The 120,101-nt window shown below is 36.3% G+C and overlaps 1 protein-coding gene across 1 annotated transcript; it reads right to left on the bottom strand.

The window, feature by feature from the left end:
• Positions 1-6,240: 6,240 nt before the first annotated feature.
• Positions 6,241-79,980, bottom strand: CSTF3 (cleavage stimulation factor subunit 3). The gene is made up of 21 exons (XM_057750634.1): positions 79,785-79,980; positions 66,092-66,193; positions 65,874-65,969; positions 33,311-33,343; positions 32,831-32,928; positions 31,540-31,606; positions 31,421-31,455; positions 31,210-31,336; positions 22,431-22,508; positions 21,474-21,636; positions 19,519-19,628; positions 19,016-19,132; positions 18,682-18,756; positions 17,159-17,302; positions 16,685-16,787; positions 12,199-12,268; positions 10,734-10,929; positions 8,432-8,585; positions 7,615-7,709; positions 7,408-7,468; positions 6,241-6,965 (listed from the first exon to the last, which is right to left on the bottom strand). Exons 1-21 carry the CDS (start codon positions 79,809-79,811, stop codon positions 6,763-6,765), a joined length of 2,154 nt encoding a protein of 717 aa, XP_057606617.1. The 5' UTR covers positions 79,812-79,980; the 3' UTR covers positions 6,241-6,762.
• Positions 79,981-120,101: the final 40,121 nt, after the last annotated feature.

Genomic DNA, 120,101 nt, shown 5'->3' with positions numbered 1-120,101 from the left:
TTACGGAAAGGGTAGCTTGGCTCTCACAGGTGACCTGTTCTGTTAAAAAAAATAAAATGTGCGCACGTGCCTGTGTATATGTTAGACAGGGACATGATGTTAGAAGCAGAGCCATGAAGTGATTGGGGCCATCTCCAGCTGCCAGAATCACGCAAGGAATCCCTTCATTCAAGCAGCTGAAGGAGGGGGAGGGCTGAGGACAGGGCTGGGGAAACATCCACCCTGTAGACTATCTAGTGCCAGACTTCAGAGGAGTGAATGGTTAACACTGGGAGGAATGTGATTTCTCCAAGCAATTTGCTTCAGACTGTGCGCTCATATTTTTACCTGCAGTCAGAAATGTATGCTGGGTTACATGGCCAGAGGTCATATTCATAAAGTTTAGGAAAAAAATAAATAAAAAAAAAGTTTAGGCTGAAGGACAAATCCCCCCTGGTGTCATTGGAAGGGGATAAAAGCTCAGTAGGCAGGACTTTTAAAGAACAAAATCATAGCTTTTGTAGCGTATTCAATGAGGTCCCCTCTGGAACTGCTTCTGGAGAGAAGGCTGCTTGGCAGCTGTGCTCACTGGCTGTAGAGACGCGGTTCCGGGGGCGGCCGTCTTGCTTGCCTCAGCCTCAGTGTCTGGGTGCCCCACCCCCATCCAAGGATGCTGGAGAGGAGCATTACCCCCCCGAGAGGCAGGGTGGGTCTCCACCACCTCCTACAGTCATTTTCCCTAAATCACAAAGGTTCTTCATTTTGCTTTCTTTTGTAAGAGTTAACTCTTAGGTGGATTGTTTTTTTTTTTTTTTTTTTCCCTCATGGGTTCCTACATGGAGAGAGTGAAGTTTGGACAGTTTGAACTCTTGATGCATATACAACAGGGAGCTTCACAGACTCCTGTGGCCCCCACTACCTCAGTGTCCACTGGTGGAATTCTACAAAAGCCAGAATGAAGATGGCAAAGTTCAGAATCACAATATTCATATTGAATCGTTTTGTTGTTGCTCTTTGAAGATAAGTGAGCTGGTTTTCTTCCTGGAATCTCATAGGATTATGAGAGGGCCAGGAAAATTCATTTAGTTCATGTAGTCACTCAGGAAATGTTTGCTAAGCATCTACATAGAACTACCCCCTACAGCTCTCCCTCCAAGACAAAATACCTTTGGCATATAAGTTATCCTTTAGAATTGAATTGGTTTAATACTGCATACTGATTGGATCTGACAGGGTTTCCTGCCTAACAGGTTTGTGGAAAACATGTCTTTTATAGAAGTGCTACGTTTATTTGGCAATAGTACTTCACTACAGGTGGGTAGAACTGAGCGCCTTGAGCGTTGGGTCTGTATCAGCAGGTCAGTTAGATTTCTTCGATAGTCTCATGAATGAATGAATGAATGTCTAGAGCAGTAACTGCTGCCTTGTCAGCTCTCAGTTGATTGGGTGCATAGTGGCTGGATTCTCACTGTACTTTTTTTTTTTTTTTTTTAAAGCTCATTACTTCTAAAGCAAGCTGTAAAATGTGATTGTTTATGTAACCCTTTAAATATACTTCAGGTAAGAGTCACACATATATCTTACTGATGAATGCAGTGGACAGGTGTATGTATAGGAACGTTTTTCTCTGTGAAGAAAAGTTATTAAAAAGTTTGACTCTAGGCATATAACATGCGCACACTGGCTGACAATTCTGAATGGGTTATTAAGCAGTTCTGTTTTTGTGGTTTAATTTCTCCAAAGTCTTAAGATTCCTGGGAATAGAGGAACCTACTTTCCTGGTGAGTTTCAAGGGAGGTGTTTGCTTTCCAGGGACCTTTTGGCATGCCCTGATTTATATGTATAACATTTGTATTTCTTTTAATTTTGAGGCAGGGTGATAGAGTGGAAAGACTGGTAGCTGTCGAGAAACCAGAGTTCTGATCGCATTTCTGTTATGTGATTAGCTGGAGCAGATCAGGACTCATTTCCAGTACCTGTAAAATGGAAGGACTACACTTGACCTTGTAAGCGCCTTTCCAATTCTGACATTCTGTGATAAATCTGACTGCAGTAACTTAAGTAGACTGCAGTAGGATTGTGCAGAAAGTTCCTGATTTAGAGGAAGATCTGGGTTGAGTTTCTCCTCTGTTGCCTTCTTGCAAGGTTATGTGATACTGGGCCAGTCACTCTTCCTTGGGCTTCGTATTTTCCTCTGTAAAACGAGAATACTCCTAACTCACACTTCCCGTGAGGATTAAAATTGATAATGGATATTAGAATGCTTTGTACATGCAAGAGGACTGTAAATGGCTTTATTAGCAACAAAGGAGAGCATATAACCCTCTGCCTGTAGGTGAACATTTTTTATCATGACAGATTGATTGTTGGTGCCCTTCAGTCAAGCACATTTTACAGGTCTATAGGGAAGGTTTTCCTCCTATCCTGTCCCAAGACTGTTATTTTCTTTTATCATCTCTTCTGTACTAGAGCTGCAATCTTACTTTTCTTATCTGCCGCCATTCACTCCGCCCCAGTGATTTCTCCCCATTTCCATCTCTGTATTATTTGAAGTAAATGAATGCATGAATGAACAAATGAATGGGTGACTGAATGGTAGTGGATGGTGGGCTATGAAACTCGTATTAAAAAGCATTATCTCATTGAAAACATAACCTAAATAAAGAATTACAATGATGTTTGCAGCTGTGTCTTTATAGTGGGTTTTATATTTTATACCTGTTTTAATGGATTGCCTTTTTATTCACAGTATTCAAAGCAACTTCATGGGATGAAGGAGGCGAAAACTTAAGCCTAAAAGCCTCTATTAACCTATCAAATGTTCACTAATACTTTCAGAAAAAGCTAGAGTCCTAGAAATAAGTGTCCGAAACCTCAGCAGGCAGAATTTTACTTAAAACTGCCCCTAGTGTGGGTTTCTGTCATACTGTGTTGCCTTCCGAACTAATCTATAGGCCTGATTTGATGGAATGTCACTTAATTTAGAAATCAGATGTGTCTGGAGTTGGTAGCAATAGTCAGATTTCACCATTTTGTATTTGTTTTATCTGAACTAAACATTGAGAACCTTTAAGTGCAATTTCTGACTTAAAAGCAACCTTAAGGGGGCTTCCCTGGTAGCACAGTGGTTAAGAATCCGCCTGCCAATGTAGGGGACACGGGTTCGATCCCTGGTCCGGGAAGATCCCACATACCACGGAGCAGCTAAGCCTGTGCGCCACAACTACTGAGCCTGCACTCTAGAGCCCGTGAGCCACAACTAATGAGCCCATGCTCCACAACTACTGAAGCCCGCATGCCTAGAGCCGTGCTCTGCAACAAGAGAAGCCACCACAATGAGAAGCCTGCGCACCGCAATGAAGAGTAGCCACTGCTCCCTGCAACTACAGAAAGCCCATGCACAGCAATGAAGACCCAATGCAGCCTATAAATATAAATAAAAATAAATAAATAAATTTATTATTATTTTTTTAAAAGCAACCTTAAAATCAAAGTAACACTTTGCAGCATGTGAACTCTTAGTTGCAACATGTGAACTCTTAGTTGCAGCATGTGAACTCTTAGTTGCAGCATGTGAGATCTAGTTCCCTGACCAGGGATTGAACCCAGGCCCCCTGCATTGGGAGCGCAGCATCTTAGCCCACTGGGCCACCAGGGAAGTCACTTGTTGCCTATGCTTTTTTTTTTTTGGGGGGTACACCAAGTTCAATCATCTGTTTTTATACACATATCCCCGTGCCTATGCTTTTTAAAGTGCTTTCTGCTATAAGCTCAAAGCAGAAATCTGGTCAGACAGGGAAGAAAATTTAATAAACTGAACTAGTTTTTTGGACTTTTTATTCCCAGAGCCTGGTAAGCTGACTTCTGTTGAATATTTAAGATTTTACTTAAATCAGTAATATGGTACCTGAGTTTTGTTACTTAGTATGAATTACCTTTCAAGACTTCTGAAATTTTTATTAAATAAAATATAACTTCACTTGCTGAACATCATAGTCAAGTTAAGAACTACCAACTTTAATGAAGTTTGGGAATTGATGTAAAAACCAAAGTTTATGAACATGGTAATTATAATTTTACTATTGTGTAAATGAACTCTTAGTTTTATATATTAAGTATATGTCAATAGAGGATTATAAAATTACCAGATAAATTCATAATTATTGCCCAAGGTCAATGCTGACAAAAGTGGTATATTTTTTATTCTTTTCCAGTGGTACAATTTGATAGGTTTTATATTTACTAGGTAGCTGTATAAGCTTTTACTTTACTATGTGTGGCAACATAGATAAAACTTCTTGTCTGAAATTTAGTTCTAAAAGCCAGAGTTTTACTGATGTTTGTTTAGGAAGGATTTATGGTCCTTAAATTTTATCCAGTTCTAGAATTGTGGGGAGATGCTCTCATTGTTTTTGTTTTTTTTACTTTTTTATTTTTTACAATGAACTGCATATATTTGGAGTGCACAATTTGGTATCCCAATCTCCCAATTCATTCCCCCCAACCCTCCCTGCTTTCCCCACTTGGTGTCCATGTTTGTTCTCTACATCTGTGTCTCTATTTCTGCCTTGCAAGCCGGTTGATTTGTACCATTTTTCTATAGTCCACATATATGTGTTAATATACGATATTTGTTTTTCTCTTTCTGACTCACTTCACTCTGTGCTCTGTTTTTTATAAAGAGGAAAGATATGGATATCTTTTGGTCATTTCTCTGGGTCTAGCAATATGTATATATAAGAGCCCTTGGACATGCAGGACTGGCTATATATACCATGAAAGTCTGCACATAGATTTCCAAAAATAACTTCAGATTTCTAACATCATGCTACTTGTTCACTATGTTTATAAAGGGAATTATCAAACATTCAGACAAAATCTTACTAAAAACGAAAAGCATATATATATATATATATATATATATCAGGTAGAACATTAGAAAATGTTTTCATCTTAAGAAATAATCCTTTTTAAGTTTAAAGGTCATATAATTTCAAGGGGGAAAAAGTCTTAGAAATAAATGCAGTAGGAGCAATTATAATACACATAATGGCCTTAACAGTCCTTAGTAGCACTTTTCACGGAGGTAGGTAGGGGGATGTGGGTGTGTGTTTTCTTATTACAATGCTTATTAAAAAAAAAAAGTATTTTCCATGCACAGTCACTGTGGCTTTGTTTTGTCATATGGGAACACTATTACAGACAGTTACAGGTATTTGAAACCATTTTGTCTTCTTCAGTACGCTACCCAAAGATAGCACCTCAGGAAAGATTCCATATCTCTATAGTTAAGTTTCTGCTATATGGTACTACTTGTGCCTTTTATGTTGTTTTGTTGATAACCATGATATTAATAAAAACCCACACAGCTTGAAAATGATACTTAAGAAGATAACAAAATCTGAGGTAAAGGCAGCTGACTTTGTTTTGAGGAAATTTTACTCAACTCTACTGGGAAAATACTGGAGACACATGCTTGTGACCAACTTAGGTAAATATAACTTTGCTATATATAAATTTATATAAGAAAGTGATTCAAGATAACCTTTTTTTATTATGTTTTATAGAAATATTTGAAGTTGATATTTAATCACCTTGAATTCATATTCTAAATTGTGTACCCAAACATGTAAGATAATCTCTTTATAGCCTTAATACTTTTCCTTCCTTGTTTTTAGCTTTTATTCTGAATCACAATCCTTAGGCTCAACTGGTTTTTGGTCTAGTTTTCTAGAACTGAGTCAAGAGGAGGTAATGTTGCTAACAAAAAGCAAAACTGAATTCCTCTGACTTAATTTTTATGGTAAGTTTTTGCTCACTGTAATTAGTTTTTGGTTACTTGGCTGTAGTTTTCTTTAATGCTATCTTTGTTTGGCTCATGAAAAAAATGTTCTTGAACACTGAGCACCTTTTGAAATATATTTATGTGAGAGCAAGACAGTGAGTGGTTAAAGGAATTCCCACCCTTACGTTGCTTGTAAGGGACGTGAAAGATAAAATATCTCAATCCCCCTCAGATTTAATGTGGGGAAAATGCACTCATATTTGAAGATTTCTAAAATGTTTAATTTGCCTCTTAAAAATGGATCCCTCGTGTTTTCAAGTAGTAGCAAAAAAGACCAGGAAAGGACAACAGTTAAGTGTATATATAGTAAATACAGAATGACTTTTCCTTATATTGTTGACATTTATTTTTAAACACTATTGGCTAAATAACATAAGTAACTATTTCAGATAAAATCTGAGTGAAAGCAGCAGCAGGAGACATGACTTTTTTTGAGATCCTTTTATTTTTTAAAGGATTGTTTTAAAATTTTAAACTACAAAATCGATTCCATACATTCTGCCATAAATAAAAGAAACAATAAGGCAGGACTCTAAATAAGCAAACCAAGAACAGCTGTTTTCAGAAAATGTGATAAAATGCTTTACAATCATAAGCCATCCAGTTTTTAAAATAAAACTGTTGAAAACCCACAAGTCTTCAAGTGGTACATACAAGACACCCTTGAAGCGGGAACAAAATGTGGCTCTGCCACCTTGTACTGTTCTCACATTTTTGAAAACCCAATTTTGTTTAGAGCATAGGTCTGTTCCAAATCCTAAAATTCACACAGGTTGGTTGATTTTTCTCAAGAACCATATGATAGAGGCACCAATGACATTACAACTTTGTTTCCAAGAACCTTGTAACAAAGCATTGTCTCTTTTAAACATATGACTTAAGAGGCAAAATGAATCCTGGATAACAGTTTTCTTTCAGAGGCAGGTTTTGTGCCTGCCTCACCGAATTCGCTTCTGCTGCCTCGCTCTGTAAATGTCATGAACAGGGGGAACGACAGCTCCCTTTTCCTCATCTTCATCTGAATCCTCGTTGGGCCTTTTGACAGCCTTGGTGAGTACCGCATTACTTTCCACCGGACCATTGCCTTCTACAGCCAGCTCTGGGGCTCCTCCAGTAATGATCCTCACAGCTTCTTCAACTGCTGTTGAAGCAAAACAAAAAGGCCTGTTGGAGGATGTTTAAAAGTATGCCGCTGTGAAGGAATATGTATGTGCTGCTTTGGCTACTTTATAATTTTGTAGCCTGCTATTAGCAAATTCTGAGATAGTACTACCAATACACTTGAAAAAATAAAGGAAAAAACAAACAAATCTGCTGTTAATAACATTTTCATAAGCCAAACCTGATAGTGCATGTTCACATGAGTAAAAAAGATAAGCTTTTTATGACATTTTTCTTCATAGAATTAGAATGTGAACAAGCCTCTCTGTACCAAAGAGGGTTTGGATCCCTCCTAGGTATCAGTGTACTTCTGCAAGATGGCTAGTTGCTTTTGGAAACTTCAGTGCCAAAGAATGACAATCTCTCCTGCTTAGGAAACGACAATTTGAATTCCACTCTAAAAATGGGGCCTCATCACTTACTATTTGGTATCTTGCATCTTCGGAAAATTTCCATCAGTTCATCCACTTGTACAAAAGGACCCTGTTTTGACAAAGAAAATATAATCCCCAATAAACAGACAAGTTAAAACAGTCCTACTTTATGTTTCCCATGATACAAGAGAAAAAGCACACAGTTACTATAATTACCCATAGAGCAAATACCTATCATGAAAATAGTGAACAAACCTGGAAACAAATAGGAGGAGGGAGAAGTTTCATTAAAACAACTGCTGCAGGTGGTACTGGGAACACTCCACCAGGGACAGGGTGTAAGCCGGGAGCTGTAAGAGAAAGAAAAGTAGGAATTGAATGGGATGGAAGAATTTCTATACATGTAAGAACAAATGTAAGTAATCTGTACATAAATTACTATGTATAAATAGTCTATGTTGCTTTGTTCTGGACATCTTAAGATGTTTTTAGTGCTTTTTATGTTTGACCAAATTCAAGTGGGTGAGAGAGTGAAAGCAGTCTCAACCCCACGGCCATGGGGAGGCAGAAAGTGACTTTGCATAAGACAACCCAGGGGCTGAGCTAGTCAGTTTTTGTCAAAGATCACGTCTAAGCCTCACAAGTCATTTTTTCAGCAACCCCACTTAAAGTCAGTTATACAGTAACATAGTTAATCATAAGGGCCTTGTTCAAATAGAATCCAGAGTCTACTACCCATTAGTAAGTATAAACAATACCAAATAACATCACCAAAGTTAAGTTTCTAGGTGTGCAGGTAATCTGTATGTAGCAGCATTTCTGAAAACTCTTCTAAGTATCACTGCCAAAATGGGTTACTGCAATCTGGATCAATGAGGTTTTGTTTTTTTTCTTTTTTAAGACATTTTAAACTCATCTCGGTTCAAAGACTAGCCAACCACTTGTCACAGTGACCCTGAGTCTAATTATTAACCTACAATGGAAAGGTCACATTACTTTGCCCCCCACACCTCTGGAGTTAAACCAACAAACAAACTGAGGTCTCAGTACTGGATCTGAAGTCATGGCTTACGTGCTAAATGTCGTGGCTGAAATGGAATCATCTGCTGAGTGTCTGGTTTAGGGTATTCTGGTTTTCTATCCACTTCATCTTTCAGAACAGGCACTATAGAAGGAGCTACAACTGGGTCTGGAATTATAGCTGCTAGCTTAGCACGGGAGACATCCTGAAAATGCAGAACAGAAGAATCCTAAACCTGAAAAAGGGACTTACAGAGTATAACTGTGCAATTCTACAGTCTTGAAGATACACCGTGAATAACTGGGTTAAAACCATAGAGAGAATGGAGAAAGAGAAGCGAGAACTTCCATGGTAGTAAAGACTGTTAAATACTCAACAAGGAAAGCTTAAAGGCTCTAAAGAATCATTAGACTCGGTGTCGCCAGGTAGGACATTTGTAGGCTAGATACAAGCTTTTGTAGGTAATACATACCAGGTAGGGGTGGGGTAATTTGGAAGAAAATCTGCAGTTTTAGATATTTTCCTGCTATCTCCCTTCCACTAAAATTGAACATCTTCTATCAGGTTCTCTAAGTGAAGAAGCTGGATTAAGTAAGGTGCTGTTTCATGAAACCTGACATAAAGCTTATCATCACATTAGTTTATAAGATTTTGCTAATGAAATGAAAAATTATTCCCAACATACTGTTACCGGGGAGAAGGAATGTTTGTTCAACAACCACCATTTGTCAATTTTTGCCATTTATTCCCTCTTTGAGGAGGCAGATAGTAACACCTCCATTTTATAGAAGGGACTGATGCTCAAAGAGGTTCTGCTATCTCCAAGGTCAGATGGCTAAGAAGTAGAGAGAGGATTTGAGAGCACAGGCTTCTCTGACCTCACACCCATCCAGTCTTCTTTTCAGTGTCCCAGCAATGCCTTCCAGGGCTGAGAGCAACCCTCTGAGATATGTCAAAGGGAGCAACATGCTACCTATTAAAGAGGCCCTATCCCAGGGACGTTCCTCTGCTACAGATAACCCCTGTCAATCTGTCTAGAACCAAAAGAGCCTCTTCTGCCACCATCAAGGGATATAAGAGAATTTCATGTTCTCAAAATTTGCTCATATGCATTTGGCGGCAAATCTAAATGAGTACACCCACTGGGAACTGGTTTTTTCTCTCTTCCCCCTCTCACTTATATGCCACACACAAAAGCATAATAATCCTTCCCAAGTAAAGAAAATAATAGAAACAGAAATACAAGATGGAAAATTCATATTCAAGAAGTAGTTCTACTTAGTAAGATATGTTCATTAACTTCCTTAATTTCCATTTTTATCTTGGCAAAGTTGAAATAGCCTAAAAATTTCACATAATAGTCTTAATATGACTTTGGCTTTTCATTAAGAAATAGTTAAACCACAAGCAGAACCTGCTCATCCCTGAGCAGTAACCCCTTAGTTCAGAATAGGAACAGGGGGCTGGCACACAACTGGAGCTTCCATTAATGCAAAGATGTGAAGTTCATTTTAAACTGGTTCAGACACCAGGCCAGTGAGACCCAGGCTAAAAGAGGACAGTGAGGAAATGAAGAATGATGGTGAGGCACAACCTAATGCTGGTTGGCTTAAGACCAATCTAGGACTCTTGTGAATATAGCTTCCCTTTGGATTTCATCTTGGTCTTTGCTCACATGACACAGAAAAATCAAGAAATGACGGAACAAGGGTTTTCTCAGCAAGGGCTATTTCTAGGACTGTGTAAACATTAATCTTTCCTCTTGGCCTGAATGAGTTCAGGTTCCGCATTTGTTTGCTTATGACTCAGTAGTCTAAACAGAGGAGTTCCATTCCTAGATAAGCTAATTTCCTAAAGGGCCCCACTGAAGGAGCCCAGTTTTAAAGATACAAATCCTTCAAGGATTTAACAAGTTATAAATTTCTCCATTATATCTACAAAATATATAACAGGAATTACATTTGCTTTAAGATCTCCTGTCAAAACACACTCATCAGTTTTAAGAGCTATTAGAAAAAAACTAACCTATGTGACATTCAGATTTTCTTTTGTCTTTCTTCCCTCCCCCATCCCCTCCATCTGTCCACAGGTCTTAAGATATAAGGCACTGACAATTTCAGGGAAAGAATGAAAGTTTGTTAAATCTCATTTTAATTCTCATTTTGTTCAGTACTGTTGATATTCAATATTTCACAAACCCAAGGAAAATCTCTGAACGTTTCTGTATTCTCCAAATCTATTCTAAAACTAGATTAATTTCTATTTCAGAATTTAAAATGAAGTTTATCCATGAACTATTCTGAAACATTGGAAAAGTAAAGACACTACACATATCTTGAGCCCAAGTACATACCTTATACCCAAGTGCTTTTAGTTCACTTGCAGAGCAAGGATATAAATCCATGAACTTGTACCTATCTACCAGTAAAGCTGTTTCTTTGCCTTCATACTCTTCTTTGAATGCTGTAAACCGTCTTTTCTCCACTTTGAGTATACTAGCTAGATCACCAATGTTACTTTCAAAAGCTAGAAATCGGGCCCAGATTTCTCTGTAAGAAAATAAATTTAATCAATACTTCACTATTCTGTGTTTGGGGGCTTACAAAAAAGCTTTAAGTTCCCTTCCTCCCCACCCCACCCCCCTTTTTTTAAGTTATAAAAGTCTCTTTTTTTTATTATGAAGATTTCCAAACTTCAGAAAAATAGAGTAGTGTAATGAACTCCTATATACCATTACCTAGATTTAATCATTATTAATATTTTGCCATATTTGCTTCAATCTTGTTTTTGCTTAAGTATTTGAAAGTAAAGTATAGTCATCATAACTCTTCACCCTAAATACTTCCATATTTAAGGCTTTTTTTGAGTTTTTATTTATTTAGCATACCTTCCTATTCTTTGTGGTCAATAAGAGAGACCCTACAGAGGGTAAACTCTAGGTAGAAGAGTTGAAAAAGGAACCTAGGTTTCCAGTTTCTCCTCAATGATGTGGCTTCACCATTTTGTAGGGGCATGGATTAAAATGTAGAATACATTCTTGGTGCAATGTATGAATAAAAATATACTTCAAAATCTAACATGATTGCTCTTTATTTTTTCCCATTAATATGGATCACTGGGGACAAATTTGTGCCTCACCACTGCACTAACAGCCAAGATTAATTCTCTGAGACTCTACTTAAATGTCAGTAAGCACCTTTGTACAAAAGTAATACAATGAGTTCCTATTATATACTAGGTAGATGACTATCACAAAATTCCTATACTGGTAGACATTGTTGCTACTCGACAAGAAAGTAAGGATTGGTAAGGTTAGGAAATCTGCCCAAGGTGTAGTTGGCTGAGCTGGAATTCGAACCCAAGACTCCAAAGCCTTACTACTTTCACTGTACCACTATACCATGTTGTTCCTCTGGTAAAACTGACAGAGTCAAAACCATAAATCAGGGATACAATTTGTCAAACAAGCTTTCATTTTTGTAACAGTCTTTGCTCTCAAGTAAGAAGTAAAAATTTCAGAACTGTAATTTGTTCATATCAATTTCTAGGGATGTATAGAAAGATGTATTAAAATATTAATAATAAATTGCTAAGGCATCTCTCAAAATAATCCTAGTCAGTATGAAATTTTTTTTTAACAAATCTTAAACAGGCATGAAAATATTGCAGGCAGGCATTTGTATATTAAGCTTCAAGAGAGAAGGGAAATTTCTCCTGAAACTTATACTCACAACAAGCAAACATTCATCCCCTAGACCATAATTCAAGAATTAAAGCTGCCATTAGAACCCGATCAGAAAGTTTTCACAAAGGCTTACCCAGACTTCTCGGGAGGAAGACTTCCAGATGTCAAAACTCGTTCAAACAAAACTCGGGTATTATTGTCCTCTAGGATATTAAGGAAGATTTAAAATATGTTAAAAAAAATTCAGTCTTACAATTCAACAATGCATTATCTCATTTAATCCTCACAAAAATCCTGCTAACTATTATCACACCCAATATTTATAGATGAGGAAGCTTGAGGTTCAGAAAGATTGAGTTGATGTGGCTCACTGCTATTAAGTAATAGAGCCATAACTAGAAGCCAGGTCTTTTTACCTCTAGTTTAGCTCTCCTTCTATAATATAGTGCAGTTGTAATGTCCAACAATTTATAACAGTATGATATCTGAATCAGGTATCTTTTTTATATACTGAAAATTGCATACGTGTTGACATTACAAGCATCAGACTATTGATATTTTTTAAATACTCTGAACGTGAAGGATGACAACCTCAAACTTAGATATTTGATTTTCTTATTTTGCAGCACCAGGATTACTCTATATTTAACTAAATTCTTGTAAAGGTACCATATCCAGATTGGTAGATAAATATGCAAATTGCAAAAGAATAAGAATGGTTACCAAAGGTGGATTAAAATTTAAGAGGCTTGGGAGGTCCTCTGCAGCTGGAAGTGGGAAAATAATGCTTCTTGCTAAGCTCTAAGGGATCTACTAAAATTTGAGAATCCAGTAGTAAATTTACTAACCTTCTTTGAACTGTATATTTTAAATGGGTGCATTTATGGTACATAAATTATGCCTCAATAAAATTGTCTAAAAAAATCCGGCAGAGTAGTTGGCTTTTACTGCCTCAGGGCAGTTATTCAGTTTTCCTACATGTCCATAACATGCAAAATCAAACTAAGAGATTACATGTATTGAACCAAAGAAGATGGGACCGTATTCATGGCTTTCACCTTCAACTTAACATACTGTACTTAAAAAAAAAAAGGTAAATCTTGCATTTTATTCTTTTAGCTTTTCCTAGCTTTGCTGCAGACACACTTTTTGCCATTCCACATAAATTTCCACTGCTTATTAGGCGCTGTGTTCTCTTCCTGGAATAATGCATTTTTCTGTATTTTTACCTGGCTAACTATTGCTTATCCTTCAAGACCCACCTCATGTTCCTTTCTCTTACCCTCTAGCACAGTGCTATACAATAATTTAAATTTTCTGCTAGCCATATTTAAAAGAATAAAAGCAGAAAAAACAGATGAAATTAATTTTAATATATCTAAATTATCATTTCAACATGTAATCAATATGAAAAATTAAGATATTCTACATTTCTTTTCTACTAACTCTTTGAAATCTGTATGTATTTTATATGTACACCGCATCTCATTTTGGCTTAGCTACATTTCAAGGACTCAAAACTTAGTAGTCTAGTGGCTACCATAATTGCACAGAACAGTTCTAGAACTGAGATTACACTCTCCTCTCTGTGCTTCCAAAGGAATTCATTCAGGGCTCTATTATAGAATTTAGCACATGTCTTTCACAATTGCCACATCACCTTAAATAGTTAACATTTATTATATGCTTATCACATTCCATATGTAAGTCAAACACATGCAAAAATCCATTTAATTCTCAACAGTCCTATGGAAGGTACTCTTATGATAACCATTCTGCACATGAGAAATGTGAAACACCATCATACACCTAACCCCAGAATTTATGCCACAATTAAGAATCAAATGATGATGCAATTATGTTTACACATCTGATTCCCCCAGGAGAATGCTCTGAGGGTAAGAACGGAGTCCTATTCACCTCTGTATTTCCAGACCTTACTAACCAAAAGGTACTGAATAAATGATGGGTTGATGAATGAACAAACAAGACACTGATTTTAGCAGATAATAATGTTGACATCAGATTTTATTCTCAATTTTAGAGTAAAAAATATTACACATACTAGTAACTTTTCTAAAAAAATCAAGCAAAATAATATACAACTGGTGAGGAATATTCATTTCATACAAGAAAATTCATTTTTAATTAAATGCTCCACTGTCTTACTTTTTGGAGTTAAGTCCTTTTCCAGAGAGTGGAATCACTAAGTTGAAATATAAAATTATGTTTAAGTTTTATTCTTTTCTCCTTTTAGGTATACAGAATGCTATGTATTTCTAAAATATCATTAATAAATATCTGTGATATCTAATTTACATCTAATTATTTACATGGCATATAATTTTATATTTCTTTCTTAAATCAGTTTTTATACCAGATCATTTTTATTCAAGAAATTACATATCCTTACCAATGGCATTTTTTACAGAACTAGAACAAAAAATCCTAAAATTTGTATGGGGACACAAAAGACCCCGAATAACCAAAGCAATCTTGAGGGAAAAAAATGGAGCTGGAGGAACCAGACTCCCTGACCTCAGACTATACTACAAAGCTACAGTAATCAAGACAATATGGTACTGGCACAAACACAGAAATATAGATCAATGGAACAGGACAGAAAGCCCAGAGATAAACTATGGTCAACTAATCTATGACAAAGGAGGCAAGGATATACAATGGAAAAAAGACAGCCTCTTCAATAAGTGGTACTGGGAAAACTGGTCAGCTACATGTAAAAGAATGAAATTGGAACACTCCCTAACACCATACACAAAAATAAACTGAAAACGGATTAAAGGCCTACATGTAAGACCAGACACTATAAAACTCCTAGAGGAAAACATAGGAAGAACACTCTTTGATATAAATCACAGCAAAATTTTTTTTGACCCACCTCCTAGAGTAAGGGAAATAAAAATAAAAATAAATAAGTGGGACCTAATGAAACTTCAAAGCTTCTGCACAGCAAAGGAAACTATAAGCAACACAAAAAGACAACCCTCAGGATGAGAGAAAATATTTGCAAATGAATCAACAGACAAAGGATTAATCTCCAAAATACATAAACATTTCATCCAGCTCAATATCAAAAAAACAAGCAACCCAATCAAAAAATGGGCAGAAGACCTAAATAGGCATTTCTCCAAAGAAGACATACAGATGGCCAAGAGACACATGAAAAGCTGCTCAACATCACTAACTATTAGAGAAATGCAAATCAAAACTACAATGAGGTATCACCTCAACACCGATTAGAATGGGCATCATCAGAAAATCTACAAACAGTAAATGCTGGAGAGGGTGTGGAGAAAAGGGAATGCTCTTGCACTGTTGGTGGGAATGTAATACAACCACTATGAAGAACAGTATGAAGGCTCCTTAAAAAACTAAAAATAGAACTGCCACATGACCCAGCAATCCCATTACTGGGCATACTATATCCAGAGAAAACCATAATTCAAAAAGATACATGCACCCCAATGTTCATTGCAGTACTATTAACAATAGCCAGGACATGGAAGCAACCTAAATGTCCATCAACAGAGGAATGGATAAAGAAGATGTGGTACGTATATACAATGGAATATTACTCAGCCATAAAAAGGAACGAAATTGGGACATTTGTAGAGACATGAATGGACCTAGAGACTGTCATACAGAGTGAAATGAGTCAGAAAGAGAAAAACAAGTATCGTATATTAACACATATATGCAGAATATAGAAAAATGATACAAATCAACTGGTTTGCAACAAACATATGGATACCAAGTGGGAAAAGTGGGGGTGGGGGTGGGGGGGATGAACTGGGAGATTGGGATTGCCATATATACGTTACTAATAAGAAAAAAAAATCCAATTGTACACTTTAAATATATGCAGTTTATTGTATGTCAATTGTATCTCAATAAAAGTTCTTAAAATAAAATTAAAAAAAAAAAAAAAAAAGATATTACCTATCCTAAGCCTGCACGCCCCAACTAGAGAAGAACCAGCATGCTGCAACTAGAGGCACCCATGTGCTGCAAGAAAAGATCCCGTGTGCCCCAACTAAGACCTGATGCAGCCAAATAAACAAATAAATAAATAAAATAAAAGAAATTACATCATGGACTATGGTTAACTAGACTAAATAAGGTACATACATATATATACAAATCCTCTAGCCTATTGCCTGGTATAAGGTAAGAACTCAATAAAGGATGGCCACTATTATCATTACAACAAAATAGAAAAATAAAGATGCTCATAAACACAACGTTTCTGTTTGAAATCTCTTCCCCAGTAGCCTCACAGCATTTTACTTTACTACTTGGGCATCTCTGAGTTTTGGTGGCTAGAGATTCGTGGCTTTATCCTACTACTGTTGTAATTTTGAAGCTGAATTAAAGACCATTCAGCAGAGTCAAAAGGCATCAACCATTACTCAATAAGTATAAATTCAGAGCTGATAAGCCACAAATACTCCTTGAGTGCCTATCAAGTGCCTGGTTCTGGTGTGATGACAGAATTATAATACATTTGAGAAAGAAAAAAAAACCCAGCAACATAATTTCAGAGAATGACATTAATGGTTTAATATTAAGTAACCATTACAGATGTAGAATCTACTTACCATTGAGGTGAGAAAGATAGTCAATGTAGGCCAGGACATATTCTGGAATGTCTCCATATTTCTTGAGCCCCAGCTCAAAAATCTTAAAGGCAACAGATTTGTCCTAGAAGTAAAGAGAGGAAAGTACTGGTTTCCATGCAATGTCAGACAAGATACTCAAAGAGTATTACAACTATAACATCTAAATATGACAAAGTACTTAAGAATTAAAATGGAAATTAAAATCATGTTAAGTAAAAACTGCAGAGCTAAAAACCATTCAGGGGCATTTAGATTGAGAAATGTGGGGTTTAATAAGATATAAATTAGCAGGAGAGGGGATATGGATGATGCTCCATGTAATTTCACACAGACACACTAAGGCCTCCTTTAGGATAGGGAGCAGTTAAACCTTCATGACAGAGACTAGGACTGCCTTTCTTTTAATTATCTCAGATGAAGGAAATTATTTTATCTTTATACTGCAGTACTTACCTTACTACAGTAATACTCCATGAGCGCTGCAGTAACATAGACATGGTGGCGGGTTCTGGTATCTTCTCTTGCTTTTTTAAATATCATTCTTCCAGATTTGATGCCTTCTGCTCTTCTTGCAAATTTCATATACTGGATATATACCTACACAAAAAAAGTATGTTTTCTACAGATTAGGCAGAACATGATCCTTGTAGCACCCAATACAGGCTCACCTTACTTCAATACTAACATGTTTTGCTGTATAAGAAAGCAATCTTGAATACCTGAGAAATCAAAAAGTAAGATTATAGATATTGCACTATTTAAATCCACAAGCAAATTTTTTCTGGTATTAAAGATGTATGCAAATTAATTTTTTTAACTGAGATATTCACATAGCATAAAATTCACCCTTTCAATGTATAATTCAATAGTTTTTAGTATATTCACAAGGTTTTGCAATCATCACAACTATCTAACTCCAGAACATGCAGATTAAATCTTAAGGAAGGAATAAAAGTGAAAATACTACAGAACACTAGTATTTTCTTGATTAAGTGATTTAAAAGCCCACTACTCTATTTCCTAAAGACCTTATAATATAACTTTATTGATAAACTATTTGAGTCATTTTATACTTAGCACCTACAGAGTGCCCAGCACTTGATGAGTATGCAATTTGTTCAATGAACAAATGTCTCTGGACAGGGTGACTATGAGTAGGTGCTGATTTGCCCGGTTTTGATGACGTCAAACTACATTGCCCAGTTTAGACAGATAGATGGATGAATGAACTATGAATTCCTTGAGGAAAGGAATTTTACTTATTTGTCATTATACTGTGAAATCTAGCACAGTGCATAGCACAGATTAGTTTGCTAAATTAATTTTAAAGTGATGACTAAATGCAAGCAATTAGAGAAGTGAAATCCCAAGATAAACAAACAAAAAAGGAGTACAGCTGTGGTTGACTTGAGGCAGAGGGTCTAGAGCCCCACGCATTGGCCTGTCCCCTTCCCCTCCCACTGAAAGAGCTCTGTTGCACTTTTGCAGAAATTCAGGGCTTTGAAAACCACTATTACAGAGTAGAATTCAGGATAAAGTGAGTTCCTGTCCAACTGCTTCCCAGAATGTTGGTTTCTCCTGCCTCCATTTATTTAAAAAGAAATATTTATTAAGCAACAATTATGTGGTATTCAAACCATGCTCACGAGGAAGGTATTAGAGAAAGCCCCATTGTGGCTGTTTCATACTGATGTACTTTAAAAACAAAAAATGAGCAGAGAGCAGATCAGTAATTGTCAGGGGTTGGCAGACAGGGAAGGGTTGACTACGAGGGGGTCACATGAGGGAATTTCTGTGGAGTAAACTGAAGTGTTTTGCATTTTAACTGTGATGGTTGTCCCATAACTCTGTTATCGCTCAAGATGCATAGAACTAACAATTCAACAAAAACAGTGAATTTTACTTTATGTAAATTAAATTTTTTAAAAATTAAAGCAGAATGCAAAGGTGGGAAAGAGATTTGTAAAGCTACTTACCAAGGTGGGGTCAATATCCTCAATTGCCAGAAGTCTGTTATATATACTGTGAACTTTTTCATACTTCATGCGACTCTAAGGTGGTAGAGAAGTGGATATAAATATATGTTCATAAACAAGCAGGATTTGAGCTCTAAGGAATTCAGAGGCTGCACCCCACAAAGGCACCTGCTTTGAACATAAATATATAATGAGCTAAGGACTAACAACTGTTCATTTTGCATTATTTCTGTCTTCCAAAAGCAAGATGCCTAGCAAAGAAGCAGCCAGAAAAAAAATTCAGTGCTGAAGTAAAAAATCCAATTACAAGAAAGTTCTAAATGTTTTAACTCACCTCTTCATAATCTGCATATGCAAAATAAAGAAGCATATTCTTCTTTAATAAAGTGCTTATGGCTCTTTCATATATATTAGCAGCTTCATCACTAAATAATTTGGCATTATTCATATCCTAGGAGAGAAAAAAGAAAGCTAACTTATAATTTTAATATAGCTGAAAGAGAATAAAGCATACACTCACATATATATACCTATGGACACATGCATTTCTGGATTCTTAAAAAAATTCCAAAGACTTCTTCCATTATTTTAACATAAAGAAGAATCATACAAGTGCTCTAAATGATTCATCACTTTAATACATTAAAGAAGAGCCACCATGTTTTAATTCTAAGGTAGTCTAATCATATAAGAGGGTCACTAAGATTCTTAATGACATAAAATTAAAGTTTTCAATACTTGCACTTTATTACCAAAATTCAGTGTTATACTTTTAGCAAATTATTGCTATATCAAAACCATGAAAAGACCAAAAGGGAGAAACAGATGAATACTCACCCCCTTCTCTGCTAACAGTTTACTTGACTGCTCAAGATACTGGGCAGCTTCATACCAAATATCAGGGTGATGGCCCAGCACAAGCAGGCACTGTTCATAAGCAAACATAACTAAGGGAAGACATTTGCAACATTCAATCAGAGTAAATATTATTTTTAAAACTGTCAATACAAGCATCACAACTAAATTTTCAGGCTAAGACAGAGCCCTCAATAATCAATGATACTTAGAAATAAAAACCTTTAGTGATTTCTGGCATTATCACCTACCCAAACCCCATCCATTGATCATTTATTAAATTAATATTTATTGAGTACCAATTATATGCTAGGGAATGTAAAAGACACTGTGAATATACCAGTGAATAAGACTTCCTACACTCAAGAAGTCTGCAGTATATTGGGAAGATTGATATTAAGAAAGCAGTTATGAAAAGTAGTAAGTATCACGATGAGGAAAGTACAGTGTAGTCTTGACACTTACAGCAGCAGGACTTAACATAGTTTAGAGACTCAAGAAAGCCTTCACTAAGGAACTGACATCTAAGTGAAACCTGAAGAAGGGATAGAATCTGATCAGATGAGAGAGTAAGCAGAGGCAGGAAGGACAGGAGTAGATACAAAAATGGTATAGGCAAAGGGAACAGTACTTGCAAAGGCCTCCAGCTGAGAAAGCAAGGCAAGATTGAGGAATTTTTTTTAAGTTCCAAATTCTAGTGCTGACAGTGGCAGAGTTAGTTATATCAGACTAACTCTCCTGAAAAAAAAAATCATAAACTGAAAAATACAAAAAGCAATTATTAAAAGGCACCAGAGAATGGCCAAAAGAAAAAGAAACCAGAGAGGTTTGAGCCCTTAAAAAACTGGCATCACGCTAAGTGAGATACATATTTAATACGGCTTTTCTCCTCAAATGTACATCCCTATGTGTACAGTTCTGGGATAGCTAGAACTCAAGTCAAATGCTGAAGTCTTACTGGCTTGAGGTAAGTAACACAGAGTTCTGGGTTACAAGAGCAGCTGGAAATTAAGAGGGAAAATCCCCCAAAAGAGAGCCACAGAAGGTGGAGGCATAAATGCCCTCAAATCTTTAACTGAACCTAAAATAGACATACACAGAATACAAAGAGCCTGAGCAGAAAGCAAAGCTGAAAGAGCTGGACAGATATCTCATCAGCTGCCCACTGTAATGGAGACCAAGTTTGGAATCTGAGTCCCATCAAGTTAAGAGAGTCTGCATAAATACCTTGAAATTTCCATTATGTCTTGGGAGTAAAGACTATATCTCAGCACTAAGAGATTTACCGTGAGATAAAGGTCACTAACACAGACTCATCCTAACAGTGTAAAACCAAGCCTCCACAAGGTCCAGGAGACCTGCCAGTAATTTAACTCCCTGCTAAAATAAAACTCAACATTCTTCAGAGGAAAGTAACAGAATCTAGTCTTTACTATGTATCATTTACACATCTGTACAATGTCCAAAAAACTTTTTAAATGTCTAGATTTGTGACAAAACAAAAAGATGTGACCCATTGTCAAGAGGAAAAGAAATCAACCCCACAATGGCCCAGATGTTGCAATTAGCAGTCAAGGATTTTATAACTATTGTTATAAATATATTCAAGGATATAAAGAAAAAGACAGTAATGGCCATGGAATTGCAACAGAAAAGGGAAAACTACAAAAAATATAAAAATTTCTAGAATGGAAGTTTATAGAACTGAAAAGTAGAATATTTGGAAATGAAGAATTCACTAAATGGGCTCACCAACATATTGGATATGATAAAACAAAGGTCAGTGAACATGGAGACAGATCTATAGAAATTACTGAATCTGCAGAACATGAGAGAAAAAAAGAATGGGGTAAAAAACAGCCCCGGTAACCTATAGGATAATAGCAAGTGGCCTAACATATATATAACTGGAGTCCCAGGAGGGTTAATCTTGTTACCTCTTTTAGTTATCAGGGTCTGATCTTCTGTACGAAGAGGGTTGCTCTTTTCCCACTGTATGTATTTCTTCCACATATCCACCTGCTGAGCTTCTTGAGGAGTATTCTGAGGAGGCACTGAGGGAGCATTGCGGTCCAAACCTTTCATTACTGTCTCATATTCCTAGACAACAAGGATTTAGAATTCTGCAGTGAGCTGAGGAAGAACTAAAACGTATGAAATGGAATTGATCAGTTTGGAATACTTTTTCAAAATGCCTATTTTTTCCAAATACTACTTTGTTAACATAACCTAAAAACTATTTAAGAGCAGGGATAAAGATAATAGAAGATTACCTACCCAAGAACAGGTTCCCAGGACTGGGTGAACAGAAGAGCCCTGGGCTCTCTCTGCATGTAATCTAGGAAGTCACTCTTCAGGACAGAGGAGTTACAGATCAACATGACTCATGGTCTGGTGGCATCATTACTGCCACCTTTGGAAAAAATATCTGTCTTTTAAAATTTCAGTAGTTCATAGTACTGGGCTATTTTCCCTAACTTCTAACAGTGTCAATGAATGGAAAGGTATGTACACAAGACAAAACTCTGTCCCTGAGAGCTATGTCTTTAGACCACAGGGTAGAACAGTATTCAGATATGTATGAGCGGATAGGAGGGATGGATAACAAATACTTGATCAATTCTAGACAGAACTTTGTCTCTATGACCTCTGTTTCTATATTTTAAAAAATAATTTCTGCCAAACTTGATTTATTCTATTTTATCCTTTAACATGCCTGTAAAGAGGTATTTTGCTTCAAATACATCATCTGCTCAGACAATGTAATTAACTGTCATTAGTTAAGATTACTAATGATTGAAAATGTTAAGAGTAACACCAGATAGGGAAAGCTCCTGTGTAAATAACATATTCATAACAAACATTACAGTAAGTGGCCTGATGGAATTCCATACCTTTGCTACCCGCCTAGCATTCATGTAGTCTCTACTCCGATCTTCAATCATTTTTTTAGCTAAATGAATATTGATACCCTAAGGGAAAAAAAAAAACAAAAAAAAAGCATATTATTTTAAAATCAAGTAGATTTTAATATTAGCATAATACAGTATATTCATTTGCTAAATTACTTTAAATTGTTTATTTTAAGAGGTTTTTTGTTAGTAAAATAAAGGTTTGATCACATTATATGCTTAAGAGATCAAGGAGGATCTGCCTATGTGTCAAGAGATGGCAGTAAATTTCCACATGTCAGGAATTTCTAAAGATAGGGAATGATTTAGAAAGGATCAATTATTTCACATAAAATTCTACTAATAAAGAACGATGTACAGAGACTTTGCTGGTGGTCCAGTGGTAAAGAAACCATCCTGCAATGCAGGGGACGTGGGTTCGATCCCTGATTGGGGAACTAAGATCCCACATGCCGCAGGGCAACTAAGCCCACACACTACAACTACAGAGGCCACATGCCCTGGAGTCAGCAAGTCACAACTAGAGAGAAGCCCGCGTGCCGCAACAAAGACCCAAAACAGCCAAAAAAAAAAGAATGATGAACACATTCATGTAGGTGAATAGCCATGGCTTATTTCTAAAAGCCTTTTTCTATCTAGGTCCACATAACTTTAAAAATAAATGCAGGAGAAAAAAGATGGCGGCGAAGTAGAGAGACATGGAGTGCATCCCTCTCCACAGATGCATTGGGAATGCACGGAAGGACGCAGTCATTCCCACAGAGAACCAGCTGAACACCAGCAGACAGCCTCGGACACCAGAAAGGGCTGCGGGGAGCCCGACATAGCCGGTAGGGAGGCATCTACGAGGGCTCAGAGAGGGTGAAGCGGCGGAGCTGTGGCAGACGGGAGGGAGTGAGAAACATTCGGAGGGTCCGCAGCGCAGCTCAGCGTTCCCGGACCGAGGCATCAATCCGCGGCTGAACGGAGCGTCCGGGAGCGGGAGCGTGGGAACCGGAGAGCTGGTTCAGGGTGAGAAACATTGTGGCTGGTAGGGTGACGGACCGAGAGGACAGGAGGGAGGAGCCCCGCGGAGAGGAGTGCCCGTCCCTGAGAGCTGCCCGGCCATGATGGCGGCTGGAGGCTGCAGGCTCCCGGGCGGGGGGGAGGAGCCGCGCGCATAGCCTTTCCCTCTCTTTCGGTGCCTCTGCAACAGGCAGTGGAGAGACGCCCTGCGGGCCAGCTAAGGCGCTCAGGGATAACACGCACCCTCAGGCGCTCGGGTGGGGCTAGATTAAAACTCCTTGCAACGCCAGCAGCAGGGAGGCTGCCGAGAGAAAAAAAAAAAAACAGCATCAAAAAGAAAAAAACCCCGAGAGAGGCCCAACTCTAAGACTTTCTGTGCAAGCCTGAGCCACCAGCGCCCTCTGCAACAGGCACCTCCAAGCCTGACTGAAACAACAGTGCGCCACTGCTCACTCACTCCCAGGAGAAGGAGCCACTATTGTACCCTCTCCCTCCCCACACACCGAGGCTTACAGACGAACAATAAAGGAACCTCTGCTGGTCACAGAATAACGCAAAAAAAAAAACCCAAGGCAAGGAGAAGGACACTTACAGCTGAGACGCTAAGGAAACAGAAATAGAAGTATCAATACCTATTGAACTGGTCCATTCTGGGATCAGTTCTGGATTTTTTTTTTCTCTTTCTTTCTCTCTATCTCTTTTTTTTTTTTTTTTTTTGATTTATTAAATACGATCTTAGCCCTAAGGGATCTACAAGTTTTACAACATAATTTTTTAAGGATATTTTTTATTCTTTTTTTTTTTTTTTTTTTGCCTTTTTTATATACTTCTATATCTAGCTAAGTTTTTAGTAGTACGGACAAAATATCTTTCATACTTTCCTTTCATCCCTTTCTTTTATACACTTCTATTCCTTTCTTTTTCTTTGCATATTTCCAACCACATTACGCTCTTCTGTTCCTCTTTCTTCCAGCCATTTTAAGTGTATTTTATCTTAACATACTTCTAAGCAACACTATCGGTCTGCTCAGACTCCTTGCTCTATTCTCCAGATGATGCACTGCCTTGGTATTAATATTAGGCTTTTGTCTTTATCTTAGTTCTTAATACAATTGTCTAACTACATTCTGAGAATCTCCATTCTCTCTGGTGGTACTCCAGCTCATTTCTATATTTGATCCTAGCTTACAAAACCTCCCTGGATTGATGTTTGTATGTGTAGGGTGTTATTTGTTGTTTGTTTGCTTTTGCTTTTGTCTCTGATTTGTTCTGTTTCAGTTGTCAATATCTGCTGGGTTTCTCTTTGAATATCTGATAGCACACTGGGGTTCTGTCAGGTCTTTCTAGAGCCTTATGTCCTAACGGATTCAATAATTGTGTGTCTTATACATGTATGTGTTTCCTAGACTGAATATTCGTTTAATCCAATACTTGGACATTAGTCTGAGGCTTGGACAGTCTTCTATAAACACCTCTATCACCAGGACAAGCAACCCCAAAAGCTTGGACAACCATGAGGAAACAAAGAAACCCCATGCAGGCAAAGGAGCAGGAAAAAAACCCACAAGACCAAATAAATGAGGAGGAAATAGGAAAAATGCCTGAAAAAGAATTTAGAGTAATGATAGTAAAAATGATACAAAATCTCGATAACAAAATAGAGAAAGTACAAGAAACAGTTCATAAGAACTCAGAAAAACAAACAGCAATGGATAACAAAATAACTGAAATTAAAAATACTCTAGATGCTATAACCAGCAGAATGACTGAGGCAGAAGAACGAATAAGTGAGTTGGAAGATAGAATGGGAGAAATAAACGCCACAGAGCAGGAAAAAGAAAAAAAAATAAAAAGACTAGAAGACAGCCTCAGAGACCTCAGTGATAACCTTAAACGTACCAACATTCGAATTATAGGCATCCCAGAAGAAGAAGAAAACAAGAAAGGGTCTGAGAAAATATTTGAAGAGGTTATAGTGGAAAACTTCCCCAACATGGGAAAGGAAATAATGAACCAAGTCCAAGAAGCACAGAGAGTCCCATACAGAATAAACCCAAGGAGAAATACACCAAGACACATATTAATCAAACTAACGACAATTAAACACAAAGAAAAAATATTAAAAGCAGCAAGAGAAAAGCAACAAACAACATATAAGGGAAAACCCATCAGGATAACAGCTGACCTTTCTACAGAAACTCTGCAGGCCAGAAGGGAATGGCAGGATATACTGAAAGTCCTGAAAGAGAGAAACCTACAGCCAAGAATACTCTACCCAGCAAGAATCTCATTCAGATTTGAGGGAGAAATCAAAAGCTTTCCAGACAAGCAAAAGTTAAGAGAATTCAGCACCACCAAACCAGCCTTACAACAAGTGCTAAAGGAACTTCTATAAGTAGGAAACACAAGAAAAGGAAAACACCTACAAATACAAACCCAAAACAATTCAGAAAATGGTAATTGGAACACACATGTCAATAATCACTTTAAATGTAAATGGATTAAATGCTCCAACCAAAAGACGCAGACTGGCTGAATGGATACAAAAACAAGACCCTTCTATATGCTGCCTACAAGAAACCCACTTCAGACCAAGGGATACATATAGACTGAAAGTGAAGGGATGGAAAAAGATATTCCATGCAAATGGAAGTCAAAAGAAAGCTGGAGTAGCAATACTCATATCAGACAAATTAGACTTGAAAGTAAAGACTATTAAAAGAGACAAGGAAGGGCACTACATAATGATCAAGGGATCCATCCAAGAAGAACATATCACAATGGTAAATATCTATGCCCCCAATATAGGAGCACCTCAATACATAAGGCAAATGCTAACAGCTATAAAAGGGGACATCGACAGGAACACAATTATAGTGGGAGACTTGAACACCCCACTTACATCAATGGACAGATCATCCAAACAGAAAATAAATAAAGACACACAAGCTTTAAATGACACATTAGACCATCTCGACTTAATTGATATTTATAGGACATTCCATCCAAAAACGACAGACTACACTTTCTTCTCAAGTGCACATGGAACATTTTCCAGGATAGATCACATCTTGGGTCACAAATCACACCTCAGCAAATTCAAGAAAATTGAAATCATATCAAGCATCTTCTCAGACCACAACGCCATGAGACTAGATATCAATTACAGGAAAAAAACTGCAAAAAATACAAACACATGGAGGCTAAACAATTCACTCCTAAACAACCAAGGAATCACTACAGAAATCAAAGAGGAAATCAAAAAATATCTAGAAACAAATGACAACGAAAACACAACAACCCAAAACCTATGGGACGCAGCAAAAGCAGTTCTAAGAGGGAAGTTTATAGCAATACAGTCCTACCTTAAGAAACAAGAAAATGATCGAATAAACAACCTAACCGTACACCTAAAACAACTAGAGAAAGAAGAACAAAGAAACCCCAAAGTGAGCAGAAGGAAAGAAATCATAAAGATCAGAGCAGAAATAAATGAAAAAGAAAGGAAAGAAACCATAAGAAAAATAAATGAAACTAAAAGCTGGTTCTTTGAGAAGATTAACAAAATTGATAAACCATTAGCCAGACTCATCAAGAAAAAAAGGGAGAAGATGCAAATCAACAGAATTAGAAATGAAAAAGGAGAAGTCACAACGGACACCTCAGAAATACAAAACATCATGAGAGACTACTACAAGCAACTATATGCCAATCAATTGGATAACCTGGAAGAAATGGATACATTCTTAGAAAAATACAATCTTCCAAGACTGAACCAGGAAGAAATAGAAACCATGAACAGACCAATCACAAGTACGGAAATTGAGACTGTGATTAAAAATCTCCCAACACACAAAAGCCCAGGACCAGATGGATTCACAGGCAAATTCTATCAAACATTTCGAGAAGAGTTAACACCTATCCTTCTCAAACTCTTCCAAAATATTGCAGAAGGCGGAGCACTCCCAAACTCATTCTACGAGGCTACCATCACCCTGATACCAAAACCAGGCAAAGATGTCACAAAAAAAGAAAACTACAGACCAATATCACTGATGAATATAGATGCAAAAATCCTCAACAAAATACTAGCTAACAGACTGCAACAGCACATTAAAAAAATCATACACCACGATCAAGTGGGGTTTATCCCTGGGATGCAAGGATTCTTCAATATACGCAAATCAATCAACGTGATACATCATATCAACAACTTGAAGGATAAAAACCATATGATCATTTCAATAGATGCAGAAAATGCTTTTGACAAAGTTCAACATCCATTTATGATAAAAGCTCTCCAGAAAATGGGCATAGAAGGAAATTACCTCAACATCATAAAAGCCATATATGACAAACCAAAAGCCAACATTGTTCTCAATGGAGAAAAACTGGAAGAATTCCCTCTAAGAACAGGAACAAGACAAGGGTGTCCACTCTCACCACTACTATTCAACATAGTTTTGGAAGTGTTAGCCACAGCAATCAGAGAAGAAAAAGAAATAAAAGGAATCCAAATTGGAAGAGAAGAAGTAAAATTGTCACTCTTTGCAGATGACATGATATTATATATAGAAAACCCTAAAGACTCTACCAGAAAACTGCTAGCACTCATTGATGAGTTTAGTAAAGTAGCAGGATACAAAATTAATGCACAGAAATCTCTTGCATTCCTATACACTAACAACGGAAGAGCAGAAAGAGAAATGAAGGAAACTCTCCCATTCACCATTGCAACAAAAAGAATCAAATACCTAGGAATAAACCTGCCTAAGGAGGCAAAAGATCTGTATGCAGAAAACTTTAAGACATTGATGAAAGAAATCAAAGATGACACAAACAGATGGAGGGACATACCATGTTCCTGGATTGGAAGAATCAACATCGTGAAAATGACTGTACTACCCAAAGCAATTTACAGATTCAATGCAATCCCGATCAAATTACCAATGGCATTTTTCACAGAACTAGAGCAAGAAATCTTACGATCTGTATGGAAACGCAAAAGACCCCGAATAGCCAAAGCAATCTTGAGAAGGAAAAATGGAGTTGGTGGAATCAGGCTTCCTGACTTCAAACTATACTACAAGGCCATAGTGATCAAGACAGTATGGTACTGGCACAAAAATAGAAAGGAAGATCAATGGAATAGAATAGAGAACTCAGAAGTAAGCCCAAACACATATGGGCACCTTATCTTTGACAAAGGAGGCATGAGTATACAATGGAAAGAAGACAGCCTCTTCAATAAGTGGTGCTGGGAAAATTGGACAGCAACGTGTAAAAGAATGAAATTAGAACACTTGCTAACACCATACACAAAAATAAACTCCAAATGGATTAAAGACCTACCTGTAAGGCCAGACACTATAAAACTCCTAGAGGAAAACATAGGCAGAACACTCGATGACATACATCAAAGCAACATCCTTTTTGACCCACCTCCTAGAATCATGGAAATAAAATCAAGAATAAACGAATGGGACCTCATGAAACTTAAAAGCTTTTGCACAGCAAAAGAAACCATAAACAAGACTAAAAGGCAACCCTCAGAATGGGAAAAAATAATTGCCTATGAAACAACGGACAAAGGATTAACCTCCAAAATATACAAGCAGCTCATGCAGCTTCATACCAAAAAAACAAATAACCCAATCCACAAATGGGCAGAAGACCTAAATAGACATTTCTCCAAAGAAGACATACAGATGGCCAACACACACATGAAAAGATGTTCAACATCACTCATCATCAGAGAAATGCAAGTCAAAGCCACAATGAGGTATCACCTCACACCAATCAGAATGGCCATCATCACAAAGTCTGGAAACCACAAATGTTGGAGAGGGTGTGGAGAAAAGGGAACTCTCCTGCACTGTTGGTGGGACTGTAAGTTGGTACAGCCACTATGGAAAACAATTTGGAGGTTCCTTAAAAAACTACAAATAGAACTACCATATGATCCAGTAATCCCACTCCTGGGCATATACCCAAAGAAAACCATAATCCCAAAAGAAACTTGTACCATAATGTTTATTGCAGCACTCTTTACAATAGCCAGGACATGGAAGCAACCTAAATGCCCATCAACAAATGAATGGATACAGAAGATGTGGCATATATATACAATGGAATATTACTCAGCTATAAAAAGGGATGAGATGGAGCTATATGTAATGAGGTGGATAGACCTAGAGTCTGTCATACAGAGTGAAGTAAGTCAGAAAGAGAAGGACAAATATTGTATGCTAACTCACATATACGGAATCTAAAAATGGTACTGATGAACTCAGTGACAAGAACAAGGACGCAGATACAGAGAATGGACTGGAGAACTCGAGGTATGGGAGGGGGCAGGGGGTGAAGGGGAAACTGAGACGAAGCGAGAGAGTAGCACAGACATATATATACTACCAACTGTAAAATAGTCAGTGGGAAGTTGTTGTATAACAAAGGGAGTCCAACTCGAGGATGGAAGATGCCTTAGAGGACTGGGGCAGGGAGGGTGGGGGGGACTCGAGGGGGGGGCGTCAAGGAAGGGAGGGAATATGGGGATATGTGTATAAAAACAGTTGATTGAACCTGGTGTACCCGCAAAAATAAATAAATAAATAAATTTAAAAAAATAAATAAATAAATAAATAAATGCAGAGGTAGCAAGGAGACACAGACATTATCATTTATGCCTAGTAGTTCTCAAAGAGTAGTCCAAAGATGCCTATTCCCCAAGACCCTCTCAGAGGATCCGTAAGATCAAAATAATTTTCATGTAATACTAAGACATGATTTGCCTCTCTCACAAATATACAATGGAGTTTTTCAGAAGCTACATGACATTTAATATCATAGCAGATAGAATTTTGAAGCAGATATGAAAATCTGTCTTCTATTAAGCTAGATACCAAAGAGATTTGCAAAAATATGAAATAATGCCACTCTTCTCACTGAATTTTTTATTTTGGAAAATACAGTTTTAATACTATTTATGTTAAAATATAAGGAGTCTATCACTGTAAACTTTAAATGAATTAATAAATAAATATCTTGACATTTTCTCAATTTTAATTCCAATATGCTAAATATTCATAGGTAAAAGCCACATTAAAATTAAAAGTTCTTTGTGGTCTTTAATACTTTTTAACATCCTAAGACCAAAATGTTTGGAGACCCACTGGTCATGCCTATGAGGAAACAGTTTCAATACCCTACATAGTTCTTCCAAATCACAGTGGACATGTGAGAAACTTTCTTTTAAAGATAAAGCTTACTTGGCATGTATGTTTATATAATGGGCTTATTAGTTAAGTTTGTTAAATCATTTGCTTATGAGACAAAGATCTTGGACCACAGCCTCACATCTCACAATTGCAAGGCAATAATCGTATTATTGGAATTAGGTGAAAGAGGTACATTGCAACTCATCATTACTACTGGAAAAGCAATTCTAGAAAGGAATTGTTTCACTAGAGATCAGTGGCAACGTGTGTGTGTGTGACTGTGTCGATATGGTTTAGCACTGATTAAAAATGGTTTTGTAAGAATTATAATTCTCCCAGAGTATTCTCTAAAAAATATGAGTAACATGAGACTCTCAAAACATTAGGAATGGTTCTTTCATTACTCTCAATATGAAAACAAACGTATGCAGCACTGATATCCAGTATCTGATATTAGAAAGGCTAGACTCCACAAATCCACAATGCATAAAAATTAAAATGGCTTGGTCATAATAACAAACTACTCTGGCCTAATTTACCTCTTCATACTTGTTATAGTCTCTCCACAGTTGTTCAATGTTGATCATTGGATTAACACAACCTCGTTGATAAACTCTTCGAACAGCTGTTATTCTCTGATTTTCTGCATAAGATCCAACAGCTTCCCTGGCATTGGATAAGAAATGCCATCAATTATCTTATAGCTAAATCAACTGTTCACACAGAAAATAAAACTATAAAAATACTTACACGCCTTTTAAGAAATTGATGTAATCCACCCAAATCTAAGAAATAAAATAAAATGTTAGTATCTTTCTTAGTAGTTTCAAATTTATTAAGTGCATGTATTAAAAAAATTTTAACTCTACCTGATAAGACATAATTTCCATTCCAATTTTATCCAGTGCAAAGTCATATGCTTGAGCCATTTTTTCTCTGAAATAAATGTGAAAGACAAGTTTCTTAGAAAAATTGTATGTTATTAAAATGCATCTACGGGGCTTCCTAGGTGGCACAGTGGTTAAGAATCCGCCTGCCAATGCAGAGGTCTATGGGTTCAATCCTAGCTCCAGGAAGATCCCATATGCCACGGAGCAACTAAGCCCGTGTGCCAAAAAAAAAAATAAAATAAAATGCATCTACAACTAAAATATAATCATGACTTCTGATCACATGATCAGAACAGCATTTAAATATTTTATATAAACAAAATGTAAAGATTTTTGTAAGTATGTAAAGTTCTTTTGCATTTAGCTTGTCAATGTCAGTAATTTATATACTTTGATTCTTTTACCTACTACTTTTCAAAGATAGGGGCCATGTTTTGCATATCTTTATATCCTTTAAAGTGCCTTATACATCGAAGATTCAAACGTGGAAATATCTGGTTCTTTGATTAAGAAGGTAAGCAATGTCTGAAGACCTATTAGCTCTGAAGTAAAATTTAGGGGGAAAGAACTTCTTCAGTGTAAGACAATAAAGGATAACGAAGAAAAGAAAACAAAGATGGAATTCTGGTTATAGAAATAAATTTGCCTGTTTGTTATATGCAAAAACAGCATTTTATTTAGATTCAACAAAGATAGACAGGCGGGGGTAAGTCCTAGTGAGGAGGTCAAGTACACAACGATACCATTGTCAAAGATGCCTTGGAATATTTAAGTAGCATATTACAGTGTAACCTGCGAAGAGTGGTGCCATGACAAGTAATAAGACGCTTTTTATTAAGTTTGACAACTCTGTCAACAAAGTGATTCAGAGTTGCAAATGTACAGTGTTTCAATATAGAAGAGGGGCTTGGATGATTCAATTCTCCAGAATAAATCTAATGCCAGTGGCTTTCTCTGAAGCAATCCTAAATTTTCAAATCCTTAAGTTTCTTCACCCCCTGGAGTTAAAAGGTGTGAGTTTCTATGGGATTGACTCTGTGCCTGGGGATGACTTACATTCTTAAGATCCTGATTTACCCAGTGCTTGTGACAGCCTAGAGGGGTGGGATAGGGAGGGTGGGGGGAGGGAGGCTCCAGAGGGAGGGGATATGGGGATATATGTATACATATAGCTGATTTTCTGTGTTGTACAGTAGAAACTAACACAATACTGTAAAACAATTATACTCCAATAAAGATGTATAAAAAAAAAGATCCTGATTTAACTTACTTGTAACTTGGTAGTTTACCCTTGGTTTCTCGGACATATGAAAGATAACACTTCCATAAATCAATGTGCAAAACCTTCATAAGGCATCTCTGAAATAGCTGTAAATGCAACAAAATATTAACAGAATCCACAGTTAAATAATTTTCACACGTACATAGGTGAAAATGGAACATTAAAGAAACAAATTCAGCTCCTTTCATGAATTTATCTCTTACAAGTAAATGACAGATGACAATTCCCTCTATTTTGTTTAGATAATCAAAATCATTCTCATAATTTTGGTCAGCAGAGTATAATAATTTTCCAAAATTTTATTATGAACATTTTCAAGCACACAAAAGGGTTGAATAAGTACAACAAACTCCTGTATAATCACTAACTAGATTCAATAATTAACATTTTACTGTATTTGCCTTACATATGTTAAAAGTCCTAAATTAAACTTCAGCATAAATTCAAAGTATATTTAAGAGGACTCACCTTTTCGACCTTGTCATAATTTTTAGCTTTAATCTGCAGAGAAACAGAGAAAAATATAGAATTAACACCATTTTTTTAGAGCACTAAAATACTTTGAGTGTTTTAATTAAGCTTGTAAATTCACTTCTACACTTTCCTATTAATTCTGCCTTTCAAAAATAATAAATAAAAGTTTGAACCCAACATGGATAATGTGTGTTGTAAATATGCCTTACATAAATTGATTCAGTATGGAAAAATTTTTATACATTCATGTTGAAATTTTGTGAATTTAAGATTTCGTAAAACAGTCACAAGATGAATAAAGAAACATAAACAAGGCATACTTGAATAGGGCTTTAAGTATCTACTGAAGACAAACTTAGAGCTTTATTTTCCCTGAATAGCTATTACTAGAACAATCTGAGTAGGGTAGTAAAAAAGATTTGTGAATTTTGACGACACATAAATTTTAATCACTCAGTCAACCTACTATACTCCAGGCTCTGTGCTAGGCACTGGGGCTACCACAGTGAACAAAACATGTATAGTCTGACTATGTCCTCATCAAGCTTAAAATTTTACAGGAAAAACAAGTGCCAAGATAGGGGAACTATAGTGTGCTATGGGAGCATTTAGGAGGAGCATGAAGCTCAGACTTGGGGGGTTGCAAAGGACTTCCTGGAAGAAGTTAAGATGTTAAAAATGAAGTGTTAGTTCAGAATGGCCACCATGAAAAAGGCTACAAATAATAAACGCTGGAGAGGATGTGGAGAAAAGGGAACCCTTCCACACTGCTGGTGGGAATGTAAATTGGTGCACCCACTATGGAGAACGGTATGGAGGTTCCTTAAAAATCTAAAATAGAGCTACCATATGATACAGCAATCCGACTCCCACATATCTGGAAAAGAGGAAGACTCTAATTTGAAAAGATACATACATGCACCCTCATGTTCACAGCAGCACTATTTACAATAGCCAAGACATGGCCACAACCCAAGTGCCTATCAACAAATGATTGGCTTAAGAAGATGTGGTGTATATATTCGATGGAAAATTACTCAGCCATAACAAAGAGTGAAAAATTGCCATTTGCAGCAACATGGACTAGAGAATAGTATACTAAGTGAAGTAAGTCAGACAGACTGTGAAATATTATGTATCACTTCTGTGTGGAATCTAAAAAAAAATACAAATGAATCTATATACAAAACAGAAACAGACTCAGACACAGAGAAAACAAACTTATGCTTACTGAAGGGGAAAGGGAAGGGGAGAGGGATAAATCAGGAGTGTGGGATTAACAGATACGAGGATGAGTCAAGTTATCCACACTGTGGTTATAGTAAAACTTCTGTAAATTCTACAGCCAGCATGCAGATAATTTTTGACTCACCCGTGTACAAATGACTACACAAAAAACAGATAAGCAATGAGGATTTACTGTATAGCACAGGGAACTATATTCAATATACTACTATGGAAAACCATAATAACCTATTATGGAAAATAATCTGAAATATATATATACACACACCCACATAACTTGCTGTACACTTGAAACTAACACAATATTGTAAATCAATTATACGTTAATAAAATAAAAAAAAAAGAATGAGTTGTTAGACTGGTAAAGAAAGGGAGGAGTTATTCCAGGCAGGAGGAGTGGCAATGTACAAAAACAAAGGTTAAATAAATGTTAGTTTCCTTTTGAGTATTTTCATCAGATGGTAGGTGGGGTTAGTTGTTCAATTGTGATACATCAGCAAATCTTTGTATCAGCCTGACAGGTAAATAATTTGGTTAGAGAAATCTTGGCTTGTGGTCCTATATAATCAGTAGTATATACAAATTTCCCCACTGCTTTCTGGCTTAAGGTACTGCAGATTAGAACTCTGGTGACAGGCTCTTTTTTCTTTTGCTGATTACTTGCTCTTTCTCTTTGCAACTTGTAAGATTTCACCTTTGATATTCAGAGTTCATCAACTGTAACAGGATTTGCTTAAATATAGGTCTTTGCTCTTTGAGGCAGTTTAGTCAAGGCTCTGAACTCAGATCTCTTGGGTTCATTCTCTGACTATACACCTAACCTTTTTCCCTCTTCTGAATTAGAGAGGACAATAATAATACCTATTTTGTAGGGCTGTTGTAAGGACTCAACAAGTTAATAAAGGTAAAGCCCTTAGAACACAGCCTAGCAGAGTATCAGTAATTAACATTTATTATTATTACCACGAATTCTGCCTGGGATTCAGCATGCCCTCTGAAGCTAATCATGTCTTTTTCAGCTCAAGACTTTTCATCTTTTTAAAACTATTGTCTCTCTTCAATCTGTTCCTTTTTTTTTTCCTTCTTGAACTCCTATTATACACATTAGGTCTCCTTCTATCCTCAAAATCTGTTATTTTTACCCTTTCTTTGCCTTTTGGCTCTAGGTTTAAAAATATTTCTTCCACTGGATTCTCCAGGCCACAAATTTAAGTCTCCATGTTATAATTTTCCTCCAGTTGACCTATTGCTGTAGTTGGTTCAAAAATAATGGCTTTTGGCTCCAGAGGTTTTTTGTTTTGTTTTGTTTTGAAATACTGCACTTTCAATCTCACTGTGTTTCTATTATTTTATTCAAGTTACTGTCTCTCTCCTCCAGCAGCCCTATTTTGTTGGGGGCCTGTCCCAACAGTTTGTTTATATTCCTTTCTTGTTGATGGATCCTTAGATATGCAGTTATTTTTCCCGTCTATTCCCTGAGCTCAGAGTTGGCAGTCCCAGTGTAATAGCTGACCCTTCTCTACGACGACAGCTGTATAGCAGGTGCAGACAGTAATTTGGCTGTTGGTAGTCTCCTGACAGAAAAACAGAGAGAAATTTTTGCTCAAGAGTAGGAAGGACTCAGCCTGCCAGTTCGGCTCCTTTTTGGTTTCCTGGAGGCCAGGCTGATGTCAACATTCCTCTGGGGCAAAAGACAGTGGAAGGGTGCCAAGTATTTCTGCGTCAGTTTCTTATTCCTTGTCCTAAGCGCTCCACCAGCCCTGTTCTTCAAGACTGCTGTAGAACCTGTTTCCTTTTGTCCAGCTGCTTGGCTCAGTACAAGTAAATAGGTTGAGTTGAGAGTGGGAGTGAAGTAAGATGAATTTAAGTTACCAGATTCCCAAATGTAGATGACAGATTATATACAGTGTTTACAACTGGCTAGGAAAACCAAAACTACTCATTGGGAAAATTGGCAAAGAATATGAATAGGCAATTCCCAAAAGAGAAAATGTAAATGGTTAAAAATAATATGGTACCACATACAAACTTCCAAAATGGGAAATACAAATTAAAATAACAGATATCACTTTATACTAATCAGAAAGGTAAAGGCTTCAGAGTATTAACATTACTAAAGCAATGAGAGTGACTTCACATAAACTTGGAGGGAATTTCCACAAGATTTTATTGAATGAAAAAAGCTTAAAATGTGTATAATGTACTTCATTCTTGTAAAACAAAATTGTTAATATGAGTAGAGTGGGAAGAGTTCTATGGGTGAAGGGAGGAATAGAGACAAGAAAGAAGAAACTACTTCATATACATAATTTCATTCATGATTTGAGTAAAAACTCTCTACGTATACAAATTGTAAACAAGAAATTTTTACATTTTTTTCTACATAAGTTGATCCTTTATCTTTCATTCATCAATTATTTATTACTTCAATTGGTATTAGTTCAAAACATATATGTACAAAAAGACACTTTTGACTAACATAGGGAGACTCTCTGGCTTTGAACACATGGCCATTGTCATTAATTTTACCAATAAATATTCTTTGACAGCCACTCTGTTCAAAGAGCCTGCACTGGTGGCATTACCATAGCAGATACCTCATTTTTTAAACATCATTCGATTTTTTAAAAATATCAACCTGCTTTGGAAAAGCAGTGTGATAAAGTGAAAAGAATTAGGTCACCTTGTATCAATCACTGAATCTCTCCCAGCATCACTGTTTCCACTTTTAAACAAGAATGATAATACCTACTATGAATGGTTTTCCAAGGACTGAAAAGAAAGCATCTAGACATTCCAGGTACTCATAAATCATACTAATTAACAGAATTATGAACCAAAGGAATATAAACTTTTCATTATATCTTCTCTGAACAGAGCTATGTAAACCAAATAGCCAGAAAAAGTGATGTTATTACAATTGGCCCCATTTGAGAGAAAAGCAAAGGTTATGCTGCAGGTCATATTCAAATTCCATTACTGGTGAAACTGGCACAAGAATATGTGAACATCCTGCCTCTGGTTATCCTAATACTAGTCTATTTTTCTTTTTTAAAAGTTTATTATCCTAGGTATTGTTTACTAGATTTATATGAAAATATCTTACCTTTAAGTTAAATATTGTTAAATATATTTAGCATAATTACATACATTTGTATAGGAATCTACCCGATAACAAAAGCTGGGTTTAAATTGAGAAATAAAAACTCTCGATACTGCTTTGAATTTTGTTTTGACATCAGAAATTCTCAGATCTTTCTGTCATTAACCAGTAGAAAATGCCTCCACTTAGGGCAGAAGAACTGAATGGATATTTTTCCAAACAGGAAATGTAGATGGTCAACGGGTACATGAAAAGATGCTCAACATCATCAGGGAAATGCAAATCAAAAACACAATATTTCACCTCACACCTGTCAGAACAGTTATCATCAAAAAGAACACAAATAACAAAATTGGTGAGTATGTGGAGGAAAAAAAACCCTCATACACTGTTGGTGGGAATGTAAATTGGTACAACCACTGTAGAAAACAGTATGGAGGTTTCTCAAAAAACTAAAAATAGAATCACCACATGACTCAGAAATTCCACTCCTGGGTATGTAACCAAAAAAGCTAAAAGCACTAATTCGAAAAGATACATGCACCCCAATGTTCACAGCAGCATTATTTACAACTGCCAAGATATGGATGCAACCTAAATCTCCATCAACAGAATGGATAAAGAAGATGTGGTAATATATACAATGGAATACTACTCAGTCACGAAAAAGAACAAAATTTTGCCATTTACAGCAACATGGATGGACTTGGAGGGCATTATACTAAGTGAAAGAAGAAAAGACAAATACTGTATGGTATTACTTGTATGTGGAATCTAAAAAATATAACAAACCAGTGAATATAACAAAAAAGAGCAGACTCACAGATACAGAGAACAGACTCGTGGTTACCAGTGGGGAGGGGGAAGGGAGAGGGGCAATATGAAGGTAAGGGATTAAGAGGTACAAACTACTAGGTACAAAATAAGCTATAAGGATATGTATACAACATAGGGAATATAGCCGATATTTTATAATAATTATAAATGGAGTATAATCTTAAAAATTATGAATCACTATATTGTACACCTGTAACTTATATAACATTGTACAGCAACTATACTTCAATAAAAATAAAAGCCTCCATTTAAAGCCCATTATATATATATATACACACACAATTTTACAAAGCTTACTAGAACTTGCTCACATCTTATCCATTGTATTAAAAGTAATGTTATGTATGTTTAAATAACAAGGGCTCTTAAAAAATTATCTTTAGGGAATTCCCTGGTGGTCCAGTGGTTAGGACTCCTCTTGCACTGTAGGGAGCATGGGATTCCATCCCTGGTCAGGAAACTAAGATCCTGCATGCCACACAGTTAGGCCAAAAACAAACCAACAAAAAATTATCTTTAGTCTTCAGTTCCCTAAATTGCAAACAATGAGGTGACTGTTATAGATTTCTGGTTTTTTTAAACAGGAATCCTAAGTTATTCTAATGCAAAAAAAATTTTAAGTGGTTGCAAATACACCAAAACATGAACAATTTATATGTTAGTGTAGTGGAATGATTGTTTTTTTTTCAAAGCTTCTAATAACAGTTATTTTTATAATTTAAAAAATCATTCTAAGAAAAAATTTAGGATAATTTTAATACTTATCCTTCGATATATCTATCATCAAAATTTGTCACGTAATTGCGTTATTACTTTTTTGACCAATGATTTGAATTTTACCAAAATATGAAAAGTTGTGGTGGAGGGAAAGGACTAAATTTTAAAATATTGTTATCTGGGAATTCCCAGGTGGTCCTGTGATTACAACTCCACCATATTCTCACTACCAAAGGCCCAGGTTTGATTCTGGGTCAGGGAATTAGGGTCCCACAAGCCACATGATTAGGCAAAAACAATAAGAAAAAAATTTTTTTAAATTTGTCATCTTCCCAATATTTTTATTTTATAAAGGGGGAAGATAATTGGAATTTTATCAAGATTAATTAAACTTTAAATTCAAATGAGTGGTTATTTGGGGTAGAATAAGATCTGTTCCTAACTTTTGAACACTTCCTATTTCTAGTTGTTTGTTAACTTCCACAATTACTTCCCAAGCATTAACTGAACACTGTCTTTTGAAATTAAAACTATCTTCTGGACAGTTACTGAAACTAATCATCATTTACAGTAGAGTATTTAACTTTTTAAAATGTAAACGTCAGAAAAGTCTAAAAATAACCCTTCAGTTAACTGTGGTAATGTTCATTTATAACACAGTTTAGATTAGCGATTAGATATTCCTTTTATCTGGAACATTTTCATATGAAGATCTGAAGAAGACACAATATTTAACTGCTCAGAAATAAGTTTTCCACAACTAATGTTAAGAACATATTTTAACATTTCGCTGAACAATTTATAAAGTGTTGGTATAAATGCCTACAAAACTAAAATTTTTCTTATCAGAGAAATAAACCTCTACATGTCAACAGCATTTTGGCAGATTTTCTCAAATTCATTTTCTCCCCCTTATGACAGAGCTTGGAAAGAAAAAAACAAAACAAAACAAAACAAAACAAAACAAAACAAAACACCAAATCCCACACTATCAGAACCTTTTTTTTTTTTAACATCAGAACTTTTTAATGTTATTTTTTAAATTGTCAGTTGTAAGAATCATTAATACGTAACCGTATAATTGATTCCAAATGGTTCAAAAACACATTTGACAACTGAACCCAACTGGCAAGATGACTCTATAGAGGAAAGTAAATAAGCAAAGCAATCTAAAGAAAAAAGTAAGTCTCTATACTTTGTTTAGGTTTTCATATAATAACCATTTGGGGCAAGTCCATACTTGTGTTTTAAGACACTACTGGTCCACACAGCAGAGGCAGAGTTAGGCCCCACCTCAGGTGAGTTTACCTGGCAGTTGCTAAGGATATATGTGATGAATAACTGAATTAATTGTAAATCCACATTCTTAATATGTTCTCTACATCTTTTCTACTCTAAAGCATAGCACATGCACTTTTGTGGAATTTAGGACAACCAATTTAAATTTGAGGGGCAGAAGCTGTCTGATTCTGCTTGTCTTAATTATCCAAAAAGTTCAACCCCAATCCTGAAACCTGAAAGTAAATGGAATTCTAAATATAAACCCCATCTTCCATTAATTTACTCTTTTTCGCTACTCTTACTTGCTGTTTTCAATCCCTTATACCCTGGAAATTATGTCTTAGACAATTACAAAATGTAAGCAGATTTAACAAATTTGGGAAACATTGAAGAATGGCACTCTAAGATCAAACAACAGATTTTTAAGTTGCCAGAGTAGCTGCAGAACATTCTCCTTTCTACTACCCAGTCCCAATTTTAAAGTAAAGATATCAGGAAAGGAGTATCTGCCAGTAAATTCTTTTTTTTTTTTCTTCAGTAAATTCATTTTTGTTCAACAAATAATTGTGTGCCTACATGGCAGGCTCTTTTCTAGCTCTAGAGATACAGTGATTAAGTTTTATAGTTCATGGAGTTATGTTTTAATGAGGGAGTCAGATAAATAAACTACATAGTTTAAAAATGTTTGCTTACCTGTGCTTCCTTAATTTTTCCCACAATATATTGTACTATTTCCATAATTTTCCTATTAAATGTAGTTAGAAATGTATGCCTACATACACATACATGGATCTACATTTAACAGATTGGCCAAAACCCTGTTGTTGTCCCATAAATTTTCATTCCTCCAGGCACTTAAAATGTACACAGAAATAACATTTGTTGAATATGAGTATAAAGTATAAAACCACTTAGTCTCAGTATGATTGACATTCAAATGTGCTAGGCAAAAATATGATTATCCTCAGTATTGGACTAAATTTATATTCATTATGATTCTTTATAGTAACCAAATTAGGTATTAATTAATCTTCCACTTTTCTGAACCAACTAAAAAGTATTTGTAACATGTTTAGGACTTACCAAGTAGACACGGGAATATGGACCTGAACTCTATCAAAGAGCTTATAATCTAATTAGAATCATAAAATTATAGGAAAGAACACAGGACTAAATTTAAATTATTTTCTACCTGTGCATGTCTTATAAAATCTAGAGGAAGAGGAATTCTACGCAAATAAGAGTTACCAAGGAAAGTTTTATTCTGCAGATGGAATCCTGGCCATTAATGAGAAAAAAGTTTCTGTAAGCTAGCGAAATAACATGAGTTTCTGAAGTTTTTTGTGGAATAGTGAAAACATTCACACAAGAAAGAACAGGTATTAGGAAAACAGGTTGCCTAATTGCAGTGGAAGTCCATTACAGGGAGCCTAAAAAGCCAATCAGAGTTTAAATCTGAAACACAAAAATTGGCTATCACCCAATAAGTATAGAAACTATGGCTCATCAGTGGGACAGGAGGAGGGGAAGGGGTAAGGTAGGAAAGAAGACAGAGGTGGCTTTCAGTGCGATAGAACTAGGCAAGCAGGCACTGGCTGGGAGAATAGCTAAGAGGCTGTTGCTGTCATCCTAAAGTGGGATAACAGTGCCCTGGGCTTGGGAGAGGGGGAACAGGGAGAGAAAAACAATAATATAGAAGGAAAAACAATAGTCATTTTTCATGGGAACAAAAATGAAAAATGTTATGGTAGTTGCTGTACAATAGTTTACTTTTTATTAGATTTAATATGTGATGACCATAAATAACTCAGGTAGAAATTGTTTAAAGTTAGAAAATAAGGTATTGGTTTTCAAATAAGACAGTGGGATTAAAGATGTATATTTGAGTCACTGGTTTAAAAAAATTTTATATATACCTAGAGCATATAATACCTAAGGCATTAAGTATATTCTCTGAAGAAGAGGATATACAGACAAGCAAAGATTAATTTCTCAAAACTTATCCATTATCAGTCAGAGAAAAGGAAGAGAATTCCAAAGAGCACCGGAGACAAGAGGAAAAGTCAACAATCGTGTCAGAAAAGTCAAAGGCAGACGTTACAAGAGGACAACGTGGTGGATGGTGGGATATGCCACAGGTCAAAAGGAACTCTGCATATAGGAAAGAATCAGTGGATCTGACAATAAGAAAATTGTTGCTTATTTATTATAGATTTAAATATAAAAGCTGAAACAATTCAACTTCTTAGAAGTTGAAATCGATGACAAAATACTAATAGTAGCAACATTTATTAAATACTTAACGTATGTAAGCACTACTCATTCAATACTTAAACACTCAAGTAAAGTACTATTATCTTTTACTACTTAAAAACGACAAAACTGAGCAAAGTTTAGTAAGTTGCCCAACATTGCACAACTGAGCTCTTAGCTATTACACTACATGGCTCTTTAGCAAGATATAGGTATGAGGATGTTCACTGAAAGAGTGCTTGTGGTAGAGAAAATCTGGAAACTTAAATGACCAAAGGCAGACTGACTGAATAAATTATGCTTTGTCTAAACAATGGGATGGATTATGCACATATACATAAAACTTTAAAAGCAATGGTGTATATTTATAATACTGAATGGAAACATGTCTACATCATTTTTAAAAAGAAGTGGAATTTAAAAAATGGGCACACATTTGGTGTGTTTATCCTATCTACTTATCCTCCCCATCCCATCCTTCTGTGTCTCTATCTAGAGTGCAAGAAACATAAACTCAGAAGAAATGCACACAAAGCTGTTAGCCAAAACTGTTATCACTGGGAGAATAGAGATAATTTCTGTCTGTTATTTGTGACAGATTTTATTTCTATAACACAATTTCACAGCAGTAAAGAGAGCTGGGTTTTCATTTTTTAAAAGAAAATAAAGAAAACCATAGCTGATGTGGGGCAGTAAATTCCTCTCCTGAGTAATCCATTGGTATTCTTCTCTGGTTATAAACAACTCCATTTAAAATGCATTTTTAAATGCTCTCAAATTCTCAGCCAGGCCTACAAAGCTAAAAAAGTTATTAAGTAATTGTTAGCAAATCAGGCAAAATTAATTTCAACCAAGACTGTCAAAGGTAAAACTCTGACCTAAATTTCATTTTGCCCCAATTTATAGGGCATGTCAGCAATCCTCACTTGACATTTATAGACTCAACCTATTCCACTTAATGTCTAAATTCTTTGCTCCCAGTAAACACAGTTTGTAAACACTATGCCAAAACACAGCAGGATATTTCACTTTTTGAGAAAAGTAATTTGGTCTAAAGTATCAAAAAATCACTAATCTTCATGGCTCCACTGGTTTTGCTACTCTAGCCCCCTACACTACCTCCCCTACACCACCCCTTCAGCATTGATGTATGACATAGATTTTCTTTCTAAATGGTAAATTAAAATTGAAAATGAGAAATGTATACAATCATTTGGGATCCTTGGGCTACCAGAACACTGATCTCGAAAATGGAATCAATTTCGTACTGCACAAACCAGGGAAGTGCTCTAGTAGGTGTGCGGATTCATTTCCCTCAAAAGCCTAATCAGTTTATTTCATATCCATTTATAGTCTTCTCTAGCCTGCTATCTTAATTTACAGCTTTTATGAATTATCCTCTTAAGAAAATAAAAATCCTTCCAGGAAAACTTAAATATTATTCAATAGTATAATTTCTCTAAGGTTGCTACATGAACTTTATAGGTTGCCTTAGAAAGTATCTCACTCCACTCTCATTTGCTGAGTCAACCTCCCTTTAGTATAGTCACACAACTTTTTAACATGTGGTGAAAAATTTTAGAGTAGAAAACCATTTACAATTCTTTTATCTTTCACTATACTTCTCACTACATACAAATTAAGAATTGCTATTCTTGAAAAATTAACAATTGAATTATCATTGGACAAAAGCCTTACTTTAGTCACTCCTCTCATCATTCTAGTTTCATAAATCAAGATCAATTCTTTCCCATTTTGATAGATTCCTATCAGAATATCAATTCGCTTGCCTATTTTAAGTGGTATCAAATGGCATCATAAGTTTTTCTATGCATTTCTTTGTTACTAATTCTTTTATACTGCCGAGTCAACATATGTACTAGGTACCTAATATCATGGGTAATGCTTCATCTAACTTTTCTTAAAATCACTTTTCAAAAACAGGATTAAGCTTCTACCACGAAGTGGATTTAATCTAGTAGATTACATTTCTCTACTTTTTGAGCAACTTGCCCACACTTCCAGTATTTCCCTATCAACATAGATTTATGAATGATGAAACTTCATTTCCTCATTTTACGCAACTTACAGTGCATTCATCCCTCAGACTAAAATATTGTTTTCTGCAATGCTGCTATTCAAATACTCAATTTCAGATCAGAAATTATAATTACATCCTGTATCTCTGCCTTTATTGCCCTTTTTATCATTTTACCCAAGAAATTAATATTAATATCTACATTTGTATTTTATGATCCAATTCCAGTTTTCTCAATCGTATACACAGTTTATTTCTGTTAACAAAACAACCTATTTCATGTTCCCTTTAAAAAATATTTATTAAATAATCCCCTAATCATCTTTCTCACCAAAATTGTACATTTATTTAATCTTTTTTCTCTTTGCTCTTGCACAAACTATACTTTGGCCATTTTTACTAAAATTCTGAAGCAATTAAAAATATCATGACCTGGCTCAATTTTTGAAAGACCATGTCAGCAACCTTTGATAGTGAAAAATCAATTCTAAAAGATAAGCCTAAAGAAGTTATAAATGTGTAAAGATATTTAAGTAAAATTATATTTGTTAGTTTCTCATAAAGCAAAAAACTGGAAACAACATGAATGCACAATAAAGGACTCGTTAGAAACCATGTATCTAAAATGAATTACTTTGGCATATTTAAAAGTGATTTTGTATAATAACACAAAAATATGTTATGTAAAAACTTAAGTTATAAAACAGTTTTAAGATTTTATAAATAGCAACATCTAGAAAGACTAAGTGGTGAAAAAGTGGCAATATTGATGTTTCTTTCCTTTATGCTTACATTTTTCTAATTTTTCTGCAATAAACATATATCACTTTTAAATATTTTTTTCTTTATCAATGCAAATGTAAAAATGTAAAACATACAGACAGCTATTGTAGAAAGCTCATTATAAGTTCTGTAATTCTTGTTAAAACATTAACTAAAAAACCTCTTCAGTAAAAAGGTTTAAAAGGAATGCTAAGAATTATACTGTCAGACAATTCGGAATGAAATAATAATGGATGGGGACTGATTAAAACTGTAACATGATTTTTGAAAACAGATTTTCACATGGTTTAGATAATTCCACGCAAACACCCAAATCAATTTTGTTTTTCATTAATTCTTTTGAATGAGAACAGGGTTTTCATTTCCCATGTAACACTGCTTTAAATAGCTACTTAAAAGATGAGAAGTTATAATTTTGAAAGTGGAAGTTTAAATAGGTAGACAGCTAACAAATTATCGTCATGAAAGGCAAAGAAAAAATTCAGGTAAAAAATATGAAACTCCGTAAGAATCAGTACAACTGAGACATGAATATTCTTCCTCTATGATAGACATGCTCTAAAATTGAAACTTTGGCTCTGTTTCAATGGGTTAAGTCCTACTTTGAAATGTTAAGTACTTCCAGAATGTTTATTAAATAATCTAACAGGTACTTAAACTTTAAAACTTTTTTCCTTACTTGTAAGTTCCTAAGTGCATTTATTTAAAGGCTTATCAAGAAAGCATGCACTATTTTCTCTGTAATTTGTTTTATATAGTTTGAAATGTTTGGTTTGTATTTCACATTTTATCTCCTCCAGATATGTTTGTGATAACACTTTCCAAAGTGATACCACCTACAGTAAAGAATTAAGTTCAAATTCTATATGGAATACTGCCATTAAGGTTTTAGTAGACAAGATTGCAATAAAGATTATACTGGAATTCCCTCCTGTGCTGTGACAGAAATGCAAAGAAAGTTGAAGGGGAAAAAACATAAAGAGCAAGCTCTGGATTAAGATGATGTTACTTTTTAGCCTGTAAATGAAGTCTGCAGGAAGGCTCCTGTAATCTAACAAACACATGGCCATTCTTTCTAATAAATCTTAATATACAGGTCTAATTTTGTCCAGACTTTATGTAACAGGTTAGTGGGGATGTCAGATTATCGAAAGCTGTGACATGTAAAAAATAACTGGAAAATAAAAAATTTCCTAATGCTGTTTCTCAAAGAAAATGAGCTCCTAACACCCCTTTCCCAATCACTTCCTAAACCTAAGGGAAGAGAGGAGGACAGGGATAAGACCACTGTTCTATCCTCCTCCCCACATTCCCTCATCATCCCACAATGTGCACACAATAATCTAAGGACAGACTTTCAAATTGCTACTGTTGAGATACACTGCTGAATAGGAGGGCATACATGTTGGAAAACCAGATTTTATGAAGTGTTTACCTGATCACTGAGAAAACTTAGTTTAAAAATCTTTACTGTTAAAAAAAAAAAAAAAAAATCTTTACTGTTAAATAAGTAGTACAAATATCCTTACACATAAAACTCACTTCAAAGGGAGCTCTCTCTGATTCTTGAAAGATGTCTTCGTGATTTTGATGCCTACTATTTTCAATGACATTATTGAATAGCTCAAGAAAATCTGTACTGTGAATCAAGATTTTCCTTCAAAAATATTTTATAGGCAAATCAATTTAAGGGAAAAAATATGTAACTAACAATAGAAACATACCCTTATAAAATCTACTTAAAATTATTATTACATATGGGTATTCAAGTCTCCTGATATCTTTCTAATGCTGAGTTGCAAGATAAAAAGTTCAAGACATGTATGAGAAAACTAATTTGCAAACATAAGATTTAAGTGGGAAATTATAGATTAGATCAAGTAAATGAAAATCTAAGCACAAAACATTTGAAAGAAAATTTAAAGCAAGTCATGAACACCAAAGTAACAAACGAAAATATTGGTCTTTGATCTCATTCTTTCCAGTCTGACACTGAGAAAAACAACATAATCAATAAAGATAACATACTATTTGTTATATCAAAATTACCTCAATTTATAAATACCAACTCATTTTAAAGTTAAAAGTTTCCCTTAAGTCCCCTAATGCATAATGTTCCTGCAAATAAGAGAAAACAAAACAGAAAAATGGAGTAAGGATATCAAGTCTCAGAAAAAGAATCTAAAGGGACTTTAAATGTGTAAAAACAGGTTCATCTCATATACGAGAAATGCAAATCCAAACTATACTGATATTATAATTGTTTACCTATGAATACTGGCAAAAAGTTTAAGGTATATTAGTATATTGAGAATTAAGATGTGAGGGGGCTCCCCTGGTGGAACAGTGGTTAAGAATCCGCCTGCCAATGCAGGGGACATGGGTTCGAACTCTGGTCCAGGAAGATCCCACATACTGTGGAGCAACTAAGCCCATCGCCACAACTATGGAGCCTGTGCTCTACAGCCACACACCTAGAGCCCATGCTCTGCAACAAGAGAAGCCACCACACTAAGAAGCCCACACGTTGCAATGAAGAGTAGCTCCCACTCGCCACAACTAGAGAAAGCCCACACACAGCAACGAAGAAATAAAAATTAAAAAATAAAGTGTTAAAAAGATGTCAATTATATCTCAATAAAAATTCTTAAAAAAAAGACGTGAGGAAGTAGACTCTTTCAATATCAAAGATGATTAACGGGATTTCAAATTATTACCTCTATGGAAGGCAATTTGGTCAAAAAAATCCCTCATACTCTTTGATCTAGCAATTCCTCATCTAGGGATAATCTACAGATATACTTACAGATGGAAATGACATGTACACATATATTCAATGCAGTAATGTTTGTAATAAAACAAGTTTGGGAGGAACCTAAATGTCCTTCAGTAGAAGACAAATAAAACAAAATAAGGAGAAAGTACTTGTAGGAAAAAAAAAACCCTCTAAAATCTACTTTGTTCAGCAAAAAAGAAAAAAAAGCAAGGTGTAAAACAAAACCTAAGAGGCAACTATTCATGTAAAAGGAGAGGAAAAAAATAAGCTGAACATTTTTCACTGATGAGGGGATTTGGGTGAGTCAAAGATGGGTAGATGAAAAACTTTTCCCTGTAGGTCCCTTTCATATGTTGGGTTTTTGAACCATATTTTAAAATATACAAATATGTATTTTAACTCTTTAGATAATATATAACCTTTTGGGGTTTCTCTTGTGTTTAAACATATTTCTGTACTTAACCATCTCTTCTTAAAAAAAAAATCCAAATCCTCTAAAAATGCATAAAACTAACAGAACATGTGTTATGCATTGAGATATTAGATGTATAATATTGTTACACTAACTCACAATACTTTTTAAGGCAAAGGATTTTTGCAACTTCTAAATACCTAGTAGAATTTAAGCGTTTTTAAAACAATCAACCATAATACAAAGTGATAAAACAAAGTACAGAAGTACTACCATAAAAATTTAACTTAGATAATTTTCAAACCTAAAAATGGATGTTAACTAATGGAACAAGACACTGATGTTACTCAAGATTAAAGTGTTTAAGATTATTGAATATAAATGGGTAAAAATTTGACTGAAAGTCAACACTGACTTTAACAAACTGTTGGATGCCACAAACTTTATAAACTTATGGCAGTAAACCAACCAAATAAGATTTACCAAATTTATTTATAAATTAAAATAAAAATAAAATTCATAAACATTTCCCTCTAAGAAAATGAAGGTAAAAATACACTATGAATTACAATTCTAACAAAAGTCCTTTCATTTATGAGAACTTTTGTTAGAAGAGAATGACTTTGGAGAAAAAATCTTATTAAAAATATTGAGTAATCTGATGGATACTAACTAAACAAGGATATCTTTTAAAAATATATCTACAAATACATAAAATTTCTTTTAGTTTGAGGAACTTATATACTATAATGGAAAATGTCAAAAAATACACATGGCCCCTCGCCTTCTGAGACGGCCCACACTCTGTGGGCATGTGCTTCTCTAAATGAATCCACTTCTTACCTATCAAAAAAAAAAATACATAACTTTGACAATGTCATTTGATTAACCTCGCCTAGAATGTCTTTCTTCACCCCCATAAAGATTTTTCTCCTGGGTATAGAAATTTGACAGGTTTGTTTTTTAAGGAAATTGAAGAGGCAATTCCATTGTCTTCTGGCTTCCCCTGTTGCTGTTAGGAAGTTGTCAACCTGCCATTCCTTTGAAGGCCACTTGTCCTTTTGTTTCCAGCTGATTCTATGATGGGTTTGGTTTTTGTTTTTCTGTCGTTTCATTCTTGTGTCTGCATGGGGAATTTTCTTTTTTTAATCCTGTTTGGGATTCATTAGGCATTCTGAATCTGAATTCTTTAATAACCCTGAAAAAAATTCTTAGTATTTCTCTCTTCAAATTGTGCTTCTGCTCAATATCTCTCCTCTACTTCTGGAACTTCAGTTAGACACATTTTCACTCTATCTTTTGTGGCCTTAATCCTTTCACATTTTCTGTATAGTTTCTTTAAACTCCAATCTGGATTTCTTCAATTCTCCAATTCTCTCTTTACCTGTGTCTAATCTGTTACTAACTTAATTCCATCTTAATTCTAGTCTTTGAAGTCTCGGCAGATGTTTCTGCCCTATGTGGTTTCCTTACATGGTTAGTTTTTAACAAGCAAACTCATTTCCTTGGGAAAACATCCATGGATATTCTTCTGTGGTTTAGGATAAAGGTGCATTCCTTCAGAAAAAGTCTCAGCAAGATTATCAGGCAACTAGGAGCATAATTCAGGTTCAGTCCACCTTATATTCATGGTTCAAAACTTTTCTGAACCACCCAAGTGTTGTTTACTTGGACCATAAATCCATGCAAGGGCCAACTTGTTGAAACATCTCAGGATTTCCCCATTCTGCTCTGCTAATGACCACAGCAACTTTCCTCAGTCTCCTAGGGTTAATAAGGCAGCACAGATTTATTTCTGACTCACTGTCATCATGAGTATTACCTGCACAAAGCTTCAGAGGAAGAGGATGTCCTCTTGGGCTAGGCTTGGGCTTTGACTTTTGCTACCTGAACTCCTAGAAGCTTTTGAAATTGAAGCTCAAGTTCTCCCAGTTTGACAAAGGCTCTCAGGGAAAAAGTTTACGAACTCTGCTTATCTCCCAGCATTCCTATTTTTGCTTGTGTGTATTTGTTTTCCAATTAGGTTTTGGCTGTCAGTTCTTCAAGACATTTTAAAATTCTGCCCAGAAGCCTTTGTTTTTAGTGAAAGCATTTATGTGAGTAACCAAGCTCACCATATTACCCAAATCCTCTTCAATATATTTTATTAACATCTGGCTTCAAAAAAAATTAGAAAAAAAATCTGTATGTAAACTGTCTTGAAAAGCAACTAAAAACTTTAAAATCCAACATTCTTTGAAATACTAAATTTCAAAGGTTAAGAAAATTACAGAATTCAATAAACCAAATATATTTCCTCTAATGTACTGGAGAATTCCCAAGTGTAATTCAGTTCTCTGTAATACTTTATAAAGCAGCAGCTTAAATTTACCCTTAATGTTTACCATGCCTAAGTAAGTGAAGTTTGGGTGAAAGTTACAAAAAGCAAAATGATAAATCATATTTAACACAGAAGTCTACCATTCTTAAAAACAAAAACTGGAGTAATTCATCTTTTATACTTGTTTTTTAAAATAAATCTATATAAAGTTAAGTTTAAAACAGGAACTTTCTATATTTTTAAATATCTAAATGTCAGTGAATTTTCATTCATCAATCAGATGCTGGCATTGTGCACATTTACAACATTAGTCAAAGTGAAAAAGGAGTGCTAAGAGTTCAATGTTTATGCTTTACTAATTTGACAACCTGTGAAATTTGATAAAATCAGCTTGTGAAAACTCAAGTTTTTATCTCATACATACACATACAAATGTCTCAGAAGTTTTACTTCAATATATACACCTAAACCTGTCTGGTAACCAGTCAGGCATTTGTTTTCTGTATCAGGTTTTAAGGTTTTATCCGAAAGCATTTCAGAATTACAAGTAAGCAATTTTTTTTAAAGCTACTTCAAAATGTTAGGTAAATTAGTAATGCCCTTTGGTAATTATTTAAAATTGGGTAATTCTTTAAAAACCTTTCTTATAGGTCAAATATCAAGACAGAATAATCTAAATGTCAATCAATTGATGCTTATTATAAAATAAATAGCTGAGGGTATTAGACAATTCATAAGGATAGTTTATTTTTAAAACCTATGCTAACAGTAAAGACATTGGCCACATAATTTGATGAAAAATACATTGCTATAAATTGATATCATACTCGAAATTCTTAAAAATTAAAATTCAAGTTGTAAAATAATGACAAATTCAATTTTATTTCCCACTGTGGATTTTTCACCCAACAAATATTTAGAGTGCCACTATGTGCCAAGCATTGTTCTAGATACCTGAAACATATCAATGTGCAAAATACAAACTATAATAAGTAAACTGTTCAGTATACTAGGAGATAAGTATTATAGGTGAAAAAAATAGAGGAAAGGATGAGTTTTGAGGTGTTGGGAACGAGGGTGGCAATTTAAAATATGGTGGCCAGAGCAGATTTCATTGAGAAAATGACATTTACAAAAATCTGAACAAAGCAAGGGATTTTGCCAAGCAGCTATCTGTATAAATATCTTTAGGCAGATAAAAGTAGCTAATGTAAAGAAAAGCCTTGAGATGGGAATGTGACTTGAATATTTAGGGAGGCCAGAGTGACAGAAGAGGAGATTTTACTATTTGAATTATCTATCACACAGCTATGAAGCACAAATTTTTATACCTAAGTGGGTATCCTTATTCACTCCATAACGTCTTTCCTAATATTTACTCAACCTATCTGAATTTCTAAGAAATAACTGATTCTTAAACATATAAAGTTAGACTTTACAGATATAAATTCATTAAAAATGTATCATAAAAAAACTATATCCAATTTCTACTTGAAGTAGAACCACGGTTATTCTAATGTTTTTGAAGATTCCAGAAGCAGCCAAACCCAATCAAGAACCAGAACTCACTAATTCAGTGACCAAAGTTCCATTATAACTCCCAACTACTTACTGCTATAAAAACATTGTATTTCTTGTAATACCAATGTCTAAAATATACATTATCATTATTACAATTCTTATTAATACCTCCCTACTCACATTAATTTAACATGTTGCCACAGATAGACAGGCAATCTACCCCATAATATATTTTTGGACTTTATAAAAATTTGAAAAGAAAATTTAGAGAATGAAGTAAATTCACAAACTTAGTCAAAAAGAGAAGTTTGAAGCCCAGTTCTTGTGCTTTCATTAAATTTTAGCCAGTCTTTAAGTATTCCAAAAATATTCACAAGACATCAGAACATTAGTTTCAAGTTTTATTCAAAATCAAATTTCAATCCTCAATACTACAATCAATGAAAGTTTAAGTGGTATTTAAAAAGTTTTGTCCCTTTGGTGCAACTGTCCCTTTTAGTACACACTTGCACATTAACTTACGTATTAATATTTAACCAAATAAAAGGACAGTGTCCTATACATTTTTTCATTAACAAAATTCAAATAACAGATGAGAGATCATTTTTTTTCTGTGCAGAAGTTAATCTGGAAACTATGTTACTGGATAAACTAGACATACTGGCAATGTGGTATCCTGGGACTGGCATTTAGTAAAAACAGATTCTATTCATGGCAAAAACTTCCTAGGAATCAACTTTTTAAAGTAGCTGCTCAAGTTTTATCTACCTATAAAAATATAACTAATTTTCTCCCTTTGAAAAGGCTTTTTTCCTCCTCCAAAATGAACACTCTGGTCAATTAATGTCACATTTTCCTCAAACTATATGAAGGCTATTATAGAGAATAAAAGGTTTCATAGCTTCTTAACTCTGTTACTTTCTTAAGACTCAAATACCAACTAAAAATTAGTGAAACCAAGAGACTTTCTAATCAACACACAATTTTTTTGACAACTGTAAAGGATTTTACAAGGAAACCTCTGCTCACTTAACTTCTACATTTTTGTAGGCATTTGAGTTTTTAAAAAGGCCCAGTTATAAATGATACCGCAACTTAAGGTTTTCCTAGCACAAAATTACATTCATGTAATTTTAGCCATTATGAAATTTCAGATGTTCATGTTTTCTCCAGCTCTATTTCCAAACAGCTTAGCTGCAATTCTAACTGCGCTAGTGTTTTTGTAATTAAGAAAAATTTCATGAAATAGTCACAAGTCATCAGCTGACAATACTGTGAAGGACTAGAAGCAAGAACCTGAAGGAAGGCATTTTCATGTACCTTTTTTGCCCAAAGCCACATAAAAAGTTATGAAAATATAGTCAGTGTGGGGTCTGAAAATGTACCAGATGACTTTTTTCAGAATCCACAAATTCAAGTCAATTGTGCTACAGAAAAATAGTGTAACACTTCAAGCAATTTTATCTGAATATAATCCAGGTAAATATATCAATATGCATCTGTAAGTCTTCACTCTACCTACTGTTTTAGGATTTAAGGACTCCACATGCAAAATTACTTGCCAAAAGGGCTTGCTAACAGAATCCTGCATATTTTAATCTGCACAGAATCTCTTAAAAGTTAATCTACAGCTTATACTTTTCTTCCTATCCAAAAAGTATCTTAGAATAAAGCATCACAGAACACACTACACTTCTACAGTTCAACTGCGGGAAACTCAGAACTGCTAAACTCTTCCACAAGTTAAGTAATTTAAATTTTCACATAACATTATAATGGTTTACTTAGAATCAACTGAACTGTATCAGGAAGATGCATGAAGATATTTCAGTTTTCAGTGGTACAGTCTGGGAAGGAACTCAAAAAGTTTGCCTTGAATTTCTAAGTCTGGTAAACCACAAGTTTCAAAATAACTGGAAATGCTGATCTTCGATAAATGTGATTTTCCCATTAGCTATAGGAATTAACATTCTCTTTCACTTTTTCTTAAAGAGAAAGCTAGATATTGTGCTCCCTGCCTTCGATCTTTCATTTTTACTTTTTCATGAAATTTTTCTTCATAACTTCAAACATTTTAAAGACCTCCCCTAAAAAAAAATCACAATAAAGTACAGTCTGTCCTATCAGAAAACTTATTTTGCAAGACTTCTATGGAAAGAAAAGTATGAATGTAACTGTTCAGTAAGCAGACTGAAAAGTAACATACTTTACCAAAATTTTAAATTTTGGCCTTGATTTGAGAAAACTCCATCCTAACAGAACTCCTAACTGCTAAATCAGAAACGAAAGGTAAAATTTCTTGTTCTCACATTAATGCTAAATGTAAATAAATATTTAGAGCTTTAAAAACTGTGTTCTAAGAAATTTCTTAAAAGTTTAGAATTACTAAGACTTGCCGCTTCTGTGTTCGGAATTCCTTTCTACTATTTGAAATCTGAACCAAGCATACAGTGCTGAGTTTAAAAACCGTGAAGGGTAAAAACAGAATTTTGCAAAGTAGAATTTTAGAAATAAGATTTTATACAAACCATAAGATGCAGTTACATGTTAGTTACTGTACTATGCCATCTTCCAAAATATTTGTAGCAACTTTGTGGTTTTGAGTAGTTATACATATATTTTCAAATGTACCCACAAATCCTAATAGCTAAATAAGAACACAAGAAACACTCGAGCAAAGAAAAAAGGAGTCAGTTATGAACCTGCTACTTAGCTATTTCTGCAACTGCATTTTAGGTCCTTTAGGTTGTTAGTACAGTTAATGAGTAGGAGCCCAGGCCTACATTATCTGAGTATAAAGCCCCCAGTTCTCCCATTTACTTTCAGTAGCTTAAACTTTAGTATTGATCTTAGGAAAGCTATTTAAGAACTCTAGCTCTCAGAAAAGCTGAACATCTGAAAAAAAACGGGATAATACTGACCTACTTCAAAAGGTAAACTGTGATTAGTCAGATATCCCATAAAAAGTACTAAACACAGTGTTTGGAATATATTTAAAGGCCTAATTATTTTTAGCTATTACTGTTTAGGCAAGTAATCAGAATAAAGGAAAAATCACTATCAATAAGATAACAATTGAAAATCAACAATGGATTTTTAAAGGGCACTCTTTATTTCTAAAAATCTATTCTAGAAAATATTTCACTTCCAAAAATATCATCCTCACTCTTCTTTTCCTTAAATAACATCCACATAGAATATTTTCTTCCATGAAATTTAGTAGCCTTGTAGAACTACACTTAAAATGTAACATAATTGAAAAACACCTTACTTTTAAGAACAAGTATAATCCTATGCTTATTTTGGGTAAGATCCTCAAAAATTTTAACTTATAGCAAATTATGTTTAAATTCAGAATAAAGTATGTTGTCTCTTATTAATAAAAATATAAAAAATTCCAACCCCACTCTCCAATATCAGGATAGTTATAAAGACAGCTCTTGTCTAGAATATGGGATGTTTCTATTTATATCATAATTTACAGATTATTGGAAACAACACTTGAATTCACATTAGTTTTCCTACTGGGAAGAGGAAGGGACAAGAGTGAGAAATATGAAATCTCTGTGTTAAGCTTAAGTAGAAGGCACAGCATAAAAAGGACCACTATAAGAAGATAAAATGAAATTATATCTTCTTTCATCCATTACAGAGATAGGAAATTTTATAAAGGAGGCAGCTGGAAAAATATAAACATGAGCTGGGTATAAAATTCTATTAGAACACTTTGTTCCTTTTCAGTGGGATAATGGTATTGTGGTTATGTAGGACAATATTCTTTGTGTAAAGAAAGATAAAGCATGTATGGCAAAACATAACTGACTCAAGGAAGGCATATAGGTATTTACTATAATACTTATACTATTCATTTAATTTTTGTTTTAAATTTTTCATAATAAAAAACTGAGAAGGTAAAAAAAGAGAAAAATTAATGGCTTCCCTAAGGTCACATTAATTCAATGAAAGAACTAAAAGCAATAAATCCTAGGTCACCAGATTCTAAATTCTGTGTAATTGCTATTCCTCCAAATTATTCTCTATAGAATAAAAGTTGCAAATTCCCTGCATTTCTTTAAATAAACAATTATTTAAACATCTTTTCCACACTAGCAAAAATTATGAGGCCACTTAGTAATAATGGGGAGAATTCTAACCCTACCTTTGAGACACATGGCAAGTAACTACCGCAAGTAACTATAAAATATTAAATCACAGACACATATATAAATAAGTCCTTTCAACTTGGAATGTCTGTTCTTTAAGTGTAAATCTCCTAACTATTCTGTGAACTTGGGGAAATTCAAATTTACAATTGAACAGCTTACTTTTGAGAAAATAACCACTTCCATGCTTTAAGAACCCTTTAATTGCTAACAGAGAAATCATTTCCTTTCAAGTGTTAACTTCCTAATTTGTACCCTGAATGGAGAATTTTAAAAAGTACTTGAAAAATATAGCATTTTCAAACAAATATCTATCTAGATGATCTTTTTGACTCACTACTTAACCTGTTTTCAAGTCAAAGATCTCAGGACTTTTAAAACACATATGAATTCTTACTTGAAACAATTTGCCATTTAGTCAACTACATAAATCAATTAAGTTTCTATATGAGTGGGAAGCAAATTTTTTAATTTTCCCCTTATGATTTGTGACAGAATTTAAAAGCACTACTGACAGAGTATATGATTTTATATTTGGAAAACTTGCTACAATCATAAACTGCACAAATTTTGTAAATCATCATCTTTTCTAACTACAAGTATTAGTAAGCTGTTCAAAAGAAAAAAAAAAGAGGACAAGGAGAAGCTAATAACTTTCCAAGAGTTTTCAAATACAAATAAGCTTGAACTCTGAGTAATTAAGCACATATTTATATGCAACAATAAATACACTGAAAAACCCTAGATAATGTGAGAAAAACATCACAGATTCAGGCAAGAATCATTAATAGATTCAAAATGGAGTGGGCAGTTATTGAGAAATAGGATTCTTACAGAGTCTCAAAATACCTCTCCATTATTTTATTAGTTACAAAAGTAAAAACAGTAACTACACAGTGCAGAAAATGGTCAACATTGACATCGTCAATAAACATCACATGCTTCTGATGAGGACACACAACCATTTGCAGCTTTTCAACTATAGTGTATATAATCTGAATCTAATGAGGGAATATCAAATTTAAGCCTGAGGAACTGTTCAACATCCAAGGAAATTGGAATGACAACTATATACAATGATCTTGGATTAGATTCCGATTTAAAAGAAAATTGCTATAAAGGGCATTATTAGAACAATAATTTAAGTAGAAAATGGACTGCAGATTAAAATTCTATTAAGGTTAAATTTCCTGGATTTCATAAATTTGTTTACATATAAGAGTATCTTTGTTACTAGCAAATACACTGAAGTATCGTCATGATGTATGCAACCCAATCCCCTATGGTTCACAAAAAAATAGAACTGATAAAGTTTCTATCAAATGTTAAAAACTGGTCAATCAGGTTAAGTGATGGACATATAACCTGAATCTTTCATCCTAAAAGAATGATATCTAACGAATATGTTTTAAGCATTTTCTCACCTACTAACATTCTAATTAATATAATTACAAAACCTTAAAAATTCACTTATTACATAACAGTTAAAACTGCTAATGAAAGGAGATGGTGGATGAAAGAATTAAACATAGATAATACAGGAAACCAAGTTACTTTGTTGGTAATCTTCCCCAAATACTTTTAAGCTCTGCCAGGATAGTCTATACTTTCACCAGCTATTTTGTTAAGGTAATGTCATTTTTGTCACTTAAGTTTTATGAAATTTAGATATTACTTGAGTACTTCTATAAATATCATTGGTGGCAAAATTCTCAATTATAGTTGCAAAGAGCCAACTCTCTTGATAGACATTAACCAGAAATACTAAAATTACCATTAAAAAATCACATTTGATTTAAAACTATCAAAAGCCACTAAGGAAAAAACTTTTTCCTAAATAAGAGGACATGAGTTAAACATTGCACTCATCTGTGTAATGAAACATTTAGAAATGAATTAAAACTGAACTACAGGAATAGCTAGAAATGATGAATGGTTCTCTGCGACACTACATTTTCCACCCCCCCCGCCCCCAAAGAATGAGAAAGTCTTAATAAGACTCAAGTACTAATTAAATGAATGGACATTAGCTAATAATATGAAAACACGAAGAGATGGCATTCATATGTTTAAAAATTCTTAGGGGTAACAATAGTCAGCTACCAAAAAAAGCGGCAGTAATCTTTTTTTTTTGGGGGGGGGGGGACTACGCTGTGCAGCATACAAGATCCTAGTTCCCCCAACCAGGTACCCCCCTGCAGTGGAAGCACGGAGCCTTAACCACTGGACCACCAGGGAAGTCCCTGCTGTAATCCTTTTAAGCCACAGCTTAAGTGGCCCTCTCTTAACACATGAGACTTCCTTACAAGTTGACTTTTACGAGTTTGGCACTTAGGTGATTATACTGTGTTTAAAAAAAACCAAAGTTTATGGTGTTAGAAAATCAGGCTTCAAATCCAGTAACAAAATTAAATTAGAAAAAAACAAAAGCAAAAGCAAAACAATAAACAACTGATGAAGTTCAATAATGCAACCCTAAAGCTGACTGCAGATTTAAGTCACCATGATGTCAAAAATACTATCAAGCAAATAGTAGATACCTCTAAGATTACTTCTTGATTGATTATATACTGATTGATAAATCACAACATGGTATAGTCAATAGAACAATCACTTTATACTCCAGGCAAGTATAGGGAGTATTCTGCCAGGTATGAGATATGCTCATGGCAATAAGATTTAATTATTGTCCTCTAAAGAAAGCTTCAAATTACCAAAACTGACTACCAGAAACACATAAAAATAACATATCCCACACGTCCATCCTTTGGAGAATGAGTCAGCCACGCAGGTATCATAATTGCAAAGCTTCCCAGGTGATCCTAAAGTTGTGCGGTTTGCAAACTTTGGCACTAAGAGATAACAACCTCTTGACTTATTTTACTCATGCATAAAACAGGGGGCTAAGCTAATTCATCTTCCAGCTCTAAATTTGACTTAAACATAATATCCATTCTGGCTTTAAATATGTAATACATATATAGCCACAGTTTGCTGAATTAAAAAAAATTTCAAGAAGATCATCATCATGAAATAGTCATCACTCTTTTCTTCTTCAAATTCATTATGAAAAAGTTACAGAAACTGTCATCACATAAGACCACTTCCCTTGTTACTATGTGAGGTGATGGATGTTAACTAAACATTGTGGTAATCATTTGCAATAGAAACATATGTCAAATCATTGTTATACATCTTAAAACTTACAAAATGTGTGTCAATTATATCTCAATGAAACTGAAAGAGAAAAAAAAAGGCCATTTGCCATACACAGGAATCTTTAGACAAAGACTTATAATAATATTATCTGTATATGCTAGAGCTAAAACTCAGTATTTAAAAAAAAAAGGTTGTAAATGAACATGTTCTGTAACATGAATAAAAGTATCAGGAAGTTTAAACACAGCTTTGGGATTTTATCTGTGGGCCTTTTTACATTTCGAAGTAACTATTCCAAAATAACACTTCAATCCTGTCCTTGACATCAGACTCTTCATTTTCAGAACTATCACTTAACATTTCCAAATAGAAAATCTTTCTTTGGACATTTCCTAGCATACAAAATGGTAAAACTTACCCCAAGTTATGCTTCCCTGAGCTTTGGAAAAGCCGTTTAGTTTCTCAACAGGTTGTATTCAAAGCAAATATTCACCATTTTGTTGAATTTGCTGTAGATTCTGAATACGTGGGGGAAAATTTTATACAGAACTCAATTTATTATGCCATGATGCTGACCGACTACTTGGTTTCTGCTCCAAAGTTGCTAAGAGCAAAACTGTTTAGTAATAAAAGTTAAAGTTTAAAAAGTAAGTTATGTACAAGCAAATAAATGCATTCTTGTCCACATTTAGAAGTGCAGCTTTTCACAGGCATCACTAGTATTATTTCAGATATCTTCATTTCTTGGAAATGCCTTGAGCCAGACTTTTACTTAAAAGGAACAGCTGTTTGTTTGCAAGTTGAAAGTACTCTATACAAAATAAAAACAACAAACCCATTAGAAAACACTTGAGCCTTTATGAGGTCTTTTTGTCTTTTAAGAGAAAGTCAGTTAATTGCCACCATGTTCCCTTAAGCTCAAAGTTAGAACCACAACCACAGAACACCCTAAAAAAGGCTTTTCTGTGTTAGGACTAGTTCTGCTTCCAAATATGGAGGTTTCTAACCCCATAGTATTATAAAAGGCTTAGGTGTGTTTGTGTTTATTCAGGGATGCCACATGTTGGAGCATACCTTTAATATCTCTTGGGATGGGGTGGGGGTTATATATTAAATTAATCCCCTAAGATCTTGACTACAAGTACCTAAAAAAAAAAACCTAAATACTAGGTACTGTACATTAAGTATTTATTCCATAAATGCCCAAGTAATTTAGGCTAAATCACTACCCACAGGGAAACTTCGAATTGCATGATCCAATAGCCCTTTATGTTTCACAACAAATTTTGGCATGTATATACTTAAAAAAAAAATCTGATTAGAGATGCCTTTTCCAGATTTTCAGAACATACCATAACTTTTATTAGATACACAAAAACAGATTATAAAAAAGCCTGGTTAAAAATTTTAAGTCTTTGAAGGGGGGAAAATGACCCCCTTTTCCCAGTATTTTTGTCAGTGACTGCAAGAATTATAAATTTGTTCTATAAAGTTAAGAAATATAAAAATGACCAGGTTGATTAGTACAAGATTTTGCCTGAAGATAAATGACTACACTTCACACAAAATAATTACCTAGAAGACATAAAAAACAGAAAATAAGATTTTTTTTTTAAAGAGAAATCTTATTATCTAAATTAACTATGTCCTTTTGCAAAGTTTTATTATGCAATGCCTGGGATGAAAAGAAAAGGCCCCAAGGGGAAAAATGTTAGTAGAAGTGACAATACCTAAAGATCTATGCTACAATGGAAGGGAAAATGAATGGGTAAGATATTTCAGTAAGACCTAAAATAGAAGTTTACTACTTAAAATAGTAAACCTAAGTATTTCCTTTGTTTTAAAAATAGTATGTAATTATTCATATCACTTTCAGATATCTTATCACTCAGTTCAGTGTTTGCAAATAATTTGTTTTCTTTTATACACCTATATTGCATTTATAAATGCATTTAAGAACTACAGATTAAAAAGCATATTGCATTTTAGAGAACAATCTGAATAATCACACAGACATGGACCAACATTTATTACAAACAGGAAAAGAGCAGATCTATAAGAAAAGAGTACAGATTTAAAAAAAAAAAAGATTGCAAGCTGAAGTATAGAAAAGGAATTATAATCTGCATGATGATAAATTTTTTTTCTGCATTTAAAAATCACATTGCTCAATATATACAAAACATTGTAATACAGTAGTTTAAAATGCTACTTAGAGGAATTAAAACAGTATGGACAGTGAAGATGTTTATTTCAGTTTAGGTCACCCATGTTCCATCCTGAGTTCACTTCGATTTTCCAAGAAGGGTATTTTAAAGTCATTTTTCCCAAGTAGAAAGGTTACTTTGAAAAACTGAAATATGTACTTCATGACTCATTATTTATAAGAAAAGGATTCACATTAAAATTTTTTTAATAAAAGGCAATCAATTCTCTATATACTTTTATTAAGAATTACAGCTTTCACAGACAGCAAGATACATCGTTGCTATTACCAGCAGCATTACCTTCTTCATTTCTCCTTCAACTAACAATAAAAATCATCCTTTCATAAGAGAATTTCTTATGAATGTGGCCCAATTCAAAACAAATTACTTCCAAAACTAAGATATTTGTAGCTTATATTCTGTCACATTGATTACCAGCTACATGAAGAGCTACAAAAACCAAAAGGGGGAAAAGTAACTTTAAAAATACAGCAAAACTATAAATTTTCCCAAATCTCTAATATTTAGTGACCCTTCTGACCACTCTAAAAAGGGGTTCTTTAAAGAGCACTGAGGCTCTAAATGGGTATTTCACTTATCTGTAGTGTTTAAAAACTCCCATTTCTTAAACTTTAAAACATATTGAACTGCAGATTTAAGACATCTGTGTATCTACTAGATATGTATTAAAATGTTTCCTTTACTAAAACCAAGCAGCAGAAAAACTATTTTCATATCATAAAAACTTAGACTCTGTACTTACATCATTTTAAGAACAGTCATACAATTGTTTGCTCTTACGATATAGCTAAATCATGTAAAGTAGCATTTTGGAATTCAAGAGGAAAGCAATGAATTTCATGCACTTGAGGCAAAATGTGATCTCCTATATAATATATACAACAATAAAGTAATTTGGCCTAATTTTGAAATTATGTATGTATTATAATTATATAGATGTTGGTCCTAAACGTCCTTTCATTAGAACAAGAGAATTTTATCTCCAATAAGCAACAAAAATAAAAGTAATGGTTACGGATGACATTTTAAACTTCAAATTTTACACAAGTAGCTAAGTATTGCTAAAGGCTCCCTGATATGAGAAAAGGTGATATACTGGCAAATATTTAAAAAATTCTGACTAGTGTCACTAACTACTACAAGTTACTTATAATATGTTCCCATTTGCAACTGATGTTTGAAGTTTAAAAGTATCCCTCCCACCCCTTCAAGTCTCCCAAACACCCTCCCCTCCCCCCTGTTTGCTACTTTGTTCTTAAGTAGCATTTCTCTTAAGAAATTTCTCTGGGGGGCAAATCATCTCGTTTTTAAAGATGCATGTATTTTCCATTAGAAAAGAACTAAATGTATTTGGACCCACACACATTGGTTTAACTGAACATAAATAAAAGAAACATTACAATTTTGCCGCCATGAAGTACTGAGTTACAACAAATGTATTAACAAAACTTTATTTTCTTGAGAGTGCATACAGGATGTTATGTAAACACTGTTAGTATTACCTTTAAAGACATTCTTATTATTACTTCAGATTTTAATGTATTATAAGTTATGCGTCTTCTCCAGAAATATTAAAGGCCACAGTGGGTGAAATGGCCAAAGAAAACTTTAGCCCCTCACAGGCTAAGCAAAGTACAAATGTGAAAATAAAGAGCAAATTAGAAAAGAGAAAAACATAGCTTAGGATATGCATTTTTAAAATCTGCATTCAATTTAACATCTTAATTACTAAACCAGAAAAATAAATTTTATAAAATATACATATATATTCTTTACCATTTTTTCTCAAAAGATGTTTTATACATACATTCATATTTGTGTGTGTACGTGTGTGAAACTGCAAACATTACCAACTAAATAAACCAGGCAACTGCTAACAGCTCTGAAGTATTACATGAAGTGAGCCTGTTATTTGGACAACTTTCAGCCCTTTGGAATAACATCTAGTCTGTCTTAGAATTCTTTTTTAGAATGCAGTTTGTATTTTCATCTAGGAAATGGGAGAAACAGACTCACTGTGCTTATACTTACAGAATGGAGTATCTACCAGCCAATTTCAATTTAATTTATGCTATAATAAAATGCATGAATAATACCCAAATATTTGCGAAACTGAAAGAAATTTCTAAGGCTCAGAACATACTACTTCACTATACAAAAACTATTATGTACCAATTATGTTAATTTCTGATGAGTTTTCATATAAGCTAATATGTAAAGTCAAAGTGGAATGAAGACCAAGTATAGGTGATCCTGGCTTCAGCATACTTCAGACGGGCCTATTCACTCACCTGGTGAATTTCATGCCAGTCTACTCTGATGATTAGATATACTAAGGAAAGAAATGGTCCCAAAGGATAAGTGATAAAAGCTTAAGGATATGGTCTTGGTCCAAAACCACAACCAAACTCCACATAAGGTGCAATCTCTCTCACACATACAACACACAAACACACATACCACATACACAACCACACAGAAAAAATTTAACACACACACACGATGTTCCTACTATTGTCCAGTAATTCTCCCCTCCCAAAGTAATACAATATAAACTATAGCACAAATACAGTGAGTACACTGTAGCCTCAATTTAAATCTGCTGCTGGTTGGGTCCATTCTGAGGGACACATCACAGGTTACACTGTGTTGTGTTGAAGTCTGCTCAGTACTGCTGATGACTAAAGCCCTTAGATAGGTCCAAAACAGACCCACATATTATTAAATTTCAGCTACTGTGGAAAATGTTATGACGAGGCTGCAGTGTACTTGATTGTGTTGAGAATTTATACTACAAAATTAATATTCAAATAAGAATACTTCATAACTATGTTATAAAAAAATGGATATCATTTTCAGCTTAATGTGGGTATCAACTATTCCCATCTCACCCCTTCCAATCTCATTAATATATCACCTGAAAAATGATTACTTGGTGCCAACTGTTAGCAAAACATTAACACTTTATTATCATCTTGATTGCTAATTCTGGTCTTCAAAAATGAACACTTCCCTTCTAATCATAACCAAGAATGGGGCCTTTACTCTTTAAAATAAACATGCCTGACTTCAAATTTCAAGACAGAAAGAAAAACAAGAACAAAAACAATCGAAGTATCATTGGGTAAATTATGATTGCATAGGTTTGAGTTCATATTAGCTTATTCCTGTATAATGTAAACTTCATCCTACAGAAAAACTTTTCTTTAAATTATTGAAGTGCTTACATTTATTGGTAAACCATGCATTTTCACAAAATTAAAATCCAAAATAATTTTTCACCTAATGGTTTCATTTCACCAGACACTCAAAATACCCTAGGAAACTAAGTTAACGTTTCTGTATTTTCTTATAATACCGTTCATATTAGTTTGCAAATAGGAATAAAAAGAAAAATGAGTTCTAAATAAATGACACAGGAGGCAATAAATTGACACATGACAAGTAAATAAAAGGCTAAAGCACTCCAATACCATTGAAACTGTTTTAATGTTGTTGCAACTCCAAAATGCAACAATCATCAGCTTGAAAAGACCCAAATTTCAAAAATTCACTTTAATTACTCCTTCATACCTATTTTACAAATAAAGGCAAGAGACATTTTAAATCCTCCTTGTCCCTAGTTGTGCTATCTATGTTCCTAATTTGTTTTCTATCACTATAGTGTATGTTGCAATTCCCATCAAATGCTATATAAGAAAAAATAAAATAAAATATTAACCTCTGCTTCAATGTACAGTTTCCAGAATCTGCCAGAACTGGGGAACTGGGCAACAAGGCGTTCATAAGTCTTCCGTGCTTTGTCTATAGGTTGATTCTAAAATTGAAAACCAATAAACAGCATTTACAATGTTAAGATTATGAAAATATTATTTACTGCAGAACCAAGTAGTGTGATTGGACCCATAGAGAAGGAAATGTAATCCTATATCACTAAACCTGTGCCTCTCGAATGAGAATGCTCCAAGCGTCAAGGTCATAGGGATTCTCTTCTAATTTCTTTTCGGCTTTCTTCACCTTCTCTGGGACATACTCAGCTGCCTAGGGGGAAAGAAAACAAAGAACTGAAGTTATTGTTTTAAAAATCTCAGCCCTAATTTAATTCAAGCACAAGAAATCAACCCCCAGATGCAACATCACAATACAAAGCATAAAAACATCCTCTTATGAAAGAAGCCTGCATTTTCTATAATCTATATATACTATTTAATCATAAATCACTTGCAAAATAATAAAATCAAGTGAATACATACTTTTTAAAAACATTTTTAAACTTAAATAAACCCATCTTTCCTATGAAATAATACAGAGCAGCAGTTCTCAAACTCTGTAGTCTCAGGGCCCCTTTTACACTCTTAAAAATGAGTAGAGCAAAGAGCTTGTGTTTATGTGAGTTATTGCAGTATTTACCATATTAGAAATTAAAACTGAGAAAAATGCCAGATATTTATTCATGTACAAATAACAATAAAATTTATATGTTAACATAACATTTTTGTGAAAAATAACTATTTAAAAATTCAGTGAGATTATCCTTGTTACATTTATTTGCAAATGTCAGACTTTAAAATGCAGCTGAATTTTCACATTTACTTCTGCACTCAACCTATTGCAATATCAAATCATGTAAAAATTCCACTGTACACTCATGAGAGATTAACAGTGAAAAAGGCAATAATGTCTGAAACAGTATGAACTCACAGACGCTCTGAAAGTCTTAGGAACCCATCGGGTCCCTGGACCAACACCGAGAAACACCGCTATAGAGAACTCACCCTGAGTCACAAAGAAAAAGCATGAAATGACATGGAAATTTTACTTTGATGTAAATGTTTTAAAAGCTTGATTTACAAACTATATATAGCATTAATGAAAACTATAAAAGAAATCCACAATAAAAGAGATGGAAAAGATTGTACTAAAATATTTAGTGATCATGTCTGGATGACAGGTGTTAGAGTACAGGTGACTTTTTCCCCCTTTCTGTCTTTCAATATTTTCTAAACTCTTTAATGAGGTAGTTTTATTTTTATTATAGAAATATAATCTTAAAAGTTAATACCTAAAATACTAGCACTGACCTGAGGCATAAATGCAAGTATTACTTCTCAAATTGTTGTTCAGAATACTACTGTGTACCACAAAAAGAAAGTGATACTCAAATAAGTCAGATAAATGTTAATTTGTATGAAGTTGTTTTGCCTTTTCTGTAGGCCTTCTTGAAATCCATAATATGGCAATAAATATTAGTAATATTCAAGAGGGTATAGAGACGGAAGCATTGCCCCTAACACCTTTCTTTTTCCTTTTTTTTTTTTTCTTCCTTAATGGCAATCAATATCTCACCAAGCAATTCTTTCAAAATACCAGTTGGGAAAAAAATTTTAAAGTCATGTGTCTAGGGGAAAAAAATTACCTGGAAGAAGTATACTTTTCTTTGGAATAAATGTGTTTCCACCACTGATAAGTATACATTTATTTAGAAAGAAAAACGTGTTTTAAAAGACTAATATGGGGCTTCCTAGGCGGCGCAGAGGCTGAGAATCCACCTGCCAATGCAGGGGACACGGGTTCGATCCTTGCTCCAGGAAGATCCCACATGCCACGGAGCAACTAAGCCCGTGCGCCACAACTGTTGAGCCTGCGCTCTACAGCCCGTGAGCCACAACTATTGAGCCCATGTGCTACAACTACTGAAGCCCACGTGCCTAGAGCCCGTGCTCCACAACAAGAGAAGCCACAGCAATGAGGAGCCCGCACACCACAACAAAGAGTAGCCCCTACTCACCGCAACTAAAAAGAAAGCCCATGTACAGCAAAAAAGACCAACACAGCCAATAAAATAAATTAATTAATTAAAAATAAATAAAAGACTAATATAATTTTGCATCAAATTAGGATGTTCCACTAATACACAACAGCTTTATAAGTAGCTTGTTCAAGAAACTAAAACTTGAGAAGTTTAATAAAGGAGGACCACTGGCCCCGCCCACATATTAAAACATAAAATGACAGAATAAAATAGTTCTGAGATGATGATAAACCAATCACTGGATCAGGATGGTTCAGAAGGAGAAGGATACATGGAAAATTAGCAAATAATTAAGGTGGCATTTCAAATCAGAATGTTGGGTTATTCAATGCATGGTGCTAGAATAACTGTAACTGTTATTCTAACTGCAAAGTCAACTATCAAACTAAAGCTGAATTCCTATTTCACCCTTTCTACCAAATTAATTTCAGATAGATCAAAGATTTAAACATTAACAACAAAAACACAAGAAAGGGGACTTCCCTGGTTGCGCAGTGGTTAGGACTTTGCACTCCCAATGCAGGGAGCCTGAGTTCCATCCCTGGTCAGGAAACTAGATCCACGTGCGTGCCGCAACTGGGAGTTTGCATGCCACAGCTAGGGAACCCGTGAGCTGCAACTGGGGAGCCTGCCTGCCACAACTTAGGAGGCCATCTTGCAACTAAGGAGCTGGCAAGCTGCAACAAGGGCGCCTGCCTGACGCAACTAAGACCCGGCGCAACCAAATAAAAATAAATACATAAATAAATATATTTTTTTAAAAGAAACACAAGGAAGGACCATTGGAAAATATACTAAAATGTATTTTTGCCTGGGAAGGCTCTTGAAAAGAATAAACTTACTATGTAAAGTTTACTCACATTTCTGCATGGGAGAAGTATCATAATGAAAGGGAAAAGACAAACTTAAAAAATATCCCCAACACATATGGCAAACTATTAAATTTATGAATATAAAGTTCGGCTGCTAAAAGATCAGAAACTCAAAAAGAAAATGGGAAAAGTATTCAAACACTTCATAGAAAAAAAACAATGAACTTTAAACTTTCAAAAGTAATAAAAATGTAAGCCATAAGATAGAGATCAGAGGTGCTTTATAATTAACACTGCACTGGCAAGGATATGTAGAAACAGACACTCTCAAATTGTTGGCAGGGGCAAGCAGTAATACTGACCAAAATTTAACGTGAATGTCTGACCATGAATCCAATTCTGGTAACTTATCCTACTCTACATGTACACAAAGATGTACACAGAAGAATAGTCAGCTACCTGGTTTGCTGCTGTGTAAGACTAGAAATGATTTAAATAATCATGTATAAAAGAACTGGTTAAATAAATTACGGAATTTGTAGTCACTAAACAAAGCAAGGCAGGTCTATAAATAACAACATGGAACAATCTCCATAATATCCGGTTAAAGAAAAGTAGGAGTGGCTTGGGAGAGACACACACACACCACATACAAGTGTGCTTTACACACTATATACTCTTCTGCTGTTTGAATTTTTACTGTTCACCTGAGAAATATTTGTTCAGCCTAGTACGTGCCAGACATTGTTGAAGGGGCACTTGGGATACAACAAAATACTTCTTCCAAACAGTTTACAAAACAAACTTTAAAAATATTTTAAAATAAACTAGGATTCATAAGATATCAACTATAAAATGTGAGCGATAAAATAAGAAGTAAATGTGATACAGGAACTTTAAAGCAGGAACTAAAAACCAGCTAAATTAATCAATGCTAACAATTACTTGTTTCAAAGCAGTCTGATAGGGGGCCAAATCACTCAAATCCACTTGCTGAAAATTAACCTACCAAATTAGATAATGTATGCCATAATCTGCAAAAGAACAGAGAAACCCAGAAGACAGCATCTAATATCTGACCAGCATAACTGCAGCAAGTATAAATGTCTCCTTACAAAATAAAATAAGCCATTCGTTTAGTGATTCTCAACCCTGGCAGCACGTAAGAATCACCTGGGGTAAAGGGAATTGTAAAAGATGCTCAGGCCTCCACTCTAGATCAAACAGAATCTCTAGGAATGGGCCTGGACCGTCACTAGAGGTTAAAAACTCTCCAGGAGGTTCTAATGCACAGCCTCAGTTGAAAATTATGGCTCTCTAGGGGTTCCAAACTTTTTGTGTGTGTGCCACTGAACCTTCCTGCAGTCTAGTGAAGCCTACGGGCCCTTTCTCACGATAATGTTCTTATATACACAAAATAAACTATGCTAGATTTCAAAGGAAACCACTTATACTGAAATGCAATTATCAAAATATTTTTTAAACAAAGTTTTATATAGTAATAAATACTTAACACATGAAATAACAAAATCTAGTGGCAAGTCTAGTGATGAGTGCCAAAAGTATTTTGAATACTTCTGTCCCAGTCACACAGCTGTTGCTAACACTACTTGTGTGGTTTCTTGCCTACATTCATAATAGAAGGAAAGGCTTGATTTCAGACAGAGATTAGTGAAAAAAAAAGTTTGGTTTTGCCCATTCAAGTTCATGGAACCCCAAAAATTCTATTCACAGACACCCAGGGGAAAGGGTTACCACTGACCTAAGAACCCCATGGAAAGGATGCTGGATCAGATATAAAAAAAAAATCTATTGAGCATCTACTATGTTAGGCCTTAATCATCACTCCTTAAGTAACTGATAACCCCATTTCATAATAAAAAATGTAATTAAATTACACAAATCTGCCCAAAGTCTAGTTAGAATCCAGCAAAACTATGGCTCAGCTCTCTGGAGAATCTCTTATAACCCTAAATGTTTTCCTCTGGACAAGGATGTAGTTAAATGTTCATAAAACAATCTATACAGAGAATTCTCAATCAACTGAATTAACAATAGAAGGTAACCAAAATGGCCAAGAGTAGTCAAAAGCCACACTTAATTCTCACAATAAAAAGTCATTTATCATCACAGTTATGAACCAGTTGGGTAACCAAGAGCATAACATTTTTGTTTTGTGGCCTGGCTACCACATTGCTATAGAGCAAATGAAAATTGAACAGTTTTCTAGTATTCACAAGGAGACTGAGCCTCCATAAGGAATGGAGTTGTATTATTATTTCCTGAATCTGCTGCCAGATCAGAGAAATAGGTCATTTTAAGAAAACTTGTGGCAAGTTTCCAGTGCCCATCTGTAACAGAACGAGGTCAGAACTCTGCTTAGTTAATAGCAAAAGAACTGTCTCACACTTACATGTTCCAAAAACATCACTATAAAGAAACTCTACCAAAATCAAGCTTTTGTCTTTGGAATACCTGTGATCCCATTATCATTCTCTGGGGGGATGTTAATGGGGAGTAGGATGGGCCCCAAATCAAATAAGCAGAAGAAAAGCTGGACTAGTTCAGTTCCCAAGGCATGCACATATTTTTAAAAATAATTATTTATTTAGGCTGCACTGGGTCTTAACTGCTGCACATGGAATCTTCACTGCAGCAGGCAGGATCGTTAGCTGTGGCATGCGGACTTCTTAGTTGCGGCATGCAGGCTCTTAATTGTGGCATACATGTGGGATCTAGTTCCCTGATCAGGGATGGAACCCAGGGCCCCCTGCACTGGGAGCAAGGAGTCTTACCCACTGGACCACCAGGGAAGTACCCCAAGGCACGCACATTTAGTGATATTAGGAACTTCTTTGATTTGCACAATTTTAAAAACCAACAAAAATAACACAATTGTTAGGAGTATACAGATACACATCAACACATACTATTTTAAATGGGTACAAAAATCAGAAAAAATCGTGAAGTAGACGATGGACTTTTTTTGTATAAGGTGAAAATTGTTGCTGAGGAACTACCTCCAATATCTGTTCTACGAACTGTTTTTCTAGTCGTAGTGTACAGCTAAAATATCAACTTTTCTCCGTGAAGAACAATCCATGTACAACTGGCTTAAAGTATGGAGGTAGGATACATTATACATGTTTGACCCTTTTGATTTTTAATGGCTTTATTGAGGCAATCACATTCCACACAATTCACTCACTTAAAGTGTAAAATTCAATGGTTTAAATTTAGTATATTCACCATCACAATAAATTTTAAAACATTTTTATCATGTTTTAAACATTTTTATCATTTTGTCAACATTTTAAACCATCAACAGGTATTCCCATTTCCCAATCCCCCCAGCCCTAGGCAACCACCAATCTACTTTGTTTCCAGAGACATGCATGTAAATGATATACAATATGTTCTGTTTCTGACTTTCACTTTGCATGTTCTCAAGGTTCATGTTTTACCACATATCAGTACTTTCCTTTCCATTGCCAAATATTCCATTGTATAGATATCCCACATTTTATTTATTCATCAGTAGATGGACATTTGGATTATTTCCAGTTTTTCAGTGGAGTTTGTTTTGTGCTTTCTTTTTACTTAGGTATATACCTAGAAGTGAAATTGCTAGGTCATAAAGCAAACCTCTGAGTAACATTCTGAAGAACTGCCAGACTTTTCCAAAGTGACTGAACCATTTTACAGTCCCATCAGTATGAGGGCTCCAACTTCTCTGCCCTCACCAACACTTGTTATTATCTATCTTTTTGATGATTATAACCAACCTAGCAGGTAAAGTGGTACCTCATTATGGTTTTGATCTTTATTTCCCTGGTGCTAATGAAGTGCAGCGTTTTTCATGTTCTCATTGGCCATTTGTGTATATTTAGAGACATGCCTTTTCAGATTCCTTGCCCATTTTTAATTGAGTTATCTTTTTGTTACTGCATTGCAAGAGTCCTTTACATATTATAGATACTAGTCATTTATTGGATATATGATTTACAAAAATTCTATCCCGTTCCATTGGTTGTATTTTTACTTTCCATGTTTAACCTTTTGTTAGGTGAAGCTAACTCAAAGAAACAGAACTCATAACACTGTCTCACAGGCTCCATGCACTATTTCAACAGTTCTCAAACTTGTAAAGAATCACTTTGCACTCTTAAACTGAGGAACCAAAGAGATTTTTTTTAAGATGTGGGTTAAATCTATCAACATTATCACATTAGAAATTAAAGCTATAAAAATTTTAATGTGTTAATTCATTTTAAAATAAACTTCTAATTTTATTTAAAAATATTTTCCAAAACAAACAAACAAAAAACAATGAAAACAGTGAAAACAATGGCAGCTTTACATTTTTGTAATCTCTTTAATGTCTGGCTGAATAGAAGACATTACCTGTTTCTGCTTTCAATTTACTGGATTATGTTGTTTTTGAAGAAGTATAAGACCACGAAGTAGGAAAAGAGAGAAGCATTCTTAACAGCCTTTTCATATAACTGTGGATATGTCATCCAGCCTCTGGGAAACTCAGTTAAGCTGCAAACCACTTTCTTTCTACAGGATAGCTTAATTTATACTAGGTGGTTGTTAATGGGGTGGGGTGTGAAAAGTGACAGACATTATTATATTAATGATTAAAAACTTTATAATCTAATTTAATTTCTTCTTTCCATTTCTACCAGCGAAGTAAAACATGGACAGAAAAAAAAATATACTTCTCTTTCTCCAAATAGCTATTTTTGTGGTAAATGGGGAGGGTGTTATGCTGGAGGACATATGAAAACTAAGTTAAAACAGAGGTCAGTGAAAATTTAAACCAAGTGATGAACATCAGAAGTATGCAGGGAGGGATGTTGTAAGTTAAATGATGTGAATTATATAAGCTTTCTGACCAAGGGGTTTGCTGATCTTTGCAACAGAATAAGCAGAGAAGAGTCTCAAAACTAGTATTTTGTAATGAGTATTTTCTACTATTAAGGATAATGAGTAACTACAGTAGGAAGAGAATCAGTAAAACACTATCAAAGGCCTAACCATCCTCAAATAATCTGCAATGTTTTTCTGCATTTATTTTATCAATGTATTCAAAACCAATTGTGAAGGTCCAAGTATCTTCAGTCCCTAACCTAAGTGGTTTGCAAACTTTCATTTACATAAAAATCACCTGTGATACTCATTTCCAATGAAGATTCTCAGCCTCACCTAAAGAATGTTATATGTCTGAAATTGAGGTACAGGCACCTATACTTTTATAAACAGCCTAAGTGAATATGATGCAATGGACCATGGATTCCATTTTTAGAAACACCACCTAATCCATCTGTTCTGTAAATACATTTTTTTCCCAAATGTTGTGTTTCCTCAAAAATAAGGTGGAATCAGACCCAAATCATTCCTTTTGTTGTCATTATTAAAACATTAAGAAAACTACAAATACTATACATTTTGACTCTGAAGTCTGCCTTGGTAGTCTTTTTTCAAAATAAAAAGTAGACTAGGGTAGCACTCTTCAAGACTATCTGCAAGTAGTAACTGAGCCAATTCACATGCCTAGAAAATAAAGCATTTTATGTGACAGGTGATTAGTACTGGATGCCACCTTAGTCCTATATTCCTTTACTAGTGCAACAAAACTCTACTAGACGTTTTTTGTGAATGAATCTGAATATGTATCCTGCATACAATCCCTCCAAACCTTCCAGAAACTAAAGTCTACTAAGCATGCAAACAATTCAAACACTTAGAAAAAACAGGCTAACGGTTATTGGTCCAAGGAATCATACTTATCACACTTGCTTATTAAATTTGTTTATTCACCCCCCTAGGGAACAAACAGCTACAAACTATAAATAAAAATCTTCATCTTTTACAATTTGCAAAATGTAGCTTCTTTAGACCAGGAGTAGCCAAAATATTAATTCACTTGATCAACTAAGTGAAGCATTAAAAAACAACAATTAGGACAGTTTTACCCTTCTGGTTTTATTCAATATTTACTGCTTATTATAAACTATCCATTATACTAAAAATAGCTTAAACATTTGCCCAACTAAAATCTTTGTTAAAATCAATTCTCACACCACTACCAACTGTTCAGTAAAAACAAAAAGACCCAAATTCACAACTAGGTCTTATCTAAAGAGGAATAAAGATTTAGAGACAATGGCAGAAAAGCTTAAAACTATGAACTGTTTTTTGCAATCATCCACTTAATAGGTTACAAACATCTGAATAGATTTTGCCATCCTGGAAGGTCTATCTAGGATGTAAATGTCTATATTCCTAATGCTGAGGGAATGCGATCTCTTCTAACCCAATCTCTTTCTGTTGTACTTCCCAGGAAAACCGATATTTCTGTAAACACAGATCAATCTCTCTTAGGAACAATTACTGCCAAATAGAGTAGCCTATGTAGTCAGCTTCCTCAAGAAATATTAGGGGCTTCCTAGGTGGCGCAGTGGTTAAGAATCCTCCTGCCAATGCAGGGGACACAGGTTCAATCCCTGCTCCAGGAAGATCCCACATGCCACGGAGCAACTAAGCCCGTGTGCCAAAAAAAAAAAAAAAAAAAAAAGAAATATTAACAATAAGATCAAATCAAATTTGCCTGCCCAAAACTGTTATACTAAATATCACTTAAAATAGGAGGGGGAAAAGTAGGAAAGACTATTACAGAAAGATTTTGTTAACAACAAATAAGAATAATCGGATCTAAAGAATACACTGTCATTATAACATGTATTCTCAGCCCTTTCCCTCCCTCTTCAACCCCCCACCCACACCCACCCACACACACTTTGGTTTAAAATTGGCACTATTTCTTTTTAACCCCTACTAGATACAAATGGTTATTCAACAAAATAAATCAGGTTTCAACATTGTTTTATCTTTCTTTCCTCATTAATGTTTGTAATAGAACACGTTTTTCATATTTTCTATATCTTTCTAAATTTATTTTTCACCAAAAGCAAAACACTGATTTATGGCCCTAAATTTCCCTTTGTTAAGAACTATTGGCAATTAATTTATGCTACTTCAAGTCATGCAATTTTTCCCAAGTAAGGATCATTCTTTTTATACTTTAGGCCTTCCTAAATTCTTCCTAATTGTAGGATATGCTATGAATTGTTTGAAAACTGAAATCTTATTTCTAAAAGACAAAAGTATAGAAACAGAATTTTTAGAGACTTAAAGGTTCATGGGAATTGACTTGATCAAAGACATTTCTCTCCTCTCCTCTCACCAACAAAACTTTAGAAACCATTCACTATGTGCCCGAAGTATTTTACTTCCTATTAATTAACAATAATTATAAGCACCTGTCTTCCCAAAAGATACAATTCTTTAAAATTTAGTAACATATAGCCTGAATGCAAAAATTCATCCATTCATTTACTGAACACCTTTAATTATCAAAACATGTTTCTAGGTTTTTAAGGTGCAATGGTGAGTAACTAAGGCAGCCCTTTGAACTCAAAACCCAGGGAAGGAACTCTAAACAATAGTTTATTAAATGCTGTAGAGGTGGTGCACAAAGTAAAATGGAGTGAAGAATGAGATCAAAAGTTGAAATCAAGCAGTAAAAAAAAAATGTATAAGATAAAAATATAGCCATAATTTCACACAGGAACCAGATATGCTTTCGTTAGGGGGACAACTTACATGCATGTGGTTCTGTCACCATTAAACTGGCAAAAACATTAAACACGAAGCTCCAGAAGAATACCCACCAACATGGCAAGGTAATTTAAATAGCCCTCTAAATATAAAATAGAACTTCCTTATAAGAGTTTAAAAAAATAAAATCACAATAAACCTTAGCTGTGACTTTGCTTGCCTACAGTCATTTCCCTCTTTCATAGAGCACACATCTTGAGATTCAGTACTAAAGAAATGACCATCTATATTTCTGAATAACAAATTTAAGATATTATCAGGTTTACTGAACAAATTTTTATTTTTTTTATTTTTTATTTTTTGCATTTCAGTGTTAAACAGCTAAAAGAAATCTACAATTCATATTTTGAAGGATTCTTTGTCTATCCTATCCTTTGGCATCTTTCCATGATTCAGAGTGGTTTTCACTTTTTTTCTTTCTATTCTTCAGTTTTGTTTAGTCTTTTTTTTTTCCTTTGTCCATCATCACTCACTTTTCCTCTAAATTTTCATTAACTGTTGTCTTACACATCAAGCAAGCTAGCTGATTCATATTTTTGATCATGTCACTCTTTAAGGTATCATTTAATTACCATTTCAGTTAAAGTTGAATAAAACAATACCTGGGATTTGCTTCAAAGTAACAGAGGTGGGGAGAGTAAGTAAAAGTATGGAGAAAACATGTTTCACTGTGAGTTGAAGCTCTATGATAAAAACATCATACATTATACTATTCTTTCTTTCTTGCATGTTTGAAATGTATCTTTAAAAAGTTTAAAAGATTATATGAAGATAACTCTGTTGGTCATTAGATGTCAAAAAATGTCTTATAGACTGATGGAAAAAATATAAAGGATATATATATAGGAGGCACCATATACGCTAGAACAAGTTAAGCATTAAAAAAAAAAAGGCTATCATTGATTTTAACACAGTAAATACAGAGAAAGCCCATGAATCCACAGCAACACTCAATCTTTTAAAAGAAGGGGAAAAGAAAAAAGGAATTTCTTCTTTGAGGAAAAACATGAGCCAGTAAGTACAGACAAAATGGAATTTTTTAAAAAACCACCATTTGTGACTTGCAAGGAAATAACTGACTTATTCAAGGATTATCAATTGATGATATAAAACTAAATAAAAGGTTACTGAGGAACACAGTTATCAATCCAAAGATTACTAACTGCAAAGAGGAAAATAATCCTTTACAAGAAGAGACCCAGCAGTCATCACCCTAACCCTAACCAAGTGACCAAGCTTAACCAAGCTTAACAGTGGAACAACCTAGCATGAAGTGCCTTTTGAGGTTATGTTATAAAGTATTCTACACAAAAATATTTAACCTGAATATTATCAAAGCTCTGACTTTAGACATAACCATAATTTTCAGGAAATACAGAAGATGAGGGGACACGTTAAATGATACCACACACACAAAAATCAAATAAACCCAGACATAAAATGAGAAGTTCTACAAGACAGCTGTTCTGGAGTCTTCAAGTAGATAAAAAAAATATCCTAGCGGAGAAAAAAACAGAGGGACTATTCAAGAGACATAACCAAATAATGCAAATAACCTAGATTAGATTCTGATTTTTAAAATAACAAAACTCTACGAATCACATTCTTGGGACAACTAGGGAAATTTGAATATGGATTGATTTTCATAAATGATACGATATTACTATCAATTTTCTTAGGTGGGAAATGGTATAATGGCTATCTAACAGCATTAATGCTCTTAAACTGTATAAGAGAATACTGAAATAAGGACTGAATATGTGTTGACTTACTTTTAAGTAAATATGTACAAGGAGATAGAGCAAATATGGCAAAACATTCAACAACTGTCGATTCTAGGTGAAGAACTGTACTGTAGGCATTCACTGCGCTTTTCCTTATATCCTAAATCTTACACATAAAACTTATGGGTGAAATTTTTTTCTGTAAAGTTTTACCACCTTCCCTCCCACTTAAAACACCACAGTTCTGAAAAGAAAGGTCATGGCAACATTTCAGTGTGTTTACAATTTTAGGTAAATTTAAGAATGAATAATGAATTCGGGAAACTTTCAATGAAAACCTCAGTACATTACTCCTCTTCGATTTTCAGATGACAAAACATGAGCCCCCCAAAAGAGCAGGTATACACAAACAGATTTGACGTAACAATTTTAAGACTTTGCATTCTTGGGCATTGTAACAACACGCAAAATGTAGATACTACGAAAATTTCCGGACTGAAATCAGTCCACCAGCAAACACAAAATTCAGTTTAGCCAAACTTTCCCGACATAATAAAATTTACAGTCACCCTATTCAATAGGAACACTCCAGTTTTGCCTCATGTCTGTCAACCTCCAAGATCAGCCCCCACGTAACAAGCTGGGAACTTGAAAAACGAAATCCTAAGTATATTTCGTTGCTATGGCAATGGGAAATTTCAGGAAATCGAGACTGCAGTCTAGCTAGCCTCCATTTTAAAAACTATTTACCTAAACATACCGGACTTAAGTCGAAAAATAAATTGACATCTTGTATAAAATATCAGTTTCCTCTTTCAAACTAAAAGGTAAATACTATCCTACAAAATTCTGAATAACGAGCGAAAAGAATAAATCATTTAACTAAAAATCTGAATTTTAAAATATTGTCACACGCCCAGTACTAAAACAGATGCTTTTATTTACAGTGGCCAAAACACACTTCTCATTTCTGATTTATCAATTCTACAATTATTTGTGTCGTTGGAAAAAATGAAAATGAAATGTTGATAGAAAAAAAGGGAAGGAGCGGGAGAAAGCCACAAAATTCCCAAATCTTAGCATAACGATGATGTACTCCCAAATTGCTTCCTTCTTCATTCGCTCTGGCAAGTCTATTCCTCCAGATTAGTTTCAGCTCAAATTATTTCTCAAACTAGTAACCTATTTCTGGGTACAACACACATCGGAAAGGCGGTGGAGGGAACACTGTCAGGTTTTTCGAAAACAGCCGAGTACACGTTAAAATAGTCAATTCCTAAACCCTTAACACCAAAATGGTATCAAAGGCAGGAATCTCACTGGAGAAGTCCCATGAACCTAAGCAGGACGAAGCAGCTTCCCGACTATTGTCTAAATCAGATATTTGCTCATATTAATGCCTAAGACAGAGAAACCAAAAAAGAATTTTAAACCTCAGTCAGATCTGGCTCCCCATGCCCACCGCACTTCTGCGCCCCGTCTTTCGGGTACATTAGAGCCCTGATTCCCTCCTCAAGCGAACATGGCTGGAGTACTCGGACGAACAGAGACGTGGAGAGAAGAGGTCGCCACGAGGCCCCACCACTCTCCTTCCTCACCTGCTCCGCGGCTCCGTCTCCTGACATGGCCTCAGCCGACTAGAACGTGCGAACTGGCCCGCGACGCCAAGCTAGAAAAGAAAAATTAAACTAAAAACCACCCCCAAACCAGAAAGCTGCCCCCTGCCCTGTGCAGCCAGACCGCCAACAAGACTCGCCACCGCCCACTCAGATATGAATTAAAATGGCTGCGCCCCGGCCGGCCAAAGAGGGGAGGTGTGGCTTCCGCATTAACTTCCGGGGCAGTGGGCGGAGCTAAGAGCTCAAACTCATCAGTTATTCAACCGCGCAGAAGTAGAACGATCCGGGGGCGGGCCCAATGCCTGTAACTGACGTCACGACTCCGAGCTGGAGAGGCTGTTGCTGAGAGAGCTGCAACCGGCTGTGAGGCGGGAAACTGTTTCTCCTGGAGGCTCGCGCGCCTTTTAGAATTTAATTATCAAGCTGCGGAGCCCGACTCTTGACTGTTGAAGCCTGCCAATCGGTTCAGTTCAGGCAAACTGGCCATCTTATGGAGCAATGCTAAGAGTTAAATGCCACCGATATTTTGAAGATAAGGAATCTGTGAAGTTTTCTATGGTCTCAGCTAATACTCTTTGCACTTTTGCGGTATGAGAGGGACAGATCAAGTCCGTGCTAATTTACACCGTCACCGTTTACTCACGTGTCTGTTGTGAAGTCAGTAAGGCCCGGGTTTTAAGCTCAGGCTCCCACCATGGTTCTTGTTAGTAGCGCTCAGGCTGTGGAGCCAGACGGCCCTCGCTTGAATCCTGGCTTCATCTCTTGCTAGATGGGTAACCGTGGGCAATTAAACATCTCTGTGCCTCAGTTTCCTTGCCTATAAATAGGAATAACAATACTTTACCTGGTTTGTTTGTTTGTTTTTTGGGGGGGCGCTCAGCTTATGGGATCTTAGTTCCCCCACCAGGGATGGAACCTGCATTCTCAGCAGTGAAAGCGTGCAGTCCTAACTGGACCGCCAGGGAATTCGCAGTACCTGCAATTTAAATAAGTTATACTTGAAAAAAAAAAAAAAAAAAAAATAAATAAATAAGTTATACTTGAAAAAGTGCTTAGAACTGTACTTGGCGTGGTCCCAGATTAAGTGAGAGCAAGTCTTCTCAAACTCTTCCGTTCAAGGATCATCATAAGTCTTGAAGAAGACTCAGGTCTACAGTGGCCTATGGCCCAAAGTAACCTATTCAGCCTTTCCCACACGCTCCTTATTCTTTTCAGTCTGCCGTGCCTCTGCTGGTATTTCGACCTCTGCCGTTTCCACAGCTTGAATTCTTACCCTTCCAAGTAATCAGACACGTGAGCAAAGGGTGTATATTAGAGAAGTTTATTGCACCATCCAACCAAGGAGCAGTAGTTACATACGGTACTCCTTCCCTCTCTCTTATCCTCCGTAGCTCTCATATCCCATGTTCTAAGACCCTTAGTGGATGCCTGAAACAGGGGATAGTACCAGACCGTATATATACTGTTTTTTCCTGTACATGCATACCTATATTATCAAAGTTTAATTTATAAATTATGAACAGTAAAAGATTAACAATAATAATAAAATAGAAGATTTTAACATACTATGATAAAAGTTATATGAATTGTGCTCATTTGCGTGCGTGCTCTCTCTCTCTCCCTCTCTCAAAATATCTCATTGTACAAAGTTAAGTTAATGCCTTCTCCACCTTAACTAAGCACTTACAATGTACTGTGGCCATAACTTTTGCAGTTTGAGGTACAACAGCAAAAGAAGCACAAATTTCTTTATCCTTCTTAACGTGGATCTTAGCAACCTCAGCACACGATTTTTTTCCTTTCCTTAATAGGTGAGAACTTTCACCTCTTCACTTAAAGAGAGCACTTTATGACTTCTCTTTGGCATAGCCATATTGCCAGCATCACTACTCTTGCGTTTTGAGGCCATTATTAAGTAAAATAAGGGTTAACTGAACACAAGTGCTGAGATACCTCCACAATCCATCTGATAACCAAGAGGCCTAAGTGGCACCAGATTTCATCACGCTACTCAGAATGATGCACAACTTAAAACTTAAGAATTGTTTATTTCTGAAATTTTCCATTTAATATGATCAGACCAAGATTGATCACAGGTGACTGAAACTGTGGATGGGAGAAGGGGGGAACTACTGTACATCACATTTCTGCAATGGAATGTCATGTAGCCAGTAAACTGATGCTAATGTACAGTTGCTGACAGAAGGACATCCATGATATTGTAAACAGAATACAAAAATAGTGTACATTATATAGGACGTGCAGTGTATATATATATATATATGTAAATATACACAATCAATCCTCCATATCCATGGGTCCTGCATCCTTAGAGTCAACCAATGATGGATTGAAAATGTTCTTTTAAAAAATCCAGAAAGTTCCAAGGAACAAAACTTGAATTTGCTGCTGCTCACAACTGTTTACATAGGATTTACATTGTATTTACAGCTAGTTACACGGCACTTACATTGTATTAGGTATTATAAGTAATCTAGAAGTGATTTAAAGGATGTTTATAGGCTAAATGCAAATACTACAACATTTTATATAAAGCACTTTGAGCATCCACAGATTTTGGTATCTGTGGGAAGCAGGAGGGCAGGTCCTGGAACCAAACTATTGGGGATACCCATGGATGACTGTATATAGAGATAGTGCCTCAAAACATTAAAAGTAGTTACCTCTAACCTCTGAGGATGCTGTGCTGTAAACCAGCATCCTTCCCGTCCTGGGATGCCACCTCCATGGGAAAGTCGCATCTGCAGTCTCACCTGCTTCTATCCTTCTGCAGCTCTTCTAAAACTCAGTGAGGTGTTCTCCTTTCCCCTGTTAATAGAATTCCAGAAGTGGTGTATATATAGAGAACGGGCCTAAAATGAGAAACTCGACTTTCCAGAAAGGACCTCTCTGCAGTTCTGTCTCCAAGGCCACAGCTCACCCTGCGTGACTTCTCCCTTCCTCAGAACAACCAGAGCCTCCTTTCCTCAACTCCCAGGGCTCCATGATCTGTGCATACATGAGCTCACTTGACTCCTCCTTCCAGTAGCCCCATGTGATGGGGTACAGTTGATCACACCCATTTTCAAGTTGAGGAAACAGAGGCCAGGCAATGGCCAGAGTTGTCCAAGGTCACCTGGCTAGTGAGTGGAGACGCAAGATTCACACTGTCTCCCTGGCTCTTGAACTCAAACCCGTCACACAGCTCCCTTCTGCCCCCAACATAGAGTGTGACATTAAGATGAAGTCCACATCATGTAACTAACCAGTTTAAAGTGTATTTAGTTCATTCACAATGCATGCAGTCACCACCACTATCTAGTTCCAAACATTTGCATCACCCCAGAAGCAAACGCCTTTCCCTTTAGTGGTCATTCCCCATTTCCCCCTCCCCTCAGCCCCTGGCAACACGAAATGCTTGCTGTCTCCATGGATTTGTCTATTCTGCGTATTTCGTGTAAATGCATCATACAATGAAAAAAGAAGTAGTTACCTCTAATTATGTCACATAATTTTTCTCTTTTTATCTGTTTTCTAAGTATGTCTTAAATGAACTAATGTAAGAACATCAATCTTTAATAATAGCATTCACATTCTGTTCTTCAAAGTTTGACTCAAATGCCATTTTTTCCCAATATTTTTTATGAAAAACTTTAAAGAAATAAAAGTTCAAAGAATAATACAAGGAACACCTATATACCCAGAATCTTGATCCAGGGGCTAACATTTTAACATGTTTGTTTTACATGTATGTATTTACATATATAGGTTGGTTTTTTGCAAAATAATTATCAAGTAAATCACACATATGACACTTCACCCCCAAATAAATCAGCTTGTGTTTTCCGAGAATATCTCAGAAATTTCCTTTATATCTACAGTACATATCACACCTAAGAAAATTAATAATTATTTCCTGTATAATTTACTATTCAGTCCATATTCAGATTTTCCCAAGTACCCCCAAAATGTCTTTATAGGAGGTTTTTATTTCTTTGTTTTTAAATTTTAATTAATTAATTAATTTATTTATTTACTTTTATTGGCTACATTGGGTCTTCGTTGCTGCACACGGGCTTTACCTAGTTGCGGAGAGTTGGGGCTACTCTTCGTTGTCGTGTGCGGGCTTCTCATTGTGGTGGCTTCTCTTGTTGTGGAGTATGGGCTCTAGACGAGTGGGCTTCAGTAGTTGCGGCACATGGGCTCAATAGTTGTGGCTCACAGGCTCTAGAGTGCAGGCTCAATAGTTGTGGCGCACGGACTTAGTTGCTCCGAGGCATGTGGTATCTTCCTGGGGCAGGACTCAAACCCGTGTCCCCTGCATTGGCAGGCAGATTCTTAACCACTGCACCACCTAGGAAGTCCTATTTATTTATTTTTTATTTTTGGCTGCGTTGGATCTTCATTGCTGTGCACAGGCTTTCTGTAGTTGCGAAGAGCCTGGGTTACTCTTCACTGCAGTGTGCAGGCTTCTTATTGCAGTGGCTTCTCTTGTTGTAAAGCACAGGCTCTAGGCTCGCGGGCTTCAGTAGTTGCGGTCCATAGGCTCAGTAGTTGTGGCTTTTGGGCTCTAGAGCACAGGTTCAGTAGTTGTGGCACACAGGCTTAGTTGCTCTGCGCATATGGGATCTTCCCAGACCAGGGCTCGAACCCGTGTCCCCTGCATTGGCAGGCGGATTTTTAACTACTGGGCCACCAGAGAAGCCCCTTTATAGGAGTTTTTTCAAATCAGGATCCAATCAAATTTTAAGCATTGCATTTAGCTTTTATATCTCTTTGGTCTCTCTTATTCTAAAAATAGTCCACCTACCTTTTTATTTTTTAAAGAGGTCTTGCCAGTTGTCCCTAGGAATATTCCATATTCTCGATATATCTGATGGTTTTCTTGCATTATCATTTAACTTGTTCCTCTTTCCCATGTTTCCTATAAACTAAAAGCATGCGCTAAAAGAGTGATTAGATTCAGGGTAAACATTTTGGCAAGAATATGTCATAGTATAGACAGGTTTTTCGTTTTGTATTACATCAGGATATACATCAAACTACTAGTTTGATGCTAAGTTTGATCACTTGTTTAAGGTGGTGACTATCAGATCTCTTTTTAAGGTATATTTCATCCTTAGTAGTGAAGTAGTTGTGGAGTAGGGCCTTGGCATCGTGCCAATTTCCTGTTTCCCAAAAAAGTTCTCACCATAATTTGGTTGTTCATTGATAAATCATTCCTGAACTAATAATGAAATATCTGGTGATTAAATACTTTTCTAATTCCTACATTAATAGAAAGTTCTTCTGTGAAAAAGAACTCTTCCTCATTAACCTTAAAAAAACAGGGTAAAGGCTTGATTTTTTCCCTTTAATGACCAATTTTCAAAGTAAAAGGTTTGATTTAATATCTACTTCAAGTTGTGAAAAATGATTTTTTTTTTTTTTTTTTTGCTTTTCTGTTTTTGAGTACCATTGTGGGTTCATGAGTTTTTTTTCAACGAATTAAGTTATTTCAGTCAATTGTAATCATTATTCTTTTTCAGCCAGTACAATCCCTTCCCTGGGTGAATGGATACTGTCTTTTTGACATGGTAACAATAGTCTTAGACGACTTCCTGGCCTGCTGGCACAAAATGTCCCAGGCTCACTTATGTACCTTCCCTATCACAGACCTGGACTCAACCATTTCTCCAAGGTTACTCTGGTTCCTTCAGTTTGGAAATAGAAATTAGAACCAAGATGTGGCGATAGATGTTCTCTCTGCTACTGAGTGTCATTGCTTCTAGGCCTTTTCAGTGTTCAGTGATAGGAAATGTATTTTTCTAATTATGAGTTCATACATGGATTTCCAATTCATATTTAACATGACGTTTTTTTTTTATTGATTTTACATTTGTCTCTCTTTTCTCTTACACTGAAAATCTTGGTTCCTACAAAATATATTTAAAGTTTCTAAATTAAAATACCAATACTGAAATATCAATAACAATACATTTGCTTAGTGAGGTTTAAGATTTCTTTGAAGTTCTTTTTGTCCTTAGATTATGCCACATTAAGGATGGTCAGTCAGAAAGCCTTGTGCAAAAGTTGTTTGAAATAATTCTTACCTCTCTGAGTTTATGTAAGCAATTCAATATATAGTTAGGGTCAATTGTTTGCATTTGTTTGCAATTCTAATGTTTGCTTTTTTAATATGAAATTTTATTTTAAAATATAAAACCCCTATTACATGGCTCAAGAATCAAAACTTCTAAAGAATTATTCTCAGAGAAATTTCGCTTCAGCATCGACCCGCTCCACCCCCCCAGTCCCATTCCCATCTTTTAAAGATAAGCGTTTTAATCGGTTTTCAGTTTAATCTTTTTAGCATTTGTTTTTTACAAAAACTCACAATGCATACATTTCACCTTACTTCTTACACAAAGGGCACACTATTCCACACTTGCTTTTTTCACTTAGTATGTTCTGGAGTCACTCCCTACCACTAAAGTAGGGAGTAAAATGATGAAAATAGAGATTTTCATCATTCTTTTCTTTCTTTTTTATAAATTTATTTATTTATTTATTATTTATTGTCTGTGTTGGGTCTTTTTTTTCTGTGCGTGGGCTTTCTTTTTAGTTGGGGTGAGTGGGGGCTACACTTCGTTGCAGTGTGTGGGCTTCTCACTGCAGTGCCTTCTCTTGTTGTGGAGCACTGGCTCCAGGCGCGTGGGCTTCAGTAGTTGCAGCACGTGGGCTCAATAGTTGTGGCTCACGGGCTCTAAAGCACAGGCTCAATAGTTGTGGCGCTTGGGCTTAGTTGCTCCGTGGCATGTGGGATCTTCCTGGAGTAGGGATCAAACCCGTGTCCCCTGCTTTGGCAGGCGGATTCTTAACCACTGCGCCACCTAGGAAACCCCATCATTCTTTTCTTAACAGCTATGATGTGGATGTACCATGAGTTTACCCAACCCTATTGCTGGATATCTGTGTTGTTTTCAATCTTGGCTATACAAATCCTTGAGCACATAATCTTGGGCATATGTTGTTTTACAGTAATGGATATGCATTTTCATTCCTAAAAGTGGGATTGCTGAATCAAAAAGTAAATAGATGTGCAATTTTATTAGATCTTTCCTTCCATGGAAATCGTGCCACTCTGCACTCCAAAAATCAGTGTGTTTATTTTTCTCACAGCTCCTTCAACAAGTGGTATCTCAGTATCGTTTTATTCACATTCCTATTCATTACAAGTGAGGCTGTGATCTTTTCACATGTATAAGGGTCATTTTCTTTTATTCTGAACTGTCTATTCATGTCATTTGCCCATTTTTCTGTTGTATTTTTGGTGTTCATTGTCTTGATTTTTAAGAATGCTCAAATATTATAGAGATTAACTCTTTGAGTGTTATATAGGTTGCAAATATTTCATACCTACTTCTCATTTATCTTTTAATTGTGCTTATGGGGTTTTTTGGGGGGGGGGCGGGAGTAACAGGAAGTTGGTTTCTTTTTTTTTGTCATGTAAAAAATTTTATTTGAATTGTTATGTAGTAGAATTTATCAATCTTCTATTGCTCTGGATTTGGAGACCAAGATAGATAGCCAAAAGCATATTTCTTCCAGATACTTCATTTTTCTTTTAAGCTCTTTAGTGGAGTATAATTGCTTTACACTGTTGTGCCAGTTTTTGCTGTACAACAAAGTGAATCAGCTGTATTTATACATATGTGCCTATATCCCCTCCCTCCCTCGACTCCCTCCCACCCTCCCTATCCCAGCCCTCTAAGTCATCACCCATCATCGAGTTGATCTCCCTGTGTTATGCAGCAGCTTCCCACTAGCTATCTGTTTTACATTTGCTAGTGTATATATATATATATATATATATATATATATGTCAATGCTACTCTCTCATTTTGTCTCAGCTTCCTCTTTGCCCCCCACCCCGTGTCCTCAAGTCTGTTCTCTGCATCTGCATCTTTATTCTTGCCCTGTCACTGGGTTCATCAGTACCATTTTTTTAGATTCCGTATATATGAGTTAGCATACGGTATTTGTTTTTCTCTTTCTGGCTTACTTCGCTCTGTATGACAGACTCTAGATCCATCCACCTCACTACAAATAACTCAATTTCATAGTTTTTATGGCTGAGTAATATTCCATTGTATATATGTGCCACATCTTCTTTATCCATTCATCTGTTGATGGGCGTTTAGGTTGCTTCCATGTCCTGGCTATTGTAAATAGTGCTACAATGAACATTGTGGTACATGTTTCTTTTTGGATTATGGTTTTCTCAGGGTACATGCCCAGTAGTGGGATTGCTGGGTCATATGGTTGTTCTATTTTTAGTTTTTAAAGGAACTTCTACACTGTTTTCCATAGTGGCTGTACCAATTTACGGACACTTCATTTTTAATTTATTGAGATATAATTGACATATAATATTATATTAGTTTTAGATATCAACATTGTGATTTTTTTTTGATGATGTACAATTTTATTTTAAAAAGAGAAAGAAAATATGTACACATTATGAGGGGTCAGAAGCTAATGCCATACATGGGCAGAAATGTGACAAGGTGGGGGATTCATTTTTCAGGCATTTGATCTGGCCTCATCCAGAAGGAATCCGAAGCAAGGTGCAGCGCAAGCAGTACTATGTGGTTTCCAAAGGCAGAGCAGAGACGAGCTTCAGCTGGGCAGGAACATTGCAGGAGGATGGACTGAAGTTCCCAGCCATCCTGGGTGGAAAGGAAGTTCACATGCTCACAGGGATTCCACAGCTAGCAGTGGATCAAGTGCTTCTTTTATCAGTGGTCAGCGTTTCACTTAGCTTTTGTACCTCCATCACCAGGATAAAGTGAGATAATATACATGAAAAAAGTCAGCAGACTGTCAAGCTACACAAACGTAAGATACCTGAAATGTTATTTACAGAAGCATTTGTAAGTGTAAAAGGAATAGGAAGGACAGGCACTTTGGAGAACATTTTAGAATTTCCTCAAAATGGTAAACATAGACTTATCATATGACACAGCAGTCCCACTCCTAAATACATACTCAAGAGAACTGAAGACATACGTCTGCCCAGAAACTTGTGTACAGAAGTTCACAGCAGCATTATTCATAATAGCCCCAAAGTGGAAACAATCAAAATGTCCATAGCTGATGAATGGATAAACAAAGTGGAGTGTTTCCATACAATGGGATATTATCCAGCAATAAAAAGGGATCAAGAACTGACACGCTACAACATGGATGAACCTTGAAAACATTTTGCTAAGTGAAAGAAGCCAGTCATAAAAGATGATATATTTTATGATTTCATTTATATGAAATACCCAGACAAAGCAAATCCACAGAGACAGAAAATAGATCAGTGGTTGCTAGAGTCAAACGAGAGGGGAGAGAATGTAGAATGAGTGCTAATGAGTATGGGTTTCTCTACAAGGTAATAAGAATGGTCTAAAATTAGTGGTGCTGGTTGCACAACTCTATGAATATACTGAAATCAGTGAATTGCATACTTGCAAGGAGTAAATTTTATAACATGAATTATATCCCAGTAAAGCTGTTATTTAAAGGGGATGGGGGGTTTATCTCATCACTCTTTCCCTCCATTAGCACCGCTACCTGGGTCCTGAAGTCTTCTGTCAAACCCAAAATATATATGACTTTTTCTTTTTTTAAACTTGATTGAGAAAATGCCAAGTCTGAAGCATAAACAGTATGAGAGCCAAGAAATGCCATTTTACTCCCCCACCCCTCCACCTTTTTGTGAGGGTCATTTGTTCAGAGGCTCCTAAGATGGGACTGATGAAGGATCCACCACCCAGGAAGATGGGCCTCCAGTATCGTGGACTGTCCCCTACTAACCAGCAATGTACATGTTCACCGGCTGGCCCAACAGAGCTGTGATGATTTTTATTCACCAAATCTCATTGTCACAATTGCCACAAGTACAATCCATGTCTTTCACTCCCACCAAAACCTAAGGATGGCTCCCAGACTTCCCATGATTGAAGGCTCCCCAGCTCGGTCTGCTGTGATGGGGACAGACTACTTCCACATGGCTTTCACTCACCTTGTGTTTTCTCTGTTTCCCTGTCTTCCTTTTGTTTTGCAGTGGCTGCTTCAACCCCCAATTCCATTACTGGTACAGCCATGAATTCTCTGACCTCTCTTGGGATTCTGCAAGGACTGGCGGGAGCCACTGTCAGACTGAATAACATTAATGCACTAGCAGGTACCATCAACAGTGAGTATTTGCTGCTCTGGTGGACAGCCTTCCCCCAAATTCTGCATAGACAGTGGTCAGCCAGAAATGACCTGGAAAGGATATGTCCTGGGGAGAACTAAAACTTGGGATGGAGGAGCGGGAGCACATGTTTCAATAGGCATATGCTGTCTACGTTCACTGTGTGTCCCAAAATACCACACCCTCACCACCCCAAGGCTTTTCTAACATGTGGACTGTGTATTTAGCCATAGATCTCTGTGGTTGACAGGTATCTGTAAGTTTCGAGGGCTTTGGTTGGTTCTGGTTTGCTTCCATTCTTCTGAGAGGAGGGAGTGTGTTATAATAGAAAAATGAACAGGCTAGAAATCAGGACGCTCGGGCCAGCTCCCAGTCACCTGCGGGAATCGGAGGCCCATCACTGCCCCCATTCTGGATGCCAGGGTCCCATCTGCCATCATGTCACTGAGATTCCCTCCTTTTTGCTTCCTTTAAGCTGCTGGTAGTTCTTATGCAGGTACCTAGTGGTAGGCCAGGAGTGAACCCCGGGCAGACAGCCTCCTCCCGTGTCCGCAGTGTCCTGGTGCTGCTCTCCGCAGTCAGTCCTTGACCTTGCCCTTCAAACTTGGCCCCGGTTCAGGTGGAATAGGTCCCACCATGCCTGGGGCCTACCCTGGAGACAGCACATACCTCCTTCCAGCCCGGCTGACCCCCAACATTGTGATTTGATATATATGTATATATTGCAAAATGATTACCATGGTAAGTCTGGTTAACTTCCATCACCACATGCGGTTACAAACTTTTTCTTGTGATAAGAACTTTTAAAACCGACTCTCTTAGCAACTTTCAAATACAGTATTGTTAACTATAGTCATCATGCTCTATGTTATATCCCCCCAAACTATTACTGGGAGTTTATACCAAGAGAAATGTTTGTTTTTAAAGTGGGAGAGAGAACAGCAAAATTATATATTGGTGGGAATGATACGGTAGCAAGTAACACATAGGAGATAAAAAAGAGAGAGCTGCTGGAGTAAGATAGGCAAAAAGATTTTGAGTGTCATGCATAAATGGAGGGGGAATTGGCTTCAGATAGAAGCATAAACAACTCAACAGACAGAAGAGTATATGAGTGCAGGTGCTGGACCATGGTTAGGTGTGTTACTGAGTCTTTGGAAGTTCCCTTGTGATAACTTCCATTTTCTTGTGAAGCAGGAAGCAAGATCACTGCCGAGACCAGCTCGGTGACTCGAGGTGAGTGACGGGTGCCGCAAGCTTGAAGAAAACACAGACACAGACTGAAGAAAACACAGACACAGACTGAAGAAAACACAGACACAGACTGAAGAGAAAGATGGGACCGGTGGGGCGGGGGGGGGGGGGGGGGCGGTGGGCGGGGAGGGCTGGCTCAAGATCTCTAGGATCAAGAGCCTTGCTGATTCATCCCACGTGGCTTTTATTGAGTTCTTGGCTAACACTCCCAGGTTAATCCCATAAACAATCATAGGCCTCACATGACTGGGGCAATGATCTTTGTTTGCCTCCTGGGTCCGAGTTGAGCAGGTGTGGATCTGAGCAGGGTGCGGATTTGAGCTGGGCGTGGAGAGCAAAGCAGCCCTGGGGGCAGGAGACCTCTCTCAGTAGGATTAAGGGTCTGTGCCCCACCCCTGTTGGCCCCTCTGCAGCTGTGCCTGTCTTAGGTTGTTCCTCCCCTGAGGAATCTTACCTGTCTCTGGCTAACCAGCCATCCTTCAGGGCCAAACAGGGTGATATGAGGTGTGCAGTGAGAAAGGGGCTGCGCCCCTAGAGACGGCCAATTTTCTGCCTATGCCCCCATAGTCTCCACGCCCCGCACCCTTAGCTCCTCCACTGCTCAAGCAGGACATTCTGAATCCCACCACTCGGCCCACAAACTTTAACATTTTCAAGGTTTCAGAAAGACTCCTGAATGTCTTCCCACAGATCACCAGTTGAGAATAAGTTTTGAGGGTGAGGATTTGGGGGCTTGAGGAGGGAGGAGAAGGTATGAAAAGATAATGGGGGGGGGTGAGGGTGAGTTGACTAGGGAAACATAGTAAGATTGAGGGGCAAACCATAGAGTCCAGTTGAGGTTTCTGGTCATGGAATTAAAATGGACCAGCCAGCTTGGTTTTATGTTTTGCTTCAGCCTCAGTTCAGCTGTATAAGTTCATTTGTGGATTGCTGGAGGGTAGGGGGACTTAGGGAGGTAGAGGGGGGTGTTGCATGTAACCAGAGATGTGGTTTTGTCAAAGGAGCGTGAGCAAGCAAAAGGGAGAAACATTGACGTTTCATGCAAAGGAGTGTTTACGATGATTGGCCACAGAATTTAAGCTGGGTGAGAAAGAGACATGAGGGAACCAAAAGGTGAGCAAGAGTAGCATCACCAGATTTGAGGACCTATGGTGGCATTAAAGGGTCTCTAGAGTGGGAATTCCCTGGGGGTCTGGCGGTTAGGAATCTGTGCTTTCACTGCCAATGTACAGTGTGGCCAAAAATAAATAAACAAAATAAAGGGTCTCTAGAAGGACTGAGCTAGGTGGTGATCAGAGAACTGGAATGCAGAAAAATGAGATTACAGAGGATCTGAAGTTTTCCATAATGACAAAATCTAGGGTGTGGCTATAGAAGTGAATGGCAGAGGTAGGTGTGAGGACAAGATCATTGGAGGTGTGTTCAAAAAATCGAAAAAGTGTTGGTGTGGGAAGGTTTATCTAGGGATACAATGAAATGAACGAGAATTAAGAGAAGAGTGGTACTAATGAGAGAAACCATGAGCCAGAAGCTAAAATCTTTGAGAAATATAAAGAAACTGTTTCCAAATATTCATAACAATATTACTATCATTAATCACTCTAATGAAAGAAGTCTAAAGTTTTTTCTGTTAGAGGTTCTCAGACTTTGGGGCCTCAAGATCATTGTAAACTCTTAAAAATTATTGAGGACTATATAGAAATTAAAAATGATAAAATGTCAGTAAATCAAAAATAATATCATTACAAGTTAACAGAAATAACATACATTCATGAAAAATAACTATATTTTCCAAAACAAAAAATTAGCAAGAAGAACAGCATTTTGTAAATCTCTTTAATATCTGGTTTAATAGAAACAGCTGGATTCTCAAACTGATTCTGAATTTAACACATTCACATGTCATGTAGCCTCTGGAAAACTCCCCTGTATACTCATCAGAGAACGAAAGTGAAAAATGACAAACATTATTATGATATATTTTGATCTTGTGGACACCCTGAGAGATCTAGACAAACCCATAGCAAGACACATACCTTCTAGGCCTGTCTTACTGAAAGCCTCATTTGCTCAGAGCTCCCCTTCAATCTGGATAGTCTCAGTACACACTAGCCTCAATTTAATTAAAATGTTGCTGGTATTTTTACTCTACTGTTTTTATATATTTTATTTTATTTTTTATTTTTTTAAGCAAGAAGAGGAATTTATTGACTCACCAATAAATTGAGGAAAATTTGAATAGCTAAATTATGTGAAAAAGCAGGGAAATTTGCCCTGACTTCAGATTACACTACAAAGCTACAGTAATCAAGACAATATGGTACTGGCACAAACACAGAAATATAGATTGATGGAACAGGATAGAAAGCCCAGAGATAAACTATGGTCAACTAACCTACGACAAGGGAGGCAAAGGTATACAATGGAGAAAAGACAGCCTCTTCAATAAGTGGTGCTGGGAAAACTGGGCAGCTACATGTAAAAGAATGAGATTAGAACACTCCCTAACACCATACACAAAAATAAACTCAAAATGGATTAAAGACCTACATGTAAGGCCAGACACTATAAAGCTCTTAGAAGAAAACATAGGAAGAACACTCTTTGACATAAATCACAGCAAGATCTTTTCTTTTTTTTTTTTTTTTTTTTGGGCACACGGGCTTAGTTGCTCCGCGGCATGTGGGATCTTCCTGGAGCTGGGATCAAACCCGTGACCTCTGCATTGGCAGGCGGATTCTTAACCACTGCGCCACCTAGGAAGCCCGCAAGATCTTTTTTGACCTACCTCCTAGAGTAATGGAAATAAAAATAAATCAGTGGGACCTAATAAAACTTAAAAGCTTCTGCACAGCAAAGGAAAATATAAAGCAAGACAAAAAGACAGTCCTCAGAATGGGAGAAAATATTTGCAAACGAATCAACAGACAAAGGATTCATCTCCAAAATATATAAACAGTTCATGAACCTCAATATCAAAAAAAACAAACAACCCAATCAAAAAATGGGCGGAAGACCTAAATAGACATTTCTCCAAAGAAGACATACAGATGGCCAAAAAGCACATGAAAAGATGCTCAATATCACTAATCATCAGAGAAATGCAAGTCAAAGCCACAGTGAGGTATCACCTCACACCAGTTGGAATGGGCATCATCAGAAAATCGACAAACAGTAAATGCTGGAGAGCGTGTGGAGAAAAGGGAAATCTCTTGCACTGTTCGTGGGAATGTAAATTGATACAGCCACTATAGAGAACAGTATGGAGGTTCCTTGCAAAACTAAAAATAGAATTACCATATGATGCAGCAATCCCACTACTGGGCATATACCTAGAGAAAACCATAACTCAAAAAGACACATGCACCCCAATATTCATTGCAGCACTATTTACAATAGCCAGGTCATGAAAGCAACCTAAATGTCCATCAATAGATGAATGGGTAAAGATGTGGTACAGATATACAATGAAATATTACTCAGCCGTAAAAAGGAATGAAATTGGGACATTTGTAGAGACATGGATGGACCGAGAGACTATCATACAGAGTGAAGTGAGTCAGAAAGAGGGAAACAAATATCATATAGGAATGCATATATGCAGAATATAGAAAAATGGTACAGATCCACCAGTTTGCAAGGCAGAAATAGAGACACAGATGTAGAAAACAAACATATGGACACCAAGTGGGGAAGGCGGGGGCGGGAAGGGTATGAATTGGGAGATAGGGATTGCCATATATATATTACTAATGAGAAAAAATATCAAATTGTACACTTTAAACATATGCAGTTTATTGTATGTCAATTATAACTCAATAAAAGTTCTTAAAAAAAAAAAAAAGCAGGGAAATCTGGATTTCAGGAGGAAGTAGCATCAGGGGCTTAGTCCCAGGATTCTCTCTGTATCCATTTTCTTGGTATATTGATGTCATTCTTGCTGCTGACTGGCTTTCTCTTTGTATGATCATATTGGAGGCTGTGCAAATGCACCACTCAAATGTCCTTGAGCTGGCCGTGAGAATGGGCCTGAGAGATGTGCAGCTGCAGCGAGCTTCATTGAGTTAAGGGTCCCAGCTGCTGAAACTCATTGCCTATGTTTGCCCTGAGGCTATGCTTTTCATGAGCTGCTCCCAGTCAGGGACTGAGTATGTTAGGGAAGCGAAGGCTGGCCCATTCCTGGAAAACCAGAACCTCTTGATGACTGATTTTGGCTTGAGGACTTTCTAACAGCTTATTAAGTCTTTCTCTGGCTGCATGATAGTCTAGGATGCTACTTTCATCTGCCTTTCACCTGGAGTCAGACTTGCATTGCAGTCTGGTGATCCTCCCAGCCTTCCCTGGCTCCTTTCCCCTTTTGTCTCATTGGTGACTTGCCTAATAAAATCCTTGAACATTTAATCTGCTTTTAGTTTCTGCTTCTTGGACAACTAGACTAACAGACTCCAAGAGAGCCTGCTGTGGGGGAGCAGGGTTGACTGAACGGCCTAGCTGTACCCCTTGTTTTTATAAATTTTAAATATTGATCCTGGCAGCCTCCAGTCCCCTCAGGCTGCCTGTTTGAGTGATCCAGGTATCAGTTATTATTTTTATAGGTACTTGGTTACAAAGTGACGTATATATATATATATTTTTTTGGCACACGGGCTTAGTTGCTCCGTGGCATGTGGGATCTTCCTGGAGCAGGGATCAAACCTGTGTCCCCTGCGCTGGCAGGCGGATTCTTAACCACTGCGCCACCTAGGAAGCCCAGACGTATATTTTTTATTGGTCTGCTCTTAATACTATTTTTTTCACATAAATCCTTTTAGTTTAAGCATGCAACTTTGCAGAAGGCCGAGTCTTTTTAGAAAAGTACATATTACATTTTAGCAGTAATATGTGTATGTCATATATCCTTATCCCTCCCCTCTTTTATTTCATGTTTTTGCACTTTGCATTTATCATTTGTATTACAGATAATCCAGAGATCTCTCCACATTAATACACAAAGATCTTCACTCAGTTTTACGATTGCATAGGACTCCATCATATGGTGTACCATAGTTTGTTCAATTTGTTCCCTATTGACAGGCAGGAGGGTTGTTCCAATCTTTTGTTATTACAAATAATGCTACAATGAATAAAAATGTGCAAGTATTGTTTATATTTGTGGAGCTATCTTCAGCATAGATTCTAAGAAATGGGATTGTTGAGTCAAAGGGTAAATACAGGGACTTACTTCCCTGGCGGTCTAGTGGTTAAGACTTTGCCTTCCAATGCAGAGGCTGCGGGTTCAATCCTTGGTTGGGGAGCTAAGAACCCTCATGCCTGCATGGCCAAAAAACCAAAACATAAAACAGAATCAATATTGTAACAAATTCAATAAAGACTTAAAAATGGCCCACGTTAAAAAAAATCTTTAAAAACAAGGCGTAAATGCATTTGTCATTTCGATAGACATGAGATATTTCTACTCTTGTTAGCTTGTGCCACTTTCTACTCTTACTGCCAATATCTGAATGCTCATTTTCTCACAGTTCTGCCATAGGGTATGTTGCCAAACTTTTGTATCTATGCTAATCTGATAAATGAGACGTGGAGTCACAAGCAAAGATTCGTTTTGCATTACTTTTATTGTACGTGAAGTTGAGAAAGTTTCCATATGTTAAAGATCATTTGTACTTTCCTGTGAACTCTATTCCTGGCATTTGCCCATTATTCTATTGGGTGTTGGTTTCTTTCATTTCGATTTCTAGGAGGAGTCATATAGAAGGGAGATCAGTCTTCTGTGACATAAATTGCACATATTTGCTCTCCATCAGGTGTTCTTACATGATACCTTATCAGATCAACTGAGCCAGAAATAATCTCCACCTCTCAAATCCTTATAGCACTTCTCCATGTTGTCTTGTGTTATATTTCATGTATATTTCCCTCTTCTACTACATTATATCTACTCTCTAATAGAGTACTTTTGAATGAATTGAGAAGCAGTGAGTCAAATTTTTAGCTATTGCTTGAAATGTGTAAGTCATCAACTAGAGCCTGGGAATTTGTCCTGTATTATAGTTGTTATTTAACATTTTTAGAATTTATTTAGTTCAGTCCTTTCATTAACTCCCAACATAATTTTAGAGCTAAAAATAATTCTGATACCAAAATTATACATAATTGGCACTTATAGCAAATCCTAAGGCCAATTTTACTTATAAACAAAATTGGAAAAATAAAAAATTAAAATCAGCGAAAAGAAAAAAAAGAAGAAAAAACAAAAACAAATTGAAAACAGCACTGAGCTTAAAAGAAAATATAAAATACTGGATAGTTAGATTTATCCATAAGCATAAATTAACATTAGCAAATCTATTAATGACTATATTGTCATATTAATGAAAAAAATCATTATTGTTTGATATTTCTTAAAAATTATTTGATAAAACTCCACACACATAAATGATTTAAGAAAAGGAAAAACTCTAACAAACTAGGAGTAAAAGGAAACTTCCATATTTGATAAAGAATATATCCCATAAATCTATAGCAAATCATTTAAAATTATAGATATGCCACTTAATGCCAAATAAAGTATATGTTGGAAAATAAGACAAATATGTCAATATTTTCATACAATATGATTTTCTACCTAGAAAATACAAGTAAATCAAATGATAAACTATTAGAAATAATAATAAAATTCAGTAAAGTGACCCAATAAAAAATCAACTTACAAAAATTAATAGTTTCCTATACTCCATCAGTAATGGATTAGAAAAATGTTACAGTGAATTCCCTGGCAGTCCAGTGGTTAGGGCTCTGAGCTTCCACCACAGGGGACACGGGTTTGATCCCAGGTTGGGGAACTAAGATCCCACAAGTAGTGCAGCACAGCCAAAAAAAAAAAAAAAGTCATAAATGAAAAGACATACTGACAATAGCAAGAAGAACCATAGAATATCCAGAAACACCTATGACTTCCCACTTGCCAAATGCAGCGTTCAGCCCTCAGTCCTCTTCACCTTATTTGGCCTACAGCAATATTTGACAAAGCTGATCACTCCCTTCTTTTGGACATTCTCATCACTTGACATTCAGGATACAAGTTTCTTCATTTTGCCACTACTTCATTGGCCACAATTATGTAAATATAATACTACTGATACATATGTTGCAATACTTTATTACTATGAATTTTGCCACTTGCAATGTTTCCGTGAATCCCCCAGGTGGCAGACAATTTCCACTCGATTAAACATACTTGGTGGGCGTTCCCTGGCTGTCCAGTGGTTAGGACTCTGGGTTTCCACTGCATGCCACCGGATCTTAGTTCCCTCGGGATTAAACAAACAAACAAACAAAACATACTTAGTAAGAACATTACTTCCTTATTACAAATCAGTTAGAAATATTAATCAGAATTCTAGAATATAGTCCAAGCATACCTACCATATGATGAAGGAACTAATTTCTCGTAACTTAAGAATTTTATTAGAAACATTAATGGCAACAGTTAAATTGCTGAGCGATCACTGTAATTAGGAACTCTGATAAATATGTATTCCAACTGATCCATCATCCTGAACACTTAGAAATGTATCTGCTGGCTATGAAAGCTAATACTGGTCCTTGGTTTGGGATCTGAAAAACTCAAACATCACTGGTAATAAAGCAAAAGCTCTGTTAACCAGCTGGTTGGATTTTTTTAATTCCTTGGAAATTTCTACAGTTATTTCTAATTTTAAACTCATATCTGTTAAAAGTGGTCATAAAAGGCTGGGTATATGTTATACGTGATATAACATACCCACTTGCTATGAATACATTAATCATGCCCCACTTCCTCACCCTCACCGCTATACTTTCCTAATATTTCAGTCTGCTTTTTATGCTTTGATCTATTTTACAGAAAGGTTAACAGGCACATGATTACGGCTATGTAGAGGGATGGGCAAATACTTTAAAAGCTTGTGTGAGAAGGACACAAATATATCTGGGATTTTATTTATTTATTTATTTTTTATAAATTTATTTATTTATTTAATTTATTTATTGGCTGCATTGGGTCTTCGTTGCTGCACACGGGCTTTCTCTAGTTGCTGCGAGTGGGGGCTACTCTTCATTGTGGTGCGTGGGCTTCTCATTGTAGTGGCTTCTCTTGTTGTGGAGCGCGGGCCCTAGGTGCATGAGCTTCAATAGTTGCGGCACATGGGCTCAGTAGTTGTGGCTCACGGGCTCTAGAGCACAGGCTCAATAGTTGTGGCGCATGGGCTTAGTTGCTCCATGGCATGTGGAATCTCCCCAGGGCAGGGCTCGAACCCGTGTCCCCTGCATTGTCAGGCGGATTCTTTACCACTGCGCCACCTAGGAAGTCCTGGGATTTTATTTTTTAAAGTATGTGTAACACTTACAAGTAATGAACTCCTCAAGTGCATGATAAGACTGAAATGACTATTGATCCATCTTGAATTACTATGTTAATTGAACTCATCTTTTACACATTTCCTAAATTTAACCTGACTCTGCAGCTTGAGTTTAAAATGATTTCAAAAGTAAAAAGGCTAGAGATAATCAGTTAAAAAAAACACCTAGGAATTGTTAAATTATATTCATTGTTCTAAATGTTTTAAAACTTTCTTAGTCAAAGCACTAGAACAACAATATTGGCAAAAACTGAGAGAGGGGGAAAGTAATTATAATCTCACCACCTTGAAAAACAGTTTTTATTTCACATCATCCCTTTTTGTGTTCAATTGTATGAATACATTTCTTCCCTTGCAGTAAACATTGGGTGTACTCTACAATTTTGATTTCTGTGAAGGGCTATTTTTTGTACTTAAAAATGTGAGGCCTGTATTAAGTGATATGACACAGACTTACTACTGCTTTCTATTGCCTGTTTTTTGTTGGGTTGTTTTTTTTTAATTGGAGTATAGTTGATTTACCTCTTGCCTCTTGAAAGAAGAAGCTAAATGCTTTTGTCAGGTGTGGGCACCTGAATCAGATTCTACCCAATAGATAGACTCCACACTGGTGAAATTAAACAATCCAATCACACATACCCCACTTGAAAGTTTGAAGCTGAAACAAGAGAGAGGAAGACCATGTGGACACTGGTGTGACCAGTCCTAGAACTGTCTCGGTTATGAAATGGCTTAACAATTTTAAACCATCCATGTCCTTGCAGTTAACCTCCTTTGTCCTTAAGACTGAATGAAATTCTGCTTTTTGCAATCTAAAGTGTGATGCGACTGCAGTCTGACAAATTTTCAATTTGTGTCCTCTTCCCCCTTCTTTTTCTGTTCCCTCACTTTTTATGTGAGCTTGTTCACCACATGATTCATTTGAAATAGAAATAATTTTAAAGAACAGATTTTACCATCACCCAAAACAACTTGGTGTTGCATAAAAATAATGAGTATTTTAAAACTTTTCTTCCACAGTTTTATTATCTTTTATCCTGGAAATTGTATAAAAGATGTATTCATTTTCTAGGAGAAAAATCTACAATATCCATAAATTTACATTATCTAAAATGCCGTGGCTATTTTGAGGACATAAATTTGGCCCACAAAAGACTCTCAGTAGAATACGTATGCTTCATAATCTTTGGTGTAATAATATTCTTCACAATAATACAATACTGCCACTATACTCTATGCAGTGATTTTTCATCCCCAGACTCCTAAACTCCTTTCATGAGGCAACAAATACTTAGACTCTGTGATGGTCATTTCATTGTTTACTGGTAAGAGTACACAGAAAGTTGGAATGTGCTATCCCTGGCACGAAGGGTTCTGCTGGAAGTTTAGAGAGAATAAAATGTCTTCATACTTCAATGACTACAGAGAAAACACTTGTGGAAAAGAGAGAAAGCAAAGTTCCAAAAAGTATGTATTTATTATCTCTGTGCCGGTTAGTTGGAATTCGTTGCCAATGAGGTCATAGTTTTGTTCCCAATGTGGCTCATTTATCTTTGCTAGCTTCCTTAATCAGAGCGTGCACCCCTAGTTCCAGCCAACTGCTTGACAAATGTCTTTTTGATCCAAAGGGTGCCTAAAAAGAGAATAAAATAATTTGTGTAAATCCACCAGTATAATTGGAAAAAATAATTTAAAATGCTTTTCCAATTGGCTGGATTAATAAAGGTATCATTTTCATCTAGACACTAGTTGGTAGTCATTTAGAAAGGTGCTTCCTATATATACAGACAATTTCTAAATGATTCTAAACAAACAATTAATTGATCCATCTTAATGGAGATGGGGTTTCCTAAATGTGTTTCATTGTATACCAATGTACAGACAGAGCCTTATTTATTCTTTTATTATTTTTAAAAATTTTATAACTGGAAGTTTGTACATTTTGACCATCTTCACTCATTTGGTATCCCCTCACCTGTGGAAAATGCTAATCTGTTCCGAGTTCTTCTTATTTTTTTTTTAGATTCCACATGTAAGTGATGAAGTGATACGGTATTTGCCTCTCTCTGTCTGACATTTCATTTCACACAATGCCCTGGAGGTCCACCCATGTTATCACAATAACAGGATCTCCTTCTTCTTTTGTGGTTGATTACTGTTCCACAATATGCCACATCTTCTTCATCCGTTCATCCATTGACGGACACTTGGATTGTTTCCTTGTCTTGGCATAAATAATGCTGCAGTGAACATGGGGGTGCTGATATCTTTTTGAGTTAGTGTTTTGGTTTCCTTCAAATAAATATCCACTTCGAATAAGAAGTGAAATTGCTGGATCATATGGTAGTTCTTTAAAAAAGTTTTAGGAACTTCCATACTGTATTTCATGGTGGCTGCACCAATTTACATTTCCACCAAAGAGTACTCAAAGATTCTATTTTCTTCTTATCTTTGCCAACACTTGTTGTCTCTTGTCTTTTTTTTTTTAAGCTCTTTATTGGAATATAATTTCTTCACACTATTATGCCAGTTTTTTTCTGTACACCAAAGTGAATCAGCTGTGTTTACACATATCTCTTGTCTTTTGATAATAGCCATTCTATCAGGTACAAGGTGATATCTCATTGTGGTTTTGATTTACATTTTTCTCTTTTTTTCCAATTATGTATTTATGTATTTATTTTTGGCTGCGTGGGGTCTTCATTGCTGCATGCGGGCTTTCTCTAGTTGCAGAGAGTGGCGGCTACTCTTCGCTGTGGTGCGCCGGCTCTAGGCACAAGGGCCTCAGTAGTTGTGGCTCACGGGCTCTAGGGCACAGGCTCAGTAGTTGTGGCGCATGGGCTTGGTTGCTCCATTGCATGTGGGATCTTCCCGGACCAGGGATCGAACCCGTGTCCCCTGCATTGGCAGGCAGATTCTTAACCACTGCACCACCAGGGAAGTCCCTGATTTGCATTTCTTGATGATTAGTGATGTTGAGAACGTTTTCATGTACCTCTTGGCCATCTTGTATGTCTTCTTTGGAAAAATGTATTTCATTTAGATCCTATGCCTATTTTTTAATTGGATTGTTTGTTTTTTTGCTTCTGAGTTGTGTGAGTTCTTTACATGTTTTGGATATCAACCCCTTATCAAATATATAATTTTTGAATTTTTTTTCTGTTCTATAGATTGCCTTTTCATTTTGTTGATGGTTTTCTTTGCTATGCAGAAGCTTTTTAGTTTGATGCAGTTCCATTTGTTTATTTTTGATTTTGTTGCCAGCAGAGTCTTATTAAATGAAGGAAGCAAAGGGTTTTAAAAGATTAAAAATCTGAGCACTCTCGTTTCACATCAAAATCATTTGTTTGAAGCACATCAAATCAAATGGTAGCAGAGAAAAAAATAATGATGGATTTTACTCCTTTGGCTACCTTGGTCACATAATTATTGGTAAAATAATTTGATACCATCTGTGTATCAGAAAGGATGGGACATAGTCCTCACATCTACCTTTGAACTACAGCTATGTGAAAATTGGTTGGTGATGATTGCCATAGCGCTATTCAACAGTATGGCAAAATGTGGGGGGTTTTAGTAAAATACTTAATCATGCAATGAATTTTCTCTTAAAGTGAAATTCTAAAAAAAAATGGAGGTATAATTGATTTACAGTGTTGCATTAGTTTCAGGTGTACAAGAGTGATTTTTTTTTTTTTGCAGATTATATTCTATTATGGGTTATTATAAGATATTGGATATAGTTCCCTGTGCGTGACAATAAATCCTTGTTGCTTATCTATTTTATGTATAGTAGTTTGTATCTGTTAATCCCATACTCTTAATTTGTCCCTCCCCACTTCCCTCTCCCCTTTGGTAATCATGAGTTTGTTTTCTCTGCCTGTGAGTCTGTTTCTGTTTTGTATGTAGATTCATTTGTATTATTGTTTAGATTTCACATGTAAGTGATATCATATAGTATTTTTCTTTCTCTGACTTATTTCACTAAGCATAATATTCTCTTGGTCTATCCATGTGCTGCAAATGGCAATATTTCATTCTTTTTTTGGCTGAGTAATATTTCATATATATATATACACATACATATATATATACCACAACTTCTTATCAAGTACAGTTTTTTGTTTTTTTTTTTTAATTTTTTTGGCTTTGCCTCATGGCATGTGGGATCTTAGTTACCCTGACCAGGGATGGAACCTGAGCCCTCTGCATTGGAAGCTCAGAGTCTTAACCACTGGACCACCAGGGAAGTCCCAACCACACTTCTTAAACCAATCATCCGTTCATGGTCACTTGGGTTGCTTCTATGTCTTGGCTCTTATAAATAGTGCTGTTATGTACACTGCAGTGCATATAGCTTTTCGAATTAGAGTTTTTGTTTTTTCTGGATATACACCCAGGAGTGGAATTGCTGGATGATATGGTATTTTTATTTTTAGTTTTTTAAGGACACTCCATATTGTTTTTCATAGTGGCTGCACCAATTTACATTCCCACCGACAGTGTTCAGGGGTTCCCTTATCACCACCACATCCTCTCCAGCCTTTGCTGTTTGTAGACTTTTTGATGATAGCCATTCTGACCAGTGGGAGGTGATACCTAACTGCGGTTTTGATTTGCAAAAAATGCACAATTTTTATGTGACAAAAACAATCAAATCTAACCAGTTCTAGCAGAAGTTTCTCATCTTTGGATAAAATTTTTGTGTAAGTGTATAATGACATACAGAAAGTAAGGTACAATGTGTCACTGTATAAGTCTCACCTATACAATAATTTGCCTTGACATTTCTGGAATCTAAGTCTTGTGATGGGTGAAAATTTGGAGATAGTTTCTTCTGTCCTCTTACTTCTACGTGCATCAGGGACCATTAATATGGCTCTTTTTAGAAAGAGAATTACTTGTTTCTTCCTCTTGCATCATGGAAGTTCCATATGCCCAATCCCCTGCATGTCTGAAAATATCAGAATCGTTTAACAGTCTCATAGGGACTTCCTTGTTGGTCCAGTGGCTAAGACTCTGCACTTCCAATGCAGGGGGCATGGGTTCCATCCCTGGTTGCGAAACTAAGATCCCACATCCTGCACAGCGCAGCAAAAAAAAAAAAGTCTCATATTTAAATATTTAATCCATGAAGTTCTGTTGAGGTCCTATACTATACTTTGAATCTACAGTATACTGTAATTCAAAGATAAGTAGGATACAATTTCTGCCTTCCAGAACCTTAGTATGGATTAAAATGTCCAATTACTAAATTTCCTTAAAAGGTATAAATACCTTTTCTAGATGTCAATAAAGATATTTAAACATTAGAATGCAACTATGAAAATGATGGCAGGAAGGTCACTACAATGTTAGACTTATTAACTATGAAGCTATCATTGTCCCCCAACTGATCTATAGTTTCAAAACAATTACAATAAAAAGATAAGCAGGATTTTTTGAGGATATTGATAAGCTGATTCTAAAATTTATACGGGGGAATTCCCCAGAGGTCTGATGGTTGAGACTCTGCACTTTCACTGCTGAGGGCCCGGGTTCGATCCCTGGTCTGGGTACTAGGACCGCAGGTGGAGCCAAAAAAATAAATAAAAATAAATAAAAAACGAAAAAAAGAAAAGAAAATTTACATGGAAAAAGAACAATGTTGGAGGTCTTACATTACCTGATATCAAGACTTGTCAAGACAGGTCTGGTATTGATAAAAGCGTAGACATAGAGTAATGGAACAAAACAGAGAGTCTGGAAACAGACCCATGCTATATAAGTACAGACAACTGATTTTTGACCAAGTGTCTAAGTAATCCAATGGAGAAAGGAGAGCTTTTTCAGCATATGGTATTAGAACAATTGGACATCCATACGTAGAAAACTAAATCTCAACTTATATCTCATACCTCATTTAAAATCAGTTCAAAATGGATGACAGACCCAAGTAAAACTATTAAACTTTTAGGAAAAAACAAAGGAGAAAAATTTCTTTTACCTTGGTTTAGGCAAAGAATTCCCAGATATGATGGCAAAAGCATATTTATTTATTTTTTTTCTTTAATTTTTTTTTTTATTGGCTGCATTGGGTCTTCATTGCTGTGCAACGGGCTTTCTGTAGTTTCCAGAGAGTGAGGGCTACTCTTCATTGCACTGTGTGGGCTTCTTATTGTGGTGGCTTCTTTTGTTGTGGAGCACGGGCTCTAGGCACATGGGCTTCAGTAGCTTCAGTGCAGCATGTGGGATCCTCCCGGACCAGGGCTCAAACCCGTGTCCCCTGCGTTGGCAGGTGGATTCTTAACAACTGTGCCACCAGGAAAGTCCTAATCAAGGACTCTGAAGGTTGCAAGCAGATTGGAATGTTCTGCTAGTTTCTTAGTAGACTAATTTGACTCAGTTTTCTATTCAGCACTCCTATAGGCTATACATGAGTCTGGAATTCATGTTCAAGGAAAGTAAAAGGAACAACGGCTACTTGGAGAAATGGTTGGTTTCAAGCTGGGGCAAGGAAAGACAAAGTGAGTTTGGAATATCTCATTGTATCAGAAAGTAAGGAAGTGCAGAAAAACTGATGGGGACACAGGAGTCAGATTGGGGGGGGTCCCATTAGTCAAATATTAGTCAAGTGGAGCATCAAAATAAATAATAATAGGGATGGACTATAACTCATTGATTAGCAGAAGAGAATCTATGAGTCCATGTTATTACAGGAAAAAAATCATTTTATAGCCCCCATAGTAATAACTGATTCATACAAGAATCATCAAAAAATACTAAAGCCATTATGGAAAAGACTGTTGGGGAACAGAATGCTCATGCAGGCTCAAAGTATTCTACAGTATACTTCCTAACTACAAAAGGAAGGATGTCTTCATTTTAGAGAAATTCGGGAGGAAGTTAGTCAAGTGAACAAAGTTAACACCAATAATGAAGCAAGCTAACATTAAGACCCCCTCCGGTTTGATCATTCTCTAGAAGGACCCACAGAACTCAAAAAAGCTGTGATTCTCACCGTTATGGTTTAAGAGAGCAAAAGAATAGAGATTAAAATCAGCAGAGTGGAAAGGAGCACGGAGCCAAGTCTAGGAGGAACCACGAGTAAGGCTTTTAGCTGTCCTTTCTCAGTCACACGGACAGCATGTAATTCTCTCAGCAACCATGTGTGACAATATGTACGAAACGTTGCCAACCAAAGAAGCTGACCCAAGCCTCGGTTTTATTGGGAGTCAGTCACACAGTCCTGCGGCATATAAAAACAGGTACTCACCATAAATCAAACTGTTAGCATAAATTATCTGATCAGACTGATAAGGGATGGCCTAAGGTCGTCGGCATACAAAAACACTCTTTCCAGGCAGGGTATTCCAAGGGCTCAGAGATTATCTCCCAGGAGCAGGCCAGGGTCCAGTCCTTTCTGTGGAAGGTACAGAGTTTGCACAATCAAGCCTGCTGAGTTAACCCTTTATGGCATACCACCCGATACGAAAAGGGCACAAAATCGTCAATGCGGTATCCTGCTAAGTTTTTAACCTAGACCTAGTCATGAGGCTATCATGAGATTAGTCGTGAGATTGATTGATTGACATCTGGCAAAACAACTGTTCTGACTTTTTAAAAAAATGTCAGTGTTATGAAGGACAAAAAACAGAAAAGATAGAGAACTATGCTAGATTAAAGGAGACCAAAGAGACCTCTCAACTAAACACAACATGGGATTCTTCATTCGATGTCCTTGATCAAAACAAGAGAAAACAAAACAAACGAACAAAAAACAGGGATAAAAGACATTATTGGGACAATTGCGGACATTTGAATACAGACTGTTTAGTAGATAGTAATATGGTACCCATGTTAAATTTCATGAATATGAAAAAAACTCTCCTTTGACCTAACTTGAGTCAAGTTCCTCTGAGTCCTCTTTCTGGCAATGTTCCTGACCTTGGGTTCTGTCCCTGGCCCATTTAGTACAATTTTAGCAAGCGTCTTGCTTGGTCAGTTTATGGAAAATTTCCTGACCACTCCTGACATCTGATCAACGTGCCTCATCCCTCACCTTCTATATCTTATCACCCTGGCCTGCCTTCAGCAAGAATCCCATCAAATTGGTTTAGCCAGGATCTCCCTACACCTGATATTTTCTCTTAGTAATTTTCCATCCACTGACCTTCACCCTGCTCCTTCCTTATAAATTCCCACTTGTCTTTGTTGGAGCTGGAGTTGAGCTCAGTCTCTCCTCCAAACTACAGAACCCCATTGTGGTAGTTCTCTCTGAGTAAAGTCTACTTTACCGTCTTTAACAAATGTCATGGATAATTTTTTTTCTTTAAGAGGTGTGATTCTTAAGGAAAAATTCTTAAATTATGATTATGCAGGAGAATATTCTTGTGCTTAGGAGATATAGTCTGAAATATTCAGAAGTAAGGTGTCATGATGTATGCCACTAACTTGTAAATAGTTTAGTGAAATAATTATAATGTTATATGTATATGTGTACACATACATACATATATACATAGACGTATATGTATGCATGTTAATGTATATGTGTGTATATGAGGGGGGAAGACACAGCAAGAGAAAGAAAAAAGTATATGTGACAAAATGTTGACAATTAAATAAATCTAGGGTGAGTATTCAATTTATACTTCTTACAAGTTTTCTGGGTTTTAAATTTTACAAAATAAAAAGTTGGAAAAAATAATTCTATAAACCTTGGGAGCAGGAAGGAAAAGGTGTTAGGGAGAGAATTTTGCCAGGGAGGTAGTGGTAGCTTTCGTGTTTCTCCCCTTGATATTTATTTATTTATTTTATCGTGGTAAAAAATATATGTACCGTTAAATTTACCATCTTAACCACATTTAAGTATACAGTTCAATGGTGTTAAGCATATTCACTAAGTGCAACAGATTTCTTCTAGAACTCTTTCATCTCATAAAACTGAAACTTTACATCCATTAAACAAACTTTAATATCTCCCTTCCCTTTTCCCCAGTCCTTACCAATCACCTTTCTGCTTTCTGTTTCTGTGATTTTAGATAACTCATATAAGTGGAATCATACAGTATTTCTGTGACTGGCTTGTTTCACTTAGCATATTGTCCTTGAGGTTTATCCACGTTGTTGCATATTGCAGGACTGCCTTCTTTTTAAAGGCTGGATAATATTCCATTATATGTGTATACCACATTTTTTTAATGCACTCATCCATTGATGGACATTTGGATTATTTCCATTGCTTGAATACTGTGAATAATGCTGCAATGAACATAAGTGTGCAAATATCACTTTGAGATCCTGCTTTGAATTCTTTTGAATATGTACTTAGAAGTAAGAGTGCTAGATTATATGGTAATTCTATTTCTAATTTTTTGAGAAACCTCCATAGTTTTCTGTAACAGCTACACCATTTTATATCCCCATCAACAGTACACAAGGGTTCCAATTCCTCCACATCCAGACCAGTACTTGTTATTTTTGTTCTTTTGATAGCAGTTATCCTAACAGGTGTGATGTAATATTTCATTTTGGTTTTGATTTGCATGTGTCTTATGATCAGTAATAAGTATCTTTTCATACTTTTGTTGGCCACTTGTATACCTTCTTTGGAGCCACTTGTATACCTTCTTTGGAGAAATGTCTATTCAACTCCTTTGCCCATTTTAAAATAATTAATTAATTAATTTTTCTTTTTTTTGGCTGCATTGGATCTTTATTGCTGTGCTTGGGCTTTCTCTAGTTGTGGCGAGCAAGGGCTACTCTTCATTTTGGTGTGCAGGCTTCTCAGTGCTGTGGCTTCTCTTGTTGCACTGGCTCTAGGTACGTGGGCTTCAGTAGTTGTGGCACACGGGCTCAGTAGTTGTGACACACAGGCTTAGTTGCTCCACAGCACGTGGGATCTTCCTGGACCAGGGCTCGAACCCATGTCCCCTGCACTAGAAGAGGATTCTTAACCACTGCGCCACCTAGGAAGTCCCCTTTGCCAATTTTTTAATTGGGTTATTTGTTTTTGTTGTTGTTGAGTTGTAAGAGTTCTTTAGGTATTCTGGATATTAACCTCTTATCAGATATCAGATTTGCAAATATTTTCTCCCTTTCTATAGGTTGATTTTTCACTCTGTTGACTGTTTCCTTTGAGGAATAGAAGTTTTAAATTTTGATGTAGTTCCATTTGTCTATTTTTGCTTTGTTACCTCTGTTTTTTTTGTGTCATATCCAAGAAATGATTGTCAAATCCAGTGTCCTGAAGCTTTTCCCCTATGTTTTCTACTAGGAGTTTTATACTATTAGGTCTTACATTTAGGTCTTTAATCTATTTTGAGTTAATTTTTGTATATGGTATAAAATAAGGGTCCAACTTCATTATTTTGCGTTGGATATCCAGTTAGCTATTGGTTTTTTTTAAAATTAATTAATTAATTAATTAGTTGGCTGCGTTGGGTCTTCGTTGCTACACACGGGCTTTCTCTAGTTGCTGTGAGCAGAGGCTACTCTTCATTGTGGTGCGAGGGCTCATTGTAGTGGTTTCTCTTGTTGTGGAGCATGGGCTCTAGGCGCATGGGCTTCAATAGTTGCAGCACACAGGCTCAATAGTTGTGGCTCAAGGGCTCTAGGGCTTAGTTGCTCCGTGGCATGTGGGATCTTCCCAGAGCAGGGCTCAAACCCGTGCCCCCTGCATTGGCAGGTGAATTTTTAACCACTGCACCACCTAGGAAGTCCTAGTTATTGGTTTTTAAACTTCTTTTTACACATGACTGGCAAAGATCTTATTATAATATCATAATATGTTGATTACTGAGGGCATTATAGTGGCCTTTTTTGGTGTTTCACTTTAACTTGATAGGAAAAGTAATCTCAGTTTGGTTACATAAAAGCTATGTGTGAATTTTCTCTGTACATATATTTGAATACATAAGCAACAAGTACATTCTTATACATTTTATAAATGTGTAAAAGGAAAAAAGATCTGAGGACTTTTAACTGTACTCAGCAAACAGTAATATAGAAAAGTCAGTTGGATAGAAAGAGCAATGACAACAGGAAGAAAATAATGTATTACTTAATTTGCTTTCCAAAACTTAAACTGTAATAAGAGGGATCTTGCTTAGAAAAGCAACATTGAAAACAAACTCATATGCCACACATTGTACTAAGTATTTCTCTGGAAAAAAAACAGAGGAATGTCTTAGGTAATATGATAGTGGAAGATGGGACAAAACAGAGGCATTTAGATTAATTGAATTAGTATCCTGTTAAATTTAAGAATATAGTGTCCACACATGCACAAACATAGATCAGTAGCAGATTTAGGGGAGCACTATTAAACTGCACCTGTTGGAGTCCTCAGTGAATCCAGTCCTTGTTTAAGGCTTCCAGTTGGAGCTGGCAGTTGTTGTAGGGATTAAATTATTTAAAGCCTTCAGCTGGCTAGTGTAGGCAAGCAGTGGCTTAGAAAACACTTAATCTATTTTTTAAAATCTGTTCCTAAGTTTGTTTTGCTTAGGCGGTAAGACTACACGTACCACCCACCTGCCACATTCTGGAAACCTTTTGTCAGAGAGGGGAAATGTATTCAAGAAGAAGAGATCTCAAGGGAATAGCTCTATTTTAATACACTATACTTATCTGGGGCATAATTTATTTGTAATAAGTATTTTGCTAAGCAACTAAAAAGATATTGTTTAAGTTTGTTTTCAAATTGTTATTACCAATTTACTTACTGATTTCAACAGCTATCTTTTAAAGTTTTATTTTCAATTATGGTTAGAGAGGCTTTTGGTAGCAAACAATGGAGCCTTCCAACAGGGACATTTTAAAAGGGCAGCTCCATGTATCTTGAGCAATTTGGTAGCCCATTTCAATATACTCAACGTATTTTTAGAAAACTAGTACTACTTAATAAGCCATACTCTGCCTTGAAGTGACCTAACAAGGACTTTGGATAAAACCTTCTGGATATCTCTAAACCAGAGGGTAATGGCAAATCTACTTACATGTAATTAACTGTTACTTAGAGGCCCAGTGTATTTTTTTCACCTGCAAAGATCTTCTTTCCTACTAGAAATTTTAAATCTATTTTATGTCTCTATCATTTGAATTTGTTAGATGCATGATAGATTAAATTTAATATATTTCCAAAGTAATGAACTATATTTTTGACATTATTCACTGCCTAAAGTTCTTGTTTCTAAAATAAAACTGTTATTTTTCCAAATTGTGGGCTATGAAATAAAATAACTGTGGTGGGCATATACTCTTATTTTCCTAAAATTAATGTGTAGAGTTTTTTAAACAAAAATTGAAACAAAATCCTACGAAACAGGAATAAAGTGTTGAGTGTAAAAGCCTAAACTTCTAAATTTACAGGTCTCAAGATTCCTTGTTCATAAAGCTAACGAATTTCATCACCTTCTTTCCTTTCCTCCTTAAGACTTCTCATTACTTTATTTTTAGAAGCTTATTTTGGGCAGGATAAGATGAAGATAAAAATTTTAGCTATGTAGCGAGGGAGAAACTCAATTTAAGACAATGGTTGAGCTATTCTAGTGCAACTTGTTGCTTGACTGCAAGTATACCCCCGCAAAAAAGTGGAATATGATTTCACGCTAAGTGGTGGCAGCCTTTGGAGAGTCAACCTGGGCAAATCAAACCAAATGGCTTAAATATTTACACTGGCCACATTATCATGATTTTTACTTAACTGATTTTATTCAAGCAGGCAGAATTTCATAGATCCTCCAGGTTGGTTGCTTTAAAAACGTTATTCTTGGGCACTATCCCAGGACTCCATGCGCAAGGCTGTTAAGTGTCAGCTCTAGTCCCACTTTGAGGCCACCCCCCTCGGAGTCTCTTTCTGGCTTTCAGCAGGCTCCCTAGGGATTCAGCCCTCATTCCTTTACTACTCACAGCTGTCACCACCTGCTCTATTTCCTGGGGTTCCTCCCCCACCCCATCCCACCCAAGACTGACTGCGGTCTGACCCAATTTCTTTAGCGTCCCCCCTTCCTTTCTGTCTCTGAAAATAAGTGTGAAGCCTGTTTACACACTAAGGACACAACGTCCTGGGACGGAAACTACAATCCAGCTGTCCTTGCCTTCGTCATAAACACATCCTTTGTGGGAGACGCATCAACTCTGACGTGCCTGACTTCCCTTTAGAATCCATAAAGAGTAAAACCAGTGGGTTTATTAACTTCTCTTTAGGCTGTTTCCCTTTTCAGCTAGTACTACTTTCCCTAGAGTGGCTGCTAACTGCATTGGCAATGATTGTTGACATGAAATAAACAACAAAGTCCTGAGCTGCTGTCAAATGGTGTCAAAGTGAGCAAGCACTCACTTTCTACCCTGACCTGCTACACCCATGTACATCATGTACAGTCACCAGCCTGGCCTCTGTAGGCATCAGAGTTTTCCCTTCCTGCCTTAGATCTCTCTCAGCTGAATGCTTGTCAAGACCAGACCCCCCCCACCCCCCCACCCCCGCCACACACACACACAAAATCAGCCAATAGTGTAAATTTCTAGTCTTAACTATTAAAAGAGTACTGTCTGGAGTTCAGAAGTTTTATTGGAGTCTTGATTTCTCCTACATTAGATGGGCCAGCATGATCTTCTCCACATGGGTTTAATTCTTTAACCCTTTGACTCTTCTTACCATACCCACATCAGAGGCCACTGTCTAAACTCTCAGCCAGGTAAGGATTCACGATCTCTTTCCTGGGCTTCCTAGGAGGCGCAGTGGTTAAGAATCCGCCTGCCAATGCAGAGGACATAGGTTTAATCCCTGCTCCAGGAAGATCCCATATGCTGCAGAGCAACTAAGCCCATGTGCTGCAACTACTGAAGTCCACACATCTAGAACCCGTGATCTGCAACAAGAGACTCCATGGCAACAAGAGACGCTCCTGCCTGCACACCACAACGAAGAGCAGCCCTGCTTGCCGCAACTACAGAAAGCCCACGTGCAGCAATGAAGACCCAACACAGCCAATAAATAAATAAATAAATTTGTTTTTTTTTTAAAAAAGGACTTTTTTTTTAGTCTGGCCTTTTAGTGACCTTTTAGTGGCCTTTTCTTTAGTCTGCTTGGAACCGTCTCACATACTAGTTCTCCTCCAGTCCCACGCTGACTGAATTTGCATTCTGGCTTCCTCTTATTTTTCCCCATTTGGATTTAATTATTAGGTTTCAGTTTGTTTGTTTTTTCCCCCCTGGAACTGACCTGGTAACTCCATAGAACACTGCCTCTGGAAATTTCCTTTGATCCAACAGGGAAATTAAATTATATCCTTTCAAGAACAGGGGCCATGATATATCTCTCTTATCCATAGGGAGAGACTAGTGTCCTCTGTATAGTGTGCATTTGTTATCAAATTTTGTTGGTAATGATGATGGTGTTGAAGATTATGGCTTTGAGTGCTCGTTCTGCTTAAAGAAAGCACACCATAAGTCTTCATCACTGCAGTGATATGATAGATTTATAGTCAGCTTACAGGGGACGACATGGTGTAGTGACTATGATCATGAACTTTGGAGCCAGACTCCCTACATTCAAATCCTTGTCACTTTCTAGCTATATGACCTTGACCAAGTTACTTAGCTTCTCTAGGCCTCAGTTTCCTTACCTGTAAACTGGGTATAATGACGATACTTCCTAGGGTTGTTAGGAACATTAAATCAGTTAACATTAGCGATGAACTTAGAACAGTGTCTTGAACTTAGAATAGAATAAGCACAAAACTGTTTAACAGACAAAAAAGTAATTTTTAAAATAAACAACTGATCTACTTCTACCCTCCGAGGTAGTATTAAAATATTATAATTTGGAACAGGTGGAAAATGGTTTGTGTGTGTGTGTGTGTGTGTGTGGCTCAGCCAGTTTTCAGAATGAATTTAATTTAACTATAATTGCTTTGTTTATTATTGAATGCTTTCAGTTTCAGCTTCCAATCACTAATGACAGTCATCCAGTGGATAATTAAGTGTGATGTGGATTACTCTAAAGCTTAGCAATGAGGGTCTTTCTTTTTTTTTTTTTAACAAAGTTCCTGTAAAGCCAGAAATATCTTTCACATAAAATAAAGATACACTCAGAAAGTGTGTTTATTGGGACTTCACTGATGGTGCAGTGGTTAAGAATCCGCCTGCCATTGCAGGGGACATGGGTTTGACCCCTGCTCAGGGAAGATCCCACATGCTGTAGAGCAACTATGCCCGTGAGCCACAACCACTGAGCCTGCGCTCTGGAGCCCCCGAGTCACAATTATTGAGCCCATGTGCCACAACTACTGAAGTCCAAGTGCACCTAGAGCCGGTACTCTGCAACAAGAGAAGCCACTACAATGAGAAGCCCCTGCTCCTGCAATGAGAGAAAGCGCATGCAGCAATGAAGACCCAACACAGCCAATAAATAAAATAAAAATAAATATGTTTATTTTTTAAAAAGTGTGTTTATTTAAGTATGGTAGAAACATTTAATTTTGTTTGTTTTAATTTTTTCTACATTTTTCTTTACGAATTGACTTACTAATATATTGACAACACCCTAAAAAGGAATGATTAAAATAAATCATCGTACATCCTTAAAATGGTCTACCATGCAGCTGTTTAAAAGAATGCAGTAAATATATATATACTAATAGGGAACAGGCATCCAGCTACATAAGAAAAGAAAGTGTAGAACAGTATGTATGGTATGCACACATATGCTTTTGTAAAAATCCTATTAAATGGGTCACACTCAAAATAAGGTATAAGTAAACAGCAACTTTACTTTTTCCTGTCACTATCCCTTTAAACCTCAGAGGAAATCTTATGAAGATCATAATTTCTTTGGTCACTCTTAGAAAAAAAAAGTCTCTTGAATGCTTTTATTTCCAATAATAGTTTCATTCCTGTGACTAAATTAGTCAGTCCAGTGAAATAACTGAAACTCCAAACCCCTCTGTGAATTAGAATTTATCCTTCCTCCAGTTCAGCTTGGCTGTAAGCCTGAGGAATGGGCAGGCTGGGAGGCTCCTGACTTTTCAGCCTTGGGCCTCTACTATCTCTTGTCTTCTCTAAGCTCCTTTGACCCCTCAGGGTTAAAAGAATCAGGAGACATAAAGGATGGAAAAGGTCACACCTGACTGATAAACATGTAATTCTAGTGTGGCCTTCTAGGAGTAGTGGATTCTGGCTGTGATTCTTCATCTCTTTTATTGTTTTCTCAGAGATCCCCCATCTAGGAACCTCCAATTGCAATTTCTGTGACGTGGTGGATGCTTTTCTCTGGAAGGCCACTTACGTCTCTAACCCTCAGCCCTTGCATGTCTAATGATTACTCTCTCTCTCTCTCTTCTGGGGTCTCATGCCCCTCCAGGCAGCCCAACTGGGAGATGTTATTTTTTTTTTAAATTTTTATTGGAGTACAGTTGATTTACCATGTTGTGTTAGTTTCTGCTGTACAGCAAAGTGAATCAGTTATACATATACATATATCCAGTCTTTTTTAGATTCTTTTCCCATATAGGCCATTACAGAATATTGAGTAGAGTTCCCTGTGCTGTACAGTAAGTCCTTATTAGTTATCTATTTTATATTGGGCAATGTTATTATTAAGCCGGGATTTTGCCCATGAATCCACTTGGTCCTCATATCAATGCAGCTCACTCCCAGAGAAGCTTGGCCTCTTCGTTCTCTGCTTCTTCAGGCCTAAAGCTACATAACATCTCACTTTAGATCCCCAGGTGTGCGTCAGATACCACTCCACCCCGCCCCGCCCCCCCAACTCTGAGGGATGTTATCCAGCCCAGCCCTTGAAGTGGTCTCTTTGAAGGCTTCTTTTTGGTTTAAGGTAGAGGGAAACACCACTCTCCTGATGCCCATGGATGTGAAGAATAACACAATTCTCTCCAAGGAAAATCCCCCTTTCAGGGCACTTCAACTTCAATCCTTTCACACCCTCAAAATGACTAAGGATTGCAAAACTAGTTTGTTTTTTTTTTTTAAATAGATTTATTTATTTATTTATTTATTGGCTGCATTGGGTCTTTGTTGCTGTGCATGGGCTTTCTATAGTCTCAGCGAGTGGGAGCTACTCTTCATTGTGGTGCGTGGGCTCCACGTTGTGGTGGCTTCTCTTGTTGCAGAGCATGGGCTCCAGGCACGTGGGCTTCGGTAGTTGTGGCACATGGGCTCAATAGTTGTGGCTCACAGGTGCTAGAGCGCAGGCTCAATAGTTGTGGCGCAAGGGCTTAGTTGCTCTGTGGCATGTGGGATCTTCCTGGAGCAGGGATCTAACCTGTGTCCCCTGCATTGGCAGGTGGATTCTTAACCACTGTGCCACCTAGGAAGTCCCACAAAGCTAGTTTTTGATTCTCACCTTTGTAAGTGCTGTTTGGAAGGTGAATGTATGTGGTAGCTACTATTTTCTCTCAACCTTTGAGGTTGTAGCTGAAACTAAGACAAAAAGTGTCTCATTATAACATCCTACTCAACTTACATATCAGAGAATACCTCTTCAAGAATACCCAAGAGACAGGTGCTTGCCTCCAGGAGACTGAGGGGCTAGGGGAGAGAGATGTAGAGGGAGACATTTTGCTGTATAGGCTCCTGTACCTTTAAAATTTGGTACCATGTGCATTTGTTACCTATTCCATATATATAATAATCTTATCCTAAGATGCCTCCTCTTGTAAAGTCAGAGCAAAAACGCAGAAGAATGATGGTTGTTTTTCAAAAGCAAAATTATAACTCAAGGCACAAAGTGAAGAATTGATGTAATTATACAGATTGCCAAACCAAGAAAGGCAATTTATCTTTAATTCTCTAAGTATCTCAGTGTTTTGTTTTGTTTGGACTAAATTATATTGTCTCAGTTATTCACTGCTTATTTCTGCCTTCCTGGTAACACCGAAATGATAAGTTATGGTTTAGCCAGTTGTACTTAAATTCTGTTTAACATTTGAGTTTGAGTCATAGACATGTAAAATTGGAAGGAAACTTAAAAAGTATTATTTGACTGTTCCTTAGGTCATGAATGAAAAGCTGAGGGTTTCATAGTAAGTTATCACAACAGAAACATACTTCAGTAAGCCTCTGGAGTGCAAGAAAGCCTGCCTATTTTTTGTCATGTGTGTGAGTTTGTGTGTGTGTTGTGTTTTCTTTTTTATTTTAAAGCAAGCGTTGAAGATAAATGAGAATATTTACTCCATTATATAACCAGTGATAGCGATTGTTCTGCCTTGTGCTACCCTTAGGGTAGGACTCAGTCTTCCCTTTATATCTCAAAAGAAAATCCATTCTACAAGGTAACAGAAGGAAGATTTTGTAGGGAAGATGGATTGGAGGGTTGCATCATATAAGGCCCAGTAAAATTTAATAAAAATTGCCATTAACCAGTTCTATTCTCCTCCCAAGTTCATCTTCAAACACCAGCTACCTTCTCTCCCTCCTGAGTCTTTTTTTCAGGCAGTCTTGTCAGGGGCACCTGGTTATAATTTGCTTTACAGCCCATGGGATCATCCCTCTAAACTCATACATTTCTCCTTTTTCTCTTACAGAGACATTTAGCTCTCTTCTGGTTTCTTCACAGCTAAAATCCTGTTCACCTAATAATGTACTCCCATTAGGAGAAAGCAAGTAACAAACAAATTTTAAAATCTCCTTTGTCTCAAACCAAAATTGTTTTTGTCACCTTGCAAGAAAGCAACAATAAATAACACAGAATCAGGTTTCCACAGTTGAGGACCTAGGGTGTCACAAAACCCCAGGCTATTAGAGGTAAAAAGGCCCTGATTTCATAGATGAAGAAACTGATACGTAGAACAAGATCCATGAACAACTCTTAGTTATCCTCCAAAATACGTTTCCCCATCTTCCAAAGTAATAGATTTATAGCTTGGTATGGCCACACAACTAAATTCTTACCAATGGAATGGGAACAGAGGTGAGTTGTGCAGCTTCCAAATCACGAAAACATCATGCTTTTCTGGATGTGGTCCTTGGGCTAGTAGCACCAGCATCAGAACTTGTTAGGGACTTCCCAGGTTGCACAGTGGTTAAGAATCCGGCTGCCAATGTAGGGGACACAGGTTCGAGCCCTGGTCAGGGAAGATCCCACATGCTACAGAGCAGCTAAGCCCATGCACCAGAACTACTGAGCCTGTGCTCTAGAGCCTGAGAGCCACAACTATTGAGCCCGTGTGCCACAACTACTGAAGCCCAGGCACCTAGAACCCTCGCTCCCCAACAAAGAGTAGCTCCCACTCTCTACAAATAGAGAAAGCCTGCTAGCAGCAACGAAGACCCAATGCTGCCTAAATAAATAAGTGGGGGAAAAAAAGAAAAGATCTTGCACGCAGCACCAAAGATCCCACATGCCGCAACTAAGACCCAGAGCAGCCTAAATAAATAAATATTAAAAAAAAAAAAGAACTTGTTAGAGTAAGCCCCAGCCCAGATGTACGTCGTCAGATTCTCAAGTTTAATAAGATGCCCAAGATAGTCACATTTATTTTAAAGTTTGGGAAGAACCACTTAGAAGGTAGTGGAGCTGCAAGATGGGAGGAATCAGGGTCCCAGATTGTTAGGAGCCGAACTCCCCTAACAACCACCTACTTTCCGCCCCCCAGTTGTTTTTATTGTGGTGAAATACACATTACAAAACTTACCATCTTAACTCTTTTAGAGTGTACACTTCAGGGGTATAAAGTACATTCATACTGTTGTGCAACCATCACCACCACCCATCTCCAGAAACTCTTTTCATTGTGCAAACGGAAACTCTATACTTCCCCATTCTCCCTTCCCCCAGCTTCTGGCAACCACCACTCTACTTTCTCCTGGACTCACCTACTTTGGAGCTATTTAGAGAGAGAGAGAGAGAAACAAACTTCGAACTTATTTAAGCCCCTGTGGTTGGGGGGGATGCTGCTCAGATTCCCCTTCTTTAGGACTGAAACACTCATTTCCTCAGCTGCTGCGAGTACTGGCAGATGACAGCCTTTGGTGAGCCCCTCTCCAGAAACTGCGCTTGGCCGAAGGGAGATACCGCACCCAAAGGCTTCCCAGGGTCAGCCATTCCAGATCCAATGGACACAATTTGGGATAACTCAGAAAGATCATTCCAGCTACAAAGATGCCTTGGGTTATTGGGATTGCCTAATAGTTCAACTTCTCCCTCTGCCTGATTCTGCCTCCTTTACTCCCCCACAGGGTTGATCCCGTGAATACTCCCCGATAAACCCTCATTTAGTATCCCTGGCCGGGGATAAGAGCCATCAAAACGGGGGGAACCATACCTCTGAATCTAGCAGCCAAGATAGTAACAAAAAATAATGGTGCGCTCTTGGGGGTGATGATAAAGATTGTTGGCTTCACAGGGTCACTCTTATGTGACGTAAAGGTTGCAGTGGTGGCGGTCCCTACGATATCTCCATTTCTAAAAAC

This window comes from Hippopotamus amphibius, chromosome 9 (assembly GCF_030028045.1).
Source record: "Hippopotamus amphibius kiboko isolate mHipAmp2 chromosome 9, mHipAmp2.hap2, whole genome shotgun sequence".
Classification (NCBI taxonomy): domain Eukaryota; kingdom Metazoa; phylum Chordata; class Mammalia; order Artiodactyla; family Hippopotamidae; genus Hippopotamus; species Hippopotamus amphibius.
The sequence above is the reverse complement of the archived record's forward strand: the minus strand, read 5'-3'. Positions and strand labels throughout refer to the sequence as shown.

Bases quoted from the DNA above. Each gene is read 5' to 3' on its own strand.
- CSTF3 (XM_057750634.1), bottom strand. From the start codon at position 79,811: ATGTCAGGAGACGGAGCCGCGGAGCAG. The intron at 32,929-33,310 runs GTGAGTCCTCTT...TTGCATTTACAG, and splicing joins ATTATGACAAGGTCGAAAAG to CTATTTCAGAGATGCCTTAT. The intron at 31,607-32,830 runs GTAAGTTAAATC...CATTTATTTCAG, and splicing joins GGTAAACTACCAAGTTACAA to AGAAAAAATGGCTCAAGCAT.